Below are 144179 nucleotides of genomic sequence, written 5' to 3'. Positions count from 1 at the left end.
TGTCTAAACTTTCTTTTGAATTTCTCCTGCTCATCTCTGTGGTTGCTCTCTTGGCTTCCCTTCATGGGCTTTTTCTTTGCCTCATCCTTAAATCCAGGTTCTGTCTATTCTTCACTGTGTCCTCTTCTTGCTGAAAATGATGAACTTGGGGATGATGCTTCTGTTTACTTTACTTCTTGCCAATTTATACAGCCGATCTCTGTCTCACCAGGATCTCCCTGTGCTCTAGAATCCTTAATAATTGATGGTCTACTTCAACATTCTTTACCATTTTCCACCTCAGTGGAGGGCAATGTGATGAATCCCACTGCCCCATCTGGGACCTGCTGACTTGAATCTTCCTTTTCTCTCAACTCCCAAATCTGATGAATTACAAAGTCCTCTCTACTCACCAGTGCATTGTATTCAAATTTTTTTCTGTTCAAAACTTGTAGTCTCTAGATTATTTTAGTCTCCTATTGTCTCATTTCTATTTTATAATATTATTTTCTAATTCAGACGTTTTTATGTTTTATTATACACATGTGTGATACATGTTTTTATTCCTTGTGGGGAGTTGGTACAAAAAATAACACAACCCAATTCCTTTTTTATCCCTTTTCTTTTCCTTCCCTCCTACCTTGCTACACCTATCTCTTGACCCTCTTCTGTTTTTATGCATATGTTTGCAGTCTTTAGTGTTTTCATTCCCTGTGGGAGTTGATACATCTACATAACACATCTCGATTCCCCTTTTTACCCCTTGCCCCTCCCCTCCCTCTACCCCCCAGTTCATGATCCCCTTCCCACTTGAGAATGATCTGTCTCCCTACTTTCTATCATCTATCTTTTATTATACTCTTTATTTTTACACTGATCTGAGAGAAGCCATGTGATATTTAAGCTTGTGAGTCTGATTAACTGGACTTAACATTATGGTCTCAAGGTGAATCCATTTTCCTACAAATTACTCATGTTTATTGTTTTTTCCAAACTGATTTCCATGTCTCCCATTCTGTGTTCCATAAAGTCATTTTTCTCCCTAATTCCAAACTAATTGCTTATATTAATTCAATTTCTTTGATGGCAAGCAAGAGACACCACCTCTGGCTAATTAACAAAAGAATGATGTATTGAAAGAAATTGTGAAGTTTAAAGATAAAAGGGAACTCTAAAAATTCAGAATCAGATCAGATATAAACTGATTCCGACCAGTGAAAGTTGTTTAATAGATTTGTGTTGGTGTATCTGCTGGATGCAAAACAAAATATGTGTTTTTCACCTTTCAGTTGGCAGAATTTAGGAGTTTCTTTTGCTCAGAGTACTTGTCATAAAGTAGTGAGAGAAAGGTGCCTTTGGAACGCTCAAAACCTCTCAGTTTCTGAGGGCAGTAGAGCTGGAAAGACAAAATCATTAAGACTGTGCAAAAAGTCATTCCCAAGAAGGAATGGCAGGGCTGGTAGGAAGAGAATGCTGCATGGATCCAGATAAATGAATGATTACTATCTGTGTTTGTATTTTCTTTACATTGTTTCCAGCACTTTAATATCTCTTTGTGTGCCTCAGGGTAAAATTGCACATCCTATAACTGACATGAAATTTTAGAACTCTAATCACAAAACCAACAGATCACTCAATCTACTGGTGTCCCTCAAATAAGTAATATTCTCCTCTTGGCAGGAAACTTGGCTCCTGCCACTTCCCAGTCTCCCCCAGCTGTGCCTCACTGGTCCATCTCGTCCTTGTTAACACGAGTGGAGTTCCTGTCTTTGAAAGGCTAAAGGTGTAGTCTCGCTCTTGTGTGCCCACACAGGCCCGTGTGGCTGCCTCCCTGGGACTTACCACTTTGATCTTTGGTTGTCTTGCAAAGAGTCTGAAGGATTTCTGTTCCCCTTGAGATTCCTGGTGGCTCACACAGTAACTGACACCTAGTAGGTACTCAGTGAACATGTAGAAAGTGAACGGTATGCATCTGGTTTCATCAGTCTTTTATTGGCAAGCACCATGGAAGCAGTAGTAACATTTACCACATGCCGAAGATGAAAGGTAGAAAGCCCATGGATTAATGAAAGCCACCCACTTGGGGCCTTGTAAATCGCACTGCAGCACCGTGTTCCGGACTCCGCAGGTGCAAGGCGTACATTTAACTGCCCTGATCAAACTCCTTCTGCCCATTTCTGTATCTGTCGTCCTCTGGGTAGGATCAATTATGCAGCTTCACATCCATTGGCTTCAAAGTCCCGGGAGGACTCTGTGTTCTTGTGTGACTTTGTGTTATTTCCTGGTGACTCACAGACTGTAAGAGCAATGAAAGTAGATGCTGTGTAATTAGATTCTCCTGGGGAGAAAATTCCTCTTTAAATCAATTTAATTTTCCAAGTTTTTTGAAATGTGAGCTAAGCATGTTGCATCTTTGTTTGAAGGAGCTGGAGATTCTCTGCAGGTATTTGGTCCCTTAATCTTAAAACATCCTCAAAGCTAAAGATGATTGGCTTCAACCTCCAGGTTTCATAATTCTTAAAGCTTGAGAGGTATATCAAAGGCTGACATTCATTTGTTTTACTTTATTGACAACTCAGTGGTATAGCTGAAAAATAATAATAAAGGAAGATAAATACTAATAAGTTGGAGTTCTATGAAGCATGTTTTTACTACAGAACTGGAAAGTCTTCCCCATATATTATATCCTATTTATTTGTTTGCTTAATTTAGCATAAAGAGAAATAAAATTGCTTAAGACATAAAGGCATAAGAAAAACATCTGTTCGTTGAGGTCTCTAGGCTTATCCTTCTGGTTATACTCTCCAGAACAAGTGTTTGTCCCACCCACATTTAAGTTGCTGGCTCATAATCACTTGAATATCACAATGGCCATATTGGCAAATTCCTCTCAATTTCCTCTGGCTGGTAAGCTTTACAAAAGGAACGACTCCCAACTGACCGATGCTGTGTTTTGAATACACACTATAATGAATCAATTTACACAGGCAAACACTGGCTCCCCTTACTGATTGGATTTTCCAAATCCTATGGAAGAGAGACCTGAATTCCTTAGCCTGGCTCTCTAAGCCCTCTGCCATCACATCTGCTAAGCACTCTTTTTCTGTGCTGTAACCAAGAATATTATGATGTATATTCATTGAATATTCATCTTTTTTAAATATTCTAGGAGGTAGGGTAACTCTACAGTAAAACAAGTTTATTAATGGCTGTATGCTTGATTTCTTAAACATTTATATTGCAAATTACCATCACAAAAGCTTTAATAATAAAACTGGATCCATATTTTTTTCACCCAGTGTTTTCCAAATTTAATTGACCATAGATTCCCTTTTTCACATGCATTCTGAACTTCCTAAAGGAAGTGTTGCATTTCATGAAATATTTTTTTGCAAAGCCTTGCTCTAGCTAGAATAAATTGTTGTACAGCAGTTTCTGCTTTCCACTCAGTTTTTCCTACTCTGGAATACTTCATCTACCCTTCAAATATCCTTCAAAGCCAATTCTATGCACCCTTCCTTCTCTGTGTTGGTCTTCCTAAGCCAAAGAGTCTTCTCCCAGTTCTGAATGCTGATGTTGCTTATGTTTGGTTGCTGTCTGCTGGATGGCAATGCTCATTAGCTACATTGAATAATAATTAAAGCCAGTTTAATCTTTTTTCACTGGATTGTGGGATTCTTGAAATGAGAGCTCTTTGGTGTTCATTGTTCTTTCGTGTACAGAATAAATACTATATCTGTCTTTGTAGTACTGATCCCAGAACATAAATGTTTGTTGAGCCAACAAAAGAACAGGAAAATGAACATATGAATGCTGAACTCTGTATGCATTATTAATCAATATCTCTTTTAATGTTGCAGTTGGATTTAAGTCTGTAAAACTAATTTTGTTGAAGATATGCCAAATGGTAACAAATATGACATTAGTCCTTTACATAAGGGTTGACTATGGATTAGCATCCTTAACACTCCATTTCAAGACTTATATTATTGCATTTCTCTTTCATACACTAAATCTTTAAGAATAAAGCCTCTTAAGAGTGGGTTTCACTGGTCACCTATAATAGCTTCTCTTACTCTCATCTTTGACTGTTTTCAGAAGTAAATGTGAGTTCAGGAAGAAACATCTCCTGTCCAACCAGTGCACTGCCCATTCCTGCCTCCCCTCTATCTTCCATTCCACACTTTTAACTCAGATGCTTTTCCTTCTCTCAAACGTCTTTAAAGACCTATTTCTTCAGCCTTTTACAAAGAAGCCTCGGCAGCTTCTGCCTTCTCAGTCCCTTGATGTATTAGCATAGCTGACCTTGTGTTATTGATTAGTGATCTTTCTTTCCTCTTTCCTCTACCAGGCTGCTGCAAACACCTTGAGGGCAGAAACACTTTGTTTTCCCATGGTGTTGCCTAGAGATGAACCGCGATATTAACAGATAGCATTTGCTGGATGCTTCTGGTGTCTCTCTCACTCATTGTTGATGTACTGCGCACAGATTGGCTCTGTAAATTCTCATGAAGCTGGGAGACAGCAGAGTTATGTACTTGCCCAAAGTCACGTAGCTAGTATGTGACCTGAAGTCCCAGGACCTGCCTGTGGGGCTCCCCTGCCAGACCGACCACCAACTGGCAGCTAAACCAGGTGATTTGCGTCCTCCCAAGCATTATAAATTTTAAACATATTTGCTGCATGAATTATGTTGATAAAATATGTACATTCTTACATGTATTTTTTAATCTTTTTATTTTCTTTTTAGCTGGAGAAAGTAAAATAAACGTACCAAAGAGAGACTTAAACCCAAGATTATTGTAATTCCTCTGCTGGTCACATGAGCTACATTTACATGCAAGCTTGGGTATATAGAGAATCTAATACAAAGCAGAATCAGACAAAGAAAATATTTTAAATAAATAAAATTCTGTATATGTATTTTTCAGAAAAACAAACTGAACATTTGTAAATTAGAGAAAATAGCAGACTTCAAAATCCTGGAGAAAATGATGAGATTTAAATTTAAAACATGGGGAAATGGCATGTTTGAGATGAACTTGAAGATCACCAATTGTGATAAAGCCTATTTTAATCATCAACAGATTTTGCCTTGGATATTTAAACAGAAATGCTGTGTTTTGGAGTGAGAGAATATGCCAATCCTGGACTGGCAAGGGTGTATTTGCAGGAATTATTCAACAGGGCTTCTGGGTTCAGTAATACAGGGTTGTGCTGATCTCTCAGGTGAATTGCACCCAAAAAGTAAACCGAATTTGAAGTTCAACAGGCAATTGCACTACACACCTTATGGCAAGTTGTAGAAACATAGAAATATTCGCAATGAAGATTATACTGTACACTGGTAATTACTCTTTCTTCAGTTGGTTAGATAAATACTTTCTCTTCTGGTGCCTTCCTCTCTGAGAAGCTGAAGGAGAGGGGTGACTATTCCGTGAATGTGTCCCTTGAGCTTTTCACACTGCTAGCTCTGAAAACTAGTTACCTGATAACAAATCCCGCTCGAACGTCAATGCTGACTAATGTCTTGGTGTACCCTGCTCTGTATACTCACAAGTGTAGTCTGGATTTCCTAAGGATGCATCACCCAGATCCTGGAAGGCCAATCATTTAATATAGAAATTCCATCATCAGAGTAGGCAAAATTGGATGGGAGTTTGGCTTTTGAAATATTATTGGTATTTTCACTTAAATTTGTAAGATTTTGTGTGTGTGTGTGTGTGTGTTTGTATGTGTGTAATAGTCCCAGAGTTCCCCTGGGGTCTTTATCTGCTCGTGTTATCCATGTGCTTTCCGAAATATTTGCCTTCTGCAAAGATTAAAATGCCAGTCATTCACTTTTGAATTCAAATTGAAGAAATGAGAGGTTCTACCCACAGTAAAAGTTGGGTTGATCACGCTAATGTGTGGTGTAGGGATTTCTAATTCTCCCTCTTCAAACTGTATTTATTGGGTTGAACATGCATTCCCCTCAGCCTGAGCTCTGCCTTCCAAATGCAAGTCTACCCAGAAATTGCGAATGTAACCTCATTTGGAAATAGGTCTTTGTAGATATGCTGAAGGTAAGATAAGATCATATTAGATTGGGTGGTCCCCCAACCAATAACAGGTATCTTTCTAAGGAGAAAGAGGTTGGGTACAGACCCACACATAATGAGGAGACTAGATGAAGACAGAAGTAGTACTCAGAATTGCTGCTATAAGCCCAGAAATGCCTGGGATCACAGGTAAAACAAGGCACTAGAACAAGCAAGATCTTCTATAGCCTTCAGAGAGTGAGTACAGCCACCAAACCTGGAGTGCAGTCTCTGGCCTCCAGAACTGAGATGAACCAAAGTCATTCTTACAAGATGTGCAGCCTGTGATAATCCATGACATCGATCATAGGAAGCTAACTGATCATCCCAACAATTTGCTGCCAAGATAAGATGAATAGTATATATTGCAGGGAGGGAGAAAACTGTCTGGACAGGGTTTCATGTCTTCTTAGGGAGGGCAAGGGAATATCATCAGGGTATATGTTGAGGTTTTAGGGGTGGGCTTTCAGTATGTGGGTAAGGATCACGCCATGATCTTTTAGGACTGGGGAAGGCAAGGTGATAAATGGGGAGGTGAGAGGTCAGAGTATCTTCAGATACAAGCTCCCATTTGAGCTTCTAAGTGAGAAGTTGTTGGACCATTCAGGAAGTATCTAAAGTGAACATAACCATGTTTGCATTTATATTACCTTCCTGGGGAAAGTTTCTGGAATAGTTAACTGTGGTAGTGAAAACCAGGGAGGAGGAGAGAGTCAGGCTAATAGAGAGAAGAATCAATGTGGATATACAGGGTCTCTTTCTGTAGTACCAGAAACCACAACCTATGTCTGCAACCCACTTTAAGTCACAGAAACAGTTGCTGGAAGGGGCCTGGTGTGTTGCAAGTATTATTTCATCAACTGCTGTCAACGTCTGCCTCTCACTAGGGCGTGTCTCTGTTTACCCAATTTTTAGGAGGAAATTCTTGATTTTGAAGCATTCAAATCTAGAGAGAGCAGAAACTAGAACCACATCATATCTGGGGTAAAGCATAATAGATGGATAGGGCTGACTTTGAGCACTTTTAACTTGTCCACTCTACAGGGACAGTGACCCCAAAGATCCATTTGACTTTGGCCCCTTCAAATATGGACCAGGGGAAGTGTACCTCCCTCCTCCCCTGCGTGCCCTTGGTACTTGCAGCAGCTGAGTATGCAGCTTCTCCATAGACAGAGAGCATCCTTAGGGTTGGGTAACTGCTGTAAGGAACAGTGCCCACATATCAACAGCTTTGGACAGCAGATACTCATGTCTTCCTCAGGGAAGCATTCAGCGTGGGTACCTGGAAGACAGCTTAGTGAGCAGTTTCCTGGATGTATACTCCTCTGTCTTGTGGTTGTACCATCCTTAAGTCCTTCAGAGCTCCCTTCATGCACCAGGCAGGAGAGGAAACGGGAAGGCCTGTCACCTGTGCATGTCCTCCGTGGGCAAGGTTTGAGGTGCCAGGGCCATTCTTTCCATATCCCACAGGCCACATCTCAGCCACCTGACCACACCACAAGGTGGGTTGGGAAGTGGACTCTCGTACTGTCTGCTGAGGGAGATGAAAAGAGCTTTGTACACACACAACAGAACATTGTACATCAAGTCATAATGAAAGTGTTTATCTGCTGGTCTGTTACACAGTTCTGTGATTTTTTTAAGGACAAAGGCTACTTTGATTTATTGTTTGATATATTTAGGGTCTAGCATCAATGTACCCGGTGCAAAGTAGGAGTGCTTACTGCACATTTATTGAATGATTTCTGTAGTATTTAGACTAATGCTATTGACATTTATATGTTTGATGGGACCCACTTAACATAGCATTTTCAAAATTCTTGCTGAATAATAAAATTCATTAAGAGATAACTCACTTCATGTGTAAGCAATTTACTCATGAAATACCTTTTAAAGCACAAATGAAAGCCTCCTCTCTCCTGGCTATCACTCTGCAATTACGCAGGCCGGACCCACATGCATGCTGTTATTATGGGATTAATTTCCCCACTTACATTTTCCTGGAAACTGTTTTACTGTCTACTATTAAGAGCAACGACAAACACTTTCCACTTGCTCCATTAAGGAAAGCAACCATTGCTTTTAGCACTTTCCTTATGGTTCTTGATGGGTTAGAGTTTTCCAGTAAGACAGGTTGGCTCAAATATTCCCTTGAAAAGAACAGTTTTAATCAGTAAATACTATCTAGGAATCCTTATGTGAGAAAGTATTCCTCCATATTTAAAGAAATTTACATTAATATTTTGAGAAAAATTTTGCCTAATGACTTTTCTGACATTAAAAAATATCAATATAGTATTAGTTGGTCCTGAATGTTTGGTACTGTAATTAACATAACTTGCCTGATAATTATCAATAAGCATGTAATATCTATACCTGACATACTAAAAGGAAGGCTATAAAGATATCCAAGGGAGGGCCGGGGATTTAGCTCAGTGGTTCTGACACCTGCCTTGCAAGCGCAAGGTCTGGAGTTCGATCCCCGGTTCCAAAAAATAAAAAATAAAAATAAAAAAAGATATCCAAGGGATATAAAGTAGGAAAAGAAAGGAAGAGGAAATATTATAAGAGGAATTAAGAGAGTGAGCCTAAAGTTTGACACAGCGGGATTTAACTCTTACCTTTGTCATTTGAGCTGGGTCTTCTTAAACACTTGACATCCCTGAGCCTCAGTTTCCCTCTCTATTAAATGAGGGTAAATGAATGTGAAACCTAAAAGATTAATGATATAGAGCATATGAACACATATTCCACATCTAGCCACATCCAATACAGGAGGGCTTAAAAGTTTGTATACATAGGTTTGAACTCTTACAACTTATGTTCGAATATGAGCAGGTGTTGATTTCCTTTTCTACCCAATAATCTTGAGGTCACAAGAAGAGAGGGAACTGAGGCCTACCAAGTGGTGGATTCGAAGTTTAGGACTTGTCACATTAGAACTACTGCTGGACTTACGAGCTTATGAGACAGTTGAGCAGAAAAACAATCATAGGCTAAGAAACCCAGCGGTATCATGGCTAGCAATTGAGTTCTTTCTTTTTTTCCTTTTGGTATCTGGAATCGAACACAGGACCTTGCACTTGCCAAGCAGGTGCAGTGCCACTGAGCTACATCTCCGGCCAGTAATAGAATTCTTTTTATGTGATAGAAATTTAAAAATGATTTATGCACTGTGACACAGAGTCTAGCAATACTGTATTCCCACGCACAGATGAGGAAACTAAGGCCAAATGTTTTAAGTAAGTTTCTTAGAGTTGTACAAGCAATCAGTATACTTAAAAACCCGAAACCTATTGCTAGAGGTATAGGTCAATCATAGAGAACATGTTCAGCATGCACAAAGGCATGGGTCCTATTCCTAGCACTTCAAACAATTCTTCTTCTTCTTTTTTTTTTTTTTGGTTCCAGGGATTAAACTCGGGTCCTTGCGCTTGCACAGCAGGTGGCGAAACCACTGAGCTAAATCCCTGGCCCTACTTCAAACAGTTCTTAAAAGTGGAATTTGAACCTGTGGCCAACCATCAGGACATGTACTTAAAAAGGGTGGGTCAGTTAGAAGACATAAGAATACCCGAGGTGAGAAATGGCAGCAGGATTTACGCCGCACTTTGAAAACAGGAGAAGTAGATAAACAGAAAAGAGCAAGCTGAGCGATTCAGAGAGGTGAACAACATGACCAAAGAGCACGGTTTGCAATGCGAACGTCTCTGTTATGGAACACAGATTGCATTTGAGGACGGAAGTGCACTGACACTGCAGCGGCAACTTAGGAAGAACTGCTGAGCAGAGTCACAAAAGCCTTCAAGCTGGAGGTGCGGTCCTGTGGGCAGATACTGAAAGGAGCCGAGGATGATGTACAGGTGGAGTTGGCTCAGGCTTAGGACTTTTCTTGATACCCTTTCAAGGGTCATCACTGAGTGACAAGCGCAATGAACTTCACATGAGAATACACAGGATAAAAACCCAGAGGGACACGGGATGAGCCCAAAGGCACCAATGCTCTTTAGTGTACTGAAGCTCCTTGAAGGACTGCACCATCCCAGAAAGCCAGGCTATTAGGCCAATGACTGCTTATGTTGGGAGCCATTGAACGGATTGTTGACTTTCTCATTCCATTTTAATTCTGCCTGTCGGTAAGACTCTCCTGTCTCTCTGTCCCCACTCAGGTCCTTTAGCAGGACATTCACCTTGGCAGTGGCTATCAGATATTTTCCTGGGAGAAGTACCAGAGTCTGAATCTTAGATTCACCCCACATCTGCCTTCTGATGTATGTCCGCAGCCTTCCTCTGTCCAGAGTCCTCCTGCTTGTTCTTGCCGATCATCTCTTGAAGAATGAAATAATGACTTAATTCTCTTCATACTCTCACAGCTATACTTTAAGGAATGGAATAAATTCTTATTTTGAGAAATTAAGGACTAAGCAAGGTTGTCATCTTGGCTTCTTAAGTGTGGTATTCAGTCTGGGTCAGTCACGAAGAGAGCACGGTACAGCCTGGTGGAGTCATCCACATCACCACTGTGGTGACACTGTCGCCACCATCATTGCCGAAGTTAGCCCGGACTAGAAAAAGGAAACAGCACAGACCGGTTAGCAGCTCAAGACCAAAGGGCTGACAGCTTTGGAGTCTGGGAAGGACACCTCCTGGTGTGCTCTTAAAGGGTGGACAGCAGAAGGGCTGTGCCAGCTCCTCCCTCTAGGGTAAGGTCTAACCCTATCACACATCTCCTCCCTTGTGACTTCATCTAAAGACAGTTAAGTCCAGAAGGTTCTACCTTCAAATGACATCACCTTGGAGGTTAGGATTTCGAGAAACTGATTTAGGTGCGAGAGGGTCCCATAATTGCCATCACCACCACCACCTTTTAAATTTTGCCCTCGGCATTGGCATTATTGTCTCTCTTCATTGCAGATCACTAACAGAAGTGGCAACCCTGCCACAATCTTCACAGATGCTTTTTTTTTTATAACTTCAAGAGAAACTTGCAATTATTTTGATTTTGCAGATGTAGAAATGAGGCGTTGGCAATACACACAAAGTCACATTTCCAGTTTGGGGAAGCAAGCAGCTGAGTTTTTCCCAATGATTTGGCTTTCCTGAATCTTGTTTTCCCCTCTACTCTGCATCTTAGCTTTTTCATCAGGTTTAATCTAGAACTCTGGTCCATGTCCCAGGGAAAAGTTCTCAGGTCCATGAATTATACAAATTCAGGATTTATTAACATGCCCTCTGGATGGTACCAGATAAGCCTTGGTTGGGTTAGCCAAAGTGGGAGGACTGCTGTGTGTATCGTCTGATGGTTAGCAGCGTCTCTGGTTTCTCCCCACCAGACAAGGGGAGGAACCCAGGGCAACAATGAACATCTCCAGAACTTGCCATTTGTCCCATGGAGGGAAATGCCATCCACATTGAGAACTCCTGAATTAACTTTTTGGAAAATGATAGCTTCTAAGAAATAGAAGAGTTATTTTTTTCCCAGGGAGATTACCAAATAATTAATTTCATAATCATGTAAATTTTAGGCATTTTCACAGAGAAGTTGAAAGCTAATTTTAGAAGGGAAGGGGACTGCAAGAGGTTCTTGTTGCTCCTGAAATTGTACACATTTTTTTCCTGAACAGTCACAAGACAAGTGCAGATGCAGGCATTGATATAGTGTGAAAGAAGTGAGGATTAAACACAATGGTGGTCCAATTTGGGTTACAAAGAATGTCTCCCACAATGCTCAAAAGCTAACTGAAATTGATCCATATATTTAACTAACTCAATTCTGAGAAGTATTGTAGCTAATTTAAAGGGTATGAAAAATAGAATTGTATAAAATTTAGAAAATAATACAAGTGAAACATAATCATGGGTCCCTCAAATGATCCTTGTTCACATTTTGGTCCACTTCTTTCTCATTTTTCTCAGTTATTTTATTTTATTTTGTTTATTTTTTGGTGAAAATCCAAGACTTTTCTCCCAGTTGTTATAATTACCATTACCCATTTTTATCATGCTGCCTGGCATGTAATGTGGACTACATTTAATATGCTTGCTATGTTCATCATTACTAATATTTCTACTTACAAATTTAGTGAAGACCTCGTACTGTGTGAATACATCGTCATTTAGCTTTCCTCCTATTTTGTAACATTTAGATTATATCAAAGATTGAAGAATCATTTTAACTCCAAACTGGCCAGCAAGTGAAGTTTACAGCTCTATGCCTGCTTTATGGGCCCTCCCACACTAAAAGGCCAGGCAATTAATCAGTGAAACAGTATCTTCTTACACTACCATCTGTCCACTCTTTTCCCTATGTGACTATGTGATGTTTGTTGATTAATTAAGGTAGGATGTGTTCTGCATTCAGACCTTCTGTTGGGAGTGATCAGGTTACTTTTAAAGTGCTGTATTAGGTAGGTTGTGTTTTTGTTCAAGTTTCAAGTGTAGCAGTGCTAGGGAAACAAATGAAATAATTGTTGTCAACTAAATCCTACACGATGTGTAAAAGGCAAGTAACTCCAAGAAGTTATTCACCAAGAAGTTGTCAATCAGTCAACCACCTGGATACTCAACACATGAGCTGTGAAGTGTCTCCCCAAAGCAGGAGTTCTTGGTTCCCAGCTTCCTAGATTTTGCTCACAGATGTTCATGGTTCTGAAAAGGTGTCTATGTGCCTAAGTCGATAGCAAATATTTGCTTTACATTGATTTTTAAGATGACGGAGGGTTAGAAATGTAGGAAATACAAGCTCTACATTGAGTTGGAGACCCTGCCACCCATTCTTCTCTGAAGACCTGAGGGAAGATGTGGATCAAAGAGCTGCTCCTTAGGATAAAGTGTCAGGAAATGTGGGTTTTCCTAACTTCTCCATCAAGCTTACGCTAGAACTTCACCAAGCCACTGCCTTGGCCTCTGTCCCCTCCTGCTTAATGATGATCTTGGAATTAGATCACGTTGAAGTCTTTTTATCATTTTCTTAATTTGGTTTTATGTTTTACTTGATTAGTATATTCAATTCCTTGTGTGTAGATGTAGATCGATAGAACTGGGATATTAGGATGTGGTATATTAAATCTGCTAAAAAGGAAAAGAGAGAGAGAGAGAGATCAGAGAAAACCTAGTAAAGATCACTTTGCTTTTAAAGGTAAGATTTAAGTAAATCAAAGATTTCAATCTATGGAACTGGAAGAAAAGACTGGACAGCAACGGTGGTCTACTTTGAGAAGCAGACACCACGTGCGAAAGTTACTGAAGACAAAGACTATAAAGAATATCTGCCAGACAACTGGGAAGCTTGGTGGCTTGAAGTCTCAAAAACATTTTCCATGTGGACTGCATTTGCTGGTGGAGCAGTGAACAGGAGTGAATATAGCAGGAGCTAATGAGGCCACATTATATCCACCTCTCGGTCTAGGCTCCTTAGCTTCTCGGAGGTGCATCCTGCACAGCTTGCACCCATAATGCTGGCCAGAACACTGTGAGCACTTGTATTCGTTCTGTCTAGCTGCTTTTAAAAGCAGATGTTAGCTGAGAAAAGCACATTTCTGGTCATTTTAGTATTAAAAATACCATGGCTGTCTGGTCATTGCCATTGATGAACCCTGAGGGTATCATGATGAAATCCTGTTTATGTGCTGTGAGGAGATCCTGCACTCGTGGATCTTAGACTGTAGGGAGGGAAGCAAATAATCAATTATTTAAGCAAATGAATGCTGAATTATAAGCCTGAAGAATATTTCAAATAATATGTGAAAATACAAAACAGAGCACTGAGAGAAACTTTCAATTCTTCAACTGAACCAAGACCAAAGAATTTTTCAAAAAGACTTTTGCAGAGATTTGACTTGCTTCAAAGGCCATGAGAGCTCTCCTCTTTCCTGCCCTCACCCTCAGAGTCTAATCCTATGGGATAAGATGTCCACAGGCACAGAGAGTGTATGATGCTGTCTGCATAGTTTGATAGAGCACTTTATTTTGCGCAATGCCCAGAAAGACATGAAAAACAAAGTGAGAAGTGCACCAGCACAATTTCATTTTACCATACACTTTACCAATATTTATTAAATACTTGCACTTACTAGATATCAAGGCTTGCAGGATTATAGGTTGGCACATTATTACACTTACCCTCAAGGGATTTATTGTCAAAGGCATTCAGGAAGTGGTAAATCTTTTCAGTGGTTAAGATAAGCAAACAAATTACTTGGCCAAAATGGTGATTTTTTTTCCCCATTAACAATTATAGCAGGACACAGAAATTGTTAGTCATCAATACCCTCAATGCTGAAGGAACTCACAAAACTTCTAGCAACATTCAGTTTGATTAGTAATAATACAAAGACTTTTCTCTTGTTCTTCAATAATCCAGTTTCTTTTCACTCAACTGCTGTTTGTATTTCTAGGAAGCACAGGAAATTCTTATTTAATAGTGCCCTCAGGTATGACTTCATAAAGACTGCTTTAAATGCGGTTCATAATAGAATTTTGCACTAAAGTTTAGGTTATAGAACACAACCAATAAATCACTAACAGTGACAGTAGCAAATATATTGATAATATCAATAGTAAGGACAATATGCACTGTTACTTAAATATATATGACAGATATTACCTTTAATGCTTTTCAGTGTATTTTTTAATCTTCACAAGAAGTAATTGAGGAAGTTACTGTAACTTACCAAATATCATGCAGCTTACAAATTTTGCAGCTGGATTCAAATGAAAATCTGCCAGATTTTGAAATCCACTGCAGTTGCATGAAATATGCCAACTATAACAGCTACGGGATAGAGAAGGGTCCACTGGTGTGCCATTGTTAGGCTTTTGTCTCTCCTGGGCCCAGAAAAGGGGAGCTGAAGGAACACTGCCCTGACCACATGGATTTTGTTGCTCTTCATGGGAGAAGAAAATTTTCTCCCACTATAGGTGTCCTTCTAGCCAGCATCTAAACATAAGCTATTAGTGACAAGATATCTAGATGTGTGTGGACAAATAGTACTGTACAAAAGAACCACAATATTTTATAGAGTATGATTCTTATTGCCTTCACTGTTTTCCAACCACATCACCTGTGTGGTCTTTGGTTAAGACCAGAGAGTTTTTCAAAAATATGATTTTATTTCTATTTTTTGTTATGACCTTTAAAATTACACTGCATTCATACATATTCTCAGAGTGCAATATTGTATAGTATGAACAGGCTCTTCCTACATGAAGTAGTCGTTTATTCTGTTGCCCTAGTGACAGGCAAAACAGGGTTGCCAGTTTGTATGCAACTGCTTAGATGCAGCCTATGACTAAGCAATCTATCGCATGTCTGTGGATGGTTACTGCTTTCAGTGAGGATGGAAGGCTGGTTCCACATATGTAAATCAGTAAACATCTACTGACATCTACGAAACAAAGGGCAAAAACCAAATCATATGATACAATTCAGCATCCTGTTACAATAAAAACAGACTAAATAAATGAAACATAGAAGAAATATCACACATCCTCAATATATGAAAGGCCATATATAATAAGCTAAAAACTAACACTGTGCTGAAGCAGAAAAGCTGAAAGCTTTCTAAGATCAGGAATAAGACAAAGATTCCCATATTCATCACTTTTATTCAATATAATGCCAGGATTCCTAGGAAGAACAAGCAGGCAAGATAAAGAATCAAAAGGCATCAGAATTGGAGAAGAGAAATTCAAGTTATCACAGCAGATGATATGATTTTCAATATAAAAAGATCAAAGATGCAACCAAAAAACTATTAGATCTAATAAACTAACTTAGCAAAGTTGCAGAATACAAAATAAGCACACAAAAATTAGTAGTGTTGCTATACAACAGTAACAAATCACCTGAAATAGAAATGAAGAAAGCAATACCATGTACACTACTATAAAAATACCTAGGAATACATTTATGCAAGCAAAAGAAAGAGCTGTACAATAAAAGCTATAAAACATTGATGGAAGAAATTGAAGAGAATAAATGTAAAGATATTCCATGTTCATGGATTAGAATAGTCAATATATTAAAAATATCCATGGCCCACAAAATAATCTGTAGATTTAATGCAATCAGTATCAAAATATTAAAGACTTTTTTTTTTTGAGACAAGGTTTTGTATTAGTTCAGGCTGGTCTTGAACTCATTATGTAGCCCAGGCTGGCCTGAAACTCATGGCAATCCTCCTGCCTTAGCCTCCAAAGTGCTGGGATTGCAGGCGTGCACCACCATGCCCAGCTACGAAGACATTCTTTGTAGAACTAGGAAAAAAACTCTAAAATTTATATGGGAGTCACAGAAAAAAATCAGAAAAGCAAAAGCCATCTAGAATAAAGAACAAAGTAAATGTTACACTATCTGAGTTCAAAATGTATTACAAATCTGTCATAATTAAAACAGTATGGTGTTGGCATAAAAATCGATACATAAATCCATAGAACAGAATAGAGTCTAGCAGTAAATCCATACATGTAGAGCCAAATGATTTTTGAAAAAGATGCTAAAAACACTCACTGGAGAAAAAAATCACCTTTTTAAATAAACAGTATTAACAGAACCAGATATACACATAAAGAGCAATGAAACTAGGTCCTCATCTATCAACACTTCTGAACATCAAGTAAATATGAATTACAAACCTGTGCTGTGAAACTGCTAGAGGAAAACATACTGGAAATACCTCAGAATGTGGCAATGTACAAGGCTTTGGGGGTTGACAAAACTCCAAAAGCATAGTACAAAAACAAAAATAGGCAAATATAATTGCATCATCAAGTTCAAAAGCTTCAGCCCAGCAACAGAAACAACCATCAAGAGACAACCCAATGTGGAGAATGTGTGAAGAGACAACCCAGTGTGGAGAATGAATGTGCTTGCAAACTCTGTATTGACATGAGCTCAATGTTTAGAATATGTAAGGAATTTCAAAACCTCAATAGCAAAACTCAGTAAATTACGAAATGAGCAACAGACATTTCTCCAAAGAAAACACACAAATAGTGAACAAGTATTTGAAAAAATGAAAATGCTCAACATTACTAATCAACCGGATATGCAAATCCAAACCACAAAGCAAAATTGAGATCTCAGAGCTCCTGGTTTCCTGGTTTGTTTTAACTTCTTTATATGACATAAAATCTCTCTTCTCAATTAATTTGACAGAAAATATTATTGCTGAAAATCCTGTAGGGAGTATAAAGGAACTTTTGGCTAAATTTATGTTATATTTAAATATCAGGCTAAGGCACATCTTAAAATTTCAAGAAGTAAAATAAACACATAAATAATACATGAGGGAATGGTTGAAGAAAATGTGGCATAAATGTCACATTGAGTCATCTGTAGAAAAATAGATGCACCTAGAAACCATAAGGTTAAGTGAAGTAAATCAGTCACACAAGCTTAAATATCACCTGGCTTCTCTCATATGAGAAACACAGGGTATAAATAAAGAGCAGAATAAAAGGTAGATAATAAGAAACAGGAAGGTAGATCTTTTGCAAAGGGAAGGTAACCAAGAGATGAAGGGGAGAGGGGGAATTAAAAAGAATTTAGAGGTGTTATGTACATGGACCAACTCCCCAGAATGCGTGTAACCATTATATACTGCAAATGTGTAGTAAGATAAAAATTTTAAATTTGTAATAAAAATTATGACTGAGATCAGAGCATATTTATATTTTATATTTAATCCATACTTTGATATCCTCTGTTTTCTATCATATGTGTATGCTATAATTCATGTAACCTGTTTTCCACTGATAAATATTGTTTTCAGTCTTTTCATTGCTTTAGCAAAGTTGGAATAAATATTTTTGTCATTTCATTTTGCACATATGGAACTTTATTCATAGGAAAATTTGTAGAAATCATTAAATAAAAGATATGTACTTTATTTTTGTATTAAATTCTTTTATTGGTACATTGTAGGTATACAACACAATTACATTTGTCATTGGGAATTGTAACTTTACATAATGCATCTTGGTTCTTATTTTTTCCTCATTCCTAGCCCTCCCTTCACGCCCTCCACCCTTCCCTATTTACAAAGACTTTATTTCCATTTTTTCCATTTCTCATCATTTTTTCCTTTCCCTTCTTTTCTTTTCCCTGCCCCTCCCATTACCCCTACCCCTTTGGACCTTTTCTTCCTATTTTACATTATCGATTATTCATTCTAATCACTGGTACATTTTAGGTATACAATATAATGACATTCATCATTGGAAATTTGCACCTTTACATAGTCTCCCTTGGTTCTTATTATTCACCCTTGCCCAGTCCTCCCTTCAACCCCTCCAGTCCTCCCTATTTACAAAGATTTTGTTCCTATTTTTCCATTTTCTCATATTAATCCCATTCCCTTCTATCCTTTCCCCTTGCCCTCCCACTTCTTTCCCCTTTGCCCTTTTTCTTCCTATTTCACATTACCTATTATACATTTAGTCCTTATTTACATTTTCAATTTCCCACACCAGAGAAACTATTTGGTATTTACACATTTGTGTCCTATTTATTTCACTTAAGAGTATTGCCTCAATGTGGATCCACTTAGCTATAAATGTCTCTAATTTCTCATTTTTTATGGCTGAGTAGTACTCCATTTTATAAAAAAAACACATTTTCTTTATCCAGTCTCCAGTTGATGGGCACTTGGGCTGTTTCCAAGTTTTAGCTATTACAAACTGTGCTGCTATGAACATGGGTGTGCATATATCACTGTGGTATGATTCTTTTAATTCTTTGGGGAAGATCCCCAGCAGTGGAATAACAGCGTCAAATGGGACTTCCAGTCCTAGTTCTTTGAGGTATCTCCATACTGATTTCCACAGTGGTTGCACCAGTCTACACTCCCACCAGCAGTGGAGCAGGGTTTCTCTTTCCCCACAGCCCCACCAGCATTTGTTATTGGTTGATTTCATGATAGCAGCCATTCTTTCTGGAGTGAAGTGGAATCTCAGCGTTGTTTTCGTTTGCATCTCTTGAATGACCAGTGATGTTGAACATTTTTTCATGTATTTATTTGCTATTTCTACTTCTTTGTCTGAGAAATGTCTGTTCATTACAGATGGTCATTTTCAGATTGGGTCTTTAAATTTGGGAGGTCTGATCTTTTTAAGTTCTTTATAGATTCGAGATAGTAGACCTTTGTCTGAGGAAGAGCAGGTGAAGATTTTTTCCCGCATTGTGGGTTGTCTCTTCACACTGCTGGTGGTTTCTTTGCTGTGCAGAAGCTTTTTAATAAGAAGAGATCCCACTTGTTGATTGTTTGTGCTAGTTCACAGGCAACTGAGGTTTTGTTCATAAAATCTTTTCCTACACCAGTATCTTCAAGGGTTCTACCTAACCTCTGTTCCAACTGGTTCAGAGTTTCTATTTTAATATTTAGATCTTTAATCCATTTTGATTTTAGTTGAGTGCATGGTGAGAGATACAGGTCTAGTTTTAATCTTTGGCAAGTTGAAGCCCAATTTTTCCAACACCATTTATTAAAGAGGCTATCTTTTCTCCAGTGAGGGTGTTTGGCTCCTTTGTCAAAGATGAGATGGCTGAGTGTGTCTGGCATTGTTTCTGTATCTTCTAATCTGTTCCACTGGTCCTCAAGTCTGTTTCTTTGCCAGTACCATGCTGTTTTTATCACAGTAGCTTTGTAGTATAGTTGCAGGTTGGGGATTGTGATACTCCCTGCCATGTCTCTGTTACCTAGAATTGCTTTTGCTATTCTGGGTCTCTTCTTGTTCCAAATGAATTTTTGGATTGTTTTCTCGAGGTCTATGAAGTATGCTGCTGGGATCTCAATTGGAATTGCATTAAATCTATATAGCAGTTTTGGAAGTATGGCCATTTTCACTATATTAATCTTTCCTACCCAGGAGCAGGGGATGTCTGTCCATTTTCTGATATCATCTTCAGTCTCTCTTTTCAGAGTGCCATAATTTTCAGAGAAGAGGTCTTTGATTTCTTTCATTAGGATGATTCCTAGGTATTTCAGTTTTTTGGATGCTATTGTGAAAGGAATTATTTGCCCTATTTCTCTCTCAGTGAGTCTGTCATTGGTGTAGAGGAAAGCTATTGATTTTTGTGTGTTGACCTTGTAACCAGCTACTTGACTGAATTTGGTTATGAAGTCTAGAAGACTTTTGGTGGAGTTCTTGGGGTCTTCTATATAGAGTATCATGTCATCTGCAAATAATGACAGTTTGACTTCTTCATTTCCTATCTTTATTCCTTTTATTTCTTTCTCTTGTCTAATTGCTATGGCTAATGTTTCCAGGACTTTATTGAACAAGAGTGGTGATAGTGGACATCCTTGTCTTGTTCCTGATTTTAGGGTGAAGGATTTCAGTTTTTGACCATTTAGTATGATATTGGCTGTTGGTTTTTCATAGATGGCTTCTATCAGTTTGAGGTAGAGACCATCTATTCCAATTTTTTGTAGGGTTTTTATCATAAATGCATGTTGAATTTTGTCAAATGCTTTTTCTGCATCTATGGAGATAATCATATGGTTTTTGTCCTTGGCTCTATTGATATAGTGTATTACATTGATTGATTTGCATATATTGAACCATCCCTGCATCTCTGGGATGAATCCCACTTGATCAGGGTGTATGATCGTCTTGATGATCTTCTGCATTCTGTTTGCCATTATGTTATTAAGGATTTTTGCATCTATGTTCATTAGTGAGATTGGCCTATAGTTCTCTTTTTCAGTTAGGTCTTTCTCTGCTTTGGGGATCAAGGTAATGCTTGCTTCCAGGAATGAATGTGGGAGTATTGCTTCCCTTTCAATTTCACTGAAGAGTAATACGTACATTTTAATGTGTGATAGAGATTGCCAAATTTTATGCTTCAATAAATTAGTATTTTCTACACACTACAACAAAAAATACTTCATTTTGAGTGTTGCAAGTAATTTCAAACTTATAGCTAAGTTACTGAAAAAAAATACAAAGAATATCTATATGTTCTTTATGTAGATTTACTTATTGTTAATAATTTACTTCATTTTTCATTTTATTTGCTGCACTACTTTCTTCCTGTCTGTTGTATGTAGATATGTATATGTGAATATAAATTTAAGGGTAACATACATCATAATATCCTACTTTTAATAAATCAGTACATTTTTATGAAATTGACATTCTCACATTATCATAGAATTGATTTAGGTAAATTAACACTGATTTACGTAACCAAAACCATGTTCAAATAACTTAAAAATTATTTTAATTGCCTTTCTTAAATGAGTAAATCTGAGCATTTGTTTACATGCTTAAATTTCTATTATTTTATGTTAGTTTCATGTTCTTGTTCTTAACCCCCATTTATCTACTGGTTTGCAATTTTTTTTAATTTTTTATAAAATTTGCTCCCTCTTCCAGGATAGTAAATACTTTTTCTCATTTTGTCATTTGTGTATGTTTTTTTTTTGGAAGGGGATTGCTTTCTGGTTTTCTGCAATGCTGAATATCAAACTCAGGGCCTTGTGAGTGTTGGATAAGTTCTTTACCACTGAGGTGCACTCCCAGGACACAATCTGCATTTTGGCTTCTTTTATAGTATTCACTGTTTTGCAAAAATGTTTTATTTTCAATACTCAAATTTATCAATCATTTCAATATGTTCTGTGCATTATGTTTTAAATCAAGAATTTCCTGCCATTACACTATAATCTAAGGACTTTCACATTTTTCTTTCTCCTTTATGGTTTCATTTCATATATTTAAATACCTGAGACATCTGGAGATCATTCCGGAGACAGAGACCACAAAACAATCCAAGTTCATTATTTCCACATGGATGCACCATTGTTTCACACTATTTATTTTATTTGAAAACGCTTTCTCAACTCACTGATTTGCAACACTGTGTGCACTATACATACTACATCCCCACGAGTATTTGGGTCTATTTCTGGACTTTTTCATTTTGTGCATCCACCTTCGGTCCTGGACTATTTTCAAACATTTTTATGACTATATCTTTATGCCAACTTTAACTTTTGATGAAAAAATTGCTCTATCATTACTCTTCCTTTCAGAATTTTCTGGCTATTTGTAGCAGTTTTTTTTTAATGTAAATAAGCTTTAAACTGACATTTATTTCTAGTATAATCTCTATTATTAATTTTTAAAAATCCTATTTGGTTTACAAGTTATTTTAGAGAGAATTAACACTTTTATCATTAATTTCTCATTTTTCTTTCTATGAATCATTCTATATATTGCTTACTTTATTTTATATTATTTTACAAATTCAATATTGATTTCTTTCTTTATTTACAGATATGTTTGTATCACCTCTGCCATATTTCCTATAGTCTTTTGTGTTCATAATAGCAGCACACTTAATCTCATCTCTTAAGATAAGTAATTTTAATAACACAGTTCATTTTAATAATGAACTTCATTATTTTTTCACTATTATATGCACACATACTGGATATCAGCATACATTTTTCTCTTTTGATTATTATTTAATGATGATCATTTAAATCTTCCGTTTACAAAAACAAGTCATATTAGTTTTTTCATGCATTTTTTTACATCAGCGTTTAAGCATTTTAGAAATTCTTCATTATCATCTACTGTATCATTTACCCTTTATTTTTCATGGCCGTTTGATGTTGCATGGTGTAGAACATGATTTCTTTTGATGTACAATCTTTCGATTTTCAGTTCTTGGTCACAGTGAACAAAGCCTAATACCCATCCTTACTCATTTGCCCTTATTGTCTATCAGTTAGGACTTTCCTTTCCATTGGGTCAATTATTATGGAAGAGATTTTTTGGGTGGATGTTACTATCTTGCCTTTCGAAAGAGCCATAGCACTCTGTTGCTCCAATAGCAAGTCACAACATCCTTTCCTGTCAGAAAAAGCTCTCAGCACTAGAGTTTAGGTAACATAATTGTTGCTTAAATCTGCATTTCTTTGACTAGCAGTGGTGATGAGCACATTCCTCCATATTTGTTCATTAGAATTTGCGAATCTGTGAATTATCTATTCTTATCATTTGGCACATTTATATTGTTTAGTTCTATTTAACTTGTAAGAGCAATCGAGTATTTTACAAATTAACCCATTGTCTATCATCTACCTTATATGTTTTAGGACAATTATTTTTCTTTTGGCATTTTAATAGTATCTTTTCCCCTGCAAAATCTTTGTTTATTTGTCTTTTCTTTTATACCATCCAGATTTGAAGTAGGAAAGTCTTTCTGATTCCTAGGTAGTAGAGTTTTTTAGAGTTCCTTGCACATCTTTTGATTCTTATTGTTTTGTTAATTATTTCTTCTATTTAAATTTATTTTAGGATCTTATTTAGGATCCTAGGGATTATTGTGCTTTTCTTCCAAACTGTTAGCAAGTTTTACCAGAAACATTCATTAAATGGTTTATTTTTTACTCACTGTTCTCATGTCATGCTAAAGTCCCATTAGACATCTAATAAACATCTAATTCTATATAGACATCTAATTCTTAGTTATATAATTTATTCAAGAATAATTTGTTTTATCCAAAGTAATGCTACATCGATTTTATTTCAATAGTTTCATAAGATTTTCTCAACTGAATAGAATTAATATGAGAAAATGAAAAAAAGCAAACAAAGTCTCTGTAAATAGGGAGGGATGGAGAGGTTGAAGACAGGGCAGGGGAAAGGGGAAATATAAGAACCAAGAGAGATTATGTAAAGGTGCAAATTTCCAATGATGAATGTCATTATATTGTATAACTAAAATGTACCAATAAAAGGATATATAAAGAAATAAAAAAGTAAAAAGAAAAAAAAGATTTTCTCAACCGAGTTTCTGTAGATTGTGGCTACAAGTTCCATGAGAGATGATGGTTTTGAAAATAATTGTTATTTAAATTTTCAGTGTGTTAAATGTAGTAGTAAATATTACCTGGGCATAACTCTTAATATTGGTATAAAATATTTCAGCCTCATATGAGAATGTATTGTAAGTTTCTGAAATAAAATAAGGATGGCCACTGGTTGTTGATGGCTGTTGGACGGTATTTAGGACAATCTTGTGCAGCAATGTTACCAAGAAAATGTAAAACTTACAGCCATTTAATGGGTAAAGCTAGTGGTTATTTTCAGTGGCTGCTGTATTCTCAATGGAGAGTGAAGTTTTACTAAAAAGTCAAAAGTCCAGGTTTCAGAAATCAAGTTATTTGGTAACTAAACTTACTTCCCTGGGGAGAAAAAAATCACATAACAGGAGAGAAACCAATAATGTGTGCATGTAAAATTAAAGTGAGTGAATCTTTGGATAGTCGCAGCATGAGACACACGAGGCTCTGATCTCGAAGAGTACAGTAAGCTGTCTATCAATGATGTGTCACATCACACTGAGGAGTTTGCGTGAAACATGAAAAGTCCCCGTTTCTCCAGACTGATGAATCAACAGATTTAGCCAGTACATGTCAAGAAGTGGCACTGTAAGATTTGTGACCGACGGTGGAGTTTAAGGAAAAAGGTTTTTTTGTTTGGGCTTTTGTTTTTTCTGCTGCAAAAGGTAAATTTTGAGTTTTATCTTAATTTCTAAACAATGTGCTTTACTAAGTCGGTATCTGTGTAGATGCAGCCCTATTAATTATTTCCCGCATAAGAGATTTTATGTGGCTTATTAAAAAAACCTGATAATAACAACAAATCATAGCCTGATATGGCGGTGCAAGTCTGATCCCAGCACTCTGGGATTCTGAGGACCACAAGTTCAAGCCCATCTGGTGCAATTTAGTGAGATGCTGTCTAAAAAGATAAAAATAAAAATAAGATCTGGAACTGTAGCTTAGTGCCAAGGCCCTGGGTTCAAGTTTTGGTGCCACATGTAAGACAAATCCTAGTGCAGTTACAACCCACTAATTTCTTCAGAGAGATGATGTGTCAGTAACTCTTATAGATGATATTTAAACATATGGGATAATTAGAAAAAACTCTCTTGAAACTTAACCCTAACATCATACTCCATGGCAGCCTCGGTGATGACTCCACCTTCAACACACTGATTACAGTTATTAAAATAATGTGGAAGTTTAGATCATTTCCAGTTTTTTGTCAAATTGGAGAATAGTTATATCAATGATGCATACTCTAGTAGAAATTCAGATTAGAAGAGGGGAGAGGTCAATTCTGGATGACACCAATATTGAATCATTTTGTTAGAAACTTTATTTGTGGCCTTTTTGGTATAATTCTTCAACTCCAGGCTCAGCCTCTTAGCAGGCTCTTGAGGGTGTGGGCAGCTTTGGGCTGTATGCTGTTGAAGGACGACACCTCACCATTGGCCTAGAACCCTGAACCTGGCCTCTTACCTTTGTGCTCATGTTTGAGTCACCGAGCTTTTCTTTTCTTCCAAGTTTGTAATTTTTTAATTACAATAGTGAATTTTTGCTTGAGATATGCATTTAGAAAATGCTTAGAGGCAAATAGGAACAGCAAGACAGTATTTTCTCAGCATTTCACCTTAAATTTACCTTGGAGTTCAGGAAGATTGAGAGATGAAGCCTATGCTGTTCTCTTGCTTACATTACTGTCTTTTTAAGAAAGAGATTGTAAGAAAATCCAATTTATTGATGCATCATTCACCCAAAATGAGCCTCCATGAAATATGTATAGGTTCTAGGTTTGATAAACATGTACTGCTACGTAGCCACTCGTGAATCCAAGATAGAGAATATCAGATCACCATGAAAATGTATCTCATTATCTTTTGGTCTCGATCCCTTATCTTACCCTATCCACTGTCAGCCAATGACTTGATTTCTATACATCCGGTCTTTGTTGCTCTGTGTAAATCTCTGAAGTAATGTCTTCTGCATAATGATAGTGAATGTTTAAAATGAAAAAATAAAACATGCCATCCAAACAATGTCTTCTTTATTAAAGTCAAATAACTTCAAGGGTTTAAGAAGAAATAGAATGTGGTATACATTGATTGTATACATTGTATACATATCTATGCATACCTCCTCAAAGAGTGCTTCATGTAGTTGAGAGTTCTCTGTGTTGCTGAATATACCTGTAGTTCACTCCCTGTCACTGGTAGGTAGTATTGTTTTGCAACCATGCACCATGATTTGTTAATGCATACAGCTGATGGTATTTGATTGTTCCTATGTGTGAGAGATTACAAACTCATAAATCTACTATAAATACTCTGGTACAGACTTTGGGTAAACATATGTTTTTATTTATCTTCTGTAAATACCAGTAGGAGAACTGCTGGGTTAGATGGAAATTGTATATTGAAATTTATAAGAAACTGGCAAACTCTGAGTGTATCAGTTTGCATTCCAACCAGTACTATATCAAAAGTGCTAGTTGTTCTGCATCTACACCAGTACCAGGTATTGTCTTTTTACACCTGTAGCCATTTGATTATATAGGTACTGTTATCACATTATGGATTTAATTTTCATTTCTTTAATGAACCATGATTTCAAGAGTCTTTGTCCTCACTTGCCATTTTATATGCTCTTTATATGAGACATCTATTTAAATTTTTTGCCCATTCTGTACTTAGATAATTGGTTTCCTCATAACCAATTCAGGAATTCTTTACATATGTTCTGACAAACTTCACCAGATATAGATTTTGCAAATATTTTCTTACAGTCTGTGGCTTGTCTTTTCATTTTCATGTCTTTCAAAGAACAGAAATTTTAAATCTTGGTGAAGTATCACTTAAAGTGTTACAGTTTATATTTTTTTCTATGCTATGTAACAAATCTGTTTCAAGGGTCACAATAATTGTCTCCTTTTTCTCATGGAGTTATTGTTATACTTTTAGATTTTATATATATGCCTATTATTTCATGTATGATAAACTAAATGAATCAAGGGCCACTTTTAGGTATGATACTAGTTATTTAAGCGCTCTTTGTTGAAGAGCCAATCCTTCGTCTATTGCATTATTTTGACAGTTCATGTCTGAGCATGTTTGGTTTATTATTTTGAGTCAGGAATATGCATAGGTTAACCCTTTGGTACTACTATGCTCTCTTGACTACTGTACCATCATAGATAGGCTTTAAATCTGTATTTGCAAGAGTGACCACGTTAGTGTCTTTTCACAAAATATGTGTTTCTAGTTATTCTAAGTCATTTGCTTTCCCATATAAATTTTTATAATTATATTTTGGATGGATCCAAAATAGTTTTTGGCATTTTGATGGGGGTTGTATTGAATTCACAGATTAATTTCTAGATAATCTGTATCTTAATAATATTAAATGTGTCAGGGTATGCAGCTCAGAGGTACAGTGCAAGCTTAGGATTCACAGGGCCCTGGGTCCCATCCCCAGTGCCAAATACCAATAAAAATAGTAGTAGTAGTAATAGTAATAATAATAATAGTAACAGCTTGGCATGGTGGCACATGCCTGTAATCTCAGGCTTTCTCATTTTCTAATATAAATACACCATAATGTATATTTCCTCAGAGCCCATGTTTTGCCTGTATTTAACAATATTTGAAATGTTGCAATCTCATGACAAATATTTCCCAATTTATGTAATGACTTCCTGTCCCTTTTTTGTTGTTGCTTTGTGGCTTGTTTTTCTGATCTCTAGTTCAATTCACTTTGGTCATAATACACCCCTTCCACTGATTGGAGTTTCACCTCCCAGAATGCAGCCCATCTCGGTGAGTGTTTCTGTATCCTTGAAAGTGGTGTCTTACACACGTGTTAGGCACAGGTTCTTTTCAATCAGTAGATGGTTTTTGATAGTGCTCACTTCTATACCTTACTTTCTGTCTGTCCATTTTATCAATTACGCAGTGAAAAGTTTCGGGATTTCCAATTATAATTGTGGTTTTGTCCATTTCTCCTGACAGCTCTATGCTTTTGCTTCTTGTTGTCTATAGTCCTGTTGCTTTAGGTGCTCGGTGCTTTGGCACTAATCTGGTCCTCTGGTTAATTGATGTACTTACTGTTTTCTACATACTGGGCAGTATTCCTTGTTTTGGTGTCTCTTTTGTCCGATATCAATCTACATTTCCAACATTTTAATAATTAGTGACAGCACATCATACCCTTCCACTCCTTTTGCTTTTAACTTATGTACTTATATGTAAAGAAAGTCTTACATAAGAATGTATAGTTCAATTTCACTTTATTCTGAAATTTTCTGAAATTTAATTTGAGTGTTTACACTTTTTCTTTCATCCATGGGGTTTAGGTTAAATGAGTATATTGGTTAGGTTTAAATTAGTACAGTGGTCCCTCGACGTGCAAGCTCCATTGGTTCCTGAGGGCTGGTTGCAACTAAGTGAATACAGCTGAGATCTGGATGTTTACCAGGGTACATGCTATGGATAACAAGAGGCAGATGAATCTTCCATTAACCTAATCAACCCAAGTTGTTCATAGGTCAGGCCAGTTGTAACTTGAGGATCCACTGTATATTGATAATTTTTTTTGTTTAATTTATTCTTTACTTTATTTCTCTCCTTGTTTCCTTATACTTTATTTTTGTTATTTAATTCTATCTCTGATACTAGCTTTGTAATTATACTTACTTTTAAGTTCTTGTTGTTCAAAATATTTAAAATATGCATGTTTAACTACATGTCTAATTTTATAAATTTGACATAAAATATGAACTGCATAATAATACATTCCAGTTTTTTATCCTGTGAGTTATTTTCATATATTTCACTTTTAAATTTGTTATAAATGCTTTAATAGACAAGTAAAAATGAAAAATACCAATGTATGAATTCACTGAAAATATAGCAAAGCTATCTTCTGTATTTTCTTTTTACTTTTCTGTTTTCCCCTTTTTAATTAATTAATTAATTGATTTTTTATCTAGACTGAGTGTCTGTCTAATATACCACACTGCTGAAGAATTTCCTTAAATATCTCTTAAGACACAGTTCTGCTAGAAATTGATTTTCTCAGATTTTATTTGTCTGGAAAAGCTTTTACTTTGCTTTAACTTTGAAGAAAAGAGTTTTTCTTGGTGTAGAATTCTGGGTTAATAGGATTAATCTATCCCCTTTTTGCTATTTTAAGAAGGATGTTTGATTTTCTCTATGCTTGCATGATTTCAGACAAGTTTATTGTAATTCTTATCTTTGTTTTTCTGTGTGTTATATTCTTCATAATTCTGTCTTTGCCTAAAAGACTTTTTTTTGATGTTCATATAATTTCTAGAATGTTTCTCTCTCTCTCTCTCTCTCTCTCTCTCTCTTTCCTTTCTTCCATTCCCCTCCCCATATTTATCTTGCTTAGAATTCTTACTTTCTAGGACCTTTAGCTTTCTTTATTTTTGGAAAATTATTTACATTGTCTCTTTAGATGTATTTTTGTCCTGTTTGTTCCTCTGGTATTCAGTGCTTTTAGGCATTTTTGACATAATATTGCCCCACATCTCTTGAGCTTTATTTTATTTGCTTCATTGCTTTTCTCTTTGTTTCTGAGTTGGGTAATATATATTAGCCTGTGTTCACATCCATTGTTTCTCTTCTCTATTTTGTTGATTTTACTAATGAGCTCATTAAATAAATTTCACATTTTTGGTATCATACTTCGCATTTCTAGCCTTTCCATTTAATTTATAGGCTCCATCTCCCTTTCGATGATCCCCATGTGTTCGTGGGTTTGGTGCCCTTGTCTATTCTGTTTGTGAATGCATTCCCTTTAAAGCTATCTTAAAGTCACTGAAATATTTTGACATCTTGGTGATCACCGAGTCAGGTACTATGCCCGCTTCCTCTCTTCCTCATTGGTGAGTTCTTTCCTTTCTTTTTCATGTCTCTTCATTTTTGATTGAAGGTCACAAGGTACCTGTGACCCCCCACTCAGCCGCAGTCCTCAGTAGTCCTGTATGCCTCCTCTGCAGAGAGATTCTTCACGTTCTCCACGGGATTCCAGGCTGCTGATCCTTGGTTATCTGTGTTCTGCTGGCTGCGGGGAAGGACTACTCCATCCTTTGGGTCCAGCCTCAGTCCCAGGACACTCTGTGTTCGTGAATCTTGGGCACCAATCTTGCCTTTCCTTCTCCTTCTCTCTGTGACTACAGCACTGCCTTGTGTCTATACTTCATCCTGGGCAGGGGGCTCGTGGTATTGGCAGTGCAGCTCCAGACTTCCACTTGGTATCAATGCAGGAGTCTGCACCCAAGGTAATTACTGCTCTTTCCTTGGAGACAGGGAATGTTTTTCCTGCTAATGTTTCCTTAGTCATAAGGGATCTTTGTCCACATCCTGAAAGTGACAGATTTACTGCCCTTCTTCAAGTCCTGTAGTATTAAACTTGTGCTTTGTAGAAGAGTAGGCCATTTCGTGCCCACGGGTTAACAGCCGTCAGTGAGATCCTGTGTGCATCCCCCACTAACATGGACTCTTCTAGTCTTCTGCTTGTCCTCATTTTTTCTTCTGAGATTCTAATGGAGGTCCATGGAGAAGATCTCACAAGCAAAGGCAGACTTTACATTTAATCTGTTTTCTTCTGCTCTAATCCAACATGTTAGACCACATGTGGTGTTTCATAATGGATTACAGTTTAAATTGAGGTTTTCTTACCTGCTGCATTGGCAGCCACCTCTGTCTCCCATACTGTATTAATTATGGTTGTCTACAAGAGCAGATTGAGTATAAAATGTATCCATGATTGTACATATATTATGATTATGAAGTAAGCCTACAAGACCAGAATTGGAAAGGTCCCAGTGGCCATCTGCCAGATTAGAGAAGGAAGAATACAAAATTGCCTTTTGCACACTGAAGAGCTGGAGGATGTAGTAGCAGTTGAAGGTCAAAGCCCGGGAAGCTCACTGCAGAATCATTGGTGTGAGTCTCTCAGAGAGCTGAAGAGTCTGCCCTTGAAGGAACTGGAGACCAATGTCCAAGGCCATGGATGTCTAAGCTACAGAGCTATTGGTTGGTGCCACCCATCTCTCCAGGGGATGCTCCTCCCAACTGCAGACCTACATGTTAACCATCCACAGACATGGCCAGAATTTAATTATCTGCAAAGTAGCTCTTACTCAAGTTGACACCTCATAAGTAACACTCACACATAATATATTCTATCTGTCCTTGGAAAGACTTGTTCATCTTTGGAATTCAGTTACATGGTTACTTTGGAAACTCTGTTCTATTGTGGACTCAAGAAAGCTATGACTTTGTATGTTATTCAGCTATCTCTTATTGTTAGCATGTGACTGGTGTTCCTTGGAACTTTTTATAACCAAGTGGAAGTGTTTGCTCTAGCAATTTTGACTATAATTAATGAAACTGATTATATTACAAGTAAATTATAAACTCACTGCTGACTGTACCTGGACGAGAATGGGAAACTAAGATGCTCATTACTAGTCAAGACTCGCTCTTCCCAAAATATTTTTTTTGAGGTTTTTAAGACTGGAAGAAAACAAAGCTTCATAATTTTATAAGAGCAGGAGATTCTTAAATTGGAATTCAAAAATATAGAGATGTGTGATGGAGCTCCAAGAAAGGGTCATTTCTGGACCAATACTTGAATGTATTGCAAAGTCCTCAATTACTGATGTAAAGAAACAAGTTACCTGAAGGAGGATTGCTGGTCATGAGGTGTGAGTGATTTTGGAATCTCTGTTTATATAACTATCTTAGCATCATGTGTGTCCCTGTGGATGTGCACATATTATTGTGTAACAGTTCATATGCAAATATTATAATATATCACAGGAGGAAGATGCCTGGCTGAGCCACCAAAGGATCACAGTCCTGACACCCAGCCCTTTTGCTGAGTTTCATTTGAAGAATAGACATTATATGTTATAGCAGAAAGACTTTAATGGGTCGTCATAAGTGTAGAAAGAACCAGGAGGGATGAGGGAAGCAGGAACAAGCTCCAGAGGTCATGGAACAATAAGTTCAGTACTTTTGCTGTAGAGCTGATTAGCATGCTGTGGTGCTGGAGAAATCCAAGAAAGACAAAGGGGGTTTTTCAGGATCAATCTTCTCAGTCTCTGGCCTTATAAGAAGACCCAGGAGCCTGTCTATCCATCAAGCAGTTAAAGATGAGTAGTAGCAGTGACTAATTCGTGGACCTGTTTAAGTATCACTCAGGAACTGCAGGTAGGAAGATACCTGGAAACAACTAGAATTCCCGTGAGTAAAGTAGATTCATCACAGGCTCCTTTTAATTTGGTCATCAAATTCACTTGTGCATTCAAGCTAGCAAAATCCAAAGGATACTTTCACTTGAAAATTAAAGCATCCCCATGAAGAAATCAGCCACCTTCCTGGACCATGGTTTTGTTTAGAATGAAAACTGTTCATTGATATTTGCATTCTAATATTTAATCCAGTACCTAACACTAATATTTTATTAAATGTTTATTGAATATATAACAAATGACAATAAACTTGAGAATATAATTTAGTGCTTTGGTTTATTACTCAGGATTCTTTATTGAATTATCCCTAGTGAAGCATTCTATAAATGAGAATACTGTACCATTATTTCTAAAAATTGTCTCCTTGTTTATTTAGACAGGTAAACGTTTTAGAAGAATATAGATTAAAACACTTCTAATACTGGTCAAATAATCATGGTTATGTTTTAGAAGTTAAACCCATTTTCACTCTTTCTTGTGGTCAGTAGACTGCATAGTATCTTTGCGTCAGATTCAGGAAATCAAGAACCACTTAGGATCCCATCAGACATTAACCACATAATCGTTATGCTATTGCAGATCCAAGGATGCTCTTTAGAAATGGAAACCCCAGTTACTATGTCAGAAAAAATAGCATATGCTCATGAAGAAAATGCATGGCTAAATCTACATCGTATAGAGCAGCAGCGTTTCTTGTTCAGTTTTACCCAAGGTGAGAGAAGCGCTAACTCAATCAGGCATAGTCTAAGACATGGGCTGCCACACTACAACTTGCAAGCCAGCTCCATCTCCTGGCCTATTTGTCAATAAAGTTTTCTTAGATCACAGGCATTCCTGTGTGTATACACTGGTTTCCTTTGTTTGAGTCTTGATTAGTTCAACTCTCTCTTTTGTATTTTGCATGACTTGAAGTTTCTGAGAGTTCTCCACTGTCATTGGAACACTTAGCACAACTCACAAGGTGTTTCTTCATAGGACCTGGCTGCCACTTGCTACTCTTCTATTATTCTATGTTTACTTTTCCTCCAGGTATATCTAAATTTTATAAATTCCTACGTTTTTCTCAAAACCTCTGACTCCAAATCATAGTCCTTCTGTCTGTTGTATCCTCTTAATTTGCTGTTATCTCTCATTACTTTTCAACAATCCACCAAGTACTGGCCCCTCATCCAGAACACCTACATGTACCTCCCTGGGCTCATGGACATACACATGGGTGCACGCACAAGCACACGACACAAAGACTCTTGGACATTGGTAGGTAAGTTCCCCTTGTCTGCGTCCTCATAACACCTCCATTACACAACCATTCATTATTATTATTACCAATTTAGCACTATAATTAACCATGTATTTTCTTTTCTTTTTTTTGGTAATGGGGATCAAACTCGGGTCCTTGTGCTTGCGCAGCAGGTGGCAAAACCACTGAGCTAATTCCCCGGCCCAGCTGTGTGTTTTCATTATTTCAATGATTTAAAAAAATTTCTCTAATCTATCAGGTTCTGTGTTTTATTAAGATAGAAGCTCTATTATACTTAGCTTTTGATCTTCTAATCTATAGCTTATATTATATGTAGTCAGCAAAGGCTGTCACCCTAACCGATAAATATCTCAGGGACAGAATTCACATTTGTTTGCTTTTTGAGACAGAATCTTGCTACATTGCTCAAGGTAGCCTGGCTCAGCCCCCAGAGTTGCTAGGATTTTAGGTATGCCACTGCTCTTACCGTATAATGACTTTTAAAAGAAATTCTGTGTAATGAGGCCTGGAAAACAAATAACTTTTTCTCATATGAACTAATTATATCAGACTTGAATGACTAGAGGGATATGAGTTGTGTGTGGAAGATCCAGGAGCTGTAGGCAAAGGGGGAACTGTGAGGTTCGGGGCAGCAGTGCAGATTTGAGGTCTCAGAAACAGACTATGGCATAGAGATTCGGAAGGAGTGTTATCCCCATTGAGGGGAAGGGTTTGTTTTATTCCAATCTTTAGTGAACATGGAAGAAAACAACACTGCTGAGCAAGGATTTTGTAGCCTAGACTGTGTTGACAGGAGATACCCTAAGCAACCATCAGCATTGTGGGGGCATCATTAGCAGTCAAAGACAAAAGCGACTCTCGAAACCCAATGCTCTGGGCAGTTGCAGGGCAGCAGGAGTGTCATTTTCCATGGGCTATGTAAGATTCTCTGTGTCCACTATGCCAGACTTCGCAGGGAGGGCTCAGGTAGGTGTAGCACAGAAAAAGCTTTTGAATTTTGAATACTCAAATCTGAGCTAATTTTAATTAAATTTTAACATAGGTTACCTACAACTGAAGTAATTAATATGCAAATTTGTGTCTGAATCTTAACATGACATGTAAGTTCCCACATGGCAATGGGAGAACATTATGTCATTATAGTGACATAAAGAAAGAGAAAAATCAATTATTTTCAGCACCTCACAATAGATTTAGTCTCACAACATGCTCTTTCAGAGAAGTTTCACATGCATTTTTATTATTACCATGAGTAAAGTTTCAAGATCAAGTTTTAATAAATATGCCTGGAGACAGTAAATGTCTAACAGCAAAATAGTGGGAAAATCTCATTTGGCACTGGCAGAGAAACTGAGTAGGAAGCAGTGGAGATTGCTGGAGGAGGCAGATGAAAGAAATTGTTTTTCACAACTGTGGTTGAGCGAAATGAAAATACCCAGCTCCATCCCTCTATAGGAAAGAGGAGGAAGCTATCAATCTTGCCAGCACCTGAATACTATTTTGCTGACGGACTTTGATTACATAGGCTAGACAGCTTACACGGGAAAAAAAAGTTGAGAATCTCTATTTTGGGGTAAATTTCCTAAGCAGTGTGTGAGAGGTGTACGCAGAAATCCTGTTGGCAAAATATTTTGTGCAAGTGCCTCCTACACACAGCTTTAAAATGCTATCCCTATGTGTTTTCCATTCCTGCTGCTATTCAAATAACAAATGTCTGCAGCGTTGTAATCTGTTTCTTTCTCTCCCCTGCCCCATGACTCCTCCAAGGAACATTAGCAACTCTCGCATTTGTCACCTTATGTCATTTTGCGTAATTTTGAAATGCTTTTAAAAATAAATTGAGTCCTGTTTTTCTATGAAGTTATCTGGAAGGTAAGTGAAATGAAATGAACCATGAACAGCTCGTAGTAGCACAGAAAGATTTTTAAGATGTGAAATCTCACATTTTCACAGAAAATGTTATGAACTTTCTTTTCATGTATTTTGGGTATTTTAAATGCTTTCAAGGAGCCTTAGGAACACACACCATTTGAGATTATGGAGTGACAGAAATGTTTCTCCTGTAAGGATCTAAGCATTTTGATAATATCATCCCTCCTCCAGGATTCTAGCCTTTTTCTCGCCTCCTCTGTTAAGTAGATCCTCATGTTAGTCTGGGTATTTTTCTGTTTTGGGAAGCTATCTGGAAACTGTCCATGCAGAGAATGCATGTTCTCAAAACACAGTAACAGGGAGGTGCAGGCCATTCCTTTGTTCATCTGTACATTCAATAAATGTTTGTTGCACATGTGTGGCATGCGTGCTAGAAGTGTATGGGACTGAAGAACAAATGCACAGTGGAAAGAGCATGGGTTGTGGAGCCAGACAGACTGGAAGTGCAAGCTCACCCTCGCATCACTTGCTGTGTGCTGTGCTCTCCATACTGAACCTTGCTCAATTGCAGCTTCTTGTGTCTCATCTCCATATTTACATGTGGTTATGAAGATCAGAGATATTGTGTGTCTAGAGCTTAAGACCTGGTAGCAGCCCAGCTTGGACAAATTATTTTGTTTTACCTTTTTTTTTTTTTTTGTAGAAAGAGTTATAATGAATGGAGAGAAAAGAATGGTGAATATTACATTGTAAGAAGACCTATCCGGATTGGAATTCATACCCAGCTCTTTGGGGTGAAGTGAGGCACCAAAATGACTAGTCCTAACGCAATGAAGGGAGAAAATGTAGACTCATTTGGTCTATAAATCATCAAATCCTCCTGAGAGATATGAGGGTCAGGCTCAAATGGCCCACACGATTTAGATCAATAGTTCTGACAGTTGCAATAGCCTCAATAGCTCCATTAGATTGATAATTCTCAAATTGGGATTTAAAAAAAATCTAGATTTCTGAGAATCTCTTCCAGAGCTTCTGCTTTGGGTGGTCTGGGAACAGCCTGAGAATCTTCCTTGTAACTCCTCACAGCTGATGCCAGCCCTGCCCCTGGGGGACTTCATTGTGGGAACTTCCACATTAGAAGATATTCCGTCTCCAAGGAAAGTTTCTCCTGTGTTATTACTTCCTATTCTTTCAAATCTGTCCTCACTCAACTAATTTTAATAACGCTTAACCAACAACTGACAGAAATATTAGCATATTTGTGATAATTTTGAGTATATCTTAATATTTATGTTATTCTATACATAGCGTATGTGTATATTATGACATGTAGCCTAAGATTTGTGATAGTCAACATAGATGCAGATAAAAACTTGAAGATGGTGTTCAAATAACTTGGGTTTATTTGTGTAGACCATTAAGACATCTATAATTCTTATTAATTTAAATTTGTGTAATTAGCATCATTTATATTATGTTTTTTGAGTCATAGTATAGACCCATGCCACTTTACATGCTCAGCTTTCTCCAGTGCATTCTAATTACTGCTTTTATTTTTACTCTTTTATTGAGATTGCTGTCCACTTAGCGCTCTCTCTCTCTCCCTCTCTCTCTCTCTCTCTCTCTCTCTCTCTATATATATATATATATATATATACACACTTGGGTCCTTGTGCTTTTGAGACAGGCAATGTAACCACTGAGCTAAATCCCTGGCCACAGCACTCTGCATATTTTTGAACACAGTCTTGCAGTGTAGCAGCAAGATATTCCAGGTACAGTTTGATTTTTTCCTGCCTGAAACATAGAACCAATAGTGGAAGGGGTCGAAAACATATTTTAGGAGACTATGTTAGATTAGGTAATACAACTGGGAAACTTTATTAAAGATCATGAATTAATATTATATATTTATGTTATATATTTAATTGATTAAATTATCCTTTTGGAGGTAATACTTTATCCTCTTCTAGTTTAAAACTTTAATCATTCTTTGCTTCTTAAAAATATCAGTTTCTATCATTTTTCACAAAGGTTTAATCATTTTAAAATACTGTGCTGTATTCTGTCATGGGGCATAATATAGCTAATGTAGAATATCATCATATTAAGATGCTGTCATTGTATTATTAAAAAGATATAATACTACATGCATATCCATATTTAAATATAAATATTGATTTCTAACTCACGTCATACTCAAGCATCAGTTTTAATGTGCTGTAGATCTAAGAATGCCAGGTAAATTAAAAGGGCTTTGAGAAGATAACTTTTGGATCTTGAACTTGAAAAATATTCACACAAGACATGAACACTGCCAAGTGTTGAGGCACAGGACTCTGGGAGGCTAAGGCAGGAGAAATGTGAGTTTGAACCCAACCAACTTATTATCTGAGAGAGACCCTGGCTCAAATTTTAAAAATCCACAAAGTAGCTTAGTGTGAAGGCCCTGGATTCAATTCCCAGTACAACAGAAGAAAGAGAGCGAGAGAAGAGAGAGAAGAGAGAAAGAAGAGAGGAAGAGGAGGAGGAGGAGGAAGATAAAAAAAGGAAAGAAGTTTTATTTCATATTTAGAAGAATGGTGAAAGAAAGAAAGAAAGCGATCAAAGAGCATTAAGTGGGCTATAGTAAGATGTTCACCAGTGAGAAGGTGGAAAGGTTAGCCAGGATTCAGAGAACTTATTCATATCACATATAACTAAAAGGTGTTTATATCAAGAGTATATCACGATTTCTCCAAATCAATTAGAAAAAAGGAAGACAGCTAAATTATAGTTTTTTAAATGGGCTAAAGACTTCAACAATCACTTTATGAGGAAAAATATTCAAATTGCCAATATACATCTGGGATGCTTTGACCTGTATTCATAATCAGGAAAACACAAAGTAAAACCACCATGAAGTTTCATTTCATATTCAGAAGAATGGTTAAAATAAAACTGGCTGAAATACCAAATATTAATAGCAATGTAGTAGACCTGCTGGAATCCTTGTGTACTGCTGTTGGAAGCCAGATTTGTATTAGCATTTTGAAAAAATGGTTGGTAGCACTATTAAACATATGCACACACTGTGATGAAGCACTCCATTCCTTCCTAGAACCCTGAGCAATTTGTGTAGATGTGTGTCAAAGCTGAGCACGTGTATGTTTATATAGGTTGCACTGCTAATTGCACAGTCTGGAATCCATCTAATATCAATCAACAGTCTATGGGATAAATAAATTGTGGTGTATTTATACAATGGAATACCAATCTACTGCTTCCTGAAGCAACTTGGAAACATTTAACAAACATAGTATTTTTAAAAAGACATCAGGCAAAATATTACATGTTCTAAGATAATATTTATATAATTTTTTAAAAGCATGGAGAAGGATGTACAGTGGTCTGTGTTACTCTTAGGGATGCAGAGGTTATGAGGCAGCTCTCTGGGTTTGCTTGAACATTTGTTCTGCTTCACACTGGGTTTAGGAGTCTGTGCTCACTTTATATTAGCTCATCGAGCTATTTTATTTGTGTGCTTCTGGTTTATACTTGGATAAAAACATTATTTATTGAAGAATGGCACTCACAAAGATGTGTGGCAATAGCAGAGAACATCAAGAAGGCGGGCGGTCAAATCGCTTTGGAGAGGAGAAGTTGAAGTCAGACTTCATCACCCAAATGCAAGTGCAGAAATGCCATTTAGTGGGTTAGTCTTAGTGATCCTACATGATCAGGATGATATGCGTCCTGCCTCAGTTTCCTCCACATAAAGACAGGCATATATGTGCCATCTACCTAAGTCCACTTTGAGTCAGAGTCCTGAGGTTATCAACATATCAGAAAGAAATAATTCTATTTTAAGTGTCCTGAAAAGCACTTTATTTTGTTTAAATGTCCATTTTTAACAGCCATTAGAATACTTTTGCCTCCCTGGTTAATTTAAGAACAGTTAAAAATTCTCAAACAAGACAACAATGCCAAGAAACAGAATTAAAGGTACAAAGTTTAATGGAAATTCCAATGCTCTGATTAGTGCCACTTCCTAGATGTTGCTCAGATTAATCTAATTACAATGCAGGATGAAATAAGCCTAGAAAAGCAGGTGCTGTTAATGTTATTCATGGAATTATTCTTCTTTCCATTTGTTTTACTATTGTAAATCATACGAATTGAATACTTGAAAGTTTTCTTAATTTTTAACTGCCATTTCAAAATATTCTGAGTAACACTTTGGGCATTCTTTAAAGATTATGATACACCGGGTATTAACTATTGTTCTGTAATTATTTTGTTATGAAATTCATTTTATTTTTTCAAAGAAGTAAGAAAAGTGCTTTTTTTATACTTTATTAATACCTACTTGTATGACATTATAATAAAAATATAAAAAGTACTAACAAATAATGACATATCAAATTGCATAAAATATATACAGATCCCTACTCTTACGTGGGCAGAATTCAAGTGTCAGTCAGCTTCTAAATTCCAGTAAGCACTTTGGGGAAAAGACTTCCTCCCTCTTAAATTTAGTAAAGAGTAAATGTTTGAGAACCTACAAACAAGGACTAAAGCTAATGTGAAATTCTGCAGCCCCTGTACTGTTGCTGTGGTAATTGGGCAGATGGGCAGAGGGAGGCAAGTGTCAGAAGCAAGCAGGAAGGAAGGCAGGAAGGAAGGCAGGCAGGCAGGAAGGAAGGCAGGCAGGCAGGCAGGAAGGAAGAAAGGCAGGAAGGAAGGCAGGAAGGCAGGCAGAAAGGCAGGCTGGAAGGCAGGCAGGCAGGCAGGCAGGCAGGAAGGAAGGAAGGAAGGAAGGAAGGAAGGAAGGAAGGAAGGAAGGAAGGGGGACCATCTCCAGAAACTCCTATGGTGTGGCAAGACCATTGGATCTACCTTCAAGCAACTCTCTGTTCTGATTGCATAATCTACCAACTGCTCAACAGTTTACTAATTCCTGAATCCATGTGGAACTCAGTTCTATCATTTCTAAGATAAAAAAGGCTTTTGCAGAGATTAAATATTTAATTCTGTTTCTTGGCATTATTGTGTTGCTTGATAATTTTTAACTGTTCTTAAATTAACCAGGGAGGCAAAAGTATTCTAATGGCTGTTAAAAATGGACACTTAAACAAAATAAAGTGCTTTTCAGGACACTTAAAATAGAATTATTTTTTTTTGATATGTTGATAACCTCAGGACTCTGACTCAAAGTGGACTTAGGCAGACGGCACATATACGCCTGTTTTTATGTGGAGGAAACTGAGGCAGGATGCATATCACCCTGATCACATAGGATCACTAAGCCTGGGTTACAGCTTTGCCTTGTGCACTATGAAGATAGCATATAACGGGTAGGTCTTTTCTTTTTTAAAGCTTGAGGTAAAATACATGGCTTGCCTTTCAAGGATGGGAATGGGTCTGGAGGTGTGAAAGGGAAACAGAGACAAGACTTTTCACATGTCTCTATCAGTACAATCACCCTAAAAAGTTAAACAGAAGCCCCTGTTTGTCAAAGCAAAACTCATTTACATATATGGATATATATTTTTAAATTGCAGTATAGGTATAGATCAAGATATTTTTGTCAGTGAGCCTTGTGGAGGATGGAAAATCCCTCCCAATAAGTCTCTGAGACTCATCATGGGTGGGTGGCATTTGGTGACTCACAGAAGAAGGGACTGTAGTGCAGATTAATTATTTTTCTGGCTATAAAGCGTTGGTGGTTTATTTTGTGCTAATAATGGAAAAGTTGATAAATGTCATTCAAGTCATTAAAACTTAAGTTTCTGATGCTGTTGGACAGTAATCCAAAGACAATTTGAAAGAATAGTCATTTATGCCAATCTACTTACAACTGTTGATATTTTCACCATTAGTATAATCTACTATTAATTATCATTGTTTTTCTTCAGGCTAAAAATATTCTTTGTCAAGTATTGGATAACTTGCTTTATCATTTCACCTATGCAGGAGCTAATAACACAATACTAGAGTCTCCTTCCTACACACAAGTATCATGCTATAAAATAGTTTCAAAATATGCTGTTAACCAGGCCCGATGTGGGCGAGGGTGCTGGGGAGAGGCATCTTCAGATCTTGCCCGTGGGAGTGAACTAGGGCAACATTTCCAGAGAGCAATGCATATCGAAGAGGACATGCTCTGTGAACCAGAGACTAATTCTGGAAGGCTGCTCCAAGGAATTAATCAGCCAAATGCTAAGAATGATCACTGTGAGGTTGTTTACAATACGAAAAAAAGAAATAATTAAAATTTCTTATGCAATGATTTAAAAATGTTATTACTGCTCTGGATACTAAATCATGTCATAATTAAAATTATTACATAAGTTTATGTTTTGATATGGAATATGTTCATAATTTGCTGCCAAGAGGGATAAGGAAGTTAATGGAAATTGGAATGTGACATATAACTTTACTTTTATAAAAATAAGTATAGATATTAATAGTTGCATGTATATTATATACATAAATAGTCATAATAGAGATAATTTAGGTAGTTTTACCTGCATTACATATATTTGAGGCAAATTAGAGTAGAAAAAGAGTACGGTAATTTAAAAATAGTCATCTCTGTTATAGTGAATAATTTAAAAATATTGTCTTTTGTTATTTTCCATGTCTAACTTTTTTCTAAAATAAATATGAACGCTTGCATGGTGAAGATTAGAATTCACAAAGCACAGGTTCTTCGTTGGTTTCCTTCTCTACTTTCCCCCGGTGGTAGTGGTGGTTCTGTTCTCCGGAGGGGACAGAGGTCAGAGAGAACAACCTACTGCATGCTTTCTAGATCACACCTGGCACTTTCTGTCACGCCTAAGGCACTGGTATTCCAGTGGAGATCTCCAAGTCTGTCTCTTTCCCTCCATACATAATAAAATTCATTTTCTAGGTCCTACCTCTGTCCTTTGTTAGTCACTCCCTAATTCCTCTGTGATTTTCCTGTTTCCATCCAGTGGTTAACTTTTTCCCTGTCTGGAGTCGAAAAGCTGTACTTCCTCTCTTACAGACCTTCACCCGGTCAAAGTTGGAGCCTGGGCATCAGTGAGCCAGGCTCTCAAACCCCACTTCATGAGTGACTTCGGCATCATGCCATCTCCTCTCCCATTTGAGAATAAGACTTCCCATCCCTGAACTTTGATAGCTTCTGACACATGGTATGGAAGGAATCTAGGGAGTGGCTAAGGAAAGCTTCAGAGTGTCTCCTCCATTTTAGATATTCTGCCAGTCCACAGGGTGGAATAACACGGCCCTGCCCATGGGCAAAATGAAGAGGACATGAGAAATGAGGACAAAGGAGAGCCATGTAAGCAAGTGCTTCAAGCTCAAGCTATTACATTAGGCATTGCTGGATTTGACTTCACTTACAACTGGAGGACCTTCCAGTCCTTATTTACACTCCCTGAAGCTCACCTTCTTGAGGTACAGAATTGCCATAAAACTACCTATTCTGGTCTCAACGTGAACACATAATAAATGATATCTGCAAAGAAATTACACTAATATTTGATATGTAGGAAGGGCAGAATATGTCTAACTTATAATGGCGATGATCATCATGTTGATTATCATCATTATCTTTGTTATCTAATGGAGTCCATCTAAAGAAGGAGAGAAAGCAGAGACTCCGAAAAATGCAAGTCACTATGTTACTCATGTGTATATGTATAATCACAATGGCCAACAGTTCCATATTTTTGTGTATCGAGTTTGCAATGCACACATTCTAAATCTAGTTATACATTTATAAGTTCAGTAGTTAGTCTAACTGAAAGTGAAACAATGAAATAAAATGCCCAGTATAGTGTCTACCGACCAACTTATACAAACTTTAGTCTGCTTCCTACAAACCAGAGCAACTAACTCTGAACTCAGTTATTTTTCTGTTTTCATTGATATCTTCATAATAAATCTTCATTACCAGTTTCTTCCATTTCATCCTCTAAGTGAATGTTTCATAGTTAAGAACCCAGAGGTAATATTTTATTCAATTTAAGGAATCCCTCCTTTTCCTGTCTTGCTTTTACTAGATAGGCAGCAGTGGGCTATATCTTCTCACAGTGGTCAAAGGTTTTCTTCCAAAAGTTGAACTCATCATTTTGGCAACAATATGTAATTTTTTTGTAATTGTCACTTTTCTTTTCCTATTTTCCCTATTCTAGACTCTTATGTTTCTTGCTCTTAGCAGCAGTGTGACGGTGTTCAGCCCGATTCAAAATGTAGTCTTCTGTTATTTTTATTGTTCACTTTTAGTAATTGCTTAAATATTTCAGAAAAATCTCCAAAGACAGTGCTGTACACTGTCTATGAGACAGGAAAACTTGCATAATATAGTTGAGTACAGTATTCTTTATCAATAAGAATCAAGGCTATTTGGGTCTTTTATTGTGTGCATAGTAAAAAATTAAATTTTCAAGAACTTTGTATCTATTCATTAAAATTTGAAGTAGATTTTATTGTAAAGATTTATACTTCTATCTTTTATTTATTTCATGTTCACTGAAAATAGTTGAAGATAAACACAGCCTTAATATGATTTGCTTTTTTTCAGAGAACATGGCTGTAATTAATCCAATTTATCCAGTGTTTATCAATTTCTTTGATCATTCCAATCTGTTTTTCCCTCTGCAAAATGAATCCTTTTAAATGATGCTCACTGTATTAGTTTTCTACTTTAACAAATCACCACAAGCTAGGCAGTTTGCAACAGAAATTTATTTTTGATGTCATGGAGGCTAGAATTCTGGAATCAAGGTTTTGCATGCTGTGGTCTCTCTAAGGCTTTGGACATCACATCCTCCTGGCCTCTTCTTGGCTTGTAATCGGTGTCAACACTTTTGCTCTTCCTTGGTGTGGAGGAAAGGCAGTGAACGGTTTGCCTCTGACTTCACAAGGCTTTCTTCATGCTGTACTTGCCTGGACCTCTAACCTGAAGTCCTTCCAGGAGCCCAGCTGTCAGACACAGTGTCCAGCTTCACACAGCATGACCTCTGTGTACCTCAGTGACATCTGTAAGACCTAGCTTCCCAATAGAGTCACACGTACAGGTATGGAGGCCATACATCACAACGGGAGACACAGCTCAACTTAAAACACTCCACTTCCGTGGCACAGCACACCTGGATCAAGTAGAGTTGAACTTGTAATTATTACTTCAGATCATGTTTCTCTCTTTCCTTTCCTCATTATACTCTACTACCCAGCCTTCAAGGCCAGGGCTCATTCTATGCTTTCTGTCTGGCTTGGCAGCCAGCATTTTGCCTGAACACATTCCGCCAAGGAATATAAATGGAGTGGAGGGTAGAAAGAAGGTAGGCGAGGGATAACACGGAATTTATGAAGGGGGAAGTTGGTCTTCACAGTGGTTTGCAGGGTGTACTGTGTGTCAGCAAGGCTTTCAGAGAAAATGTGCTTCCCCTGAAAAGATGATTCTTTGAATAATTGGAACCCAGGAATCTGGGTTATAGACAGTTGTTCAGATGGTTCTATTTGCTTTTGAAGCACACAAAGAGCATCGTATGCTGGTTATAGGAGAATAATGGGGAGTCATGTAAGAAATCATCTAATTCTCATGCCAAGCTGTTGCACCTTAATAAAGTATTTAATTTCTTTAGCTTGTTTCTTCATTGCTAAAATGAGTGATAATTACTTCTAAAATTCTGATATTCCTATTTAGGGTCATGATTTGTCTCTGAATCTGTGGATGTGGTTGCAGAATTTCTTCTTGAGGTCTTTGTAGAAGAGATGGTATGTTTGAGACAATTTCTCACACGTTTTACCACAGTCATCCTGAATTATAAGAAAATGGTCAGTGGTGGTCATCTTTGAGTTTGGGAACAATAGATGGATTCTTACTACTCTTTGTCCCTACATTTTACATTTGTATGAGGAGCCAGTTGTTATCATGGAGAGCTATTAATGCAGATTTTTACAATGGAGAGCTAGTAGTACATATTCTACTCTTTTAACAAGCAAAGATTAAATATTAAGAGAAGAAATACATTAAGTAGTAATAAGCTAAAGGAAAAACTACAAAAAGGCAAGTAAACACAATTAAAAGTGCATATATAGAATTCAAAATAGGAGAACAGAATTGACATAAAAATAGAGGACATCTTAACCTTTCCACATTGATATTTCTGGTTTCTCTTCTGGCTTTATATCTTACCTAATATCTTTGATTTAAACTCTTTTCCTATAAAATGGCATTTTCCCTTAAGATTTTTAACCTAAAGTTTGTTTGTCCTTAGAGTGTGTTGAATTTGTCTATCCCACAGGGTAGGGATAAAATAATGAAATTTTTGTATCAGAGTGACATTGTCAACAGCACTGTCAGGAAGTGGATGTTCTCAGAAAAAGGTCCAAATACAAGAAAACTTGAATAAATGGAATTGCCTACATCTTGTTCTTTTCGAAGGAACAAGCTGAAATAGAAAATGTACAACAGGTACATACTTATATATGGACTCATACATATTATACCTATATACTGAGAGTTGAAGAATTTGCAATAAGAATTTAGTGTTGCTTATTTGAGTTCAATTTCAAATTTCTTAAGGAGCTATCAAAACCCAGCAAAAAGACCACTGAAGAATGGGATGACAAGAAAGTCAATGTGACATTTGACAGTTTTATCCTTTCCTTTGATTTTGTAGGGTACTTTGTCTTTCTTAGACAGTACTTTGACAGAAGGAGTCAAACTGAACAACTTCAATATGCATGGGCGAAGTCATCTTTGGGAGCTCATTTATGGACAGATTGTTAGTACTCAGACTGCAAAAACTTCTTGAGGACTTACTTAATTTTGACTTTTAGGAAAGACAGATCATTGGGATTGTTGGATAAATAAGAGCGTGCCTTAAATTACTTGGCCAATTCTCTATTGACTAGAGAAGAGAATCTCAATTTTAATTTAAAGTTGACTCAGATATGTGTTGAGGAAGTCATTTAACTCCACTTTCTTTATGTCTCATGTTATATTAGAATTTCTCATTGTGGACTGAAAAGTGCTGCGGGAAAAGCTAATTTCCTTGAAAATACTGTGTGAGTTCAAATCATATTTGGATATAAGTCCACTTGCAGAGCTTCACACACAAGGTATTTTTAAAAGAGTTTCTGGACTATGTTGCTGGGTTGCCTAGCAACCAGAACTCCTCAGAATCCAAGGGTAGCCTTGCCCTGGTGAAATGTCAGTCCCCTCATGAGGCAGTGCCACTCAGATTACAGGTGACTTTTACTCAAGATGTGAAATACCCTCTACAGAAGTAGCCTTAGGTGATAATTCAGAGACAAGCATTAGAGGAGATACCAGACCAGAAGCAAACCTCTGCAGCCCACTGAGGCAACGTGGACATTAACCAGGAGAGGGCTATTTATAATTGGAGTCCTTGGAGCCTTAGCAACATCAGTAATAAAGGAATTTTGAAGCCAGTGTTACACAGTCCTTATCTTCATTGTCACAAAGCTGGAGAAATTTCCGTATCATGTAAATCGCTATTGTTTTTTTCATGTACCTTATCACAGCCAGGACAGCCTCTCGAAGGAGCGAAATACACCTTTATGGCCTCATAGGACCAAAATATACATTCAGTCCACTCCCTTGTTTTCCCTCTGCTTCTCTTGCCACCTTCACCACCCACGCTCCAACTCCAGAGTGTACAGTAAGACTTCTCTTTGGACTTCCAGGGTAGCGTTCTGTTGGGCTGCCCTGTACCCATTCTTTCTTCTACTGACCTATCCTTTCTACTGTATGTATTTTTACATTGCAAATACAATCCTACCAGTCCTCCATCACCACCGCTTCCACATCACCACTTCCTTCCTTTCATTACCTTTGGGATGCAGGTAAACTGCTGCCATCTTTCTCCACCTCCCTGTCTGCCCCCAGCTCCATGTAGTTCCCTCTTCCAGATCTCTGCTGCTTTGGGATAACTCAGTGCCTTCTCCTGCCCAGTGCACTCAGAGGGCAGCACAGAATGTTTTTCACAGCATGGTCTACATCTATAATTTTACATTAATTATGTGATTACTTTTTAGTCCTTCCCTTCCCTACTGGAACCCCAGCTCTAAAAGCACAGAAACCAACTCTGTTTTCGTCATTATAATCGACTGTCTGATTCCTAGCAAAAAGCCCAGTACTTAGTACATACTCCACAAGTGTTCTATTGAGTACTGAGAACAAGGACTGTAGTACCTTGTTGTTTATCTCTTGAAGGGTGATATGAAGTAAACACTAAAATCTCCAAAATCTTAACATACCCTTTGGGTAATTATTTATCAAGATTCTAAGCTCCGTGAATTTCTTTTTAATAAAAGGAATTAAAAATAAATTAGAAGGTGGAGGTAGAGTGGAGTGGTAGAGTGGAGTATGTGCCTAGCATGCATGAGATCTTAGATTTTATCTTCCACACCTGAATGAATGAATGAACAAATGAATGAATGAAAAAATAAATAAATAAATAAATCAGAGTCGCCACATACCCAAAGTGTCTTTAGCCAGGGAAGATAGGAAAATACTTAAATCTCCTCAAAGTTTCAAATAATATTTTTTCATATTTTCTTCCCATTTTCACTGCACATTATCTTGTAAATACTCAGTGAAATACCATGCACTCTTGAAAAGAAATCCACCATTTCTCAGCAGCCATATAGCTTTCATAATTCCATTTTTTAAACAAATAACATCTTAAGAAATGTGTAAAACACATAGGAATGTGTTAAATAAATAATCATTTTAGCTCATGGAAATTTTAGGGATTTTTTTTTGAAAATCAATGATCCAAAGCAAAATTTAATCAGTGGTGTGGGAGAGATCACTAATTAAATTTCTAAAATTACTTTCTCTATTTATATTTTGAAATTCTCTTCTGAATTAAGTTAGGTGGCATTACGTAAAATGAGGCAACTGAAGTGCTAAACCAAAGACTCAAATTAGCATCACGCTTTACTGGTGTTCAGAACTTGTGAATTAAAAAAACCTCACAAACACAAATTGCATCTTTGTAGTATATAAATTAATAATGTAATGATGACTTCATGCTCATGCTTAATCATCCTATAATAAAATCAATTTATGATTAATTCAGTTATATCAAGTTAAGAGCTATTGGATTTTCTCATAAATCAAAATTACTTCCATAAAGTGTCAGTTCAAGATATAATTATCTTTGGAGCTACATTTTAATATTTATTCTGCAACTACAAGAGAAATGAAAGAACTAAAGATAAAATAGACAAATGTAGTACATATTTATAATCGGTCAACTGTTTAATTATCCAGAACATTTCAGAATTTCCAAGTTTACACTTTTTAATGCTTATATATTTCTTCTTTGGTGATCCACATCAAGTTTTGTGATGTGGGGAGTGACTGGGTTATATAATGCACTAGTCATCATGGCTGCCATAACAAAATACGATAGGCAAGGTGCCATAAACAGCTGAAGTTAATGTTCTCACCACCTTGAGGCTGGAAATCTGAAATAAGTGTGCCAGAATGCTCCCGTTCTGGTGAATGCCCTCTTCCCAGCTTGTGGCCTGTTGCTTCTGACTGTGGGCTTACGTGGTCTTTCCCTGGTGTGTGTCTTGTGAGAGTTTTTTCCTTTGCTCCTTTTCTAAGGCCCCTGACCCTACAGGATTGGGACCGACCCTTCTGGCCTCATTTAGCCTTATTTCCCTTCCAAATCCTTGTTTCTACATTCATTCCTGATGGAGATTAGCACTTCAACCTATGAATTTCGGGGACAATTCCATTTACAACTTGTCAACAAATTGGTTCCATCTCAAATGCTCATGTGATAAAAAGATTTCCAGCCATAGGTAAGAGGCTTCAAACTTGGAACACCATTCTATATAAAACAGTGACATTTAAAGATAAAACACATTTCTCAGAAATCGGCTGTGCAAAAGATTGGCCCTGTAGCCTCAGTATGAGGCACTCCATCACTTTGCACCATGCTTGCAGGTTAACGCAGCTGCCGAAGATGTGATTCACACAGGACGAGTTTCCTGCCTTGCTGTGTTCCTATAAAGCTCTGACTCAAGTGTGAGGATCCAATTTAAAGCAACCTCTTGCCTGGATCAAAGTTGAGAAAGAGAGGGAGGTGGTGGGAGGTTTTTCTTAAGTACAAATGAGTTTTGTGGAACAAGTCATACCTTCTTTGAAGAAAGCTGGATATAAATCTGATATAGATCGGAACTTAGAAACAGATGCACACATCCCATTCTCCCTGCTGTGGGGAAAAGCTTGTGGTAGTGGAGCTATGATGCTGCCTTCTATAGGTTTCTCCTGAGAATGGGTAACCAGCAGTTTCTGTTAGTTTAACTTTCCTCATTTGAAAGCCCAAAGGACTCGATTTTGGTTTTCCTAAAAATATATAATACTTGATTGGAAAATATAAAGTTAGAATCCTCAAAAATGTACATTATTAGCTCTCTCAATACAGGAGATAGAATCAGTCAGAATGTGTTCACACAAAGGACAGCATACCCTTCTCCTCTACGCTGGTTGTTCTTGCCTGAGCCCAAAACAGGATTATTATGAAAGCATTTGAACTGATGCTGTGTGTACTACCTGCTCATGAGTATTTTTCCTCTGGACACTGCAGTCAATTGGTGTGTGCAGTTGGGTCTGTTTCCTGTATTCTCTGTGACATCCTAGACCAGGATGGTGAACCTTTCAGAGCATGGTAACAGCAGTCCGTGGAGGCATCTGTCTCATAGTTTCCACCTCTGAGCTAGACCAGGCTGCAAGAAATGACCTATGTTTTCTCTACCCAAACTCCTTCTTGAAGAAACAGTCTGTAACTCTGGTGGCAAATTAGCAGGTCTATCCTAGGTCTAGGGAATCAAGATAGAGAGGATGTGAATTAATTACTGTAAGTGGATTTGGTCCTGTACCTACGATTGGCCATCTTCACAGACAGTGGGACAATGGCTTGGGGGGTGGGTAGAGGAGATATGCAGAGAGAAGCACAAATGAGAGAGAGTGAAGAGGAAAGGAGTAAGCTTCCAGTAGTTCCTGTGACGTCCAGCCCTTCACTTCCTGGTCATGAATAAATGTGTGAGTGAGCATTGTATACGTATGAGAGTATCTATGAGAACATCTATTTTTAACTTCAACTTATTTTGTGTGTTTTGTTCTTTGTCACAATCGTGTCTAGGAAAAGTATCTTCTTCCTTGCCAGTGCTTCATTTCTTTCCCCGAGAGAGCAGAGATTTGTGTGTGCTTTGTAACCAAGGAGAGTGAATACTGGTGAGGGCTGGGAGACCCTGTGGATGGGGTAAGCCACCCTGGCCCTGCTGCTGGCTTGGAGAATTCTGGTTTCCTCTTACTCCAGAAGGACCTGGGGCAAAAGCAGAGGTGTGGTTTTTGACATTCGGTCAGCCAACTTCTGTTCTTACTGTGGAGTCAGTTTCCTTATAACAACTAAGGAATGTTTTAAACAAGAAAAGATGAAATCTTTCTGCAGATCTGAAAGTACTTTTGTTACTTCCAAAGGTCTTTCTAAATTAACTGATGAGACTCATACCAAAATAAGCTATTGAACTTTCCACCATACTTGTGTCATCCATATTTGTTATTTATGTCAATTAGCAGTAATGATGTTAACCCTACTGTATCATTAATCTTAAGGCACTTCATTTGAATGCATTTCATTACACACTGGAATTGCTTTGCTTTGTTTTTGTGTATAGTCTAACCTTATATCACTGCATGCTCCTTCTAATCTTCAAAGATGCACTGATTCTTTATATATCATTCCTCCTTACTCATTCTGTGTTTGCTGTCAGGACATAGAACTCTGATGAAAGACAGTGAACCTGTGTGACAAGTCCAGATCCATCCTATGAAGGCTGATCACAGTCATACCTGTGATCACCTCAACCCTTTCATTTACCACTCAAATGTCACCAACCTATTCTGGTTATTATTGTTTTATCCTTAAAATGTAGAACTACCTTCTACTTTTTCTTTCTCATTCTTAAAGAAAATATTGCTTCTAATACTGCAAACTGAATTTTCTGGAGAACTCTTGCGTTACCTGCTCTTTCACTCAGCACCTTCTTATGTTTCCATTCAGGATCTTTGAAAACCAGTCCATTATGAAGTCCTTGAAGATACTCATCAGGACCAATTCACTTGGGTACCTCTTTGACTCAACCGATTTTCTTTAACATAAAAGTTACTTCCAAACTTACTTAAGTATATGTGTTCTTAGACTATCAAAAGTACTTTCCTTGGTCCTGCCACTCATTCTAGCTACTTTTAAATATTTCCATTTACATAAAAATGTGTAAAGACTTCTCTTTTGCTTTTACTTGATCTCTACTTAACACTATTCCAGCTGTGTGACACAGAATCCCCCTTGCTTCTAGTCCCCTGAACTCCTGAAAACACAGTCAGAAGGTTAGCGGAGACTTTGCTGTCCTGAGAGGCTACCCCTATGCCACAGCTCTTCCTTCCCTGGATGCACCTAGATGTGTGATGCTTGGAGATGCCATCTTCTGGAAGTTTTCTTGTAATTTCGATTATGAACTGCCCTGACCAAGGCTGTGCACATGCTTTCTGTACATCTCTCAGAACACTTTCTCCTCCTCCTGTAGAGCAGAGAACGCTCAGCTCCACACCAAGCCTTGGCTGTTCTGACAGCGTCTCCATGGCTTCATTTCTAACCTTCATGCAGGTCATTCCACAGGCTCATCTTCATCCTTAGTTCTTCCATGCAGCCTTCCTGTGCCTGTTCTCATCTCCAGTAGTACTGATGGGATTGAATAGGTGGTGATCATGTTAAGCTCGGTGCATTCCAGGTGAATTCAGAAATTTGCACCCGAACCTGCCTTTCCTTTTTACATAAAACTGCAGAAGTATCTCATTCATAGGTCTAAGTCCCTAACTCAATTATAGAGTTCATTTTCCCCCTCCTCTCTTTCATCTGTACCATACAATAAATATGTCACTATGAATTTTGATTCTTCTTTTGAAAAAATCTGTGCAATTCTCCCCATCCTCCTTGACTGTGTACTAAGGTGAACAGTACAGGCTATAAGAATACCCTAACCTAAAGGTCACCACACTGATTTTCCTGTCAGGTCTTAGCCTAATCATATCAAGTGAAGTGACCTGGATGTCCCTCCCATGACATCCTGCCTCCTTGCACTTTCCAGTTGAAGCTAATGGTCTCTTGAGCTCCCCCTCTTTTTCCCAACCAATATTTTATCTTTCAACCCCAACTTCTAAACTCTGCTCCAGAAACATCTGGGTTCTCATCTCTTCTTCTACCTGAACTTTTTCAAATGTACAAAAAATTCTTTCTTTGATTTCTAGACTTGGCTCATCATTAAATTTCAATTGCCAAAATAAATTTTGTAATGTCTAGTTTGCTGAAGAGCTTATCTTCTAAGGGCTTATATTAAATAGATATATTACTATGTGTAATCATAAATTATTCTTATGAAATGATGCAATATATATTAACTACCCACTCAACTCTGTCCTTTTTCATAGAAGAGGAATGGCAAAGTTATTTCATAGTTGTAGCTATGTACATTTTATGCTAGTTGACGTTCCATATCTTTCCATACTTATACTGTTAATGTATGATTTTATGAATCAATACCATTGATGCTTTTGTCCAATATATTTAGATTAAACAAGAAGATTTACTGTAACTACTACTGCTATTATTAAATACTCAGCCTTTGAAGACTTTCAAGTAGGTTATTAGGATCAGATGTAATATTAAATAAATAATTTGTGTCTTTTAAATATGTTCTGTTGATTTATAAGAGTTGAAGACAGGAAGATAACCTAGCAGTTCAGTACTGAAAACAGCCAAAACATGCTTGATGGGTATTGATACATTTATGAGTATAATTTTGGAAAATACAAAGCAGAGCATGAAAAATTTCTCTTTAATATACTCTAGCTTTAAAAATATATATATTTTTGGGGCCGGGGATCTAGCTCAGTGGTTTCGCCGCCTGCTGCACAAGCACAAGTACCCGAGTTCGATCCCTGGTACCAAAATATATATATATATATATTTTGTAATTCCAAATTACTAAGTACAATCAACAAACAAGTTAAAATTTCCACGAAATGATTATGTTCTTTGTAACACAGAATCTCAGGTATTAAGCCAAATTAGAAACATGCAGCTCTTGATAAAGCAAGTCACTAGTTTCTTCTACAGTTGGTTAATAGGGTAAGAAAGGAAGGGAGGGCAAGATGTAGAATCTTCAACTATACACATAAAACTCTTTAAAAATGTACTTAACCTTTGATTTTGTTGATTTTAGGGAGTTGTTGGGGAGTTTTCTTTTCAGAAGTTCTCTAAACATTAATTTTGTGTAGAGAAGTATGGGGAACTGTGACTTATGCCTCAACCACTGGGGAGAATAGTAGAAAAGCTAGCAGCCATGGCATTCTGATGGAAACCGGTGGTGAGATCTTCTCTGTCACCTGCCACCCACTTCTGACCTATGCGTCACTGGCTGTTCCAGCTTCATTTAAAATATTTATTAAATTAGTTTGACTCCTAAACCTCTGTATTAAGAGCAACTATATTGGATTTCTGATTTTGTAAATAAACAATTGTAGTGGGAACTGCAGAATCATTATATATTTGTGGTTTTGGATATCTTGGTATATAAGTGTGTCCAGATGTCCCCCAAAGCCTCATGTGGTCATAGGTGGCTTTTTCAGAGGTGTCTGGATCTAGAGTGTGGGATGCTTGGATTGAGGGAGTGAGGTTACTAAACTAGTGCCCTGATTGGTTTGGCACCACCCTAATCCCAGTAGCCTAGATGGGATAAAAGGGGCAGAAAGATGCTGTTAAGTTTCCCTTGCTTGCTTGATTTTGCTGCCTTCTGCCTGCCATGGACTGTTTCTGCTCCATGACACCCCTGTACCGTGCCATCCTGCCTTGGAGCCAGCCAAGGACTGAGACTTCTACATACTGAGAGCTAAATGAATCCTTTCCCCTTTAACTTTGAGAGTGGAGTATTGTGTCTCAGCAATGAGAAAAAAGTAACTAAGAGTAACTACATGTACATAAACATGTATATTTTTGTGCAAATGTATTTATAGAAAAAGTACATATGAATGTGTGTATATGTGAATGCAACTAAATGGATACCTAAACTTATTATTTTATTCTATGATAGCATGTTCTTTAACTTCTTTAAGAATAACTAATAATGATTGACATACATTATTACACACTAAGTGCTGTGTTAAGTGCTTGTTCATGCACTTTAATTAATAAAATCACCTTTTGGCAGTAAGTTTATGTTGTAGTAACTGATGAGTGTCTTGTTGATTACTAGGAAATGCCTGTTATATAATGGACTTTCATTGGATAAGAGTTAAGTGAAGGAATGAATCTCACTGCATTCAAGATGTACATAATTATCTTTCTTACACAAATAAGAAAAATGACTTACATCATAATTACATGGAAATATTCACTCAAGGTGAATATATTTAGCAGGATTTTCTGTTAATCATATGAATGCCTTTGTGGACAAAGAGATCCTGCTACTGACACATAAGTCTTCATTCTTTTAGGCAACACAAACCTATTAAAATTTCCTCAAATAAAAGCTTCTGGAATGCTTCACGATCACTCTAGATTAACTCTAGTCAATTTTAAAAGCCTGTGGCTTCTGGTTATTTCTTTTCACATATATATGTTGTTTAAGTTAATTTCACTGTTCAGAGATGGAGCTCCATAGGACTCATTACATTTGATAAGCGTATGAGCCAGAAGGAAAATCCAGCCACACATCATCCTCCAGAGCCTGACTCCCATTACTTTCCGATCGTCACTCTTCTCCCATGTTTCACCCCTGGGGATAAATATCTATGGGCACTCAATCTTTAAATAGCTTAAAATGACATTTTCTTACAGTTCAGGTGTAGTGTTACATCTCTCATAGATATTGAAAAATACCTCATTTCTTGATGTATAAATTGTTAACAGGTTGATGATAGTAGCAAAAGTTACTTTTCCTCTTTGAAGTGCAGCCTTACAAATCATGCATAATCGCTGGCTTTTACTTGTGACAGATGCTATCTGATGTAATGTAAGCAGGAATACCACACAAAGGCAAGGTTGGGAAATCAGATAATTTGATGAGATTTGGAATTATTTCAGGCATACATTTTTTTAAATTAAATTCTTTTATTGGTACATTGTAGGTACACAACACAATTACATTTCTCATTGGGAATTGTACCTTCACATGATGCATCTTGGTTCTTATTTTTTCCCCATTCCTAGCCCTCCCTTCACCCCCTCCACCCTTCCCTATTTACAAAGACTTTATTTCCATTTTTTCCATTTCTCATCATTTTTCCCTTCCCTTCTTTCCTTTCCCCTGCCCCTCCCACTACCCCTACCCATTTGGACCTTTTCTTCCTATTTTACATTATCGATTATTCATTCTAATCATTGGTACATTTTAGGTATACAATATAATGACATTCATCATTGGAAATTTGCACCTTTGCATAATCTCTGTTGGTTCTTATTTTTCACCCTTGCCCAGCCCTCCCTTCAACCCCTCTATTCTTCCCTGTTTACAAAAATTTTGTTCCTATTTTTCCATTTTCTCATATTAATCCCATTCCCTTCTATCCTTTCCCCTACCCCTCCCACTTCCCCTTCCCCTTTGTCCCTTTTCTTCCTATTTCACATTACCTATTATACATTTTAGTCCTTATTTACACTTTTAGTTTCTCACACCAGAGAAACTATTCGGTATTTATACATGTGTGTCCTATTTATTTCACTTAAGAGTATTGCCTCAATGTGCATCCACTTAACAATGTGGGAAAAAATCTTCACCTGCTCTTCCTCAGACAAAGGTCTACTATCTTGAATCTATAAAGAACTTAAAAAGATCAGACCTCCCAAATTTAAAGACCCAATCTGAAAATGGGCATCTGAAATGATCAGACATTTCTCAGACAAAGAAGTAGACATGGCAAATAAACATATGAAAAAATGTTCAACATCACTGGTCATTCAAGAGATACAAATGAAAACAATGCTGAGATTCCACCTCACTCCAGAAAGAATGGCTGCTGTCATGAAATCAACCAATAACAAATCCTGGTGGGGCTGTGGGGAAAGAGGAACCCTGCTTCACTGCTGGTGGGAGTGTAGACTGGTGCAACCACTGTGGAAATCAGTATGGAGATACCTCAAAGAACTAGAACTGGAAGTCCCATTTGATCCCACTATTCCACTGCTGAGGATCTTCCCCAAAGAATTAAAAGAATCATACCACAGTGATATATGTGCACCCATGTTCACAGCACATTTTGTGATAGCTAAAACTTGGAAATAGCCCAAGTGTCCATCAACTGGAGACTGGATAAAGAAAATGTGTTTTTTTTATAAAATGGAGTACTACTCAGCCATAAAAATGAGAAATTAGAGACATTTATAGCTAGGCATACGTTTTTAAACAAATTGTAGAGAGAAGTTTTGACTTTGAACTGTTGTTTGAGTTTGGAACTTTTCACAGAATAAAAACAAAACAAAACTGCCAAGATATGATCTGAACCTTGTGTAGAATATCCACAAGCCTTCACATTTTTGGTTTTCTTTACTTTTTCTGAGTATCTAAGATATTTTTCTTGCAATTTTATTCATTTAGTTGCATGTCATGGGTGTCCTCCCCTCCCCCAGTCAAATTCTGTTCCTTGCTACTTATGCTTTGGGCCCATAGTGTTTTGTGTTGTACACCTCTGCAGTCCTGGCTTTATTTGCTTTCTGCGTTTGATTTTCTCAAAGTGAGGATTTTTAAAATGTTTTTTTCCCCATTAGTCCATAATATAGAATCTTCAAAAATATTTGTCAGATAAATTCATCACTTTTAGATGCCTCTGATTTCATCTTTCCCATTATGTCTTTCCATTCTTTTTCCTATTTTCTCATCTTGCTCTTCAGTTGTATTTCTGTGGTCACATCAGCCTCACATCAGTGTCCAAGGCTCACTACCTACCTTTGCATAAGGACCCCAAAGTCTCTCCACTCAAGGTTATCTGAAGACACCCTACCATTTGTTCTATCTTTGCACAAAGCTTAATTATACAATCTCCTCCTTCTCTAACCACTGCTCCCAGAACTTTACATAGCTCCATTCCCTTATTTTTTCAACCAGGTGTCCGAAGCTCAAACCAGAGGGGATGAGTGGACCAAAGCTGAAGTAAAACAACTTTGGTGACACTCCCAGAAGAGAAAACTCTGCATTTCCCATCCCTCTATGGGAGCAGAGTGTGAAGGCAGCCTCTCTGTCAGGGGACTAACTTTTGGCCTTGGGTCCAAGAAACAATCAGCAGTGCAAATGCACCTCAGCTGTGGCTGTTTCCCTTGAATGTCTGCAGTCTTTCTATTTGGTTTATAGGACCACTTGGCAGGTTCACACCATTAGTGTTTACCAATTTGCTTCTCTCTTGTCTGATTCTGGAAACTGCGCCATGCAGGTCTGATTCATTACTTCCTGCCTGTTTGTGGGAGAGCTAAGGGCGGCCACTTCAGCTGGGGGAAACCGGCAGCCCTGTGGATCTGATCTTCATAGAGTCAGCAAACAATCTTATTTTTCTAGCACTTTTGATTTCTTGTGTGTTGCAAGTACTAACTCATATTTTATCATGATTAGATTTCTAGCTCTCAAATGAATTTAATATAATGAAATTCAACTTTGTCTTTTTTTTTCTTCAGGAAAGCCACATTATCTAATTGTTTTTCTGGTCTTTAGTACTTAGCTGAGCCCTTTTTCACTCCAATTCTCAAACCCTAACAAAGAAAACAGGATCACATTTCAGACAATAGACTCCTACTTACTTATTTGTGAAAGGAATTATACACATATTACTTGAACATACATGGAAAAGGAGAGATTTATTATTATTACTGCAAAATGTTTATCCTTAGAACTACATATGTGAATTCTTGGGCATCATGCTAAGCATTTTCTCACTTAATTTTCAAAATAACTCTATGGGGAAGATAAATATACAATCCTCTTGTTATAGATGAGGAAAAGATACCTTGCAAAGGTTGTAGAACTAACTATAATAGTCGTGTTATTGTGCTAAAGTCTATAGGTTTCGTCCATAAGCATTTTTTGTCCGTAGAGTTAGAAAACTCATTGGTAACTAGTTGGAAAGAGTTCCAAATGAGTGGCTTGGAATTATATTTTAACTCATATGAATTTGTCTAATTTTACTAAAACAAGTCACTTAACCACCTTAGAATTCTGCTATAATATCCTTGATACTTTTTATAAAAGAAAACCTGAATGTCATTTTGTTTAATATTCAAGAAGTTGTAAAACATGAAGCATTATGTGGACCTCTCCTAATTGGACTGACTACTCTTCGGGATGGTATATGGAATCCTTGCACTGTGGCTGGACCTCTGTATTTCATTCTCATCTTGGTGTTTTTCTCTCTTTGTCACTCTGCCCCAGTAAATGCCCCATGGAAGACCGTCAGATAGTTAGGGTACCTCCAAGAGTATTTTCATATGATTTTTCATATGTGCAAATCATTTAAAACAGTGAAACTGTGCTGTCACAAAATAACATCTAATGCTGTTATCAATATTATTACCTTCCTCTTGACAAATTGTGCTATAACTATCAGGAACCAATTCAAGTGTCTCCTTCACCTTATAATTCCTTATATCAGAATGAAATTCCATTGTATGAGACAGAAAGATGAACTTAAACTGGCTTAATGTAATGACAAAACCACCAGAAAACAAATAAGAGAAGAAATTTATTGACTTGTAGAGCTGAAATATTCAGGAGTAGACCAAAGATATCAGTATTTAGGGGCTTCTATAATCATCTCACCTGGTTCCTTACTTCTACTCTTCCTCATGTGTTTGACTGTAGGGCTATCTGCAGGCTTTGCCAGCACAAAAATAGGGAGGCTATTTCCATAGCTCCTCATGTGTTCCTGGATTTATACAGGTAAAACCATCTGCTAGCACATTCGTGTTAGTGACACAGACACTGTGACCTGTGGGAAGACATGATGCATGTGGGCCAAGATTTCACTAAGATTCCACCCTTGAACAAATCATTCTTGCAAAGCAGCATTCTTGTGTCCACAATAACCCACCCAGTCTCTGATGTCTGGTACCAGAGCTGTGCCACACACTCTTGTCCTTCTCCGCACTTCATGATACTGCCACATAAGCATTAGGCTTTCAGTAAAGTTTGAGTGGTTGAAGAATGGATATGTGAGTTCATGGAGAAAATCAAAGTGGTTGCTTGATGTAAAAGCATTTGCAGGATAAGGAAATAGCAGATGTATCATTTATCTGTTTATTCAACTAATCTATATAAATCACCTATAGTGTGCCGGGTGACACAGCAACTACTAGAAAAACAGCAGTGGATAAGAGAGATTGTCTCAGTCTTCATGAAGCTTCAATACCAGCACACCCAATCATGAGTGAGTAACATTATCACAGAGGCTGAAAGAACCCTTAGAAATCCGGGAGCAAGTGGAGCTCACCAGGTCTAATTCAAGGGAGACTTTTTGCTCTGGTTAAGTTTTAAACTGAGCCCTTTCAGGATGAGAAAACTTTAAGATAAGGGGGAATTAAGAACTAGAAAGGTCCCCTCAATTAATGAAAGGAATTCCCAGTGGACAGTCAGGGTAAGAGTGATTTAGACTTGAGAAGAGCTTAAAAATCACTTCTGGAATCATGTTACTGACTCCACGATAAATGAAAGGTCTGCGAATTGTATGGCAGTGACTATGTGAGAGCTAGATATATGCAAAGTTGTACATCACCTCGAGAGTCACTGTGAAAAGTTCACAAAAAGAAGTTGCAGTTGAAGAATGTATAAAAATTTTCCACCCCAAAATGTGTGCATTCATTGATGTGCTAACAAGTCCACGCAACACAGGCTGTGAACTTCGAGGTGTTGTGGTTTTTGTTGCATATTTGCAGCATCCTGTGTTGATGGTATGTTGAGAGTGCTAGGAAAAACTAGGAAAGGTCCTAGTTGCCAGTTTAGGAGGATCTATATTTGCCATGTTAAGAAAACTGAGTTTTATCCCATCTTCAGTGGGAAGTCTGTTAAATGCTGGTATCCTTCAGTCAATTCCAGAACTTTTGTAGCTGGAGAACAATACATATGGCCTTAGAGTATTATTTTGATTTTAGCTATAAAGACCAACAAAGTAATTTACCTACAATGTTCGGATTAAGACATTACAATACTTCTTGAAATTTCTAATAACGTAGATCATGAAGTTACTGACCTTCAAAAGACCACATTTGATGTCATCCTGTAGTCCTGAAATAGCTCCCTGCTTTGTAGATTTATTACACAATACATTTTCTTTTGCTTGCACCTTAGAAGATCACTGTTGTTTTGTAGGCAGCTGCCCTTTCCTTTTACAAGGGAAGAAGCATTTTATCACCTACCGAAGATCATTGTTGAGAAAATAAGTATTATCACTCTGTCAATGGCCTATTTTAACCAAGTTCCTTGGGTAGTGCTGAGACGCAGGCTGAATGAAAAAGGCTGAAAGTATTTCAGAGAAATATGCTTAATAGCACAGAGAAAGCAAGAAAAGTCAGAGTCCTCATCTTTACTGGTTTACCATTAAATAATAAAATGATCTGATTTTTAAAATTCTATAATTCTAAAGACCATATTTAATATCATAAACTAATTCATCTAAGAACATGAAAACCATGTTGATGTGATTTCAATTTTTTAACCTGCAAATTTTATGAGGTATCTTTACAAATCTTATTTCTTACAGACAGCTGTGATAAAAATAGCTTGCTCAAGAATGAAAGTTTGCCTTCAGGAATTTTCTTTCCACCTGAAGACCTAGACACCTACACTTGCCTGTCTTTTGTCATCTTCATTTGTATATAACACTTGATCAGTCCCTCCTCATCCTCATTTATACCACTTGGAAAAATTTAAAAGCCAGTAACATTTCCACAGATTCCTGATTTCTGGATAAGAACTGGTATAATAGATGAAGAAGCAAGTGCTTGAATGCAATCATAAGCAGAAGTTTATGATAAACATGTTTTGATTTTAGAAAGACAGTTCTGATTAAAGTTATTTAAGGTAAGGAAATATTGTGAACACAGCTGTAGGTCCAGGAGTCCTAGGCAATGCTTTTGAAGATAGCTGAATAAGATTATACACAGCAAGCAAGTAAAGATTTGATAACTGTCAATATATGGGTGGGTATCTGATATCTTGATATTCCATTAGTGTGACTATCAAGAAGAAGTCATGGAACATGAACCATTGAGACCTAAGAAGTTTCTCAGCTTAAAGGAAATACTGGAAGCCCAGCATGGGAGAAATAGGCCAGGAATAAATATAGTGCAAGAAAAATAGGTAAGAAAATTTTGCAGAGAAAGTAGATATAGGATCAAATCTTGTTAGAGTCACAAGGACAGAAATGTATTTATTGGAAGTGTTAAGGAGAAGCCCATCTTTGGCTCTCTCTGAACTATTGTCTTGAGATAAGGACTTGAGTTGCAGGTGGATCATTGGGAAATAACCACAGGGAGAAAGTACAGACAGGGAAAAAGTTGTCTGGTGCAAGTCCTGGGAAAGAAGAAGGGTCAATAAAAGTTACTGCTCTGGCCCTTTGTTGCAGGAAGCCCACCAAGGAAGTGGTAGTAAGAACCTGGACATGGTTCCAATCAAGGATGGGTGGCTGAGGCTACACTTGCCAGAGGCTGGAGTTTACCTGAGAGCAGAGAGCCAAAGCCTTGGAAAGGGGGTTAGGATGGAGCAGCAGTGACAACTCAGACAGCCCTGAGGCAGAAGCTGAAAGACTTGGCCCTCACCGGAAGTGGAGGTGGGTGTATCTTAAACTAAGTGTGGCTCAGAGGCAAGGTGCGTGGACACACAAGTGTCTGCTGTGGACTTCCTGGGTAAGCTCAGGGGGGAAGGACAGGGACAGGAAGCGAGCTGAGGAAAGACTTCATTGCTAAGAGGTGTGGCAGGTAAGGGAGCTGGTGGGTGAAGTTCTAGTTGACTAGCTGGAGTCTCGACCTGGAGGGACTGGATGTGTCTGGAGAATATATTTCACCACTGCTTAGCACTGGAGGGAGGAAGGAGAGATGATATTATGGCTTCACACAAACCTACAGATATTTGAGTTATAACTGTTTCCAGAATATAGGCAATAGGGGGCAGAACATGAATTTATAGCAGTTTCAGACTCAAGCTTAGTGAAAGAGTTTTAATGAACGTATTTATAGGCACTTGTTCATTTACTAGAAATATTTTGAATGATTACTAGTCAGTTCTTAGCTAAGGTTCAATAATGCTATAGTGATAACACGAATGTTGTCCCTCACTCATGGAGCTTGATACCTAGTCCGGGAGATCAGCAAGTTGCTAAAACTGCATTCATGTAAAATTATTTATAATTTTGATCATGACTACGAAAGAAAACTGCTGTGAGAACAGATATCTAGGTAAGTTCATGTGTTTTTTCTTGCCATTAACAGCACCAAAGAAGAGGTAAGTTTTAACAATAAAATGACAAGAAACAAAACTCAGTCAGTATTGATAAGATTTTATTTTTTTAAAGTTTGGTCTAATCCAATTATTACTGTCCTGCAAGCTTTCCCTCTAAAACGATTAAAATCCAATGAAGCAAATATCAAACGGTTGCAAAAACAGAAAACTAGAAGAAAAACTAGAAGAAAAAACTCTGGAAATATACCCAAATGACATAAAATGTTAGAGAAAATAGTTGAGACAAAATCAATAAAAGTGGTCCAAACATACATACTCAAAATATTTTCCAAATACAAAAAAGAGAAAATGGAAAAGAAAAATTAACACAATAGAACCACCTAAGAAAAATTCCCACAACAGGGAAAAATGAGAACATTAAAGTACTAAAAGACATAGATTGATAAGAAAGGTAAAATGACACACTAAACAAATATTATAAAATTTAAGGATGCTATGAAAAATAAAGAGACTCCACTAAGGTTTTACACCAAAGGGAAGTAAACAGGTGACGATTACATGTACTGAAACAAGAATCAGATTAACACTGAAATTCTCATTAGCAAAACTGAATTCAAAGGTTTTGATATGATTCTGAGAGAAAATACTTTTGCTTCGGAAACTAATAGTACACAGAATTTCAATCTAATCGGCATCCAAAATAAAATGATCTACAGTCCACTCTTATTTTATTTTTTACTATTATTTGAAGATATGTTTAGGCAAACTAAAATGAATCCCCATAAAATGAAATGTATACATTAAAATACCAGTTGTCCGAATAAATAAAAGAAGTACACCTCTTGCCAGGACAGGTGACATCCCAGATGTTCTTTACTCTCTGTCTTTCTGCTGGCCAAGCTTCCTGAGAGGTATGTTTGGCTGTGATTTGACTGAGGTCTTCCAAGTGTTCTTTTGTTGAAATTTCTTCCCTGTTGTGGCATTTGAAGAGGATGGAAACTTAGGGACAGATGCCATCTATCCCTATCCACAGGTGGAGCCCATCAATGAATACCAGTGACTATGAAAAGAGAGTGAACGAATTCCTGGCCACCACCTCCAAGCCTCCGCCTGGAGGAAGGACAGCTTTGGTTGGAAGCTGTCCACCCTTGGGTTTCGTGTGAACCTTCCTAATGGAGTAAGAAACGAATAGGTGTTGATTCCATAACTGGTTTACTTATCCTCTTAGTAAAATTTTAAATTATTAGGTTTTGCCAATTTTACTTTTAAGAGAGAACCATTCTATGAAATTGCTTGTATGTGTGTCTGTGTTCATGTTTGTACTGCATGCAAACATTGCTAGGGTAGAATTCCTGGGCTGATAGCACATGCAAATATTCACTATTTCAAAAAAACAACAAATTAAGTTTTACCAATTTATAAATATACTTGTAGTTATGGGCAACTAACCCAGGACCTTGTGTCTGAGATGCAAGTACTCTGCTTCTGAGCTTATGTACTTAGCACCAAGTTTCCCCAGTTCATATTCTGGTCAGCTCTTCCAGAGCAAGCCCACTGTGCCTTTAAATTCTCCTGTCCGAATTTTTAGCTATTACCAATTACTAATGTATTTGACTGTATTTTGATAAAATTATTGGTCAATTTGTCAGTCTCCGTAAAATACATTGACATTTTTATCAGAATTCCTTTTAATCTACAAGTCACTTTAGGGGAATCATATTCAGTTAACCATCAGAAGGAAGTAATTAATCTCTTATTTTGGTTTTCTTCATTGTTACTGCTCTGAAGTTTTTCCCCATAAAGTTCTTGTGTATTATTTATTACATTTATTCACATGTATCTCTTATTCTGTTGTGTTCATTCATCTTATTTTTTGCATTTTTATAAAATTATACTCTAACTCTTTTGTTCCTGTATGGAAGTATAATTGACTTTGGGTAAATTACTTTATGCCCATAAATTCTGCTAAGCTCTCTTATTGATTCTGGACTCTGCATTTTTCCAAGTGTGCTGCCAAGTGTGAGCAGCTCCCAATATGAGTTTTTTGAAATTATAATGTTTTCAACTTAATTTTGGCACTTTTCATGTCATTTAGCTCCTATAAGATATAATGTTAAATAAAAGTGGTGAAATTTTGCATTTTTGAATTGGTCTGGATTATTAGTTTTTAAATTATTTTTTTCATTAAACATTATTTTGCTGTAAAATTCTTTAGATGCCATTGTCCAGATCTTGTTTTATTGTGTGTCGTTTTATGAATATGATTATAGTGCTTCTATAATTCTAAGTGGTGTTACAAGTTTATATATATATATTTTTTTTCTTTTTAATTATTTCAATAGACCTATGGAGCAAGTGCTCATTTGATAAAAGCTTTCTATTAAAATAGATTTGGTGTTTTATTTAAATCTCTATTATCTCGTTTGAAAACTGTATGGTTTTTTCTCCTTAACCTGTTAGTATATTAAATTGCATTTATAGTTTTTTTTAAACTGGAAGTATTTTTGGAGTAAGTTAACTTATTTGGTACAGAAATATTATCCTTTTTATATTGTTAGACTTAGCTTGCTAATATTTTATTTATTCTTTCACAATCAGTTTATGAGAATGTTTGTGTTACAATTATCTCATACACGTCTTTTCTAGTTTGTATTAAACACATAGCAGCCTCACACTGTAAACTGAGAAGGTTTCTTTTTTCCCCTTACTTACAGAGAAATTTGTAAAATATTGGAATTACCTGGTAATTGTTAGAAATCCCCAAAGATCTAAGACTCTGTGAATGTGTGTCTGTGTATTTTCCATGATAGATTCAACTACGTGGATAATTGTAGGACTATAGATTTTCAATTTCTTCTTGTGTCAGTTCTTTAAATTGCATTTCCTGGGAATTGGTTGAGTTCATCTACCTGTTTATACTTGCTGACATAAGCTTGTTTATGATATCCTCCCTTTAGATTTTTAAAATCTTTTAAACCTATGGTTATATCTCTCTTTTCATTCCTAGTATTATTTACATTACATTATTTCTTTTTCCTTGAACAAACTTGTCAAAGATTTCAGTGTTTTCATAACGTCAACTTTTTGCTTTCTCAATTTTCTTATTACGTGTTTATTCCTTTTATTACTTTCTACTCTTATACTTATTTTGTTCATGCATTTCATTTAATATCACTGTATTCTATTTCTCTTGTTTATTATTTCTCCAGGAAATTGCTCTGGTAATTTATTTCCAGGAGAATTGTTAGTGTGTATTTATTTTATTTATGTCGTGGTTTTTGTTTTTTGTTTTTGAGTTCACATCATGATGACTGAGAATTCCTTTCTTTAAGGCTTTGGTTCACAAAGCATTCCTTTGGTACAGATTTTTTTTTTCCTGTGGTACTGGGGATTGAACTCAGGACCTTGTGCTTGTGAGGCCAGCACTGCGCCACTGAGGTAAATCCCTGGCCCTTGATACAGATGTTTTATGTGCCCCTGTCTGGCATCAGAGGTGCTCCATTAAATTGAAATCCAGGGTTTTGGCTCTGGAACTACAAAATTAGTTAAAGTTAGTCTCCTAAGTCAAAATTAGAACAGTTTCTAAATACAAGTTCAATGAGAGGCTTTGTGTTTCTGTATCAAGAATCTGTGTGAAGGCCAATCATTTTTCTCACTGGCTGCATCAAGGGCATTTTTGCTTTAGTTTTCTTTTCCTTCTGGGAGGACACAGCCATTTCGATGGGACACTGGTCCAGTATGTCCCAGGCTCCTGGCTCTCAGTCTCTGACTGCCCACAGGGTGGGTGATTCCTCAGTGCTGCTGTGGATGTAGCTCTCCCATGTTGGGTCCCTGTTGTTACCTGTGTTTTCCTTCAAGCCACCCATTAAAATGTCTTGAATGTCTCTCACTCCACATAAGACATTTAGGGTTCTATTAGGATTTCTAATCTGATGTGTTGCCAGAGAAAGAAACTGCAGAGATGTGTTTTAATTTCTAGGACAGACCCCCACCCTCCTATCTCTTCTTTCTGAGGTATTTTTGTTTTCCCAGAAAGCTTTTTCTGGATTCCTTGTCACACTATATTTTTGCAATCCTCGGAAAATATTCTGTATAATTTTGTGTTTGTTTTCTAGTTTTGACTTCTAAATGGCCATCGGTTCCCCCTCGTAGGTTAGTTAGTTATCTTGCTGTTCATTAGAATCTTTCCTCTTTTGCTGCACTAGATTTTTTAGCTGTCTTGAGGACTTTGGTTTGCTTTGTATATTTATGAATGCAAGAGTAGATTAATTGACATAGTTGGCATGGATGATCCTGGCTTCTTAGATAAATCTTTCCTCAAATAGCATCCTGTGTAAGAGGGAAGGAAGTTTATTTTGCTCAAGGGAAACTATCTCAAAGAAGTCTTCACTTTGTGCTACACATTCCATAATATGAAGCACAGGCATTTTCATCCATAAGTGAGATTTGCCCCCAAATCCCGCACCTTTCCTCAGAAACCATTCACGTTTTGTTTTGATTGCTTGAGAATTGTTGGTGGGTGCTGTGGCTGTGGTAATTACATATATATTATATATATGTATAGATATGTATATATATGCAGATTTAAAATTAATTCCTTTGATATTTGTGCAATGTTCTAGCTCTGCTCCCCTTACCTCAGTGTGAAGACTGGAATCTCTTTGTGATTCTGCTTGGAAGAGGGTCCCACATCTGGGGAGAAGCTCTGCACTGGAGTTTCTTCCAGTCCTCTGCACAGTTTCCATACCTTATTCCAGTCCCCAAGGTGATGCTCTTGGTCTCCAGCTTATTCCTACTCACTGTCCTGCCTTTGAAATTTGGAGAAGGAAAGATGGGGTCAGTATAAATGCTCCGTGTGAATTGGATTCTTGGTGACCTGGTAAATACAGTTTGATATTTTTTTTTTCCCAGCAGCAATTATCTTCAGAACACAACTTTTTAAAAAATAATTTTAATGAGTTTTTAAAACCATTTAAAACTAAAGTCAAAGGATATAATGGAAGATTAATTATATAGAATGGTGAGAATGCAGAATACTTTTGGGAAATAAAGTCCAACATGAAATGTCATATATTATACATAATTAATCAGAGGGAAAATCCATTCTTTAATTAGCATTTTATCTACTTATCACCTCTTTGTTGTTCTTGTATTTGTTGTTGGACTATATCTTAAAAATTGCTAAAAGGTTGGCCTCTATTGAGGTGTAGCCAGTGGGTTAAAGTGCTTTTTAAAATTTTTTTTGTCATAATGAGGTTGGACATGTATTTCAGCTGAACCTTTCTTTTATAAAAAGCATATCAACCTTCCTTAGCAGTTGCTCTTTGCTTGGGAGATAGCACAGAATAATTAAGTAGCCTACTTTTAAATTCTAGGTCCATCACAGAGAAGAATGTACAGGCTCTCAGTTTCTTCCTTTGTAAAATAACATGGCAGAATTCTATCTTTCTTGGGAACCAATTTCTTTAAAATACAAATGGTAGAAATTACATGCAGCCAAAATTGTCTTTAAACATTTCTTACATGTCTATTCTATACAGACACCTGCTCCTTAGTAAATCCACTGGTTTTGGAAGGATCACTGTTTCTTCACTTGAACCACAGATGAATAAATTGATTTATGCTTAGAGATACCATGGCATGAAAAGTGTACACTGCTCTAGCGCCTTTCCCCGCTGGGACACCATCCCAACCCTCACAGCTTGAAGGAAGGGGTTTATTTGGCTCACAGTTTCTGGGGTGTTCGGTCCAATGACTCTAATGAAAGAACTGCAGAGTGGATGGCCTGGCTGGGGCCAGCTGCTCAAACTCTGGTGCCTAGAAAGAAGAGTGAGGAGGGAGGAGCGCAGGACAAGAAGCCATCCTACCAGGTCACGCCTGGGGGGACCAGCTCCAACCAAGCCCCGCCTCTTGTCAGCCGTGCACCTGCTGAGCTCTTCTGTGGAGGGAGGGGCCACTGGCTTGTGTGTCACTGCCATGATTCAATCACCTTCCACACTTGAGCCCTGCGGGGGTGTTTTAACTCTGAAACCTAACATGCCCCTTTAAAGCACATACTTGCCAAAAATGTAACTCGATGCCACAGTTAAATCTCTGGTAAAGAGAAGAAGGAAGCGAAGAGAAGAGTAAAAACAAAGAAAGAGCGTACTTAATATTCAGACATCGTTGTGAAGAGATAAGGAAAGAAACTGAAATTAAGCAAGGGAAAAATATAGTATTTAAGTCGGCCACATTCTGTTCCCTTTTGGGACAAATGTTCACTGAGTAGAATAAGGCAGGAAGAGTTACAGTTATGTTGTTTCTTTTTCTCTCTCACTTTAATTTTATATATATATTGAGTAAATATATTTGATTTTGAGTAAAAATGTGTATGATGTAATTACTTTGTACCTACTTTGTTGTGTTATTAGGATTAAAAAGATAGGTGACATGTCCAGTGCACAAGGTTGAAGTACTAAGTGCTTAATAAATGCTGGTTTTTCTTATTGGTACCAATATTTTCAACTGCTCCCTGAAATAGGATATTAAATAAAAATTTACCACTTTTTATTATTGTATTCCTTTACCATAATATATTTCAGCATTTCATTTATGAACATCAGTTCCCAGGACATAAATGCTCTCATTTCTATTTTATAGGCAAGGAATATTATATTTACAGGTAATGAAGCATATATATATTCCTACAGACTACATTTGAATCAACTAGCCCGATTACCCACATTTAAATCCTGGTCCTACTACTTACTGGATTGATAATATTATGTAACTTTCTATACTTTTATTATTCATTTTTAAATTTACAATACTGACAATAATGCTAAACTTGGTAAGCTAATTGTGAGGAGGATTGTATGTGCATAAAGGACAAAGGCTTGTGGCTGTTTTTAATGTCAAAATACTAGTCACTCCCATTCTATCATTTCCTTCCTACTTAATCCTATGAGTCAGGTGTTAATATCTTCATTCATTAGATAGGAGAAATGAGATTTCTGGGAGGTTACAGGCATCGTACAAAGGTCACAAAATTAGAAAATTTTTGGAGATCGGGTTTTAACCTAGCAATGCATGGATCACAGGCACCTACACCAGGTCTTTATGTGAATGTTTCTTCCATAAAAATATGGCGACATCATAAACAGCGTATTGGTGCTGATCAGTAGTGTGAAAAAATGGAAGATTGCTTCATAGCTGGGGAAAGCTAGCAGATCTAAGTCTCCGTTTGTATCAGAGAAGAAAAAATAATTTATGTAGTAATATGAGATTATGACCTAAAATGTAAAGGGGATTTCTTAGTGTAAGAAATTTATTATAGTGGGATGGGCTGCTGAGGAAAAGTCTACTGTCTAGAAGTATTGGTGGGGAATTAAATTTAGCTTGGTTTAGTTTAACAGCAACACAACTGCATGGTTAAAAGCATGATTCTTTCCTTTTGAGAAAAGTTGAGTTCAGGTGCTGATGACGTCTTCAAAGCTCACAGAAGCTGTTTCTCTTGCAGAAAGCACTGGTGGCTCTTCTACCTCCCTGGGGCCCCCAAGAGAGCCTCAGCAAGGAGCATGTGCATCTGATAGAGTATCAGCTCTGAGTAGGCAGGGAGAGAGAAGGGGCTGAGCCCAGGGCCTCACACTGAGCTTCATCTCCAGCCCGTTTTATTTTTAAATTATGAAAAAACACCTTTATAGTTTACTAAATTTCCCAGGCTGGACTTAAATTGAGAATCCTCCCACCCCAGCCTCACAGGGCTTGGGAATCCCAGACATGCAGCACCACATCTAGTTTCTTATTTCCCGTTTACGTGATATTTTCATTCCAGGAGTTTTCCTTCCTGTTGAATTAATATATACCCACTCATCATCTGCACTCATAATTCTCAGTTCGTTTCTTGCAGCCGTAGATAAGTAGCATTCAGTACACCTTCCAAGTGTGATTGCTGCCTGACAACCAGCCTAGAAGCTCAGCAGACATATTTTGCATGCACTTTTGTGGGGGAGGAGTTGGAGGAGCAGTCATGGGGTACATCGTCTGTTCTCCTGGCCTCTACCGGGGATAGAGCTATCTAGATGGGGGTGCCTCTGAAGGTCTGAGGTGGTATCTTGCTCATGCCAGGTGCATTCAAGGATGAACTGAGCTGTCAGCCGACACGCACACGCGTCTCTCACGCCTGGGCTTCAGGGAACAGCTGGACTCCTTATGTGGAGACCAGATCTAGGGGCGAGCTTCTCCGCAGCATCATGAAACTGCAAAGTCGCAAGGCCCTTCCTGACCTGACCTTTAGCAACAATCTGCTCAGCAAAGCGACCATGACCTTCTCGGACGAGGAGGGAGGCAACACAGGCCTTGCTTTGAGAGGAGGAAGAGAATCGAAAGTAGTAGAGGGAGCGTTTCTAACCCTGCCATGTTGGCCCTTCCGGAGGCCTTTGGCTGGAGGATTTCAGTGGACAATGGAAAAGACTCTGCACAAGGCGGGAAGGTTTAAAAAAGCACTGTGTTTGGAATGAGGTCCAACTCTCAACCCGAGGGGCCAGAGGTGCTGACATCAGCCGGCCTCTCTGGATAAAGTGTCCCTCCTCGAGGAGACTCCAGACTGGTGTCACCATAAACCTCACCCACCTAAGAAGTGAAATCTCCAGTTTTTATGGCATTGTCCTCCAGATAGGTGTCAGTCAAAAGCCTGACTTGAAACTGCACAATCTTAAAGTTGCTTATAACAACAAACTAAAGAGGAGGTGGAGACACAGGCTCACTTTTTCCCCCTAATTCTGATTGGCACCTACACTTGCCAATACTGGGCATGGACGCTATTTTCAGGGGTGTTTGGGTATGAGTGACCGTGTCACTGGAAGCGGGTTACTACTGGAGTGGGGACTTAGCTCACATTTTGTTTATGCTGTCCAAAAGTTAGCAATCCTGGCACTCAGTGCTGGAAACATCTGTGTCACCTAATATGAAAGTCATCTTTATCATTTCTGCATGACAAAAGTGACCAACAATTGCTATCCAAGCTCTCATTTCTCTCTGGGTTCTTAACAACACAATCTACTGGCCCGTGGCACATGTGTGTCTTGTATTGTTGGTTTGGAGCTAGAATCTGGAGAGAATTAAGTTGGATTAAATGACAAGACGTTATTTTAATATAGGCTATGTACAATGAATACCTTATAAATATCATAGATTTACATGCTGCCCATTAGAGAGCTGTCAGGAGAATGCACATAAAAAGGACTTTATAATGAAAATAAGCTGAAAATACACTGATACAAACCACTGATAGCAGTATGAAATAAGACTGAAAAAGATGATGAAAGAATTGAAAGACAGAATGTCTCCTGATTGCCTATAACACTGTCTGTGCACTCTTTACCTTGCCTTTAAATCACTGTGAAAATGTGCTCCTTTTGGGTAGAACTATTTATCTCTCAATGTTCCCTGCAGATTTTTATTACAATTATCAATCTGTGTCATTGTACAACCTTACAGATTGCCCTCTGACGTTGCCATGTGTGTCTATACCTACCCTGATGATGCCCCTCTTTCTTCCCTTTCTGACTCTTCCTTTGTTCTATCCCCCTCCAGTCCCCTTTCCCTCCACATTCATCTGTTTTCTTCTCCCTCTTCTCCCCACATACGTCAGAAAACATACAATTCTTGTCTTTCTGTGTCTGGTTTATTTCACTAACATGATATCCTCTAGTTCCACCCCTTTGAAAAGAATATTTTGTTCCAGCCAAAATTCCAGCATGAACAAATATAGTTCATGCTTCCTTTTTCTACCTGTATTATCTTCTCTATATATCCAAATCCAGGTAGCAAGCCCCACTGCAATACCACTTTTTTTTTTTTTTCAGTATTTCGGAAAGAACCCATGACTTCATGCTTGCAGCTGGTCAAACAGCTCAGCTACTGAGCTACACTTCCAACTCCTTTTATATTTTATTTTGAGACAGGATTTTGCTAAGTTGCCCACTCTGGGCTACAGCTTGCAATTCTCTTGCCTCAGCCTCCAAAGGGCTTGGATAAAGTGAGCCACTTACTTCAAAATGAAAACCTTCTCCTCCTTCTAGAAGCTATGGCATCTGTTTCTTAAGATGCACCTTATCTGTCAGCTATTTTTGCAGGATCTTTGGTAAGGATAGTTGCTACTCTGCTTTATTTGATGGTTGACATCTTTAGGCTTATTTTTGTGTTAGAAAAGGTATATGTGAGACTTTTGTGTGATTATATTAGTAAACAATAGTTTAATTTAAAAATATCATCATTGTACAAGCTAAACTAAGCGTAGCTGAACGGGAACCATGGGCTTCTGCTTTGGAACTTCGAGAGTCGCTTTTGTAGAAAGACAGAGAGAGATGAAGAAAAGTGAGAAGGTCTTCCTTGTCCCTCTGGAGGCTGCAGTGAATATCTGAGTGGAACTGTGACCCCACAGAGATATAAGCAGACCTTCCCAGCCCCAGGACCAGGACGCGGGCTCTGCACTTGCCAGCTCTGTCACAGATGTGGACTGATCAAACTTGCCTGAGAGATGCGTGTGCCCTGTGCCCGTGAGGAGCACTGCTCACCTGCTTTGGGCCCCTCCTTAACCTTCTCAGATGAGGCTGATTGTTCTGGAGGCGTGGGGTTGATGTGGCTCCTGTCTATGGTGACTTTCTCCGGACAGGTAGATGTGATTCACCGCATGGAGCTGTGGTGTGTAAGCACCAATCTGTGGCCAGACATTTCATCTCCTCTGCTTTGGGGGTGGACTAGCCTGGGTGTCTGGTATCCTGACAGGAAGCCCGTGTGAATGAGAGGGAGCTCGCATACTGACACCTAGTGTGTGCCAAGACCTCTGCTTTCCTCAATGCATATCTTACAGAAAACAATTTAAGACTCTTGAAATACGTTTGGAGGAGCTTAGCAAGGCACATGAGAAAGCAGTTGGCAAAACAGTGCCCTGAACGTCACACAGCATGGGAGGCAGCACTGGCATGGGCAGCAGACTCTCACAGCCCGGGGACAACTCCTCTGGCAGGAGTGACCTGGAGGACTTCATGAGCAGTGAAGCCTTGGAATTGTGTTGTCTGAAATAAAAATCCAGCGATAAGATAACTCTGCAGCATTAGGGTTTATATTTTGGTGCCCCATGGAAGCCCAGTGTGGTCACAGAAGGGTCCTTTGGAAGGTGTGGACTGCAGGAGCTCACAGCTGACCTGCTGCTAGAAGAGGGTCAGGGTGGAAGAGGCAGTCACTGTGGGTGTGGCCCAGAATGTTGTCTCCTCCTGACTCTGGCTCCTGCTCGACTGGCCTGAGTGCCTCTCCTCTGCCAGCCTCCCTGCCACACCATCCTGATTTGGAGCCAGCTGACCATAGACTAAAATCTCTGCAAAGTAAGGTCCAAAATAAACCTTTCTTCTCTTAAGTAGTGGGCATCAGGCTTGCGTTTCAGTAATTCACACAGTGGCTAAGAGTGTAGGTGACACCTTAATGGCCTAGAAGAAGTTAAAAGATAAAAGTCTCTTTTCCTAAGGGACCCTTCATCAAATAACTGTGTAGCTAGAATTATATTGCCATATACTATAATAGAGCAACATATAAATTGAGTGAACTTTAAATTATGTGTATGCATGTGTATACCTGTGTATCTATATCATGTTCATAAATACATATATATATATAGCTTTCTAGAGAACCTGTTCTAATTCTCCCCTTTATGAGATTGAATGAAGAGGAAATTGAAAGTTAAAGCTAATGAAAATGACACATAAGATCTTTTGGGGGCTGGGAGGTAGCTCTATCACACAGCACTTGCCTATCTTGAAGGAGGCCTTGAGTTTGATCCCCAGAACCACAAAAAAATGGAAAAGTGAAAAAGTGTTTGTATTGCTTAAATAGCTCTCTTCTCTCTAGATTGCACAGCATGGTTTCAGCCTCTTCTAAAAAGTCGCACGGATCCAAGATTATTATATTGTCTATTAGTCATTTTGTTTTAGACTTTTTCTAAAAATAATTTTGTCCTGAAGAGCAAAGTATCGTCAAAGTCGCATTTTAGGTGACTGAATAAAATAGAAGGCTTATTATCCTACCGGTAACAGGAGCTTCATAGAAATCCTCCTAAATTTGACAGCCTCTGAAAGCTGAGAACTTGTGACTTGACCGTTGAGTCCATAGCTTTACAAAGAAAGGAATAAAGCAGTGTTTTAGGAAACTTCACTTCATGGTCATGTTAGGGATGGGACATTTACAGTAAAAGACAATGAAAGAAACCTGGAAACAGTATGACTTCATACATTATTAACAAAATCATTTTATAACAATCAAAGGAATTCATTTTTGAAGATCTCCCTGTGCTAGGACCAGTGCTAGGTAATGGTGATTCCAGCCTCCAAGATGATCCCCAGTTATCCTACCTGCTGGCACTAATGCCCTTTTGCAGTCCCCCCTACCTGAGTCCCATCTGTTCTGTGTGATCTGAAATATGAGAGAAGTAATGATGTGAGGATTTATATCATAAGTCACGAATGGAGTCACGACTTCCTCCCAGCCCCACAGCAGTCATGCAGCCTCTGTGCTGGCTCGTGAGATCCTCACATCAGGAACCCATTTAGGAAGTCCCAAAGACTCCAGGTGCCCACGGCAGAGACAGACACATGTGGGAAGAGACCACGACTCACAACATGCCTATTTTGGATGCCCAGGGCAAGGACCCCTAAGGAACGTGCAAATGATTTCTGAGCTCCTTCCAGAACTTTGAATGACTTCTGAAGACTTGCATTAAAAGCCACAAAACCTCAGGTAGGGAACCAAAGCGGGAAAATGGGGGAAGCCTTTAAAATTCTTCCTGTGTCACAGTCTTTCCCAGATATTCCTCTGAGATCATGTGAGTCGAAGCTCCAGGCCCAACCAGGGCAGAACGTGGGACAAGAGGAGACATTATTTCCAGGGAGTAGCAGTGGTGATATGGAACATGAAAATGGTTAAGCAAGACAAAAGAAACCTCAGACAGATGAGCTGGGCAGAGAACTGATGTGCATATGAAAGAATTCCCATCTGGAAAGCAGAGGGTGGAAGTTCTGAGGGAAAAGACAGGGACCAAGCCAGACAGTGTCTGTCATGCAAAAGGCCTCCGTGATGGAAGGGACAGGAAATGCCATCAAAAACTAATGAGACTGGCAAGATTCAACTAGAATTAGATGAAAGCCTGCTTGACTCGCAGGGGACAGCCCTAGTTAGGAGATGAGGAGCCAGAAGAGAGCTGGAAGAATTGGATGTTTAAGATAGATTTTTAAATCTCCTCTTATTCGCCTACATCCTCTCTACTACATGTAAAGACCATAACTTCAAAGTACCTGACAACCCAGAATAGCTGGCATCTCCCTTTGGAGAACAATTGTTTCCAAAGGTGCCTTGGACCTCCAGTTCCAAGGAGCAAATTTTACTTGAATTACAAATCACTTGAGAAATTGGTGCCTCCGACGGCTTAATTGTGGAACATGATTTCAAATAAAAACAACCTGAAGTGTGCATGTGTGCATGTGTAAATTTGAGCTGAATATTACTTTTGCTTTCTAAGCATGCCTGAAAATGTTTCTGTTCAAAGGATCTGGTGTAAATTATACTATCATTTAAAAATTTCAAATTAGAAGACACATACATATTCAATTTACTTTTTCAAAAATACCTAGTGAGCACAACAATTTTTTGCATAGGGCTGACTTTTTTTGCAAGTCACAATATAAATAAGCCAAATAGGGAACTTACTAAAAGCATGTTAATTGGACATGTTTATTCTTCTATGATTTACCTATAAATATTCTCAGGCCGCATTCTTTAAGAGACATTTATGTTGTTTATGTTTTAGTATACACCCACACCACATTATGGTACCAATAAAAGAGACTGGTAAGGAATTTGAAATTGTAGGTTAGGTCAGACAGTGCTTAAAATTTTGTAGCATATGATAATCTCTCAAGAGATCACACTAGCCTTTCTTTCTCTGATACCCTCTTTCTGCACCCACAGCTTTCTCCTCTGCCCTGCATGTCACTTTCCCTCAACATTCACTGCTGTGGAGCCACTCATTAGGAAGTCTACACTTCACAAAGCCCAGCTCCTCTGGTCAAAACCGGTAAGAGTTCTCTCCCAGAAAAAATGGCCCCAGTGGTCCTACATTCTAAAATGGCGCCCATTCCTAAAATGGTTCCTGCTTACTGAAATGAGCCACTTGGGAAAAGTGAAACCTACCCCCTCTGGAGAAGCAAAATCTAACTTGTTGCTCCACCCTGCTACCCGTGTGATCCTCCCCTTCCAATCACCTGGCATCCCATTGCCTGCCTGACAGGCAGGCAACCCAACTAATTCTCAACTCTCAAGATACTCTCCCCACTGCAACACCCTCCAACATCTTATATAAACCTCACCCCAGTTACTGTCCCTCTCTCTTGCCATTGTTCAAGGCATCCTGGCAGCTCTTTCCCCCAATAAAGCCTTGCCTCAGGTGCTACTGTTTCATCTCGTTTTCTTTCAAAAGCCAAAACTCATTTTGAGCCACCCATACATCGCCATTTTGGGTGGAGAAGTGAGTTTTAATATTTGTGTTTCCCGGGTCCTATTTATTTATTAAGCTTGAGGTTGGGAGAAAATACGGTTGAGGCCTCTCTCGCTGGTGGCTCCTTCAGCCTTAAACACTGATTAACAATTTGAAGTTCACTCTCTGACTTCCTCTATGTGCCACTATGTGAAGTCTTTATTCTGGCCTTCATTGTCTTTCACCTAAATATGGTAATAGCTTCTAAATTTAACCTCCTTACCTGGAGTCTGCTTTTCTCAGACCTATCTACCACAGTTCCAACAGGGTAATCATTGTAAAATTTTGATCTAGTTATAATATTCACTCTGTGAATACCTCCCCTGATTCTATTGAAGATAGGTAACTTAATTAGATACCTTGTAGGCAGTTAGACAGGGCCAGCCCAGGAGGAGCCAACCTGGAGGACAGTCAAGGAGCTGACATGGAAGACAATGAAAACACATTCACTGAAGGCCAGCATTGTAAAAGAGAAACTACCACACCCATGTAGGATAAATAGCAGTGATATTCTAAATAGTTATCAGTCACCTGGGTGGGGGACCAAGATCTTCCAGGAAAGATCCCTGTTCCAACCCTTTCCACCAAAAATCCTTGCTCATTCCTGCGTGCTTGCTATGTGACTTGTTGCCCCATTGGATCCCCATTTAATCAGTATTACCTAAGGGACTATACTTGTAATCTCACTAGTTGAGTACAGTTTTGTCCCACCTTGAACCCACCTCACCTCATTGCTTTGTCCCATAAAACACCTTTCAGAAGCTGGGTGAGCAGTTAACCCACTTTCTGATCCCTCTTCTGTCTCTCTTAGAAACTTTCTTTCTCTCAATAAAGTTTTTCTACTCTTAACCTCCGTTGTTTCTAGAATTCATTCTTTGATTTTAGAGAACATGAACTCATGTTTCTGATACCAACAGGTTTGGGAGTTACATCTCTTCCCCCTAAAACAATTCCACACCACCAACACTATGCATACAAACAAAGCAGCCAGCCGCCAAGGCTGTTTACAGTCAGTTCCCAGGAAAGGTTATCCTTTCTCTTTTTCCTTTCCTTGCAGATACTTGAAGGACTCTTCCCACCCATAAAGTACCCATCGTTCTACAACATATTAAATTCTTAATTTCAGATACAGAAGAGAAAGGAAAAAACATGACACAAACCTCTACCCATCTTCTACTTTCTATGTGCTAACTCAGAATAGCAGAGTCTCATGGTCTGAGGAGTAAGAGGGAGTAACACGTAAGGCACCCATTGTACTGTGCGAACACCCTTTTGCTTCCTTTTCTCTTCATTTGTCAAAATTCTGAGTCCAAATCAAGAAACTTCAGAGGCGCAACTAGGGGGAAAGCCCACAGTAAGGTCTGAGAAAGTGGGACGCATTTGAGGAGTGGCATGTTGTGTGCAAGTGGGCGAAGTCTCCAAGATTGCAGTGCTTATGGAGACATAGATGAAGGGAACCTTGCCAGTGGTGTGCCGAGAGATTCTGAACTTTTCCAATACTTTATAACCTCAGAGCTCTGGGTAATAAATATGGAGAATTCTAAATGGACCTGGGTAGTATAAGACCAGACTCCAGAAAGAGAACTGTCCAATTCCAAACAGAATGTGAACAACATGTAAAGACACAGGAAAGAGAGACAAGAGCAATCCAAAGGGGAAATATACGTTTTTGTCTGGGCAAAACTGACTTTCTCCAAGTTTAAGTATAAAAAAAGAAAATAAAGCAATTAAATCTCTGAGGCAGAGGGAGAAAATATTATAGTAGAAGACACTAGTAAAGGCACTAGAACGTTACCCTTAAAACCCTTAAAGCAGTGGCTGCCTTTGAAAAGAGTCTATTGTAGAATATTGTAGAATATTTTCATATTTTCATAGCCTCAAGAAAATTCAGTACAACAAGCAAGAATAAGAGAAGTAAAATAAGCTCTTAAAGTAGAGAACAAACAAGGAAGATATTAACAGTGAAAAAACTTAATCATACCCCACAATGGAATGAATAATTGCATGTAATATTAGAAAGAAGGGAATTAGTTATGTGCAGGAAATTACTCTAGACTATGGAGATAACATTTAAAAGAGGAAACTATGAGCTAGAAGGTACCATATTCAAAAAGATTGAGGTATTCTTATGTGCCAGTCTTTAATAACATTTACCTATTGGATCTAATTTTCAGGTATTGTGTCCCCTAAATCCCAACAGTGATGACTCAGTGAGATAGGTGTTATTATTTTCTTGAATTTGCAGATGAGATAATTAGTACCCAAAAGGGTCACTTGCCCAAGCTTACGCAGATGGCAAGTAGAACTGTTGACATTAGCTTACGGAAGTTGTCATTAGCTAGTCTTCTAAAAATAAAAAAAAAATCTGTCATAAAACACTTAAACTATACTTGAATGACAAATGGCAAACTGAGAAAAAGATAAATCTAAGAAATATGCCAACCAGTCATATAATTACCTGTCATACTATAAAAGGAAACCATAAGCAACCTCAATATCTTAATGAAGAATGTGGTCTGAGGACATTTATAGACAAATTACCAAACTTCTAGCAAACCGAAACATTTAAAACAAAGTAATTGCAGTAGTGAAAGGCAACGAAAATCACTTTTGGACGTTTTAAATCAACAAAATGGCAGAGTGGTAAAACAGAGTGTCGCTGAGAAGGGAGGATAAAAACATTTGCATTTACTGATAGTGACAATAAAAATGCCCCTAAATTTGGGACAGAGTAATTAGCAATGTGAATGAAAAGTCTAAAAAACTCATGTAACTTTTGAATCAGAACATGCATGATAAGGAGTTCATCATCTTCAATTTCACAAGTGTATAATCAGCAATTTAATTGCAACATATATTTACCATAGCATTGTCTCTGATAGGGAAAAGTGGAGAGTCTTAAATATTCCAAGAAAGCATATTAAGTAAATAATTGAATATTTATAGTTCTTCAAAGGAATAATTTCCAGATACGAAAAATGATAGGTGATCTCTCTTTAGATAAACTGATGCTTTAATACTAATAGAAACATCTCGAAAAGCATATATTCTATGCCCTTCCATTTTGCTTATTTGTGTTTTGTATTCTCTCTAGAAAGCATTTATATTATTTATGGTAAAGTACATAAAAACCTCCCAATGAAGACAGTTGTTTTTCTGTCACTTGAAAGAAATAAAGCTTCTGTTCCCAGACAACACTGTTCTGTGTGGACAGCAGAACTGTAAAGTAATTGCACCAATCTTGCTGTGGACAATTAGGAAAGCTGGGCCTTCCTTTCTGGCAGGAAGAGAGAACTTGCATAGATGCCACCCTGCCGGAGTTGCCATCTGAGGCTGAGAAAAAGGAGTAGAAATAGAGCGGAGCCCCTTTTCCTGTCCCCCCTTCTGCTGCCTGTGTCTCTGTGAGTCTTGGTTGGAAGCCAAGTGACCCGGAATCTGAAGTGCTGTGGTAGGACAACCGGAACCAGACCTAAGGGAAAACAGGCCCAGGAGCAGCATGGGAAAGTCACAGACCCACGCTGCAAGGCCCATTTAAGTTCTGGACAGATCACCATCCCTATGAAGGGACTCCATAGTGACTCGACTGAGAAGTCCAAAGTCCACAAATAGGGTTGGGGATTTAGCTCAGTGGTTTTGCTTCCTGCTGTGCAAGTGCAAGGACCCAAGTTCTGTCCCCAGTACCAAAAAAAAAAAAGTCCACAGATACCGAGCCAGTGGGCATAACCACCCCTTTCTGGTTTACTTGGAACAGCCTTATTTATGCTGGCTGTACAATTTTTAATAATGTCTTTCATTACCTTCACAAATGTACTGCTTTGAATGATTAATTATGTCACTGCCCTAACTAGATGATTTTCATTCTTTCTCAGATTCTCTTTTATTATTTTCTAGACTTTTTTTTATTCTCTAGATGGTTTTCCCCAAATTGATAGAAGTGGTGCCAGAGGCTGCCTATAACTACTCTTTGTACACATATTGAAGGCCACACAAAAAATTAAATCCCTTGGAATAGCTCATTCAACAAGTCCAGAAAGCAATCTATGCAAAAGTGATGCTTCCATGATTTGAACAGCTACTATAATCTTCATAATTTGCTAATAGAACATTAAACTGGATATGAATTATTTTTAAATATTTGAAGCAAAAGAGCTAAGATGATAAAATGTAAGTAAACCATAAAAAAAATCTAACAATAATGCTTATTTTCTTTTGGGGGAGTTGCAGAGGAACTTATTCACAATTACAGAAAAAATACAAAAATATTAAGGTAATAATTCAGCAAGGAATGGGGAAGAGCCTCTCTGGTCTTTCCGTGATTCAGAAAAAACAAACAACAAAGATTTCATCCAGAAACACTTTGTTCTATAGCCAATGCAATTCTGAGCATGAAGACCAATGCTGGGGGCATCACTATACGAGATTTCCAATTGTGCTACCAAGCCAAAGTTACAAAAACAACTCAGTATTGGCATGAAAAAACACACACACATTGATCAATGGAGTAGAACAGAAGACACGGAAACAAGCTAATGCACCTACAGCTGTCTGATTTTTTACTTAGGAACCAAAAATATATGCTGGAGAAAAGATAGTCTCTTTAAAGAAATGGTGTTGGGAAAACTGGATATCCACATGCGGGAGATGTAAACTAGACCCTCATTTCACCTTGTACAAAATCAGATCGAAATTGATCAAGACCAGGGGTGGTGATTTAGCTCAGTGGTGCTGCCAACTGCCTTGCAAACAGAAGGTCCTGAGTTCAAACCCTGGTACCAAAAACAACAACAACAAAAAATTGATCAAGACCTAGACATAAAACAAAAGCTTAGGAATTGGTGGAAGGTAACATAGAGGCAACACTTGAGGATACAGGCACAGGCAAATACTTCTTAAATTGAACTCCAACAGCACAGGAAATACTAACAAGAACCAAACAATGGGATTCTACCAAATAAAAGCTTCTGCACAGCAAAGGAAACAACAGTGTGAAGAAATGATCTACAGCATGAGTAAAAATCTTTGCTAGTTACTTTTGGGTTGGATGATTAATATAATAAGAACTCTTATAAAAGAAAATAACCCAACTACAAAATGGGGAAAAAACCTGAATAGATGGCTCGCAAAAGAAGAGTACAAATGGCCAATAACTACATGTAAAAATGTTCAGCATCTTTAGCCACGAGGCAAACAGAAATCAAAACTCCATTGAGATCTCATCCTACCCCAGTCAGAATGGCTGTCATTAAGAATACAAAAACAGTAAATGCTGATGAGGGTATGGGAAAAAAAGGAACACTTGTGCACTGTTGATGGGAATGTAAATTGTTATAACAACTGTGGAAATCGGCATGGAGATCCCTCAACAAACTAAACACAGAAATATCATTTGATCCAGTTATACTACTCCCTGGTATAGTCTGGAAAGAAGCAAAACAGCATGTTACAGAGATATGCATATTCACATCTATAGTGGAGCAATTCACAACAACTCTGTGGTAGGAACAGCCTCATACCCCAAAATAGGAACGGATAAAACATGTAGTATATAAAAATGTAGCACTTATACACTGTGGAATACTATTTGGTTGTAAAGAAGAAGGAAATCATGTCATTGTGGGAAAACAGATGGAACTAGAGAACATCATGTTAAGTGAAATAAACCAGACTCAGAAAGTTAAGTATTTCATGTTTTGTCATATATGAGAAACCTAAAATATAAATAAATAAATGCACACATTAAAGTTGAGCTGATCTGAAATTCGAAGGTAGACTCTTGGAAGTAGGGAAAGAAATCAAGGGGAGTGGGAATAAAAGAGGGTTAAAAGGATTGAAAATGATTGATATATGTTATATACATGTCCCAGTTCTCAACTCAAACATCAATATTCTGTATGACAAACGGGCTGTTACATGAAAAAGAAATACTCTGTATTTGAAAAAAAAAATCAATATTTAAAATCTATTTACTGTAGCATTCTTTGTAATCTGAAATTGACCTGAATTTTTATTTGCTGACATTATTCTAACAGTTTATTCAGAGGGATATTCTGAAAATAGTTGAAAATCGTGAATAATTGTGAGGGATGATGGAGGTGTCTTAGACCACCAGAGTTGAAAATATTTCCACAGGTTCCTAAAATCAAGGCGGGGTGTATCAGCCAGAGAAGTAAGGAGCAAAGTGCCACCATGTATTCAGTTAGGTATGAAAGTGTGCTACATTAACGAGGTACTCAGTAGAGGAACTGGATAAAGGGTGGATGGCATCCCTGCATCTCAGTGTGAACCTTGTGCCTCACAGCAAGGAAGAGGCATAAAGAAAAGCTCGATACATGGTAATCAATTAACAGAAGAGGGTCTGCTGATGAAAGCCTGTTACTCATCCTGTGCTTTCCTCTTTCTAGCAGTTTCCACTTCATTCTTTATTAGATGTGAACTTTCCAATCTAACAGAATATTTGGAGTTTATATTTTATAAGAATTACATGCATGAATTCATCTAAGTGCTTTAGAGAATGCTTAGCACTAAGCAAGAGCTTGGTAGGCTAGAGGGATTTAGGTTTCTTTAGTATAAAAAACTTGATTTTTTAAAGATTTCAATTTTTAATCTAAGTTTGATATCCACAAGTTTAAAATTGATCAAAATAGTTTTCTTTTAAATCTTCAGTCATTTAATGGAAATTTGAGTAATTTGTGTGAATTCTACGTGACAATGTATAAAATATAACGCTGATACTTTAATATTTTAAGTTGGAATTTGTGAAGTTAAAAATTCATGAAGTCTTCAGAGGACTGAAGTATTATAGTCATTTCTAGGAAAAATATTGTATCATGGTCTTCTACGAACACAATGAAGAGGAAAAAAAGAATACTGATTATTCTCAAAGAAGGGCAATGGTCTTATTTTGAGATTATTAACTTGAATTTTTAGATAGAGTTCAAATTAGGATAATTCATTTTGTTAACAGATGAATGTCAAAAAGAAAGGAATAAACTGGCAAATGAAGTTTCTGTGTTAATTGGACGTGTTAGAGGCTGGCCAGAAAGATAAAATTAGTCTGGAGTTTTGTGAGACAACATGCCAGTAAAAGACAAAACAGTGAATATTGTAACAGAGTTAACTTAATTGCAAGGAAAGTCCAATTCTTTCCTTTAGCTCTGATACACTGGTGTGGGCCTTGGCCTCGCAGTCGATGCCACACTTTGAAATATTGTCTTTTGCAGCTGATTTCCATTTTCTATTTTATTTTTGTGTGAAAAATTTTTCTGGACTCATGTCGGATGGATGACAAGATTATGTAGGTCAGGGAAGACTGGTTTAGGTGTGAATGTTTGAAGGAAAACAGGGATATTGATTTTCTTCCGCCGCATAAAAATTGGCTTTGGAGATAATTCTGAGAGTGATGTGGAAGACCGAATTACCAGTCCATGATGATTTCTTTCCTCCTTTCCACTCCCTTGCTTCCCTTTCTACTTTGGTTTTGAGTTTGGTCGTATCACATGGCTTGGCTAATGAAAAGTAAACATGAATGACATTTGACACACCTAAGCCAAAGCCCAAAGTGTGGCTTTATAGTTTGGGTTTGTGGTCTTTATTTACTGCCCTCTGTCATAATAGACAGTGTTTTCACACAGTCCAATCCCTTCATCCAAATACACAGAACCCAGTTGAGTGCAGTTGTGCCTAAGTTGTATATGAGAGTCACAATCAAACCACTGCATGAATGAGAAATTAAGATACATGAATGAAAAATTGACATTTTGTTATAAACCAATAATACACTGGAGTTATTCATTACTAGAGAACAGTGCTGGTGAACTGATGGCACGGGTGCCACAGGGGGCTGTTTGTCATTGAAAGCTCTGAAAGGTTTGCCATCCCTAGGGCAGAATGTCTGTCCAGTAATGTAAATGGTGTCAGAGGCATCATGATGCCAAAAAAGAATTTTAAAATACAGGAGTAGAGCAGAGAGTCAAATGCAAGTAAACTAATACAAGAGACAGGAAAAATAATGACGTGTTTCATGCTATGAAAAAAAAAATTTGGTAAAATGACTGCCTGCAAATATGAAAATGCGTCTAATAAACTTGTGACTCCAGGCAAAGAGATAGTGAGCAGAATTTTGATAGCATGAGTTGGTTATTATTAGCTAAATTTGGTTAGATATTACAGTAAAGAATGAGCTGGGGGAAGAATTAGCCTGTCTCCAAGGACTGAGAAATAGAAAAGAGATGATTCCAGTATTTGGGGAGCAGCAGATTGAAAGACGTAACAGCTTTTCACCTTCAGTCAGCCAGCTATGACAGAACTAGGGCAAAGACCCACCAAGGGCGTGGCTGTTAGACCCTCTGTGATGACTTTGGTTAGACTGAGATGGATCCACAGAACGCTTCCAGTTGGACAAAAGCAAAAGGCTCAGAAAAGATGTAAGCTGCAAGCCATGGCAGATGACATCTACAACTAACTGCATCTTGAAAAGAAACAGATGACACTAATTCAATAAATTTACTAATTTTCATATATTTTAACCCCATATTTATGTAATATTATGATTTTCACATATAATCAAGACAAAATATCAATGAGAAGTTTTTGCAGTGAATTTTCCACATCATTTTACACTTACAGCACTTCCTAATTTGCACACATCATATTGCAGATCCCCAGTCTCCCCTTCTGACTGGTGGCTGCTATATTAGCACAAATCTAAAGAGTGAGAAATGACCTCAGGAGAATTGTTGATTTACCTTCCTGGTAAAGCAGATGAATACAAAGAAATGGTCGCCCTCAAAAGAGGGTGAGTTTAGAAAATAGTGTCGCCCAAATGGGCTGAAAGAGATCCTGACTCTTAAAGATGTAAATTGATCCCTCAGAATTTCTATGGTCAGGAACAGTCTGAGAACTGCAATAACTGAATTCCACTGAGATACTGGAGTTGTTGGTTACCATAGCAAAAGCTAATGCAAGGAATATTAAAAAATTTTTTTAGAAAACACATTTTTAGTAAGATGGAGTTCTACAACTGCTAACCCACATGTAGCTGTCATTTTTTATTTGTGTCGTTATTTATTTTTTATTTTATTTATTTTTTATTCATTCTTTGTGGCATGCATTGAAAAGTGGAATCCTTACACATGGCATAGTGAAGAATCCAAGAGTTGTTACCAGGAAGAACTGAATGTGAATCTTGGTCTAGCTACTCTTTAAATACTTGATACTTATGCAGATACTGTCACGCCAGCAAAATCAGACTCTAATGACCTCTTTGTATCCACATAGGATGTGGCCTCTGACACTTCTTCTAGTCTTATACTTGTGAATCTCGCTGGCTAGTGGAAAATGGGACATCAGAAACAACACAAACAGTGTCTGAAAAAGCTTTAGCCCCTGGAAGCTTGCTTTTTGGGAATGTGACCACTATGTCTCCTGCTGGACACATGGGGCCAGGCCAATGGTCATGCCCCAAACCAACATGGCAGTGAAGCCATAAGTCCCCTGATGACTGTAACCAGAAGGGTGACCTCAGAGGAGACCAACACAAGGCCAGTCAAGCTGAACATGTCCCCAATTGCCAATTCAGGAAACAGTGAGCAAGTAAAGTGACTGTGATGTTGAGCCACTAAATGTGGGGGTAAACTTCTGTTACACAGTGAGTAACTGACAGCTATACCCGATCTTAGGGAAGTTCCTAACCGCTGCTCAGTGTCAACATGTGTAAGACAAGGCACATGAAGTTGCACCTTGTGTTGTAACGCCAGGTAGAGTCTGGCACATACTAGGTTCTTAATAAAGAATAATAGGTTCTTTCTTTAAGTCTCCAGTCTCCCTCCTTCTTTCCAATTTTTTCCTTCCTCTGCTGTTCCTTCTCATTCTCCTCCTCCTCAGGGAATACTAAGGATGGCATCATGACTCAGTGGGGAGCTGACCAAGAAGGATGCTTTGAAAGGCAAGACTTCATTTGGATAAGTGACTCTAAGAATTTGGAATAAAATTAGCTGCATTATACTGTGGGCACATTTGATAAATATCTCATGCACTGCAGGGTAGGGCGAAGTATGCATCTATCTATAATTTTTTGGAGCTATTCCACCAAAACCTTCTCATTTGGTTGTTCTTCAACAGTAGGATGAAATCTGTGTGCTTTTGTGTCCAGTCTTGTTTCTCTTCCAGAAGAAGTCAATCCTTGGTAGAGTCAGTAGACAAAGTGCACATTCTTTATTCATTCAACTTAATCAAAACTTGTAATCAGTGAAGAAGAATCATTTTCCTAAAAAGAAAAAATATCAGGGCCTAGGAATGAATGACTCATGCAGGAGTTTTATGATTTTACTCTGTGCCTCATGAAGTAATTTCATAATCATATGCAATTATTTTAAATATTTTAATAAGGGTTTCTAATTATCCAGTAGTTTCTAGAAAGATTTGCAGAATATGTAGTATATGTGTGATGAGTCATTTGTCATCCGAAAGCTTGTGAAGAAATTCTTATTCCTAAAAATAAGGCCCCCGTAGACTTGATAGTAGCTGTAATTTTTCACTTGAGACATTTTCTTTTTAGATCTCTGACTCCACTTTTGGTAAATCATGATACACAACTATATAAAACATCACCTCATCTTCAGAAAGGGAATAAAGATGCCAACTGTGTCACATCACACACAGTGCAGTCCGTACCAAAATAAAGCTCTCAGGAGAATTTCAGGTTGCGGAAGATTAAATTTTTAGGTTTCCTTCCCTGCACTCCACTTTTGCCCCTCTTCCTTTTGCTCCCTGCTTTCCTGGTAGTTAGAACCCTGGCTACATGGGGAAAAGGGAAAAGTGAATTATGAAAATGTTGCAAACACTATTTTTTATTTCTTAGGATAAAATTTTCCCATCAATGCAAGAACGCATTCAGGATAGCCTAGCTAGAGCGTGGGCCCTTACTGATAGGTACATTGTAGCTCCTCCTTTTCAGGAAGTAATGGCCCCATTAGCAGGAAAGAGAAATCTGCTTGGCTGTCTGTTGACCACTTAGCTTCCCAAATGCGTGACAAAGGGTTACAACATGAATGGATGCAAGAATATGACATAAAGTCCACCATGAACCTCTGATGTAAAATCTTCTACTACCTCACATAGTTCACATAAATCAAAAGACCTAAAATAGCAAGATCATGAGAATGTCTGGTTGTTTGTCTTTATTTATTTATTTATTTTTGGTACAACGTTGTAAATATCCAGAAAAATTCAGAGATTTTGTTCATTTAGGCATTGATAAGATTCCATGTTGTAGTTTATCCCAAAATGTTTTCCCAGCTGATCAAATCAACATTTTAAAATATCTTTTTCTTTTATAGTTTTATCCTCCTTAGTACAATTCTTTTAAACAACTTTTAAGAATGTTCTGAAGAAACATGCTGAATAACAAACCCCACTGAGACAAGAGGCAGCCAAGTTTTAGAATTACCACAATTATTTTCTATAACTATATTTCCTTTTGCAAGTTGAAATCTTGCATAACCATACACTTGCTCATTGTCAAGAGAAGACATAATTAGTGTTTGTCATTTAATTTATATTTATGAGGCACCTAGAATCTGTGGTGATTGCTGTATGAGAGATATTTTGGTCACTTACATTAAGAAGTTGTTCTTCAAATTTAGAGCAGAAAATCTCAATTTAAGCCTCTACATATCATCCTTTAAACTGTAAAGAGGTCAATTATTAAAAGGAAGTTCCAAATGCCACCCCTGGTGGTGGTGATTGTTGTTTTAAAGCCTGTTACCATATATATGGTATTGTTTAGCTGTACAAAATGAAACACATTTCTAATTCTGTAAGCAAAATTGTGTAGGGGTGAATTTTTCTTGGTGATGCAGTTTCTGTTACAATGTTCTTTTCGTGACACTGTCACCGCAGGTAATTATGAACAGAAGATATTGTCTTTGCATAGGGAGCAGAGCCTGATGTCACCTGATCTAAGCGGGTGTTTCGTGACATTTGAATAAATTAGTAATACCCTGCCTTCTGAAGAAAAGAAATAGTTCCATCTTTCCAAAATGGAATTTAGACAATCTCATTTAAGAAGAGCTCAGAATTGTTATATCCTGTTTTTACCTTTTTCTTCAGATACACTGACTTACTGAGTAGGATCACACTGTGATCATTTTGCACTGAATAATACTCACAATAATATCCTGATCATCCTCAAACAATAACCATTGTCACGGTGACTACTTACCTTGGGAAAACAAACTGTGCAAATGAGCTTCTTCCATAGCTTTAATTATGCAAATAGAAAATTGAAGGGGTACATTTTAAGGAGTCAGTTTCCTATTGAAGTGTTGACTAAAGTAAATGACTCAAGCAGTTCTCCTCTTGTGACTGCTGACACGCCAGGGATGTTGATTAGGTCTGTCCGGATTGTGTTGATGTTTAATACAGGAAATAGTTTAGATTTCTCCTTTGTATTTTACTTTTAATATACCATATCAGAGTTTAATTTAGTCATTTAAATCACTTCTTCTAATTGCTATTTTCTGTGTTCGGTGCATAGGAATTAGGTAAGGACCATCCTGAAATAAATTCCTGATTGTTTTACTTCTCACACAATTCATTTCATAGTTGGACAGAAGAAGTTAGGACTACTGTTATAGATTTCTTTATTCACTTAATTTATATTTATAAGGCACCTGAAATATATGGGGATTGCTATTCAGGTTTTGTAAATGAAAAGCAGAAATCTTCCTTCCCTTTAGATCTACACTCAGTTGGCACACATGAGACAGAGCAACTGAAACACCAGGTGGCAGGTGCACAATGAGAGTATTGCAGTTGTAATGAGGAGCACATATTCTTGGATAAGCTATCAATATGAGATCTGATCGGCTTAATAACATATTAACAGTGGAGTGAGAAATTAAGACAGTAAGGCAGATTGCGGCATGACAGTCCCCCTGCTTAGAGGGCACTGTCAAATTCCACATGACCTTGGCAATTGTGGATAATTACAATCCACATACAGGGAGCGGTGTTTCCTTGGACTGGTGTTCGGACTCTGGAGTTAAAGGACCTGGTTTCAAATCCTGGTTCACTAGTTCAGTGACAATATTTACTTATTTATGAAACTCCAGCTCCCTCATTGGTAAATTAAAACAGTAATATCTTCCTCCCCAGTTAAAGGAGATCTTGCTTGTCAGATACAGATTGCAGTGGCTGAAGTAGAGAAATCAACTTTGCTACTCTGACTCCTCTGCCTGGACTGCCTTATCTCTGGTCTAGATTGTGTTTCCTCCTGGGTGCTTTTGGTAATACCCGATGCATAACTTCTTTATTGGATCACACACTTACAAGTTTTTTCCTTGTATGTCTATACCCTGCTTAAATAAAAACATACTTATACTTAGCGTCTCTGCAGTGTTCACTGCCTAAAATGAGTCATTCCATAGATACTCTGAAGGACTAAATGAATGAATGAATAATGGAAATTCTGTCCAGCAGAAGAGGAAGTAGGTTTTTCTCCAAGGCACCAGATAACAGAGTGTTGAAAAGTGAGGGGACAACTGCATTTCTTTTAAAAGAAAAGTTACACTCTCTACCAAGAACTCTGAGAAAGAGGTGTTCATCCACCCTCTACAAAAGAAAAACCTCAGATTTATGGAAGGCTAAGCTAAGTTAATCATGGTTCTGTATGTAGAAAGTAGAAACTTTGGGATTTGTAATGCCTATATTCAGTCACCATGAAAGATGATTCTCTTTGATAGCATTGTGTCTTTTCAATAGCATACAAAGGAGTATTTTTACAGTAATTAAGATTTCCAAGAATATATTTGGCTTTTTTACAAAGTCTCTAAGAGAAATTTGAAGACCACTAGGAATCAAGCATCTCCATTTTTAAAATGTCCCAGCAAGGTATTTAAAAATAGAAATATGATAAAAATTTAGTAGATTATTTATTCTGAGCCACCTGAGTAGGAAAGAAGTTCTGTATATTTGAGTGCATTTGTTTATTTATTTATTTATTTATTTATTTATTTAGGTACCAGGGGATCACACTCAGGATCTTGCGCTTGCCAGGCAGGTGCGGTCCCACTGAGCTACATCGCAGCCCTCTATTTGAGTTTTTAAATGGATATGTCCTCGGCATTGGATGCTTCTAGATGTGACTCACCCAACAGTAAATTTCAAGTACTAGAAGCATTGTCTTCTCCAAAAATTTCAGCCATTACGTGGTAAGTTTTAAGCTCTATTATCCATCAGGTAAAATTAAAGTAAAATAAAACCAGAAAAAACAATTATTTAAACAAACAAGAACTACTTGGCCGAGCTCTATCATATATACATGCTGACGCCATGTATTATATCATTTCTGCAAATTATCAACATTTCCAGGAGACCTCATGGAAAGTTAGATTTCCATAGGAATAAACCCTGAGATAAGAAATTGCTCATTCTGAAGTCATGTGTGGGACAAAGGAATCAGGTTATTGCTCTGCCAAGAAATGGGATCTGCGGTACGACTCAGATCTCAGCAGAACATGGTCCTCCTCTCTTTAATCTCTGCAGCTCTGAGCCAGCTGTGTAGTCTGCATCAGTCAAGCCTTGCTGGGTAACAAACACATCAAGGATAATTTGTTAGTCCCTGACACAGTGCATAAGTAACGTGCATCGGGCTTAGTGGAAAAGTTCTGTTTGTCTTGGCTGTGCTCACTTGTGTGACTACATCTCAATGATGTGAATTGATTGATACTTCATGGCCTTACTCTTGTTTGACTTCTGGCTTGGGTAAATGAATTACATTTCTCCAGAAGATTTACTCAAGCTTTTTCACATGACATAGTTAAGTCCCAATGCACAAGAACTATTCAATCTTCTACTTGGCCTCATACTTGTTAACAACCTATTAGCTTACACATGATACAAGGCCACCTTGAAATTCAAATGGTGAAGATAAAGACTCCATCATTTGATAAACTATGCTGTAAAAAATGTTATGGAATATTTTTTAAAAATTTACATCATCTCTGTATCCCAAAATAGGGATTAGGTTTTACAAATTCGTATCTCTTTGTCTCCAAGAGACTTGCCCTCAGAAGGGAATCCTCTGTCAATAAAACTACTACTCTGATACAAAGTTGCCATGGGAGATTTGGCTGTGAGCCCAAGAAATATGGTGGTCAAGGCTACGACTTTGAGCCAGATCAGGAAAGGGGACTCTGCTATTTATACTGAGCTTGTCTTCACTGCATTTTACTCTAGGAACTCTGAGTTTGTAACAAGAGCTCTATTTTGCCTTATTTATTTCACTTCAGTTGCATTAATAAAACCCACACCTGTTTGTTCTGGCATTGAGAGCAGCTGTCTGGTCTGTAGCAGTATTTCCCACCTGGGTGGCTGAAGCATCTCTCAGTGACAGACATCTTTGTCAGCGTTGGTGGGAAATGAGCTGCTTAGTTAATTCGGGTGGTTCCTTGGGGCTGAGTGAAACAGGACAGAACAGGAAATATTTGACTCCAAAATTCCTGCTGTGAGAAGTTGCACTGTGAGAACAGAGACAAGGTGGGAGTTTGTGTATATGGAATGCATTCATAATTAATAATTAATTGATAATTAAAGCAAATTTTAGAGTAGAAAGCAGACTGTATACCAAGGGACTCTCGTCAAGTCATCAGTCATATGAGCCAAGCTTCTGGTTTACAATATTGCCAATACCCAATATGTATAAATGGATTAAGGTATCTTTTTCTTTATTAGATCTGTATGTCTAACATATCAATACACTGTATGTATATTTATGTATAAACACACATGCACCCACACCCAGATTGGTTGGAGTTGCATTGATACAGAGGGACTTGGTCATAGCTATTATTCCAGTGTTGTGATCCTCCTGGGAAATACATGGACCATTTCTTAAAGAGTAGGGAGAAATACAGATGTAGGGTTTTTGAGCCAATATATTGTTTATGGCAGAAGTTCCTGTGGTTGAGTGAAGGACTTTTAAGGGCATGTAAGACAGGAAGAGTGGGAAATGCTTTAGTGGTGGAAGAAGGCAAAATTCAGAATCTGGTTTGAGCTTATCTTCATACCTTGCCTTTCATTTCATAACCTACGTGGGAAGCTCTCAAAACTTTTATTTAGTCATTCATTTCACTGCTCAGTTATAGTTACAAATACAATTTAGCTACAGACGCATGAATTTACAAAGTTAGTAGGTAAATATTTAACAAATGATTGCTTTTAAATGATTAGCCAGTCTGAGATCTTTTGAGTTACTCCGCCTAAAATGCCAAAGTATCAACTTTTGATTTTCTCTCAGCAGAAACACATTTCAAATAGTAAAAAAAAAAAAAGTTGGAAGGAGTCTTTGCAAGAAAAGTTAGTTTTCTGCACTAAAAATCATCAAAAATAAAAATTCAATTTTGATACTATTTAGAAGATTTAAGCATTGAATTAAATATTCCTTAAATGTTATTTCAAATATATTCCATTATTTACTGTCCAGGTGATATGGAGGCAGAAAGAACTTTAGAATCAAACTGATGAGAATTGGAACTTTCTCCTGTGCTGTGAATGGGGGGAAATAGCAGGGTGTAGGCAACAGTTTGGTTAGGAGAGACACCAGGGACATTGTTCAGATTTCTGCTTAGGGCAGGCAGGTGGTAACAGAACTTACAAATTCAGCGTGTGTGACTCAGAATCCCTGATCTTCTCTTCAACTTCTGCTCTATAGTTAGTCTTTCTCATCTCAGTTGATACCAGACCTGTCTTCCCAGTTGCTTAAAATACCTGGAAGTCATTTTAACTCCTCTTGTTTCCCCCACATTTCACATGTAATACATCAAGCAATCCTGCCAAGAGATCTTTCAAAACAGATCCACGATCCAATTAACGTTCATATGCTTCCATTGCCACCACTGTCATCAAAGCCACTCTTCATCTCCCTTCCAACTGAAACATCCATGCCTTTGATCTGTGGAATGTTAAAAATTGGATTGATTGATTGATTGATTCTAGGGATGGATCCCTGGGTCTTCTGCATGCTGGGCAAGTGCTCTACCTCTGGGGTACTTCTCTACCCCTGATTGGTGCAATTTAATCTCAAGCCAGCAGCCAGATTAATCATTGTAAAATTTAAGTGTGAGGATGTTGCTCTTTTGTAAATCTTCCACGGGCTGTATATTTAACTCTAGTAGAAGCCGAAGTCTTTAGCGGTACAACTCCCATCTCCTATCCATGCACACTTTTCTTCCTGCTGTCCCATGTGTTTACAATGTTACGGAGCCCTGGTGGCTTCCAGGGAATTTGCTAAGTGCATCAGGCACGTCCAAATGCAGACTTGGCTCTGTCTTTTCTTTGGTTGAAGGAGACCAGCTCCTTCTCCCTCCCAGCCAGCTCCTTGGGTAGCTTCCTAAACTTTTCCAGATCTCTGCTTACCCTGACCTTAGTACTCAGTCCCCAGCTGTATCTTTACTCCAGTATGATTGATCATATTTTTAGCCCTTTACTTTAATGTTTTCTTTTTAAACTATAGTTGTCACTGACATCATTTTCACTTTTTGTACCTGGAAATGTTTTAATCAACTTCATTGAAATACAATTCCTATTAAATGAAATGAAGCTATCTTAAGTGGTCAGCTTGAAAATTTTTGAAAATGCATTTACTTGTGTGTCAATCATCATAATCATGATAATAATGTGTCAATCAGCTGAGAAAGTTCCCACATACCCTGCCACAATCAACCCACGCCCACTCATGACAAGTATTTATCACTTTTCTGATTTCTGTTATTCTCTGTTCCACATTTTTCATGTAGTTAAATCATACAGTGAGTTTCTTCTTGTGTCTATTTTCTTCAAGTCAGGCTAAGATTTTTTACATTTATTTATATTGTTGGATTTATTAATAATTTGTCTCATCACTGAGAATATTTTATTGTATAAATTTCAAGCGATGTGTTCTATTTGCTCGTAGAATTGGTGTTTAGGTTGTAGTTCATGACTAGCATGAATAAAATTAATATGGATAATTTTGTAATCATTTTTTGTGGAAGTAAATTTTCATTTCTTTTGCATAAGTAGAACTAGGCTTGTTTCCCTATATGGGAAAAAGAGATCTAAGTTTCATAAACAAACAAACAAGCAAGCAAGCAAACAAACTTGCTATACTGTTTCAGAAAGTAATTGTATAATTTTCCATCTTCTGCAGCCACATATGGAAGTCTTGCTTGCTCTACATCATTAGGGACACTAGACATTGCTAGTCTTTTAAAATCCTGTGTGTAAAAAGGAATGTGTTCTAGCAATTTTAATTTGCATTTCATTGGTCATTATCTATGTTGACATTCCTTTCAGGTAATTAATGGTCATTTTGTAACTGTTGTTATGGCGCACTCTCGTTTACATTTTTGCCCTGCTATGGTCTCCATTTATTTCTGTAGACCTAATTTTCTTTCTGGTATAATTTTTCGTAGTTTGAATGAGAAATCAATAGTTGTTAGATTTGCACATTTCTTTGCTCATAATATTTCTAACCTTGTTTGCAGAAGGTATTTCTGGCCCCATCAAATGGCTGAGGAAACATCCTCTCTGCTTCTGTCTTCAGGAAGAGTTTAGAAAATTGGTGCAGTTTTCCTTAAAAATATTTGGAATAGAATTGACCAATGTACTCATATAAATCTTAGTTTTTTGTTTGAGAGGTTATGAATTATTGATTAAATTTCTACTAGTTTTTCTGTTTCTTTTATGAGTCTTCCTGATTGTGTCTTTCTAGGAATTGCTATAATTCATCTTGGTCACCAAGTTTAGGACCACAGCGTTGTTCATGGTATTATAACCTCATCCTTTTGTTTAGTGTCTCTGTGATCTAGATAGATATCACCTGATTCATTTCTGAAAGTAATATATCCTCTCTCTGTTCTTAGTTATCTTGTCTAGCAGCCTAGACTTTTATTCATCTTTTCAAAGAACCAGCTTTGGATTTTGTTGATTTACATTTTTTTTCTATATTGATTTTCTGCTTTCAAGTTCATTGATTTCTGTTATAATTTTTATTATTTCTTTCTTCTGTTCACTTTCTTTGTCTAAGGTACAATCTTAGGTAATTGATTTTGGATTTTTTTTTCCCATGGGAGGCTACAAATTTTTCTCTAAACACTGCTTTGTCTGCATCCAGCAAATTTTGATAAGTTGCTGTAACATTGTGGTATAATTACAAAGGTCCTTGCTCACATTTCCTGTCACAGAATTCTTAAAGCCTTACCAATTTCCTGAACAACATGGGAACCAGCATAACACTTTACTCTAACATTCGGTTTTACCACAGCTCCTGACACAGAAACTATGAATTTCCTGGCTGAAGGGAGCATCTTCCGTTCTTACAAGGCAGCTCTTGGGCTCCTGGATGAGAGTGGTGTCTTAGTTACTTTTCTCATTGCTGAGACAAAATACCTGACCCTCAAAGTTCAAGAGGAAAGGTCTCTTTAACAGCTCACAGTCTGTAGAGGTTTCAGTCCATAGTTGTCTGGCTAGAAGGCAGAGTGGCACATGCCAGAAGGGCATCACAGAGGAGAAACAGCCCATGGCAGACAAAGCCAGCAACAGCAGCAAGAAAGGGACCTTAATATCATCTTTCTGCCCCTTTTATATTGCATCTAGGCTACTGAGATTAGGGCGGTGCCAGCCCAATCAGTGGGTTTATTTAGTAATCACCTACCCTTAGTCCCAGCACCACACACTCCAGACCCAGCCACTCTGAAAAGCCCACAAGTGACAGCATGAGGCTTTGGGGACTTCTGGACGTCTAGACACAGGAATAACAGATAGTCAGCATGAAGTCCATGATTAGAAGCCACTGCCTCCGTCCTCTGGGAAGGGAAGAGGGGTGGAAGACTGAGTTCACCCTGGTGCAAGAAGCTTCCAAAACATGCTTTACCTACAGCGTGAGGAGCCCTCTGGCTGCAGATGTGGAAGCACCCGGTGGGCGGGACATCCAGAGAAGGATGGAGCTGCATGCTTCTTCCCCACACCTCTCCCTGTGTGTCGCTTCCAGTCTTTTGCATATTCTCTATAATGAGCCAGTGAATGCTAGCTAGTGAAGTACTTTCCTGAGTTCTGTGAGTCACTCTAGTAACAGATTGAAACTGAGGAAGGGATAGTGGGAATGGATCAAAACTACCAGGAATCTATCTTTTTGTTTGTTTGGTTCCTTGCCTTTTAATGAGCCTTATTGGGTTTTCTTGCCAGCTGGACATGACACTGGATGAATGGAATGGCTCTAAATAGGCCTTCCGTGCTCTTGATGTGTGGGGAAGGGAGACTTCACAGTACAGTGACCAGGTTTCTTTCCTGTGGTCAGCCAGTGGGTTAGGGTTGGTTCTTCTTCACTTTTTAAAGAAAATCTTTCTTTCCACACTGAGGGGCACCTTGGGAACAGTGGACTGGAGTCGGAGATGTCCCTTCCTGTATATTGGCCGATCAGAGCCAATTGGAGTTGGGACTTCTCTTCCCTCCACCAGCGGAGGCTCTGCTAAAACCCAGCAGGTCAGGCTGGGATTCAGTATTTTCTCCCGGGGGCGAACCTTGCTGGGAACACTGCTCTGGCGCATTAAGCAGAGTTCCTTTCTCCTCCCCTGCTGGAAGCAGGAGGGGATTTTTCTCCAGTGCTCACTGGGAAATTGGTTGGGTTCCTGGGGGTAAAACGCTCCTAAGGCTGGGGTCCCCCTAGTGCTGGTGCCCAGGATGTGTTATCTCCCAGCCCGTGATAATCTGTCCTCCTGCCCTAACCAGCATCCTCTCTCCAGAGGCTTCTGCCTGTCTTGTGTGCTCTGCTCAGCTGTGATATCTGTACTTACTCCTCTAAACGGAGAGGCAACAGCTTCCCCGTCACCTCAGATTTGTTAATGTTAATGATTTTTAGCTTTGTGGTTGTTATTAAAGCAGTGTGGCACCTTTCCCTTTCCTACCTGTGAAGCAGAAACCACCACAGCCCCTGGGAACCTCTTCCAATGGGCACAGTGTTGCTTTTTTTCCTCTGACTGCTTTCATGATTTTCTTCTCCGTCTTTGATTGTTGGCCCTTGGAGTAAGATTTCCCCGCATCTATCGGGGAGCAAGGACCACCCAGCAGTAGCTGTGAGGTTTGTTGGATGTTCTGGGATGTGTGGTGACCTCCACTTTAGCTGCATCCTCTCACCTCTTCCCCTCCGGTGCCCTGCGGCAGTTCAGCCCTTCAGCATCACCCTCTCCTCTCCCCCTGCCTCCTCTTTGCTCCCATTCTCCCTCCTGAGCCATACTCCGAAGTTTCCTTGAGGCAGAGGCTATGCATTGCTGGGGACTCTGTAGTTCACTTCCCTTCTTTCCATCTCTCTCTTTAAAATAGTGGAGGAGAGGTGGGTACCGCTTACCCCATGGGTATCTGTACTGGTGGTTAGGTCTCAGATGTCTCCCCAAGGCCCAGGTGTAGAGGCTTGGTCCCCAGGCTGTGGCCCTGCTGCGGCCTCATGAGGCCTTCAAGAGGCGAGGCTTGGGGCAGGAACTTATCACCAGAGACACTGGCTCCCCGCCTCTGCTCTTTCTCTCTGGGCTTCCTGGTTGCCATGAAGTGAGCAGCTTCCGCCCTGAGTCCCCCCCTTAGGCTCAAAAGCAGTGGGGTCAGTGTACTGTAGAATGAGCCCCAACTGTGAGCCAAAATAAACTTTTCCTCTTTATAAGTCTGTTAGCTCAAGGTTTTACTGCAAGAACACAAATCTGACTGATACTGTGTCTTAGTTTTTGTTTTCTATTGCTGTACCTGAATATTGCAGACTGAAGAATCATAAGGAAAATAAGCCACTATAGCCACAGTAGTGCATGTCTATAATTCCAGCACTCTGAGAGGCTGAGGCAGGAAGATTTCAAGTATCAGCATGGCCAACTGAGCAAGAGGATATCTTAACAAAAGAAAAAACAAATAAAAGGCTCGGGATGTAATTCAATGTGAGGACCTTGAGTTTAATACACAATACCCAAATCAATAAATCAATAAAATGATATTTAAAGATGAAAATAAAATTTTTATGCAGTTCTGAAGAATAAGAAGCTCAAGAACATGGCACTGGCATCTTAGGGCTGTATTAAAACACAGCAAAGGGCACTGTGTGGCAAACAGAACATGTTCTTGACTTGGGTGCCTGTCCTTCAGAGACAGGGAGTAATGCAGTCATGGGGTGGGGGCTCCTGACCTCTAATCCCAGTCACCCCCCGCCTCCAAATACCAGGAACACGTGGCATGGGGGGGGTCAGATGTCAACAGGAACTCTGAAGAAGACAAACACCTAGCTCCTACTCAGAAATAAAGGTCCGGCAGGCCAGCCAAATTCTACTTTATGCAACAGTTAGCATCTTCTTCTCTATCGTTGGCCTAATTACTATGTTGATTGTATGCTATCTGCAGTCAGCTTTCCAGATAAAGAAAGGAGAGTTGTTCCCTCAGTTCATTCCCTGATTTATCATGTGTGCCTCCTAATATGCACCCCTTTGTTGAATGAACTTCCTGATAAGGAGGTAGAATAAACTATCCAGTGTGACTGAAATAGTTTAACTTACTCAAAAACTACAAGTCTTAAAAAAGTTTTAATTGTTCAGTTCAAGTCTGTCAGGCAAAAATGCTTTGGTTATTTTAAGTTCTAAGCATTGGAGCATACACCATAATTATAGCTATAATTTTTTCATCTTTAAATAGTATACACCACTTTACTTTTTTCTACCATGTTTTCTTTGGAGATAACATGACGAGAACTGAAATTAAGATAAATGTGGGTTAATTTAAAGATTATGGATATTATCACTACTAAGCTACATATCAGAATGTGATCATGCATATATATATATAGCTAATATAATTTTTAATAACTTTTGCTGTTAAAGATATGCAGAGTTTTATCCTTATAGAAGGCTAGAGTATTTTCTCTCAGATATGTAAGAAATGATTTTTTTCCCAAATATTTCGCAGTCATTATAGGATCTGCATATAAGTTTTTGAAAGTGCTGCCTATAAGAAGCCAGTGCTTTATATCTTAAGAATAATAATTAACAGTATAATTAATTTGAAGAGACATATGACTAATAAATTGTTATTAAGTAATAAAGACAATTAATTCTTCTTCAAAATGGAAACAGCAATAATGCTTATAAAACTTGGACCATATGATGAGATCTGTAAGGTCATTTATAGATGAATGTTCATTTTTACTTATATCTACATCCTATGAGTTGTATAAAAAATCCTCAATTTATGGACAAAGATTTTCCATAAATTTACACATATTTTAAATAGTCAAGAAAGAATTTGAGTTTAATTATATTATGGCTTAAACCTCCAGTTAGTCAGGCATAGCAATAGAAAACAAAACCATTTAAAATTAAAGCCATTTAAAAATTATAAAATATGCCAGGCATGGTGTTGTAGAGCTGTGATCCCAGCACTCTGGGAAGCTGAATCAGGAAGACAGCAAATTCCAGCTCAGCCTGGATAACTTAGCAAGACCTTGTCTCAAAATAAAAGAAAATGAAAATAAATTTATAAATGGCTGGAAATGCTGCTAGGTGTGAAGCCCTGGTTTCAATCCTCAGTACCACAAAAGAAAAGAAAAATGAAAGCTTATATGCTTACAAAAATTCTCCTCAATTACTTTCTGTAATCAAAAATATAAATCAAGTGTCTTGTCATGAAGCCAAAATGACCACTCTCCATTAGACATAGCATATTCAACTTAGTGAAAGAAATGTGAACCTTAGTACTTCAGAAATTTCTAATGTCTCAAGTTATATGTGGATGTATGATAAAATATCTCAAACTATGCTAACTCTAACAATGTTTGGAGTAAAATTATGTACAACAAAATAATTTTAAAGATTAAGATAATTGCATAATTAATTTGACCACCACTTATTTAAAGTGATTCATTGTCTGTTTTCTCCTGGGGTCATCTTTGTTAGGTTCAAATACCATCCTTATCAAACTTCCCTAGATGATGAAGTAGGCATTTACTTAGGAATCTTTCTATAGGGATGGAGATTTACTTCCCTGCATTGAGAAAACTGGTTTAGTCTTTCCTACTTTATCATGGAATGTAAATGTTGTAAGAGGTTGGTTTATGAGAAGAATTATAGTTGCTGTAGTTTCTTCTTCTTTTTTTTTTTGCAAGATACAAAAATATTTTATTTTAGCTTTTGAAATGGCAATTAACTTCCTTCAAGTTAACGGTTTGATGCAGTAACTTTTTCCCATATTATCTGAAATAAAAGTGAGCAAAATACCCCTTCACTCCATAATTGCCTTGTAATTATTTTGTAAGTTTTTGGAATTTACACTTAATTGACTATAGAATTACATACATAATCCTGCCTGTCCTTTAAATTCCACTTGTTTTGTTTCTTTTTTACAAATTAATCTCAAAGCCATTTCTGAAAAAGAGGGAGCAAGAAAAAATGTTATTTTCCAAATTGATCAATGTTATTTCCTCATTTTATCTATTAACTTTTTGGTATTACTTTTTGAAGTTTTATTTCTCAAAAACTGTATTAATCAGCTTTTTGTTGCTGAGACTTAATAGCCTACATATATAGCTTAAAGGCGCTAAGGTTTGTTCTGGCTTACGGTTTCAGAGGCTTCAGTCCATGCTTCATGGTTCCATGACAGAAACTTCTGACATAGGGGCTTGGAGAGGAAAACTGTTGAGTTCATGGTAGCTGGAACAGGAAGCAGGGAAGATGAAGAGGGAGAGGATAGGCTCCTAAGGCACCACTGGTGCCCACCTCCTCCGGCTGGGCTGCACCTCTAGGCAACTCCACCATTGTGAACGCACCAGTGCAGGGACCCCTGATGGGTATGGCTGCCCTGTTATCCAGTCACCTTCCGAAAGTCCCACCTCCGAACACAGGAGACTCATGGGAGACAGAACACCCATCTGTTCATCTGTGAACCTAATCCACAATGATGAGTTTGGAAGCATATTCTTCCTGATATTTTGGGGGTTGCTGATAGTATAATGCTGTAGTCCAGACAGTCCAGACAGATTTACTCTAGTATTTTTTTAAACTCTTGTTTAACTTTGTATGGATGCCGTTGTTGCACTGGTCGGTCATCTTTGTCTCACACAGGGTCCAATTCATGTTTATGCACCTGGGTAATCTCACAGGGCCCAGTGTTTGGTTTAATGCTGTGCTGTTGATATCTTGAAAATTTTAATAATTTTTGAACAAAGACTCTGCATTTTCATTTCATAATGAGCCTCAAAAATTATGTAGCTAGTTCTATCCTGTCCTATATACATACTCTGAATGTTATATGCTGTTTAAAAATAGATTTTTAAAACTTAAGATTTGGTGCTATAGAGCTTATGTTCTGCAGAACTTATGTTCTGCATATATACACACACACATATATAATATATATAGCTGTGAATATGCATGTATATGTATTGACAAATGTATATATTAAAGACATTTATACATATCTGTCTTTAATATTTACTTCTTTATTCGGGATTGATCAGTATTTCAAAGAAATGACTTGTCAAACCCTAAAGAGAGGAGGGAGTAAAGAAAGGCTCGCTGGCTTCATTTTGCCCAACTTATTCATAGGTGATTAAACTGAGTCCAAGTTCAGTCAACAGTCTAAATGAACCTGCTGAGTTTTTATACATGGCTTTAGTGCCCATATCAAAGAACTGACTCGAGATACTTATGCTAAAAGACTTCCCCACACGAAGAGCTCCCTTCTATGAGCTCATGGTAATTCAGTGAATTCAAAATCAACATATATTTGCAAGGAGAGCCCCTTCTACCCTTACACAGTAACATAGAAATGAAACTCATTTCGTGTGCACTTCTGCACTGTATTCAATTATTCATATATTGTTGTGTAAGTGCTGAGACCAGGATGTTGTACAGGGAAGTTTCCACGTATTTCACGTCTCTACCACTGTTTTACCAGTCATTTTGCATCCAAACTATGTGACCCACACGTCTCCCTTCATAAGTTTTCTCAAAAGTTCTAGTGAATGTGAGTGGGTTTGCATAGTCACAGCCTCTAGGGAGTAAGTCTCAGAGCACATGCCTAATTCTGCTTGTGCCATGGAAATGCCCTAGAGAGGGAGTATATAGGGCCCATGTACATAAAATAGTAACTGCCGTGCATGCTGCCTTCTATCCTAGCAAGCTGGATCAAGGACTTCTCCTTAGTGAGCCTCCAGTACCCAAGGAGTGGGGAGATGGTGGGGAGAAAGCTAAGGGTAGCTTCACACATGGAATGGAATCTTGAAATAGTATTGATCTGATGGTCCCCTTAGCCCAAAGTAGGAAAAGTCATCACGTTATCTCTTAAGGCTGACCTGAGAAATTAAAAATTTCCTTGACGTGTACTAGGGTAGGGCTTTTCTCTGCACTGTACCATCTTTCCTTTAATTTTATTTTTATAACAAAATAACCCTAACAGCCTCTTTGGGAACCTCCAGAATGTGATGCTGTGTGTGTGTGTGTGTGCCTGTGTGTAAAATGACTGCAAAAATCCCACTGGCCACTCCTCTGGAAGATGATTATTAGATCTTCTTCCAAGCAAGATTGAGTAATAGGACTGGATTTTTCCATTTTCCTTTATATATATAATTGAAATGAGTCCAAGTTCGGTCAACAGTAAAAATGAATCTGTTTGTTTTGACACATGGTATTAATGCACATATACACACACAATTATAATATATATATATATACCTGTGAATATATATGTATATGTATATACAAATGCATATATTAAAGACTATATACATATATGTCTTTAATATTTACTTCTTTATTTATCTTTAAAATAGTCTATTTACCTGTTGGAAAGGTACGTAAAGTTATTACGCTATGTCTTAAGGCTGACCTGAGAAGTTTAAAATTTCTTTGAAGTTTTCTAGGATAGGACTTTTCTCTGCACTGCACTGAGAGCTTTTAAGATTCTAGAGCCCAGGCAAGTTGTACAGGTCAGCAGAGGTGAGGAGTTTGACATTCTCGGGGAGGAGAGCAGTGCAGAGAACAGAGTCCACCAAGGCTTCTCTAGGGTACTTAGTACAGTGATAACTGATGCATCCTTGTGATGCCACTACCCAATACCAAGGGAAGACAGAGCCAAAAGATTATCGTGTATTTGACACTTACATGGGGCTGGTGATAGTGTCTGTTACTGTCAGACAGACTGGAGAATCTCATGACCGCAGAGAACTGGGGCAAACATCTAGTGGGGTTTTGCCTTAGTAGTGGGAAATACGTTGTTATAGACTAAATTCTGCTCAGATCCTGCTGAACAAATCTTAAAAAGCAAGATTCAAAAGAAACAATTTCTAAGAACATTAACTGTGCTCCAAATAAAAGACCAAAATTATTTGCAGGAACTTAATAATAACATTTACCTTCAAATAAGGAAAAACTGACAATATCCAGCATCCAGTGAAAAATTAGATGGCTTGAAAGAAAATATGAATCATAATACAGAGAAAAATCAGTTGAAATTTTCTGAATCTTCAGTATTGTAATTAGCACACAAGGATAAATAATAGTTATTATAATTATATTCTATGTGTTTTAAAAGGTAGAAAAAAGAATGATATAAAACATCTAATCAAAATTTTACAAATGAAAAATTCATTGTGTGGAGGAATGCTATGATAAATGGGTTTAACAAGAGATGGCATGTTGCAGATTAAAATATTAGTAAATTCAAAGATGTTGTAATAAAAATTATTCCAAATAAAACAAAGAATTTTAAAAAGTAAAAATCATCAAGAAGCTGAGAGAGAGCTGCATGTAGTCTAATCTACATTTAATTAGAGAGTCTGAGGGGAAAGGTGCAAAGTGATGAAGAACCAGCTCCCAATTTTCTTCTCTCAACCCTTTATTTTTCTCTTTGTCAGTCCATTGTCCAAGTATATCCCCACTGGAACAGTAGATGGTCGTAGTGGCTACCTCCGCCTTTGGGTAACCAGGCTTTAATGTCTCCAAGTCTTCCCACAATTGGAGGTAGAGTCCTTGATTGGAAGATTTTCCTTGGTCCATACCATTTATGCTTTGATTTCTTCACCTATAAAGTCAGAGGGATGAGCCACTTACTCTGGATGCTTCTCACTTCCACAGCCCACTATGAAGACCTCTCCTCTATATGAGATAGGAATGATAGTCATGGGTTCTATGTTAGGGTCAGGCCCACTTATAGCCACCTGACCTCACTACATGCTTGTTTCCTCACTGTACTACATAGGTACTCCCGCAAGTAGAAGAAAGAAGCTGTAGACAGGTAATCTACCCACCTGAGTGGGTCACATCACTGATCAGATTCTCAGTACTTTCCTAGGACAGAGCCAGAACAGGCCGCCGCTGTGTTTGACAGAATAATTAAACCCTTGATTTACATTCTGAAGAATGCAGAAGTAAGAGAGATACTGAAAAACCCCTTTTGTATCCTGGAAATTAAACACTGCTCCTACACAAATAAATACACACCAGAATGAAGTTCTTTCTAATTATTTCAGTAAGTATATAACAAATGTGGAGACAATACTGGCAAACAGAATTGGTAGAAAAAACAGTAGAAATTTGAAAGTATAATTTTAAAAGTGATATTCCATGAAGGACAGAATTTGAGAAAGTTTTCACTTTTTACAATGACTTTTTTAGTCAACAAATATGATTTGGGACAAAAAAATCATGTTGAATATTCAGGGACTGCATTATTTCATAGTTGTAAAGCTATTTATTGTAAGCTGAAGCTGATGTCATTGACATAGGATTAATATTAACCATGCTGTGTGAATGAAAGATAGATGTGAATTCTCTGGGACTTCTCTCATTGCTAAATGAGATCACAGAATGAGGCTGGGCTCTGCAGTGCCAGGTTTTGAGGACAATCAGTCTCCATCTTGGTCCCTGGAAGACCTGAGCTGCCATATTGGAGTCTGACTTCCATATCTTTTGCTAGTGAGGCTCCCAGGAGGGACACAAGAGGACTCAGCCAAATCCAGACAGGCACATGGATAAGTCTCTTGGACCCTCCAGACAAGCCCAGGCATCAGTGAGTGCCACCCAGTAACCGAGTTGATGCTACACGGAACAGAAAAACATCACCAAACCTTTTCCAAGTCCCTGATCCACACAACTGAACTACGTTATGATTTTTAAAGTGTTGGATAAATATATAAACTCCCAACTAACCAAACTGCAAACAAAGGGAAAGGAAGAAGGGAAAGAAAGAAAAGACAAAATAATGAGGAATGTTTTTTGATTGAATTTATTTCACCGTATCTCCCCTACACCATTCCTGTATTCTCTTCAAAATAGTAAATGTTATTGCATAAAGTTACTGAAAAAGACCATGACCTATAAGCTCATAGTCTAACAAGACTTCCTCAGAGATATTTTATGATCCACTGAGATGGAGCTTTGGTTTAGTTTTTACTAAAAGCCAGGGTCTAGGCTCTATAACACTGTATGTTAATGTGTAGGAGATGGAGAAATAGAAACTTAAACTTGTCTGACAGAAAGCAAGTGAGTTCTGTCCAGTAGAAAAGATAACCCCAAACATGGTGGTTTTACTGTTCCACAGAACATCCACTGTGTCGTGCTGGTTATTTTAGAATCTTATTTCAGCACTCTTCCTTTTTCTTTCTTTTGATTAAATGTATTGATTTCTCTCTTCCCTTTTGGAAACAGTTTTGGGATTTTCAATGAGTTAAATAGATCTTTAGAAAGTGAAATTCTGAAGATTTAAAACATAAAATCTCCCCTCAGCACCTTGAATTTGACTCTCCCGTCCCTACCACTGTAACCACCCCACAGAATGAGAATGTTATTGTTGTATTATTTTATTATTCTTCAAAACAAAACCAGATTCTCAAGATATGTATACATTCAAACTATAGGAAGTTTCAAGATGTCTCAAATTCCTGTACCCAATGGAAATACAAAATATTTTAAAGATCTTCTTTCTATCTATACACAACTATTATAAATATTTCTTAAAATTTATTTATTCACTCAAAAAAATTTTTGATACTTTTCTTTACTGTTGAACATGGATAGACATCATTGATTCTTCTAAGTGTCATCACAGGCTGACAGTTTTTGACAACGTGTAGTATAGTAATGCCTTTTTTGGAAGGTGAAAATTCAGTTTGTATCCAAGCTTCTTTTCATAAACATCCAAAGCCCTTCTGAGGCACTCTTATTTGCTATGACAATTATCTTCAAGGGATCATTTCTTAGAGGTTCTAGAGCATAAATTTTGTACATATTAATGAACTGTTTTCCAGGCATAATTTATTAACTGACATATTCTTACCAGGAGTGTATAAAAATGCTTATTTCCTTATGTACTTGCTAATACATTATTGTGTTGTTTTTAGTCATTTCCAATCTGAGAGGTTTAAATATTTTCATTTGAATTTCACTGATTAACAGTGACATTGATTCTTCTTTAAAATTTTTACTTTAAAATTTTTATTTTAAATGGCCAATTACATTTCATCTTTTAAAAATAATCTCTTTATAGCTCAGAACATGTTTCTTTTTGGATATGTAACTGTTAAAGACTCTTCTATATTATAGATATTAACTGACATCTAAGTATGTCTGTCTCTATCTTTATCTATATGATACATATTTTTATACACAATTTGTCTTTCTCCCTATTTTATTATGTAACTTTTACTGTTATTCTCATGTTGTGGGCTAAACAGGCACTTTATTCTGTTTGGTTTTTAATATTCATGTTATCTAATCTATAGCCTTTTTCTTTATGATTTCTAGCATTCATATGTTTGAAAAGCTCTCAGTTTGAAATAATTAAAAATACAATTTCACTTGACTAATTATGTATTAAAATTTTTAAATCTAAAGAGAAAAAAAGAGTCAGAGAAAATGAGAGATCACAGAATGAGCGGACTCTAGCTTTGTTTTTTCCAGATAATTGTTACAGTGTTTGGCCGGCATTTCTTTTGTTCATTTTGTACTTATTAATTTGTCAAGCCATCTTTGTCATCTTCTAAATTTCCATATACATTTGGTAGTCTACAATTTTCCTTTATATTTAAATGAATATTATTAATAGATTATGAATAGATTTGGAGTAAATGATAAACTTATATTTGAATTATATTTAGCAAACCATTTTAGTAATCTATAGAACCATTTCTTCTAATAGGGAATCAAGTAAAAATTTTTCTAAAACATTTGCTTCTTCATTCCAATATTTATGTCTTGCATTGATTATTTATTTTTCCTTCATTTAAATTTAAAGAAAATCCAATAAGTGTGGTATCACTGGGTAAAAATCTCTTGCTCTTATATATATGATTTTCAAAGTTTTCACTAAGTTCAACTGTGTTTTCCACTTTTCTTCTAATTTATAAATGATTAAATTAATATTACAGAATATCTTAGGTAATGAAGTTGATATTGTTACTCTATGGATAATAATGTCTCTAACTAAATGTAGAATGTCATCTATGTTATATGCTTAGGAATGAATGCATTATTGAAAGTAGTTTTTCGCTGTGAGCTGTAATCTGAATTGTTGAAAAAGAACATATAATTGGGTATATTTGCAATGTCAACTGTCATAGGACTTTTTTTATAATCTTGAGACATTTTCCTGAAATTTAAACATTTTTGATTATTACTAATATATGTTGTACATTTGACTCCAGATTTGCTAAGGGTGAACTTTTATATTAATTAATACATTCACTTATCCATCCATTCATTCAGAGTAGCATGGAATTATGTTCCCCACTTGTACATTTTATTGCAGCCAAGAATATATCTCTTCTGGGCAGAGTTCAATACCTCCAGGGTAGCATATTGCAGTTTTTTGCTCAAATGCAGTTGTCTTTTTCCAACTGGATCAGCTGCAGAGCATAGATCAAGTGAGCCCCCAGCTGCATAGTAAAATGGTGCATGTGAACATCTTTCTATTGTTTAAAAAGCCCATGCTGAAATAAAACAAAAACAGTTCCTTGTATAGCTCTGGAATTTGCAAAGAATCAAGTGCAGTCTACTGTAGTGCTTTACTTCTACATTTTGGTGATTTTGTAAATATAATTGCACTGTACAACGTGTCTGCTGAAATGATCAGTCAGATCAAGTCAGAGCCAAATTTTTGAATAGCAAAAGACATGATGGTCATTGAGCACATGGTGAAGGGGGGCAGTTCCGTGTGAACAAAAGCACTCTGGACTCTAGGTTCTGATGCAGACACTCTGGAAGTTGTGCCCACAGGCACAAACGCATTCTAACGCAGAGAGGTGTGATCCAGAATGTTGACTTTCAGTAACAGGAACTGCGAGGCAGGTCAGATAGATTTCCAAGTGTTCTGCCTCTTCTTTGTGGAGAAAGAAGCCTGAGGGCTTCTTACAGCCTACTGTTTTAAGTCACAAGACTGGCTTGGCACAGTTACAGTTACCAGTTTCAGTGCTATCCCAGTTTGCTTTGTAGCAGAGCTTCACTTCTCATCTGAATAACGAGTCAGGCCAGGCTGTGGCCCCTTCCCACAGGAACGACTCCTTCCTTCCCCATCTCCTCTGTGAAAATACGACAGCTTCGTCTCTCCTGCAGCCACTATTAATTTTCAGTTCTCATTATTATACCTTTAATTCTATCTTACCCACTTATTTCTAGTTCTTTACAATTCTCTCCCCAGTCACAAACCATTATCTGCCTTTTATTATGATTTTCCCCTAATCATCTTCTATTATCTCTTATTTTAGTACTTGGCTTTCCCTCTTTGATGTCTTTTGGTTTGAACTTCAGATAATTTGACCCTTTTTGTTAATTCTTTGACTTAGCATAGACCCATTATCTACTGTCCTTTTTTCTGCTCCATCTTTCATCTTTTTCTATATATTGAAATTCATACAATGGTATGGCTTAGCCACAGTCGGCAGGGTGATGAGCTGTGGAGAGCTGTCAGAGGTGAACAAACAGGCTTTTATGATAAAAGCCTGAAGCAGAGCACACATGAGGTTAAAAAATAAAAATGCTGCTATTATCGGATTTAGAGAATTGAATGTGCATGACATGATTCCAAAAAGGGGAAAACACATTGAGCAGGTAATGACATCATGACAAGAGGAAAGCACTATTTATCTCATCAAAGCTCGGTGAGCTTAAATGCTAAATCACATAAAGCATGCGTTTTAAAATAGTCTGTGGAAGATTAGATCAGAAAACCCAGCTCTGAAGTCCGTATGCACACAGCACAAGCGCAGAGCCTTGGGAATAGCACCTGACCTGCTGGATGGGACAACTCACCACTTGTTTAATCTTCTTCTTTTGACTTTTATTTCTTCCTCTATAAAGCGGAGCTCATAGAATGTGTTGCAGTAGTTACGGAGCCCTAGAGTTCCCACACTTTTGTCATGTTTCTGTGCAGCAATGCCTGGAAGAGAGGGCAAGAGTTTGCCATCCACGTGTTCTTGAGCTTAGGTAGATTCAACTCCAGATCTCATGCTCTTTACATCTGTGTTCCTTGGATCACTACATGCAGTTATATTCTTAAGTGGAACTTATACATTATACGATAACAAATTATTTAGGGGAAAATGCTGTTATCAAGAATATTAACATATACTTGGCTCATAATTCGGCTTCTAAATTATATCTAAAAAATAGACCAAAACTCAGAAGAAAACTTTTAAAACAAAGATGCTCAATAGAGTAATTTCTTAAAATAAGAAAATTTTTTGAAATAATTTAAATATTCAGTAGAAAATGGTTAAATAAGTTGGCAGAAAAGCACATCGTTGCTATGAAATGTGTTTGAGAGGAATTCTACCATAAAAATACTTATGTAAAGCACATGTTCTAATATAATATAAATAATTTTTCATAGAATACTTAGAAAAAATTAGAAAGGTACATATCAAAATATAATGGGAGTATTTCAGTCAAAGCACAAACTTTTAGTTATTGGGATAAGTAAATTGTACAGATCTAATATGCAGCATAGTGACTACAATTAATAATAACATAAGATACAGTAGAAATTTCCTAAGAGAGTAGATCTTTTTTGGTTCTTACTGCCAAAGAAAAAACGAAAAAGTGAAGAAAAAGGTAACCATGTGAATTGTGCATTAGCTTGTTGTAGTCATGTCATGAAATTTATGTATATCAAAACACCCTGCTGTACACCTTAAATTCGTACAGTAAAACTGATCAATAACTTAACACTTTGGATGGGTTTGGGCATTTCAGTTCTGTGTTCTCAATTTTTCTATAATATATTTTTTAATGGAGAAGAACAGCATATGCTCTTTTACTAAATCATGTATAGCTTATTTGGAAATTCCCTGCATTCTTCTAACATGGCAGGATTATATTTCTAAAGAACAAATGACATGAAGGATAATTTACAGCTGTCAATATGAAACTCAAACCAAACCAAACCAAATCCCACAATAGGCATATTTTACCTACAGGATTATATTTATTGCCCTAAATTTTATTTGTTAATACATTGCTGCTTATTGCACTATATAAGAACAGCAAAGGAAAGCTTTTCTTTCTTTGGAATTTGATTTCCCCAATTATGCATCCTGTCGCCAGGCCCTGGAGTCTGCTGTCCGCAGCCATGATGTCCCTCCAGCTGGTGTTTTTCCTTCTGTCCTCTTTTCACGTGACCTCTCCCATATCCCAGCCTAAGAAAAGTGTGGCTTTGCTGAGGCCCCTTTGTGTGCGGAGTGCAGAGCTTTCTGCCGTGCATGCATTGCCTCTCCGGATTGAAGATTCTATATGCTGTTTGACTTAATGCCTTTTCCTGAAGAAGAAAAAAAAATCATTAAATGCATTGATATGGGGAAAACCAGCTGGAAGATGGGGAGGGAGGAGAAAGTACTCCGTGTTACTCCAGTGACATGGTAACACAGAAAATGAAAATCAGGGCTGTTTTGATTTTTATGGAGTCTGATACTAATCAAAAGTTATGGTTACCTTGGCAACCCTCTAAGCTACTGAACATCTAGGTAGGAACAAAGCTGTTACTTTATTCCCTTTCACTCACCACAAAGTAGGGAAAATTAAATCATGTTAAGTATAGATCACATTCTCCATGCCTTTTGTAGATGCCTTTAGAACATAATTTCTTCTATCACTTCATTTTCCCAGGTCATTATATGTTTTTCATAAATGACACAATAACTAAAAAAAAACCTATTAGATACAGGAGAGGATTTTTAAGAGCCAACTAGAAAACACAAGTTAATGGAGATTCTGCTAGGAGCATTTCAGACCCTTCTCCAATGTTCACTTCATTTAAAAAATCCCTTGAAGGAATTTCTTCCTTACATTTTTTTTTCTCAGCTCACTGACTTCTAGCGATTGGAAATACAGGAGATGTTAGAAATGGTTAGGGTTTTAGAATCACTCTACTATGATGTTGGATATTCCACAGAAGAGAGAGAGGCTGGCCCAGAGACTGGCCTTTAGGGCCCATGTCTCCTCACCTGTACAATGATGATGCTCTCAGGTGCTAAGAACTTTCGTGCTCAGGTGTGATCCAGCAGCACCCGCACAGGTGGGAACTTACTGAAGAAAGCTGCCAGGGTCCAGGGCAGCGTAACCCAGTCTCATGGTCCCACAGTCCGCAGACCCACTGAGCCATCTTCTGCTCTGTAACTGTCCTCAGCTGACCTGTCTGAACCTTAGAGCTCAAGACACACGAGGGGGGACCTTAACTTGCATCTTGGCTCATGGCAAGGACTCAAAATTGTCCATCCCTGTTCTCATCCTCTTGACAGGCAGAACTTTATGCTTGTTTCAGACCTTGTCTTGAAGGCTGACACTGGATTTTTTATAGGGTTGATGATCCATTAATTTCTCCATTTGAACACTTTAAGCCAGCATCAAACTCAAAATATGCTCAATAAAAACTAAATGCATCATTATCTAATCTAAATATTCAGGTTTTAGAGGTTTTTATAACAAATTATGCTTCAATCTAAACACTGGATCCTAAGAGAACACAGTCAAGTCAAAGTCACAATTAGGCATAAGTAAATTAAAATATGAGATTTTTTTGGTAAATACCAACATTTTGCAGAGACAGGCTGAAGTGTGTAAGGGCTTTGGGGCCACGTTTTCATCCTGTCTTTGACCATCTCTGGCAAGATACATGCTACCATTCATCAAACTGTCATAGACTATAGCGATGAACTAATCTGGAGTCATTGAAACTAGAGTTACGTCTCTCCCTCTACGGTGAGTAGAAGTAACTGGACACACACCTGGACCCAGATATAATATTACGAAAAACATTTCAAGCTTTCAGTATTTTCCATAATCTGTCATTCATCTTATTACAAGAATTAGGAAAAATTCTGAATTAATGAATAAAAATGAAGTCAATTTCCTATTATCCCTGAGTGTATATTGATTCGAGTCAATCATTAAAGTAGTTCCAAGAAAAGATTTTCAGAGATTTCCTTTAAGGAAAACTGAAGATACTTCTATTGTTAGCAATTGCACGCATTCAATTTTTATTTTTAAAACAGTTTGAAAGTCTTTCTCCCAAGTTTGTCCCGTCTGAGGGGTAGTGGAATCCTCCTTCTCCTTCTTGGGTCAGGGCTGGTGACACACAGTTGGGCCTTTTCCTTTTCTCTATTGGGAGCAGAGCTCTCTTCCACACCAAAGGTTGGCATTCTCACCTGAGAAAGATGAACACGTATTAGGGTAGCTCTGTCTCTGGACATTTCTCAAATACCTTTAAGGTCTTTCCTTTATCATGTCTATTAATTGAGAAAAAGTTTCAGGTCCAACTTTAACAACCACAAAACTCTTTCATATTCCAAACAGACAAACTTATCAGCTGAAAACCTTGGCAGTCACTTTCTTTATCAAGGCAGGATGGATATAAGTATAGAGGGCAAACCTTGATGCACTTCATTCTTTGGCAAGAACTCGGTGTTGAGTTGTCTTGCACAAAGTCTAATCCTGGTCCTGGGCTGTGGACCTAACCATTTCACTGACTCTTTCAGTCTGTTTTCCAGAAAAGCACTCTGGGGCTCTCTCATTGACTTCTATATCTCAGTGGCTAGAAGGGTAACTATTACAAGAATTCCCGGACTAAACTGCTCTGTCCATTTTCCACAGTGCTTGGGGGAATAGGGTTTCTCCCCAGATGACCCATCCCAATGACAGTCGCATCTCACAGGGTTGCTGAAAACTCTGCTCCCCTGGGCTCTGGGCAGCAGGACAGGCCTTGCAGCTTCTGCGGCTCTGAGAACAACCTCCCCCAGTTGACAGAACCATATTCTGCTAGTCAGATAGCAGTACTGAGGAACTGTTCTCATGTTTCTTGTATAAAAAAAGTTAGAAGGGCCGGGGATTTAGCTCAGTGGTTTCGCTGCCTGCTGTGCAAGCGCAAGGACCTGAGTTCGATCCCTGGTACAAAAAAAAAAAAAAAAAAGTTGGAAAACCTTTCTTTAGAGCAAGAGTGTTAAACACAAAATTTCTACAGGGATCAATGGGAAATTTGAGCAAAGAGAGCCTGAGCTAAGTGTCTGCTAGCAGATGACTGTTGCACTGGTTTAGAAACCAAATGGAATAAATAGTAAGACATTATATTAAACTATTTTTTATAGAAACTTGAAACATGAAAGCAAGTGCAATATAGAAAACTGACCTCATGAAATTACTGATTTGTTAAATTTCAGATTTGAGTTGCACACATTTTGTTTCTTGAAACTTATAAAATTAGGATGCTATATGTCTGCTGTGGGTTTTAGCTTCTGATCCTTAATTCATTTTGGCCTTCATCTTTCTGCAATGCTAGTTACATTTTTTTTTATTACCAATTAGACTTCATTTCTCTTAGTCTTTTAAGTGTATAGATGCTAATTCGCATGCAGTTTTATGATATAATTTTTAGCTTGCAGGTCTTATTTCAGAGCATCACAATCCTTTCTCCCAACTTTTCAGTATCCATCGAAATACCAGCTATTTTCCTGAAGTCTAGAGAAAATGAGATCAGTATCACATGCTGCATGTCTGAGAAACTTAAGTTCTAGTAGGAAGAGTTCATACAATAAACATTTAATTAATAACAAAGATTTACTGAGTACTAACTTGGTTTTAAGAATTATTCTAAACAAGTTTTCATTTATTATCTCATTTAGTCCTCATGAAATAATAGGTACAGTGGAAATACAAAATAAATGTTTGTTTGAAAATACTGTATTTCAGTAAAAGACATGTTAGCATTAACCCCCCTCAAAATATCCCTTTCACTTTGAGCACATCTACCCCACTCTTCTTGCCACTTTGTGCAGCAGTTCCAGAAGTCCTCTTTCACATCTTTGTGACACGTGATTAAAAATACAATGAGTGCTATTGCCAGGTGCCACCCAACTGAAAGGCAGACTCATCTCACTCACCAGGTCTGGCACTGTGGGACTTGTAGTTCTTCCCCAAAGTAAAAATGACCATGAAAAGTAAATGTTTTTAATAGACTCAGAGCATGGAGGCAGCCAGGACAGTGAAACTAAAGATACTCATGAAAATGGACTTCCAGGACTGCTCTGGAAAGTGGCGGGAATGATGGGGTAAGTGTGCTTTGTTGAAAGTGAGAGAAGGTATGTTGAGGTGGATTAGAGACAATGTGTCTTTTATGATGGTAATTTTTAAACATTTGAACTTTTACTATATTTTCGACCATAGCTATGCATGCCTAAACTAACACTTAACACAAGGATGTTAGACCTCTAAGACCACACATTCTAAGGCATTGGATAGTCTTGATTAATCTCTATCACTTTTGTATTCTTATCAAATTCATTCAGCTACCCTTCTACTATTTCACTCCCATTCCAAACCCACAGGGACTTACATAGCCACCATCTGTATATTGTAAGATTTTGCTGAGATGCAGGTATGTCATGCTTCCTAATTCAAAGATGTCAGAAGGTCTCAAGCTATATGTGTGTGCATGTGTGTATGTGTGTAGACATGTGTGTGCATGTACTGTTTTATTAAGAGCCATCTATGAATCAGGAGTTCTGTCTAGGTTATCTCCACTAATCACAATAGACCTACAAAGGCAAGAATGACAGCTTTTGTTTTAATGATGATTTTAAGAAGAACTAAGAATTTGTTCAAGATCACATAGCTAGTGAGTGTCAAAGCCCAAATTCATACCCACATCTGCTTGACCACAATTTATATTTTTCAACATTGCCTCTCTGAAAGTAACTTAGTACAACTGCTTATCTGATACTCTTAGCTGCTACATGACTTCCCTGGCTAATGGTGACACTGTTTACTCCTACAAAACAAAGTGACAGGTTTTCTTTTCCATTATACACAAGATATCTTGGGTTTCTCTGAGATTTGGTAGTTGTATTATCAAATCCTTAAAGTTTAGTCTTTCTTTGGGTTGAGAATGGTTCACATTAAATCTCTGGAACTTAGTAGAGCTTACTTGTTCTTTCTCTGTCAGCAATTCTGCTTTCTTCTCTAAAATTTCTCTTTTCCAGAATAACTCCCCCAGATTCATCATCTGTTCTTCACAGTACACAGTTTCACTCTCAGACCTTTGCTGATTCCTCTCTAAACATGTCTGAAATTATTATCATACAGTGTGTGTCTGCTCAGCCAGCTCTTCCATTATCTTTCTTTAGCTAACAGATTTTGCCCCACTCTACACTTTATAGTCATTGGCTACAACAATAATCACAAGATCAAATCTTGGCCAACCAGATTACCCCATCTACCCAATAATAGTGATTGGAAAAGAAAAAATATGAGAAAAGGAAAAACATGGAAACAAAGTCTTTGTAAATAAGGAAGGATGGAGGGGGTGAAGGGAGGGCGGGGAATGGGGAAAAAATAAGAACCAAGATGCATCATCTAAAGGTACAAGATCCCAATGATGAATGTAACTGTATTGAATACCTAAAATGTACCAATAAACTAAATTTACAAAATAGTGATTGGACCATGACTACATGAGCACAGTGTGGCCAAACAGAATTTTTCTCTGTGGTTAATATGTTGGTATTAAGTGAAAATGAAGCTCTAAATTTTCTAACACCTGAGCCAGACTCTAAGTGGTCATGCTTCCTCCAGTAATGAAAATCTGTACAAAGTCTGGATGAAGCCAACATGTAAAGGGAAGCAAGCATGGTGAGCAAACATGAGAGAGACTTCCTACCTGACACCCTATTTTCCCTTCTTTAGGTCCAGCTTTCAACAGTTTTTTCTTTGGGTCTGTAAGTTATCTGAGAAATTTTACTGAGCTTCAAGGCCAAAGCATCCCTTCCTTGCATCCCTGACATTAAGAATGACTCTGATGGACATACCTCTATGGCTATCAAATCTGATGCTTAGAATAAAAAATATTGAAAGAGGAAGTAAGTCACCTCTCTTTCTTCAGATAGTCTTATCCTGAAATATAACCTAATAAACTTAATTTTCTTGGAAGCCACATCAATACTACTTGCACTGAGCTTTTAAGGAATAAAATATCTACATGTTTCCTATTTAAACTGATATACTGAGTTTAGATTTCTTTGGAGCCTGATTCTATAATCTGACTTATTTGTAATTTGCAAATTTAAAGTCTTGTCTATGGTGATCTTGGAAAAATATAGATTTTTCTGCAATAAAATTCAAAAAAATGTCTGTCTCGTTGATTTTGAGAATAAAATTCTATGTCATGGGATGAGCACAATGCCTACTACATAATAAGCACTCAAGTGTTGTAGCTATTATTTTTAAAAAGAAAGGGTCCAAGAGCAGAGGCATTTGAAAAGAGCAAAAAGCTGTATTCTGAGATTTAATCAGCTCATGACTTAGGATCAGTGATATGTTTGTTGAGGCACTAGTGGATCTATTTCCCTGTACAATCATCCAAGTGATGCTCCTGCTGCGACTGTGAGAAATACCTTGCTAAATCCAGATGGATGTCATCTACCTTCTTCAAATATTTGTCCAAATGGAAATGAAGTCATTCTGACCTGACTCATTCTGATTCATTCTTCATTTTAATTTAATTTAATTTTTAATTGACATATAATATTTGTACATATTTATAGGGCACAATTGAATACATGAATATAATGTGTAATGATTAAATCAGAGTAATTAGAATTTTCATCTATCCACACATTATCATTTCTATGTCTAGGGAACTCACAAACTCTTTTCTTTGGAAATGAAGAATTGCTTTTGTAAACTGAAGTTGCCCTAATTTGCCCTATAATGCCAGATCCTCAACTTCACTTCCCTCCAGCGGTTTTGGTATCAACTTTTCAACCTCTAATCCACATCTATATGGTCAGCTTCTCATCCTTCCACAAATTGGTGAGAACCTGTATTATTTTTTTCTGTGCCTGAAATTTCATTTAGCATAATGAGCTTTATTGTATTCATGTTGCTTCAAATGACAGGATTTCATTGTTTTTATGGCTAAATAATTTTCTGTGTGTATATATGCCAATTTTTTAAACTTTTAATCTGTCAGTGGACATCTCAGTTGATTCCCTGTCCTGGCTATTGTGATTAATACTGCAATAATCATGGCTGTGCAGAGATCTCTGGGTATAAAGACCTCATACCCTTTGGTTACATACCCGGCAGTGAGATTTTTGGATCATATTGCTCCTCCATCTTCAGTTTTCTGCAGAACCTCCATATTGTTTTCCTTAATAGCTGTCCTAATTTACATATCCACCATTAATGCATAAGGGTTCCCCTTTCTCAGAATGCTGGTGGACTCACCAGATTTTTTATAATAATAACCATTCTTTCTAGGATGACATGTTATCTCAATGTGGCTTGAATATGCATTTGCAGATGGTTAGTGATACTGAACCTTTTGACAATATACTTGATTTTTATGGATGAATACTATTCTATGTGTATATATAGAATGATATTCTATGTGTGTTTTCTTTTGAGAAATGCCTATTTAGATAATTTGCTAATCTTTAATTGACCTATTTGTATGTTGTATGTTGAGATGAGTTCCTTATATAAGGACATCAACCTGATGTCAAGTGAATAACTTCCAAATATTTCTTCTAGTCAGTAGGTTATCCCCAGAATTCTGCTGTCTTCTTTCCTGTGAAGTTTCTCAGTTCACCATAATCCCATTTATCTAGTTTTGGTTTTATTGTCTGTTCTTTTGAGGTCTTATTACAAAATTCTTTGCTTATGTCCACCCTTTGAAGTGTTTGCCTATGTTTTCTTCTACAGTGGACACCTGACTTACAAACTCAGTTCATTCTCGAGGGTTGGTTGTAACTCAAATTGGTCAATTGAAGGCTCAGGCTCCTCTGCACAGCCTCCAAAGTGTCTCTCCTGTACACAGGCAGATCTCAGTGTTCTTAGAGAGACACTGGCCCATGATTTCTCAGTTAATCCCACACAGGAAAGGATGTTGTAATGTTCCTTCCAGAATTGTTTGAGGGTGAAATCTCTATCTGAGACCATCTAGAAGCACAAGTGGCTGGCATTCAGGTTGTAACTCATGACTTTTGTCATAAGTTAAAACTAAAATTCCAGTCATGACCAAAGTTGTTTGTGCGTCAGGTCGGTCATAACTCCAGGGTCCAGTATAATTGTTTTATAGTCTTAGGTCTACATTTAGGTCCTTGGTCCATTTTGAATTGATTTCTGTGTAGGATGAAAGGTAAGGTCTCATTTTATTCATATATATATATATATATATATATATATATACACACACATACATATTGCTCAAAAGACTGCTTTCTCCAATGGCCCTAGCAGTTTTGTAAAGTGGCAACTGCCTGTAAATACATGGATTAAATTCTGGATTTTCTATCCTGTTCTGCTCCTCTCCATGTCTGTTTTATGCCAGTATCATACTGTTGTGCTGACTGTAGCTTTGTAATACATTTTAAAGTCAAGTATTGTGTTGCTTCCAGCTTTGTGGTTGTTCTGTTCAGAATTTATTTGGATTTTCTGGCTGATTTGTGATTCTATATGAATTTTGTGATCATTTTATCCAGTTCTATGAAAAGTTCAGATCTAGTATCTGCCATGTTTTGAAGAATTGGTTTCCAGTGCTTGGCACATAGGAAGGTGGTAGGAGCTTTGAGAGGTTGGGTCTAGCAGGAGAAGGTTAGGTCATCAGAGACATAGGGCCTCCCAGTACTTCTTGTCTTTCTTTTTCTCTTGGCTGTCCAGAGTAAGGAGTTTGTGTTGCCATGTGCTCCCCAGTACAGTATGCTGCTGTGTCATGGGCCAGAGGCCACAGGGCTAAGTGACTGTGGATCAAAACCTCTGAAGTGTGATCCGAAGTAAACATTTCCTTCTTACAATTGGATTTATCCCACAGGTGTTTATTACAGTAATAGAAAGCTTAGTAACACAAATGGCATTGGAGTTTTGATGGAACTGGGCCAAATGGGTATATGTATTTGAAAAATTTACACATTTTGAAAATATTAAGTTGTCTTATCCATGAACTTGGGATGTCTTTCTTTTTCATGTGTATTCTATGATTTCTTTCATCAATGTTTTATAGTTTTCATTGTAGAGTTCTTTCACTTTTTTGGTTAAATTTATTCCGAGTTTTTTTTGTAGGTATTGCATATCAGACTGTTTTTTTATTTCTTTTTCAGCCAGTTTCTTATTGGTGTTTAAAACCTTACTGCTGTTTGTATATTGATTTATGTCATGCACCTTTGCTAAATTTGTTTGTCAATTCCAAGTTTTATAAGTGGAAAATATAAGTGTAACCATGTACACCATCATACCATCAAATAGGGACAATTTGACTTCTTTTCAAATTGGGCACCATTTATTTCTTTCCCTTGCTTGGCTAAACCTTCTAGTACTTTGTTGAATAAGAAAGGTGAAATTGAAATATTTTTCTTCAAAAAATTAGAGGGAATGTTTCAGCTTTTCCTCATATAGCATGATATTGGCTATGGGTTTGTCTTGTATAGCTTTCATGATGTTAAAGTATGTTTCTTCAATCTCTAGTTGATTGAGATTTTTATCATGAAAGAATGTTGAATTTTACACTTCTACTTCCACTGAGATAGTTATATAGATTTTTTTCTTTCAATTGTTGATGTACTGTATATAATTATTGATTTGTATGTGTTGGTGCATCCTTGCATCCTTGCGATAAATCTCATTTGATCCTGGTATATAAAGATTTTTATGTGCTGTTGGATTTAGTTTGCTAATATTTTGTTGTAAATTCTTCCATTTATGTTCATCAATGATATTTTCTTTCCCCTTTCTCTCCTTTCCTCTTTCTTTTCCTTTCCCTTCCTTTCTTCTTCCTCCTTTCCCTTTCTCCCTCCTTTCTTCCTTCCTTCCTTCCCTCCTTCCCTTCTTTCCTTTCTTCCTATTGCATCTTTGATTTTCATATCTCTGGTTTTGTAGAGTGAGTTTAATGGAATTACTTTCTTTTCACTCTTTTGGAACAGCTTGAAAATGACTTTATTTCTTCTTTTTTAGAATTTAGCAGTGAAAGTCTCAGGTCCTGGGTTCTTCTTTGTTGGAAACCTTTTTATTACTGAGTTAATCTCATTATTATTGTTTTTTGGGTTTTCTATGTCTTCTTGGTTGAATTTTGATAAATTACATGTGTCCAAATGGTTGGCATATAGTTGTGATCAATTAATAGTCTCTAATAATCTTGGGTATTTCTCATTTATGAAATGTAGTGTCTCTTTTATAATGATGTTTTAATCTCTGATTTTATTTATTTAGGTCTTCTCTCTATTTTTTCTATTTTAGGCTGACCAAAGATTTGTTGATTTTATCTTCTCGTAACAATAAATTCTTTATTTAGCTGATTTTAAAAATTGATTTTAGTCTCTTTTTATTTATTTTTGCTGATATCTATTCTTTAACCTACTCATTTTAGGATTAAACTTGTTTTTCATTTTCTAATTCTGTATGTTTCACTTTTAGGTTGTTAATTTGATTTTTTCTTTTTTTGTAGTATTTATTGCTATAAATTTCCCTTTTAGTATTTCTTTTGTCCTATCTCATGGATTTTTTTATATCATATTTTCATTTTCATTCTAGTTTGACTCCATTTTGAGGAAGAGATACATGATATGAGTTAGATTTTTTTATTTGTTGCGGCTCTTTTTGGGCCTAATATATGCAATATCCTGGAGAATACCCAATGTGCATGAAAATAATATGTATTCTACAGCTCTTGGATAGAATATGTTATAAATATCTCCTAGATCCATTTAGTGTATTGTATAGTTTAACCCTAATGTATTTCGTTGAGTTTTTGGTTTTGACAATCTACTGATGAAAGTAAGATATTGACTTTTCCAGCTACTTTTGTATTAGAGCCTGTCTCTCTTAGATTTAAAAATGTTTATGTAATTGAGTATTCCAGTATTGAGTACTTATAAGTTTATAGTTTTTATTTATTGTTTATGATTTAATCTCCTTTCCATTATATAGTGCTTTTCTTTGACTCTCTTTACAATTTTGAGTTAAAATTTCTTTTCCTTGTCATAATCTTTTTTGTTGTCAAAAGTTTCACTCACTTTTTTTGTGTGTGTGTGAAATATCTTTTTCAAACCTGTCACTTTTAGTCTAGTTGTGTTTTTACTGATAATATGAGTTTCATACAATTAGCATATAGTAGTCTTATTATTTCATCCACTCAACCACCCTGTATCTCTTGATTGAAAAACGTATTCAATGGTATATTCAAGGTTATTATTGATAAGGGAGAATTTGTTTCTGCTGTTTTCTTGTTTTATGATTGTTTTGCATATATTTTGTTGCTTTCTTTCTCACTGCTTGTGGGTTTTTTGTAGTTTTTCTGAACTGATAGGGTATTACTACTCTTTTTATTATGTTTTTTGCATGTTAATATTACATAATGATAGGGCATATTTGGGGAAGGTGGTACGTGCATTTAACATACCTTAATTAATTCCAATCTCATACTCACCTTTCTCTTTTCTCCTTCCTCTTCCTGTTCCCTTCCTCATCTCTAGAAGTTTACCTCCTGCTTTCCTGCCCACTCTCCTTTTTTGTAATTATTTATTAACTTGTATAATTTTTAGGTTCCTCATATGAGAGAAAAGTTGGAACAATTAACTTTCTTGATTTGGCTAATTTCACTTAAAATGATGACTTCTAGTTCCTCCTAAACTTTGAATGTGTCATTTCATTTCTTGTTGGCCTTCAAGTTCTCTGCTGAGCCGTGTGCCAATAGTATAATGGAGAACCAGTTTGTTGGCTCTGCTGGCTTTAGTACAGGAGAGTGCCGTAGTGCAGTGTCTCTAGCACTGCTTCACCTGCAGTGGATGGCAAGAGTCGTAGTAGTGTGGGCCGGAGTATGCACCCTCAATCCAGATGGTGCTGTGTGGGGAGCAGGGATGTAGAGCTCAGGCCCTTGTCTGGCAGTAGCATGCAGGACCAAGGGCAGGGAGTGGATGCCTCTAGTTGGAGTGATAGCCCAAGAGCCAACCTGGAGGGAATGGGGAGTGTGGCTAAGACCTGAACTCTTGGGTCCTGGTGAAAGTTCACCTCTACAAGGCTGTGCTGAACCACCTGTCTCTTCGTTGGGTTGCAGGTCACTGCATGAGAAGTGCACTGGGGTCCCAATTGCATTTATGGTCTAGCTGGTTTTGTCTATGAGGCTATGTCTGTGGGGCTCCAAGAATGGGGACATGGAGAGGCTTCTGTCCCTATAGTGATGACAAATCTGTGAGAGGCTCCTTCATTCCGATGGTGCTGTGCTGTGGAAACCTGAGTCCTGTGGTTGAGGTAGGATGTGTGAGGAGCTAATGGGAGTTTCTTCTTCTGGTGCAGTGCTCCATATGTAGCCAAGACAGCCCCCCTAACTGGTTCCAAGCACGCAATGGCCATGGAACTCTCCTGTCAGTATGATTGCATATGGCTGGTATCCACAATGATGCAATCCATAGGGACTATGTTGTTCACCTTTTCCTGTGAGTGAGGAGTCCTCCCCATCTCTAACCTACTCCATCCTACTCCTGCCTTGGACCTGGGATGCCATGGTCATAGTTGCTAGCATGCCTTGTTGCTTCTTTATGCTGCCGCTTCAGATCTATGTGTCTTCAGTGTTCCCACATCTGCATGACTGACTGGGAGTGTTATCCACCAGCCACTAGCTCCCCAGTGCAGGTTCTCCTTTGGTGTTTAGGCTCTCTGGCTCTCTTGTGTGGAGATGAGTGCTGGGTACCTCTGTTCAGCCATCTGGAATCTGATTCTTTCTTTGTAAACACATTCAAGCTTCTGCTAATTTTTTCTTCCATTTCCAAATGTTCACAAACCATCACTTTCACATTTTATTGAACTATATTGAAGATTCATCTCAAGCTCAGAAACCTAAAGTTTGTGCATAGCTAATTATACTCCTTAAAAAAAGAATTAATACTATCTCCAGCCAGAGGCAAGAAACCCACTTCTCCAATAAGGTTGAAGACCCCTGAAAGGGATCAGCCATGTCAAATGCAATCTTAGGGTAGGCTGAAATGAAGCTTCCAGTAGCTCAGCTGGGCACTCTCCTGGAACTCACTCAACCACCTACCACGGAAGTCTCTCTTGCTGAGAAAGTTCATTATCCATTTTCTTAGTCTGAAAGTAAATTTTTAATATAGAAAACCTGTACACATATAAATAAGTGCAATATGTACATAATTTTGAAATCAGTAAAAGGCTAAAGATATTATTTAGTGTCCAGGTCTCAAGTTTACTTTATTGTCCATTCTCTGAAAATTGGCATACATGCACCAGAGGTTACTGATGTTATTTGCTGCACTGCCTGTTGGTTTCTCATAAGTGAATCACTGAACACCACCCACAGTGTGTTCTCATAGCAGCCTGTGGCTGTCCACAATAGCAATCCATTTCCTAGGCTTATCTATACTTTTTCCTTTTTCTCTTCTACATTCAATTTAAGAGTTTGATTGTGCCAGACAGACTCTAAACAAATATATTATTCTCCCCTGTTATGAAAATCATGCTCACTTTGCTTATAAAGGCTTTATGCTCTAGGAACATACACTCACATGAGGAAAGACAGCCAATCATTATCATAAATAATCATTTTTGTTCATTAACAGTACAGAGTATTTCTATTCCTGCATGGTCCTTAGTTATTTTGTGTTCCTCATAAACAGTTATTTTCAAACTTCCTTGGGGTTTTCCTAGCCGAATCACAACATTCTGCCTCATGTAGCTTGAACTCAACTTGTTTTGTATTGAAGTTTGGATAGGAATTGTCTCCCAGGGCCATGTGCTGAATGCTGCGTCACCAGTCTGTGGCCCTATTAGGAGATGACTCCACCTCCGGCAGGTGCGGCCTAGCAGCAGGGTGAGAGGTCACTGGAGGTATCACCCAGAAGGAGATCTTGGAATTCTGATTCCCTCCTCTCCTTCTCTTTGCATTTTTACCACCATTAGGTGAGCAGTTCTCATATCCACCTATGCATGTCAGCCATCACATTCTGGCTCCACCTGGGCCTAAACCACTGGGCCCAGTGACTATGGACCGAAACTATGAGCCAAAATATATTTCCTTTAGGTTGATGTATGTCAGGTATTCTGTCCCAGGGAAGGGAAGCTCAGGGACAGAGCCTTACCACACTTGTGCTGGTGGAGGAGGCATTGTCACTGTCTGGCCAGGCTTCAGGCTCAGACACTTCAGGAACAGTAGAGTTTAATTGTACAGAGAATTTGCTCACCAAGTTAAATATACATTTGAAAGCCAGCTGAGAGAAAATAAAATTATAATTCCAAAAAGTCATTTTTAAGTTATAAAGGATCATCATTGCTTTCTCCCACATATTAGACTGTGTGGTTTTTTCCTTTTAACCTTTCAAGTGACCTGAAGTTCAGGATAATTGGAATTGCCCCTCATTACTGTCTTCTGTATCATAACCTTCCTTCTCTGTTTCCTCTCTGCCTGCCTGTCTCAGCTTAGAAAGGGGAAAAGGAAAAGTAGCACTCACTGCCATTGCTTGGAGGTCCAGAATATAACCATTCTCTTTTATTCTTCAGTTTTAATACAATTCAACTAAAAGATACCAGATATGAAACTTATAGTATCAGCATGAAGACTTATGTACAAGTTGGCTAGAAAGCAAAGAAAGAAGAAATGTTATCTAGGTACACCAAGATGATCAAAATATATAGTGAATGTCTAAATTTTAAAAAATTATACTAAAACACACATTGTCATTAATCTTCCTCCCCCTCACTTCTTCAAACACACATATCCTATCTTTCTTCCCACTTCCCGAGGCAGCTCTGGAAGTCTTTCATTTATGAAGTGTTTTCAGAATGTGGTGAATACTGCTACTGAGCACCGTCCAATGGAAAGGCAGGTTTGTAGTCACGTGATAGTGCCTGCATCCCTGTTATTCTTGGGATCTGACACAGTGAAACTCTAGCTCTTACCAAAAATGACCATGAAAGGTCCAAGTTTTGAATCAGTTCTGGACATCGAAGCAGCTGCAACAGCACAGCTGAGACTCTCATGAAAGGGAGCTCCAGAGCTGCTCCATAAAGTGGCAGGAACAATGGGATGAGTGTGTGTGAAGTGAGGGGAGGATTTTTAGGGGATTAATGAACTGTATATTTATTGTAATAATCTTCTCAATTAAACATTCACAATATGTTTCAATAACACCTCATAGTTTTCTCCTCTTGAAAATCTAGGTCTCATGTTTTGAGTGCAATTGAAAGCTAATCCTAAAAAAGCAAGCATTTGATCTTTACTTACTTTTCCCTCCTAAAGATCCTCCTTTAAATTTGTGCCCTTACTTGGATTGAATCCATTTCTTTTACCGTAGTGAACAAATACCCTTTAGTTTCTCCAGTTGCTGTTACCTTTTGTCATAGTGCCCCGATTCCCTTTGGGAAAGTGCCCCTTGCCACTTGTTTCTGTGGGTGTAAATGTATTTGCATAGAGGAATGGCGTCTCTCTGGCCATGGAGATGGATACAAAATGGACCTTTTGCCCAAGTCAGCTCATTGACAGCTGGCCCTGCAGGCCACTGACAGAAGAACAGAAGTGTATTGCTGGAAAAGAGACAATGAAAGGCTGCAAATGTCGACTTTCATTTGGCAAAACGTGAAAGTATTCAGTCCACGAATGAACTCACAAGGACAGAAGCCTAGTAAAGTATGTTAGATTTCTGCTATTGTACCAAATACCTGAAGCAATCAACTTGAAAAGAGAAAGGGTTTATTTTGGTTCATCATTTTGGGGGATCCCAGCCCATGATTCTTTGTGTCATTGCTTTGGGGTTTGTGGCAAGACAGCTCATGACTGCGATGTGTATGTGGTGGAGTTCTCTTACGAAGGCAAAGTGCAAACAAGAGGAAGGACTGGACCTGCACAGCCCAGGGCGTGTCCCTCTGGTCTGCTACCTCCTGCTATGCCCCACCTCTGAAGGGGTCCACCACCTCCCATTATTGCCTCCTGGGCACGAATCACCCAGCACATGCAACACTATCGCCAAGAGGTCACAAGAGAAAGCTGCAGGGCCATGACAGCTTCTGAGCCCCTGCATCCAGCTGTTCCTGGGGTCAGTTATGCTGAGGACTTTGGGGATAGAACACACTAATGCTTAGTTTTGCTTTGGTCTCTGGTGGACAGGGAGAGTTTCCCATCTCTCACACATTGGAGTCTTCCCTAAAGCCTCTCTTCAACTGCTTTACAGTTAAAAACATCAAGTAACTGCTGTCTGTTCTGCTTTGTAAGAAAACGTACTTTACATTTTGTTTCTCTTGTCCCCTCTCTTTGAACTGACACTCATATTGCGCTACCTGTTGTTGTTTTTAATTCTCCTGCTATTTCCCTGGAATACTCCCTTCTTCTGTTCTGAGAGGTGATTGGCACAGTGGCTGCACTCTTGATATTTTTATATGTCCCACGAAGGGACTTTCCACTCCCTTAGAATTCTAGCTGATGGTGCACTTAGTAGGAGTTACCCAATGAATGCACCCTTTCATAGGTACCTGTGAAACCCAGGCATGGGACTCTTACCTTGGAAATTACCCTGAAAACATCAAGGCCTAGTACAACGAATATCTTTAGTTTGAGCCCAGCCCGGGTAATGAAGTGACCTGAGAGTTCTTGGCTCAAAATAAAATTTTAAAAACATGGATTGGGGAGGTAGCTTGGTGCAAATGTCCTAAGTTCAATAACCAGTATCATAAAGGGGAAATAGAATTTTATTTTATGATTGAAAGGCAGTTTACAATCCCTATGTCCTGTCAAGAGAGGGCTCCCCACCCGCTAAAACCTTAGGATCAGCATTTAATTTGTATTCCTTTGAAAATTACATTTCATCAAAGAATTATACATTGTTAATGTGTCTTTTATAATTAATAATTTTGTTTATTCAGTTGGTAATTCATTACTATTAATAGTATAAATGACTCCGTTGTTGTTAGCCTATTTACCAATTTTTCTCTTCTTGGGGGATAAAATTTCAGGCTATTTCTGCCCATACATCTCTTTAGACCGCCTTCTTTCTTCTACTTAGTTTTTTCTTCTTCCTTCTATTCCTTCTTCCTCACTGGAGCCTGACTAAAGAGGTATCTTCTTCCAAAGAAACAGCCTTACATTTTACTTGACTACAAAATGAAAAATATGCTGCTGTAAAAGTGAAGATGTTAAAGAAGTATTTTTCTCTATTCAAGTCTTTTAATTTTCCATAATTTTGGTCTCATTGAGCTGTTATCATCTACAAACAGGCTGGGCCCTTGAGATATCAGGGGATGAAGGGAGTTCGTACACACCATTTTGTTAACAGAGGGTTTGGTGTACGACACTGATCCTTCATAATATGATGAAGATAATTATAATTGGGGGCACAAAGCCCAACCTGCTTTGGCTACGAAACTGTTCAGAGGATTGTGTTCTTTTAGTATTCTGCGAGGGAAGAGGCGGGCCTTGTCTGTGTCTAACATTTGCTATTAAAATATCAAATAATCAAATGATACCAACCTTCAGGGAAAATATTTAACAACTTAATCAAACTACATTTTGAACATTTTTCTCAAAGGAAGACTGCATAATTTTTAATATCCTGAGAAAGTTTGTAAAGTTGATTAAAGTATAAGGAATTATTAAGAAAATCAGGGCCAGGGATTTAGCTCAGTGATTCCGCTGCTGCCATGGAAGTGCAAGGTCCTGAGTTCGATCCCAGGTACCACAAAAAAAAAAAGAAAAAGAAAATCATATTTTTTTTGCTTAAATTCTAAAATCAGTACATTTTAGGTATACAATACCTTTACATTTATCATTGGGTGCTTGGACCTGTGCATGATGAATCCTGGTTCTTATTTTTTCCTCATCCCTGAAGACTGAGACTATCCCTGAAAAAGTTGTACTCCCCATTCCCCCTTAGGGTCTACTGCTTATGGAAAGAACCTAATCTTTAACAAACTGTGAAGTCATCTCCCTGGTTGTTAATGTTCACTGAACAAATATTACTTGTTAGGAATCTTGTACATAGTTGACATGACTTATTTTATTTGACCCTTGCAACCTGTAAGAGGCACACAGTTACATCCACATTTTCAGTTTAGGAACAAGGGATGAAGAGAAGTTCAGCAATTTGTTCTATGCTTCAAGAGTGAAAAGTTGGAGTCCAGAGCTAGAGTCCTTCCCTGGAACTCTAGAGGGAGAGAAACTATCAAACAAGTGCTTGATGAGAAAGCTTTCAGAGTGTTGGCCCTACACCAGTGACAAACCAACATTGAGCAGAAAACATAGAGTCAAATCTAAGAAGGTGATTGTAACTCTTTCAATTGTATTGATAAAGAGAAATGCTCAAGGACAAAGTTAAAAAATAGTGAATATAACTATCTTACTCAATCCCTAAATTTGGTACTTATCATTGCTAAATCTTAAAGTACAATTTAATTCTGCAGCCATTTCAGATGATAATTTTTAATAAAAATATTAATTTATGATACCACAGTATAAGCTTTTCAATCATAAAACTTTTAAGTTTGTGGTAACATCTAATGTAAAAGAATCTACCCAGTTTATATTAGTATCAACATCCATTAGAAAAGAAAGAATTTCCTCTTTAAAAAAAATAAAGTTTATTTAATTGTGTTTTTTTTTTTTTGGTACCGGGGATCGAACTTGGGTCCTTGCGCTTGCGAGGGAGGTGGCAGCACCACTGAGCTAAATCCCCGGCCCTTTAATTTGTTTATTTTTTATTTTATTTATTTATTTTTTATTTTTTGGGTACCAGGGATCGAACTCGGGTCCTTGTGCTTGCACAGCAGGTGATGAAACCACTGAGCTAAATCCCCGGCCCTTGTTTATTTTTTAAAATATAGTACATAAGCATAATTGACAACAGATATAACTATACAGGCCCATGCAATACAATTTCTTATGTTTCTTTTTTAAGCATAGGGTAATAATATTAGAAGCTTTGTATTTTTCTTAAATTTAATTTTCTAATATATATGTATATATACATTTCTTTTTATGTGTACTTAATTTATATTTTAGTGGCTGAATAATGCCCAACTGGGCAGATGTACTCTTCCACTTTGAACGAGAAGTGGAACTTTGAAGTTCACAGTCTCTTAGGGCACGTCAGCTGGGGATGCATGCAGAGACCATCATGGATGAGTTTGCCTATTGAGGTGGAAAGAACTAAATATCTCAAATATGTTGGACACAAAGTTCAGAGAGCCTATTACCATTTTTCAGTGAAAAATGGAAATGGGCCCAGGAAATGTTTCTCCCAGGCATGGCTGTTCAGCCCCTGGTTAGTTATGGGATGGGCAACAGGCCTCATGGCCTTCACCTTCCTGAAGAATACTGTGCTAGTGGACCTGATTTGAGTATTTGTCAAACAAGGGAAATGTGCAGGTTGTCCCCTTGCATAAAAATGGTTTCCAATGAGTCTTAGGTTGAAATGTAGCTTCTCTGGGGACAATTTTATTCCTCATCACCACTTCTGAGTTGTCCCTACCCCTCCTAACTTGCTCTATGCTCTCTCACACTACATTTACTCTCATTTTCCAGAATTTGCCAAGTTCCTTGAAATATAATGGTTGTGAAGATGTCATTCCTTTGACCAGTAGCATCTCTATCCTGTCATTTCACTGCCAGTTTTCGTATGCCAGTTCTCTGAAAGGTTTTTTTTTCTTTAAAGCTTTCCCTAAATCATAAACTAAGTAAATTTGACTAATACAAGACTGTCTTAGTATCTAGGACCCCACCGAGGTGCATGTGTAGGTTCTACTCCAACAGTGAGTTGCACAGTATTCTGTGCAGCAGGAGTGTATGTAAAAGTGAACATGGATGGCGTTCACTGCATGAGATCTAGGACCCTATCTTTCTTATTCATCACTGTTCCTTCAGTGGCCAGCTCTGGACTTGGCCTACATTTGACATGTGCTGAAATCCCATTAATTTTCTCTGCCTTTAGCACTTGTCCAAGTCTTAGAATAGTTTCTTTAACTTTTCCCTACTAAGACACACACACACACACACACACACACACACACACACACACGCACACACGCACCCGTACAATCTTTGTTTCAGGTTCGTAGTAACATTTTGTGTTTAAACAACCTCTCTCACTGGACTTTATGTATTTATTTTTCAGTTTGAAAGTAAACACTGTATTTACAAGATATCTGGATAGGCCTCACAGTTTTCTCAAATCAGATGAGTACTTGGACATTGAAAACCATTTGAGAAATTAGATTTTGTTATTGGTTTTCTCTAGTATTAATACTACAGGAACATACATTTCTGAAACAAATATTTCTTGTATTTTCTGGTTGGGTTTATTTCCTAGCATAGACAAAAGAAATGCTTATAAGAAATGAGTAATCCTTTTCTGTGCTGAGGTTGAAACTCCTAGCAATAATAATAAAGTTGTTGGATAATGAGTATTTACCTTTGAAGACACTCTATTTTTAATTTCTAGCAGTTATCATTTCATGAGGCAGACTCTCACGTCAGTAAAACTTTACCAGGCCAGGAAGTAAGGGGGGCTGGCTGGGTTTGTTTTCCTTTAGTCTTTCAGGAAATGACAAAATGTTCAACCTTTTGAGAGAACTTAACTTTATGTTCCTGTATTCAATGCTGACACTTCTGAGAGTGAATCATTAAATGTGAGAAGAAGGTTAAAAGAAAAAATGTTTAACCCTACTGTCCTTTCTCAGTGCTACATTTAGAAAAACTATTTTTGACTGTATAGAATATATTTCAATTCTAGGATATAAGGGCAATAATATATTGTCAATTGTTGAAACCCATTTATAAAAATATATTTTGTACTTACAGAATTAAACTTTGATGAGGAGAATGCAATGTAGAGGGGATAAGAAAAAGAAGTAGTTAATAACGTGAGAAATTTCCTGTGAAGTAATGAGGTTCATTACATAGCTCAACATGAGGAATTGAACTCAACATGGAAGGGAGAAAAAAATTTCATCCCACTTATAAATCCATAAGCTTTGGATGCATGAAAAAATAATCTTAATTATACAGAATTTAGCTGAAAGGACATTGATTCAATCAGTTTTGTTCCCAGAATTCTACTTTGGAAAAAATTAAGGACTCAAAAGCTGTTCAATTTAAAAAATGAGTCTGGTTCATGTTGTTGACAAATGTATTAATTCTGGAGTATGGAACCATATGTGTACAATTTATTCCTGGACAATGTGGAATGATGCTCAGAATGACTGATTTCTTTTTCAAAAAATATTTTTGAGTGCTTGAGATGAGCTAGGTATTGGAATAAACATCTTTGGTGCAACAGTCATAAAATAGAAAATATTTTTCAAAATTAAGTAAATTACAGCTTTGATAAGGATTATATGGAAAGTTGTTACATGATTCCTTAAGAATGTATAATTGGGATATTTAACTTAATTACAAAGGTAACTCAAAGCTCTCTCAGTGATGGGTCATTTGAGCAATGAGATGAAGAATGATGTGGTAATTAGTTTAAGGAAGATAGACTTTTTAAACAATGCACATTAGTACAAACTAATGTACTCTGCATGAAAAATACATGACTAAAAGCATGATAACTTCAAGTGGGGAATCAGTATTCTTTCAGCATGTAATTATTGGTTAGTTTTAGGAAGAAATCACCTAGATTCAGGGAATGTTATGAGGAAGAGAAAATTTCTTACCTAGTACAGCATAATTACTGACAGCACCCAAAAACTTAACCAATAAACAAATGCCTGCGTATATTAATAAATGACGCATGGGAAATAATCCTGGCTTGGGTTCTAGAGAGTGGGTGAGCCAGGAAGGGATTTTTGTGTGCCCGTACCTTGTATGCTTTTGTGCTTGGGGTATTGAGAGCAACTGTAGACAGACTTGGTACATGTGAGAATAAGTGGCACTGAAGAACAGATTTAAAATTCAAAAAGATTCTTAAGAAAATCTTAGAGGGGAAGGTTCACATGGCAAGTAAACAAAGGCAGAACATTTATGGTAAGAGCCCTAGATGAAGCACTCCAGTCCAGAAGGTCAGTGTGGTTGGAACATGGTGACTCTCTACAAGGCCTCGCTGACTGTGGTAATGAGTTTGGGTTTTATTTACGTGAAAATGTGAAGTGTTTGGAGGATGTGAAGCAAGGAAAAAAACAATAGGAGGTTCTAGCAGTAGTTTGGCCGTGAACTGGTGGTGACATCAATGCAGTAGCAGTGAGACAAATAGGAAGAAGTGGTCAAATTCAGAATATATTAGAAGTAGAAAAGTACTGATGAATCAAACTTAGAGGTGAGGAAATTAGGAACTAAGCAGAACTCTTAAGTGTGTAGCTGGGTTCACTGGGTCAAACACAATGTCCTTAATGAGATGGCACTATTTTGAGTAAATCTTCTTTTCATTTTAGGACTTCCATTCATTCATCCTTCTGTTCTTTATTCCACGACCAGTGCTCAGGATTTTCCAAACAAGAAGCACTATCCTACGCAGGTACAAAGATGAAAAGACAGAATCAGACTGCCCTAGTGAAATTTGCATTATAAATAGGCGCAAATAGACTGGAAAACTAATAAGTAGATAAAATGTTCCTATGGACTGTGACTAGTGAGATGAAGGAAGAATCCAGCTCCTGTAATAGATGGTGATTTACGTTAGCCAGCTGGAAAGGATCTGTGATGCCCAAACCACTACTGCAGAACACGAGGGGGGGAGGGAAACATGCATACAGCAGGGGCAAGTCACTTCAGCCTTTTAAATCAGTATTTGCATATTTCCCTTATCTATGGAAGGAGAATTCATAACTTTGGTAATACTCATCTTACTGAAGATTTCTAAGGGCAAAATCACCACCACCATTTACTTTGCTCCTTGGCACAGTCATTAACTTTTTAAAATCTTTCTTTCAAAATAAATTTTATATTTTCTCTAATTATAAAAGTGACATAAATCTACAAGAAATGACAGCATCATATAACTATAAAACATAGAATACACAATTTCAAATACTTCAGAATTCATCTTTTCTATGTTATCAGTAGTTTTGGGATATTACTTTACCTTTTGATATCCATATGCTTACATGAACTATGTTTGATTATTCTAACAAAATGGGGCCATATTAATTAGCTCTTCTACAGCATAAGAGATTTGTTTTGATTTATTTCTTCACTTAATAACTTGTATAGATTTCCCTGCCAACACTTAGGACTCATGTTATCATTTTAACAGCTCTGTAATATTCCATTCATGTATCTACCATCACTTATGTTCTATGTAAGGGTTTTTAGGTTCTTTTCACTTTTCACTATTTTTATTAAGGATGACTAAAACATTCTAGGCAACTGAGAGCTGCTTTTAGAGGGGTAGCAAAGATTTCAGGTCAGAGGGTATGCACATTTTAAATGTCATAGATATTTCATTACTGACTTCTAAATGTTTGTGAAATGTTTATGCACTTTGTGAAGAAGGCATATAAATACTCATTTATAGTTTTGTTTGATGTGACTACTAGTCCAATTATTTAAATACAGGATGACCAAAAATTGCATTTTTTCATTAATTTTTATAAGATAATATAACAGAATATAAAAAGGACATTTTATCAAATTTATTCAATATAGGAATTGACCTGTTGAAATAACAACTGCCCCAAAGACGCTCTGGATAGTCAGTATGTAAACAAATGCACTGCCCAAATGATGCTAGGGGTAAACTGCCTGCAGGGTATAATACATTTTTTTGGTCTTAAAGTTACAGAAACATGGGTGTGTCAAACTGTTTATTCTTTAGAATATTTCTACTGATGAATTATTAATTGTAATTTAATGAGTTTTATTATATTAAACAATGAGTGCTTAACAGGAAAATATCCTCAAAAATACAGTATTGCATTTTAAATATTTGTTGAGTATTTATAATAAAGCATCAAACTTTTCAACATCGACTGCTTTTTGGTGTACAAAGTCTAAAAAAGAACAACAGAAACAAAGTTCTATATGAACTACATTGAAAATACTAATAGCACTTACAAAAAATATATTTCCTTCAATTATTACACTTGGATAGTAAGAATATAAAGTGTCAATAAAATAAAATACCAAATATGTAATGAGTGCTTAGAATTAACATCAACATTTTCATATCACCTGTGTACTTGTTTTTTTTTTTTTTTTTTGGTACCAGGGGTCCTTGAGCTTGCGCAGCAGGCAGCGAAACCACTGAGCTAAATCCCCGGCCCCCTGTGTACTTGTTTACAAAACCTAAAAGATATCATGAGAAATAAAAACTTATGTTAACTATAATGAAAATACCAATAGAACTCTACAAAAAAATTAATTTTTTGCTTCAATTTTCATACCCAAGGCAGTCTTCACACATGACAACTGCATTTTCCATGCAGAAGTCTCAGCTTATACTGACAGTACATGTGCTTAGCTTTCCTTTCTTATGTGGTAGGCCATTCTTGTCACCTCTCTTCCCGTTTTTTCAGGAGCTTCCTGTTATATTGTACTTAGAAGGGAAATAAGATATCGACAGGATAAAATATCGAATGTTTAATGAGTGCGTAGAATAGACATCAACATTTTTGCATCAGCTGTTTACTCGCTTACAAAACCTAAAAGATAACATCAAAAATAAAAACCTTTGTGAACTACAATGAAAACGGTGATTTTTTTTTCTTTCCTCATAATTTTTCCTTTCCCTTCTTAAGTCTGTATAAATAGAGAAGGGTGGAGGGGGTGAAGGGCGCACAGGTAATGGGGAAAAAATAAGTACCAAGATATATCATGTACAGGTACAAGCACCCACTGATAAATGTAAATGTATTGTATACCTAAAATATACCAAAAAAAGAATTTAAGCAAAAAAAAAAAGAAAATACCAATAGAAATCTATAACAAAAATAATCTTTGCTTCAACTGTCACATCCAAAGCAGTCTTTACACATGAAAATTGCATGTCCCATACACAACTATTGCTTACACTTTTAGCATGTATGTTTTGTTTTCCAGTCCTTTATTGTAGGGCACAGTTGACATCTTTTTGTTTTCATGTTGTTGTAGTCGGTCTTTGGGATGCTCTGCCTGCCTGTTCACCTGTCACTTCAGTGTGCTCCACAATTTTTTTTCATAGTTCCCAGGGAGAAACATTTTGTTTTTCATCTGCTGTAAATGATCTCTCATGAGTTCCAGTCCCAGTCTTCTAAGAAAATTTTTCCGTGGTATTTTGTACTTGTTTGTACTTTATAAACTATCAAACTATTTATGCCACACATGTTTAGGATTGAATAAAACACAATTGTTGGCCAATGCTTTGTGCTTTGAATGACATCATAGTTGGTACATAACTCATCAGCAGTATCTACTCTGCCTTTGATATTGTTGTAGAAAGTTTCCATCTCAGGCTTTCATTTTGCTTACCTATCAATATTTTCCCTATCAATATTTCCCTATCAATATTTCCATCATGGTGCAATGTTGACATCAGCAGTACCCATTTGTTTTTCTTTGCCATATACAAGACCAATGTAAATCTTTCTGAAATCCAAAGATTACACTATACAATTCTCTGTTTTGAAATTACAACATTTGTTCCTATGTACAGTTCCTGTGCTGGTCAGCTTTTGCTGTTAGCAAATGTAACATTGATTGGAAACTGGTTAACCAATTGTCAGATGTCACATTCTGATTAGTTTGGAAGATAGGAGCAACAAGTCTGTTCATAACATTATTTGGTTTATTACTACATAAATAAAGACCTAATGGTGGAGTGCCAGGATAAATTTCTAAATTAAAAGCATAATAAGTCTTAATATCTGCAAGGGCATGCATTTGTATGCCATATTTTGAAACATTGCTTTTTCATATGTCTTTTACAATCTTGTGATGGCCATGAGAAAGCCCTGCTAAGTACAACAGACCTATGAATACTTTCAGTTCAGCTAGTGAAGTTTCATAACAAAGTCTTTGAAAATAGAGAGGGGCGGAGTGCCTGAAAGGAGGGCAGGGAAATGAGGAAAAAATAAGAATCAAGATATATTATGTAAAGGTACAAATCTCCAATGATAAATGTCATTATATAGTGTACATAAAATGTACCAATAAAACTACTTTAAGAATAAAAAATAAAACAGAACGTTTTACTTATATTTCAGCCTTTGTATATTTCACAACATGTTATATCATTTCTTTCTTTCTTTTTTTTTTTTGTACTGGGGATTGAACTCAGGTCCTTGTGCTTATGCAGCAGGCAGTAAAACCACTGAGCTAAATCTCCGGCCCTATGTTATACCATTTCATTTGTTACAATTTCCAACATTGAATAATAGTGTTGGCATTCTGTCCAATAGGTTTCACCACTGCCAAAATCCTCACTATATTTTCAGACCTAGTTCTAATGTTGGATCTTTCCATTTGGTTGTGTGACCATTTTGCAACATTTCAAATAGTCAAATATGCACTCACATTGCTGTTTTCTTTATCATCTGAATCAAGGAAGTCTGCCTTCCCTGTGTCTGTATCAGTTGATTCTTGCTCCATTTCACTGGCATGGGAACTTTGGCTCACATGGGCAATGTCAAAGTCGTCATCATCATCATCATCATCATCATCATCATCATCATCATCATACACCCATACCACTCTTCTGTTATGAAAACATATATCTTCCCATCTTCCCATAATGGATCATATTCATCATACATGAATGAATAATCTGATGCTTCACTTTGACCTCCTCCAAAACTTTCAAACCTGGTTTATCATGTGCTGCTGCACTGAACCAAAAGAAAACTTTTATATATATATCCTAGAATGGTTTGGGTGTATCATACCCTTTGTGATGCTCAAGTAAACATATGAAAAACTTATTAGATAGACCATCATGTCAGTGAAGATCCTAGTCTGACACTTTTGCACACATGCACACATCTGGCCATTCTTTCTACCAAGTGGGTAAACACAAAGATTGCTTCTTATATCCCTCAGGGAAAAATACTGAGATGCAGTTGTTTACTATTACACTAAAGTAAAAATTTACAGCAGAAAAATAAGGGATATATTTGTGAAACCCAGTGTTATGGTGGGTCAAGTGGTTAATGTATACATACCAAAGAGTTCGAGGGTAAACATGCAGCTATGAAACCACCACAACAATCAAGTCCATAATAAATATGTCTCTTGCTACTCAGTTTCTCTCTGCTCACCTTATTATATTTTGCACTCTGAGCCTACCTTTGTTGTGTCAAATAATAGGACTTGTCTTTTTTTAAGGCAAGATAATACTCCATTTGTCACATTGTCTCTATCTATTCATCCATAGAGGGAATTTATTTTTCCATATCTTGATTTTTTTTTAAAAATGCTTTCAAGAAACTTGGGAATACAGATATCCCTTTGAGATCCTTATCTCACTTCCTTTGCATATATGCCAAGATGTAGGGTGGCTTGATCTTGGGGCAATTCTAAGTTTTTGAGGAGCCACTGTACTGTTTTCTACCATGGCTGTAGTAATGTACAGTCCCACTAATGTGCAAGGCTTTCATTTTCCCCATAGCCTGGCCAAAATTACCCTCTTTTATCTTTTAATTTATAATAGCCATTCTAATTCATTATGAGGAGATCTTTCATTGTGATTTCAATTTTCATTTTCCTGATGATTAGTGATTCTAGTATTTTTTCATATATCTGTTGGTGATTTGTATGTCTTCTTTGGGGAAATAGCTATTCAGATCCTTCACTCATTCTTAAATAAATTTTCTATCATACTGTTGATTTATTTAAGTTCCATATATATATTTTGGATGTATTATCTCAGTAGAAGCATGATTTACCAGTACAGTTTTCCATTTTTAAAGTTGTCTCTTCATTCTATTGATTCTATCTCTTTCTATGAATGAACTTTATATTTTGATTTTTGCTTTCATTGCCTATGCTTTTGACATCATACCCAAAAATTATTACGTAGAGTCAGGTCAAGTAGCTTTTCTCCTTATGTTTTCTTCTGTAGGTTCATAGTATTTTGAAGTATCAAAGTCTCTGATATATTTTGAGTTCATTTTTGCATACAATATGAGATAAGTATTCTAATTTTATTTTTCTGCTTGTGGACTATTTCTTGAAGAGACAGTCTTTCCCCCATTGTATGTCCTTATCATCTTTGTTGAAAATCTGTTGATCATAAATACATGCATTTATTTCTGAGTTCTCTATTCCATTTCATTTATGTCTGTCTTAATGACAGTGACATATTGTTTTAACATATCTTTGTGATATAATTTTAAAATAATAAAGTATAATGCCTTTGGTTTTTCTGATTTTGTTCAAGATTGCTTTGGTTAGATGAGTCTGTGATTCCATATGAATTTTAGGATTGCTTATCCTATTTCCATGGAAAATTTCATAGTAATTTCTGTGAAGGATTGCATTTAATTTGATAGTCTGGGCATTGTAACAATAATAATTATTTTTCCATAACTATAGGACATACGCTCATTTTTTTTATACTTAACTTCTTTTCATCAATATCTTATTGTTTTTAGTACAGATGTTTTACATATTTATTTAAATGTATGCCTAAGTACTTAATTTGTATTTTTAATTAAGTTTATTGGTACAATTTGGATATACTTAATGATTATATTCATCATATATAATTTGTAACTGCACATGATATATCTTAATTTTTATTTTTCCCATTCCCCTCTCCTTCCTTCAATACTCTTTCCCCTTCTTGTTTAAAAAAGCTTTGTTTGTGTTTTATCTTTCTTTTCTCTCTTTTCCCCTTTTCCCTTTCTTCCTTTCCCCCACCCCCTCACTAGTGCTCCTTCCTATTTGAGCTTTTTCTTCTTATTTCACATTATCTATTATATGAAGAATAGGTAAAGAAGATGTGTTTTTTTTTAATACAGTGGAATAATATTCAGCCATAAAGAAGGAAAAACTTGAGACAGAGTTAAATGGATGCACCTAGAAACCATACTCTTGAGTGAAATAAATTGGACACATGTGTGTAAATATTACATTGTTTCTCTGGTTTGAGAAACTTAAAGTGTAAAACGGACCAAAATGTATAATAAATAATGTGAAATAGTACTTACATTTTTATGTTCCTGTAAATTTTCTTAATATATTTTTAGATAGCTGTTAGTTTGTAAAAAAGACATGAATTTAAGGTGTAGATTTTGTGGAGATTGTAGGATTTTCTCTATCTACAATCAAGTCATTAGTAAATAGAAATTACACCATTGAAATTCTTGTAGATCTGTCTCTTCCAACTCAATAATTCCTCATTTTTAAATTAATTTATAAATCATAAGGCATTGATAGCTATTTGTTTCACTCACTATGGTAAATTTCACTCTAAATTTCATGTATTATTTTCCAAACATACCTCAAAGATGGAAAAGCAAAAGAGCTTCAATATTTAAATTAAATATTGCATTCTCAAAGTGAGCATAATCATATCTATACTTATGCAAGAGAAAGGAAACCAGTACAGGTGGGTAATGTACTGTTCTGCTAGTAACAGTGAACTCAAGTATCTCCCATTTGAAGCCAAACCTGGTGAATAAAAAAATTAAAATCTGTGTAAAGTTTGGAAGGAAATATATTTTATGCTTATATATCTAATATCTGTGTGGGATTGAAGTTTGTCTTTAAATATGTGATCAGTTCTTCCAAGTATTCAACAAATGCTAGAGAGAAATGCACCTGTATGCTTTAGGTTTCCTCATTAAATTCTTAATTAATTATATTTGTAATTAACCTTTATATCTTTTATCTTAAACTTGAGCAAAATGTTCCATTTATTAAAAAAAGAAACAAATACATGAGTGACAAGTGAAACATTTCTATGGAGTGCTGACACAGTATAAAATACTGGCAAGTTCTGTTGAAATTTGTTTTTAAAAAGAACCAGTTATTTATACTTAATAATCTTGAGTAATTTTCTGGTATATGGAAATACTGGTTTATACATGTCTAGTGTTCTTATGTCAAACATTTAAACTTTTAATTTTTCAAATATAATTTTGATGTTTTATCATTCTTTGGTACTTAGATATTTATTACTCTTTGATCTTTGTTTTGGATGTTGCTTTTATAATTCTAAAATGATCCTCATTTCCATTTGTCATGCATTCTAATTCATGTATTGAAATTCATATCTTATTGTCTAGTGCATTTTTACAAATCCTTTTAGTTTTGACTTGTTTGTTTTCTTTTAGAATTCCTCTGTAAGTAGGAAATCAAGAGATAGTCTGTTCCAAGAGTATATCCTTCATTCTGGTAGAAATTCTTGCATTTGTTTATTTTTTAAAATGCTTATTTAATATCTTTGTTCTATTTTGTATTGTGTCTTTTGTTTTGCATGCTTCTATTACCTTTCTTTAATTCTTAAAAGTTTTATAACTTTAAGAGGCTAGGGTGGTAAAACCTATTTTTAATTGTGCTGTTGACAATATTTGTTTTTCACCTAACATATTGTTAAGATTATATTCTTCTAATTCCAATATAAAAACAAACAGTAACATTTGACTTTTCCATATAAGAGATGGGAGACTGTGTTCTTTTTCATTATTTGTTTGTAACCAACAGTATTCTAGCTTATAAATTTTGTAACAGATTGCTTTTTCTTTAAAGTGCAAATTGTTATTGAAAATGATTATTCATCTTTCTATATTGTATTTTCTTTTGTTTTTACAATATCTTGTTTAGTGTTCACAGACATTCCTAACCAATAACCCTGACCAATTCATATTTAATCATTATTTCAATTGTTTCCAGAAAACCTTAAGAAATATTTGTAAAAGGAGAAAGGTAAAAAGGTGCATGTGTGTGTTCATGAACAATTTTGCATCGACTGCTATATTAATAATTATAGAATAATACAAATTTTTGGTGTCTCAATACTTCTTTTCAGTGCTATTTTCTTTTTTTTTTTTTTTTGCTTTGATTGTTGTTTTGGAAAAGTCTGAACATTCTCTCAGTATTGCACTGGACCGGGCTGAACCAAGGAAGTAAGATTAGTAAGAGTAATACTGGATTATAATCCAAAGACTAATGCATGTATTCATGTTTACATGTTGATATAGATGAATAATGGAATAAATGGCTGAGTATAAGGAATACGTCTCTCATATTCACGAAGCCCAATAAAAAGATAAATGAATAGAAACTATCCTTAAAAATTTTCAGTAGTATTGGCAGGAAAGATCTACCAATGTGTGCTAAACTCAGTGAGCTTGAGTATGAGATAAAACAAGATATTTATGTAGTCTCTACAGGTCTCCCTTATGCTATTTATTAATAATTACTGCAAAAATTGATTTATCAATGGTAAAATCTGGCAGACTTTGATCAAGCTTATTATCACTAATAAAATGACATATTGGCATAAAATAGTTCCTGATATGAGGTACTAAAAAGAATATATCATTTTGTGTCAATTTTCCCAAGTTTTATAACTTTAATATAGTCAGAAATTATCCAACTTGTCCTTAGATGGAGGCATGCTCCCCTAGAGAGCTGAGCAATACTCTCAAAGTTGTCACAATTGTAAAAGACAAGAGAAGACTGAGGAATGGTCACAGATTGGAAAAGAACAGGAGCTCATTAAATCTAATGTGAGGTTCAGGATCAGACTCTAGAATGAAAAAACCCAAGTGAAACTACTGATCAAATCCAAGCAAAATATACACTTGAGTTTTTAAATTTATAAAATAAATAAAAACTGTGTTAGCCAACAGATGAAAGGAAATAAAATTAAAAGATATTTAAAAATGTAAAATAATGAGAATAGGGTAAGTATCTAATGAAAACAAAATAATTAGAGAAACATTCCTGTTAGAAATACTTAATTGAAAACAAGCTATCTAAGCAAGAAACGAGGACAAACAAAAAACCCCAAAATAATTGCAGAAATGTATTTGTAAAGATTAAATGAAAAATAAAATTATAAAGTGATAACAATAAATTTGATCAATGATCCTAAAAATTGTGATGTTGATAAATTAGATCAGATATTGACAAATTTACTGTAAAGTATCAGAGAAATTATTCATAAAAATTTAAGAAAAATTGCCCATAAAATAATGCAATGTACATCTTTAAATCAATACTTTTAACAACCCTGAGAAAATGTACAGTTTTCTAGGGATTACTAACTCAAGAATAGGTAAAATGAATTTTTACTTTATTCAAACTAATTTGATTTCATTTAATTCTCAAAAATTGATTTCAATGTAGTAAAAACTTAATCAGGCCAATAATCTGTGAAGATATTTTTAAAGTATTAAAAGACCTACCAAAAAGCACA

The sequence above is a fragment of the Heterocephalus glaber genome, unplaced genomic scaffold (assembly GCF_053883595.1).
Source record: "Heterocephalus glaber isolate CG9 unplaced genomic scaffold, H.glaber_assembly_v1.0 deba00001428, whole genome shotgun sequence".
Classification (NCBI taxonomy): domain Eukaryota; kingdom Metazoa; phylum Chordata; class Mammalia; order Rodentia; family Bathyergidae; genus Heterocephalus; species Heterocephalus glaber.
Note: the sequence above shows the minus strand (reverse complement) of the source record.